The 105,848-nt window shown below is 44.0% G+C and overlaps 2 protein-coding genes and 1 long non-coding RNA gene across 8 annotated transcripts; 2 read left to right on the top strand and 1 right to left on the bottom strand.

Moving 5' to 3' along the window:
- The first annotated feature begins 4,793 nt into the window (after positions 1 to 4,793).
- Positions 4,794 to 22,698, top strand: LOC106610679 (oxidation resistance protein 1). Of its 4 annotated transcripts, none has more exons than XM_014210143.3 (16): positions 4,794 to 5,345; positions 7,162 to 7,378; positions 7,937 to 8,127; positions 8,899 to 8,978; positions 12,074 to 12,190; positions 14,363 to 14,542; positions 14,951 to 15,082; positions 15,185 to 15,369; positions 15,751 to 16,157; positions 16,333 to 16,489; positions 17,104 to 17,275; positions 17,508 to 17,624; positions 18,668 to 18,820; positions 19,168 to 19,263; positions 19,956 to 20,029; positions 20,204 to 22,698. In XM_014210143.3, the coding sequence occupies exons 2-16, from the start codon at positions 7,314 to 7,316 to the stop codon at positions 20,337 to 20,339; spliced, it is 2,262 nt and encodes a 753-aa protein (XP_014065618.2). In that variant the 5' UTR covers positions 4,794 to 5,345; positions 7,162 to 7,313; the 3' UTR covers positions 20,340 to 22,698. The 4 variants fall into 4 exon arrangements, with proteins under 4 accessions (XP_014065618.2, XP_014065617.2, XP_014065620.2 ...); XM_014210142.3 differs by having other exon boundaries at positions 4,794 to 5,396; XM_014210145.3 differs by lacking the exon at positions 4,794 to 5,345 and adding an exon at positions 5,407 to 5,823 and having other exon boundaries at positions 8,899 to 8,966.
- Positions 22,699 to 41,133: 18,435 nt separating this feature from the next.
- On the bottom strand, positions 41,134 to 45,468 carry LOC123744587 (uncharacterized). The gene is made up of 3 exons (XR_006770919.2): positions 44,932 to 45,468; positions 43,009 to 43,545; positions 41,134 to 42,864 (listed from the first exon to the last, which is right to left on the bottom strand). It is a non-coding gene; the product is annotated as an uncharacterized LOC123744587 (long non-coding RNA).
- On the top strand, positions 44,200 to 63,969 carry LOC106610678 (zinc finger protein Rlf). Of its 3 annotated transcripts, XM_082955619.1 has the most exons (8): positions 44,204 to 44,474; positions 57,136 to 57,290; positions 57,524 to 57,605; positions 57,819 to 57,954; positions 58,091 to 58,293; positions 58,553 to 58,689; positions 58,880 to 59,021; positions 59,170 to 63,969. In XM_082955619.1, exons 1-8 carry the CDS (start codon positions 44,295 to 44,297, stop codon positions 63,787 to 63,789), a joined length of 5,655 nt encoding a protein of 1,884 aa, XP_082811745.1. In that variant the 5' UTR covers positions 44,204 to 44,294; the 3' UTR covers positions 63,790 to 63,969. The 3 variants fall into 3 exon arrangements, with proteins under 3 accessions (XP_045579320.1, XP_082811745.1, XP_082811746.1); XM_045723364.2 differs by lacking the exon at positions 59,170 to 63,969 and having other exon boundaries at positions 44,200 to 44,474; positions 58,553 to 58,748; positions 58,880 to 59,012; XM_082955620.1 differs by lacking the exons at positions 44,204 to 44,474; positions 57,136 to 57,290; positions 57,524 to 57,605; positions 57,819 to 57,954; positions 58,091 to 58,293 and having other exon boundaries at positions 58,616 to 58,748.
- The last annotated feature ends 41,879 nt before the right edge of the window (positions 63,970 to 105,848 follow it).

Raw genomic sequence — 105,848 nt, 5'->3', positions numbered from 1 at the left:
GTAGTCACGTGTATCCCCTCTCACAGGCGGAGACGGAGGCTATGGAAACATATGTCTCCGAATCCCTGCGTCAGGGGTACATTCGGTCCTCCACTTCACCCGCCTCCTCGAGTTTCATTTTTGTGAAGAAGGAGGGAGGTCTGCGCCTGTGTATTGACTATCGGGGTCTGAATCAGATCACTGTGAGATATAGTTACCTGCTACCGCTCATAGCCACATCGATAGAGTCAATGCACGGGGTGCGCTTCTTCACCAAATTAGATCTCAGGAGCGCTTACAACCTGGTGCATATCCGAGAGGGAGACGAGTGGAAGATGGCTTTCAGTGCCACCTCTGGGCACTATGAGTACCTCGTCATGCCGTACGGGTTGATGAATGCGCCATCAGTCTTCCAAGCCTTTGTAGACAAGATTTTCAGGGACCTGCATGGGCAGGGTGTAGTGGTGTATATTGATGACATTTTGATATACTCCGCTACACGCGCCTAGCATGTGTCCCTGGTGCGCAGAGTGCTTGGTCGCCTGTTGGAGCATGACCTGTACGTCAAGGCTGAGAAATGCCTGTTCTTCCAACAGTCCGTCTCCTTCCTAGAGTATTGCATTTCCACCTCATGGAGAGTGACCGCATTGCAGCCGTGCGTAATTGGCCGACTCCCACCACGGTAAAGGAGGTGCAGCGGTTCTTAGGGTTTGCCAACTACTACCGGAGGTTTATCCTGGGATTTGGTCAGGTAGCAGCTCCCATTACCTCACTGCTGAAGGGGGCCCACTGTGCTTGCAGTGGACAGCTGAGGCGGACAGAGCTTTTAGTCACCTGAGGGCACTGTTTACCTCGGCTCCCGTGCTGGCCCTTCTGGATCCCTCTTTGGCGTTCATAGTGGAGGTGGATGCGTCCGAGGCTGGGGTAGGAGCTGTGCTCTCTCAGCGCTCGGGTACACCACCGAAGCGCCGTCCCTGTGTCTTCTTCTCGAAGAAGCTCAGCCCGGCAGAGCGAAACTATGATGTGGGGGACCGGGAGTTGTTGGCTGTCGTCAAGGCCTTGAAGGTGTGGAGACATTGGCTTGAGGGGGCTAGACACCCTTTTCTCATCTTGACTGACCACCGCAATCTGGAGTACATCCGGGCAGCGAGGAGACTGAACCCTCGCCAGGCAAGGTAGGCCATGTTTTTCACCTGTTTTGTGTTTACCCTTTCCTACAGACCAGGCTCCCAGAACACGAAGGCAGACGCATTGTCCCGGCTGTATGACACAGAGGAGCGGCCCCTGGATCCCACTCCCATACTCCCCGCCTCCTGCATGGTGGATCCGGTAGTGTGGGAGCTGGACACGGACACCGAGCAGGCGTTACGTGCATAGCCCGCTCCCGTCCAGTGTCCCGCTGGGCGTCTGTATGTCCCGTCTGCTGTCCGTGACCGGTTGATCTATTGGGCCCACACGTCACCCTCCTCTGGTCATCCTGGGATCGGTCGGACAATGCGCTGTTTGAGCGGGAGGTACTGGTGGCCTACCCTGGCTAAGGACGTGAGGGTTTATGTTTCCTCCTGCTTGTTGTGCGCCCAGTGTAAGGTTCCTAGGCACCTGCCCAGAGGTAAGCTACATCCCTTACCTGTTCCACAGCGGCCTTGGTCGCACCTGTCGGTGGATTTTCTTACTGATCTTCCACTCTCACAGGGTAGCACCGCGATCCTGGTCGTTGTGGATCGTTTCTCTAAGTCCTGTCGTCTCCTCCCTCTGCCCGGTCTCCCTACGGCCCTACAGACTGCGGAGGCCTTGTTTACACACATCTTCCGGCACTACGGGGTGCCTGAGGATATAGTGTATGATCGGGGTCCACAGTTCACATCTAGGGTCTAGGGTCTGGAAGGCGTTCATGGAACGTCTGGGGGTCTTGATCAGCCTTACTTCAGGGTTTCACCCCGAGAGTAATGGGCAGGTGGAGAGAGTGAACCAGGATGTGGGCAGGTTTCTGCGGTCCTATTGCCAGGACTGGCCGGGGGAGTGGGCGGAGTTCGTGCCCTGGGCCGAGATGGCACAGAACTCGCTCCGCCATTCCTCCACTAACATCTCTCCCTTCCAGTGCGTACTGGGGTACCAGCCGACTGGTTCAGGCGCGCAGCGGAGACATGGGAGGCCATCCGTGTCCACCTTCAGCAGGCTGTGACGCGCCAGAAGGTTAATGCAGATCGCCACCGCAGTGAGACCCCGGTGTTAGCACCGGGGGCCCGGGTATGGCTCTCGACCCGAAACCTGCCCCTCCGCCTGCCCTGCCGGAAGCTGGGTCCGAGGTTTGTGGGGCCATTTAAAATCCTGAGGAGAGTGAACAAGGTTTGTTATAGGTTACAGCTTCCACCCAATTACCGTATTAACCCCTCGTTCCATGTCTCTCTCCTCAGGCCAGTGGTGGCTGGCCCACTCCAGGAGTCTGAGGTGCGGGAGGTTCCTCCGCCCCCTCTGGACATCGGGGGGGCCCCGGCGTACTCCGTTTGATCCATACTGCATTCGAGGTGCCGGGCGAGGGGCCTTCAGTATCTCGTGGAGTGGGAGGGGTACGGTCCGGAGGAGAGGTGCTGGGTTCTGGTCGAGGACGTGTTGGACCCATCTATGCTGCAGGAGTTCCACCGTCTTCGTCCGGATCGCCCTCCGGTTCGTCCCCGAGGCCGGTGTCGACGCACTGCTGGAGCCGCGCGTCGGGGGGGGTACTGTCACGACTTCCACCGAAGTTGGTCCCTCTCCTTGTTCGGGCGGCATTCGGTGGTCGAAGTCACCAACCTTCTAGCCATCGCTGATCCTCTTTTCATTTTCCTTTGGTTTTGTCTTGTCTTGTATCACACCTGGTTCCAATCCCATTCATTACATGTTGTGTATTTAACCCTCTGTTCCCCCTCATTGTCCTTGTCGGTGATTGTTTGTTTGTAAACATTGTGCAAGTTATGTTCTGGTGTGCGACGGGTTTTGTACGCACTTGTATTATTTTTTATATTTTGGTTTTCAGAGTTTTTTTACGACTTATAAAACTGCTCCATGTTATACCAAGTTCGTTCTCCTGCGCCTGACTTCCCTGCCACCAGCACGCCGCCTTACATTTTGGCATTAATACGTGCAACATATCAATTTGCATTTGGTGCCTTGGGTCATTTCTCGACCGTGTAAATTGGGGCCATGTCTTTGCAGATGTACAGTTGAAGTCGGAAGTTTACATACACCTTAGCCAAATACATTTAAACTCAGTTTTTCACAATTCCTGACATTTAGTCCTAGTAAAAAGTCCCTGTCTTAGGTCAGTTAGGATCACATATTTTAAGAATGTGAAATGTCATCACATTCCCAGTGGGTCAGAAGTTTACGTACACTAAATTAGTATTTGGTAGCATTGCCTTTGAATTTTTGAACTTGGGTCAAACGTTTCGGGTAGCCTTCCACAAGCGTCCCACAATAAGTTGGGTGAATTTTGGCCCATTCCTCCTGACAGAGCTGGTGTAACTGAGTCAGGTTTGTAGGCCTCGTTGCTCACACACGCTTTTTCAGTTCTGCCCACAAATTTTCTATAGGATTCAGGTCAGGGCTTTGTGATGGCCACTCCAATACCTTGACTTTGTTAACCTTAATCCATTTTGCCACAACTTTGGAAGTATGTCATTGTCCATTTGGAAGAACCATTTCCGACCAAGTTTTAACTTCCTGACTGATGTCTTGAGATGTTGCTTCAATATATCCACATAATTTTCCTGCCGCATGATGCCATCTATTATGTGAAGTGCACCAGGCCCTCCTGCAGCAAAGAACCCCCACAACATGATGCTGCCACCCCCGTGCTTCACAGTTGGGATGGTGTTCTTTGGCTTGCAAGCCTCCCCTTTTTCCTCCAAACATAACTATGGTCATTATGGCCAAACAGTTATATTCTTGTTTCATCAGACCAGAGGACATTTCTCCAAAAAGTACGGTCTTTGTCCCCATGTGCAGTTGCAAACCGTAGTCTGGCTTTTTTTATGGCCGTTTTGAAGCAGTGACTTCTTCCTTGCTGAGTGGCCTTTCAGGTTATGTCGACATACAACTCGTTTTACTGTGGATATAGATACTTTTGTACCTGTTTCCTCCAGCATCTTCACAATGTCATTTGCTGTTGTTCTGGGATTGATTTGCACTTTTCACACCAAAGTACGCTCATCTCTAGGAGACAGTCTCCTTCCTGAGCATTATGATGGCTGCGTGGCCATATGTTTCGAAAGCGATTACTGACGTTTCAAACGTTAACCACAGCGTAGGGGATTCGAGTTCACATGAGGCAGTCGTGGGCGAAGCTATGGCTGTGAACTGTATGGAGAATGCAGAATGCCGCCTACAGTTTGGGAAAGCTAAAGCACCGCTAGCTAGTTTGTTGTGTTTAACGTTAGTTGCGATCTACTGTTAGCAGACGACGCTTGCCAGTTGACGTTAACTAGCCCTTCAACCGGTCTTCCTGGCTTTATAGACCCTCAGTGTAGACATCGAAATTATACCATGTATTGTAGCTAATGTCGGTTATCCTAACACAAATGGCGTTGCTTTTCCTAGCAGGTTCGAGTATTTTAGCTAACCCTTTTCCTAACCTGCTGCCTAAATTCACCCTTAAAGGCGCTCCAAGGGCAATCAGATGTCTGCATTGGCCGTGCAGCATTTACGGCCATACAGCCTCAGCAGGAGTCAGGGCATTCATACTTCTCGCGCAGAGTTGTCAAGGAAGTACGTTTGTTTATACAGGACCTCCCGCCTTCACCTACCGTCATCAATCATGTCAATGCGTAGCTATATGGAGCCGTCCACATTGTTACAACATTTGAGAGGCTCATGGCGATGCGGTACTGAGCTCATTTTCGCCTCTACTGTACATGCCTCTGGAGGAACCGCTACTGAGTCACAACATCCATATGGCACCGCCGACCACATTTCGGATCAAGCATAAATTGTCTCTTAAATGCACTGCATGTTCAATCTGAGGTCTGCATTGGCCTTGCACCATTTACATGATATTGCCTTTGCAGAAGTCAGGGAGTGTTCATACTTCGGCTTCACAGAGCTATATGGGAGGTCCTGTAAAAACAAACTCACTTCCTTGACAATTTATTTTACAACAACTCTGCTCGGCGAAGCGGAAGAAGTATGAATGCCCTGACTTCTGCAGAGGCCGAATCAGCTGCACGGCAATGCTGATGGCAGATTTACCATGGAGCGCCTTTAACCCGCTACGAAAAAGTTACGTTTGGTCTTAGCTGTACTCACTCTCGTCTGAACCGTCGTTTTCTCCAGAATTTGAGCATCAACAAGCGAAGCGACGCAATGAAAGCGCTTCGAGTGGCAGAAGGCAGGTGCGAGGCCTTTTGCGGAATTTATTTATAAGCTATATATATTTCCCAAAGGTATAAGCCACTCCAGTTTTCTATTCTAAGAAATGCCATGTTATTTTCTGCGAAAGTTATGTATAGGCTTTTTCTATCTGCAATTAATTAGTGCAACTAACAAAAGTCATTTTGAAAAGTTACCATTGTAATCTATGCTATTTTAAGGCGTTTGAATGGGGAATTTAAAAACATGGGGGTTGGATTGATTATTACAGTGAGTTAACCGTTATTCCAGCCATGCAATGATTCTGCTCAACCACGGGCCCTTTAAAAAGGATGGAGGATGAGGGAAATAGGCGGAGCATACATGCTCAACATGTTGCTGTTGGCGCTGCAGTACTGAGCTATATTCTGCAGTGCTATCACAGTCTACAGTAACACCGCAATATGAAGTCTGTCGAAATCACCCGCTCTCCATCAACATTCCGGGCAGTCTTTGTGACAGGTCAGTCCCCAAATGCTTGTAATATGTTGCTGAATTCTGGGTACCCCACTACTACGTTTTATTGCCGCATCCCCCGGATTTTCGATATGGAAGTGGGATCATTCATGTGTAGGAAGACTACAGTAATTGCAATCTTCTCCATGGCATAATGATTTGTCGGCATGCTTCATACAGTATTGCACGTAGAACCCCTATTCATTATGAACTTGAGCTAAGTGGAGAAACCGATCTCTTCTGACTGAATGTGCTAGAAATAAAAACGAAAATAGATGACATAAATCACAGGAGTTAAATTCATTGCATCAGAAGTCGATCAGGCCCTAAGGAATTTGTATTTGCAAAGTCAATTTAATGTAAGAATGAATGCACCAAAATGCCATTCAATATACACTACATGACCAAAAGTATGTGGACACCTGCTCATCGAACATCTCATTACACAATCACGGGCATTAATATCGAGTTGGTCCCCCCCCTTTCTGCTATAACAGCCTCCATACTTCTGGGAAGGCTTTCCACTAGATTTTGGAACATTGCTACTTCCATTCAGCCACAAGAGCATTAGTGAGGTTGGGCACTGATGTTGGACGATTAGGCCTGGCTCGCAGTCAGCGTTACAATTCATCCCAAAGCTGTTCGATGGGGTTGAGGTTAGGGCTCTGTGCAGGCCAGTCAAGTTCTTCCACACCGATCTCGACAAACCATGGACCTCGCTTTGTGGACGGGCGCATTGTCATGCTGAAACAGGAAAGGGTCTTCCCCAAACTGTTACAACAAAGTTGGAAGCACAGAATCGTCTAGAATGTCATTGTATGCTCTAGCAAAAATATTTCCCTTCACTGGAACTAAGGAACTTTTTGTGCTGACATTGCTTCCAGAGGCAGTTTGGAACTCTGTAGCCATGTTGAAAGTCACCGAGCTCTTCAGTAAGGCCATTCTACTGCCAATGTTTGTCTCTGGAGATTGCATGGCTGTGTGCTTGATTTTTATACACCTGTCAGCAATGGGTGTGGCTGAAATAGCCGAATCCACTCTTTTGAAGGGGTGTCCATACTTTTGTAGATATGGTGTACATGCATTTACTTCCTGGCTTCTCTCCCCTGGCATTTGTCTTGTCTAGATAGTCTTTGAGAGCATTTTCTCAATACAAAATGTTTTATTTTTTATTGCTAATTCGACCTTTTGTGACAGTTTTTCCAGCGCAAGGTTATATGCATGCTAAAATGCTCAGATTGCATCATTGATTCTCCTGAAAGACCTGACTCCATTACTTGGGGTATATGCACTGTCTCACTCTCTCATTCTTCTATGTGTGCACTAATTTACACTCTCCTGTAGGTATGATTACGGGGGCCTAATAAGCATGGGGACCCAACATAGGAGGACGGATGCCAGCTGAGCCCCTCAACTCACCAGACCATCGCTGTTGTCAATATCCCAGAATTCTCAGCTAAGCCCCTGAGAAGGCCTTCTTGCAAACCCTTGGAGCCATGGAACACAAAATACAACAGAGGGACAAAAACAGGCCCAGCTACTTTGGCAACGTCAAGACCAGGTCAGGCCTGCGATTAACTGATTATTGGCAAAAAAACGAGGAAAAGCACTGCTTAGAATTGTGACGCGTTTAGTTAATCCCAGAATGCGTCCTATCCTTTTTTGGCTTGCTCTCCCTACATGTTGTGTTGCTCTCCCTACATGCTGCGATGAATGGAGCACAGTAGCTCAAAGTAGAACTTCAACACCTTCTTTGATATAGTCACTCTTTTGAATGTACTTCTCGTTTGCATAAAGGAACACAAACAGTCATGGGCATTACGTGGGCAAGAGGAGTGCAGGTGCTTGCCAGAAACAGTAACAGCCCATATCCCTAACTCCCACTATCCTATGAATCACAAATGTGATTGCAAAAATAGAGCACTCTTTTTTTATGTCAAGACAATTATAAAGCATCATAGCTGATTGCCTTGGATGGGTTATCAACAATTTTAGCCTTACATGCTCATATACTGTAGATGGGGTCAGAAGGCTTTAATGACCATAATAAATGGTGAACTATAAACATCCAAGTAGTTTTCCCTACCACCAGTATCCCTCTGTTCTTTCTCCCCTCCAGACTGGGGTCCAAGCTCCCTGCTGGGGACACCCAGTCACCCAGGTTCATTTCCGGACCCTTGGAGACAGGGCCTCAGATCGGCCCAACCAAGGAGACCAGGGCCAGCGGTAAGGGCCACTGTGCCGTGGGGCGTCCCCTTGACCACGTCCCCCACATCCGGAACCCCCGACTGCGACAGTATTACCTCCAAGGTGAGGTATCTCTCAACAAGGTTATAGCGATATCTCTGGTTTGTTTGCTTTAGTAGGGGCTTGGTAGCTGCAGTAGATCCATAGCCAATTATTCGTATGGTATTTATAAATGTGTTGTGTATTTTCGTAGCAAACCATTCTAGAGCCTGACAGAACACACACAAACGAAGGTTGTTAAGGAGAACTCCTCTCTAGATGTAGCGTTATTTAACTTTTGAGGAATTGCAACACTGCAGCAAGGAAGGCTTGAACTACCTGCCAGATAAATTACCTGTTGACTCTAACACAACAAAATGTGGAGTAAGTCAAGGGGTATGAATACTTTCTGAAAGCACTGTACCCAGAACCACAGATCTGCCCCTGTTAATGTTGACTTTTTTTTATAGAAGGACTTATTGGATCAACATGATCACTCCTCCCGCAGGCTTTCAATTTGATCTAGTTTGCTGACACATGACATTGAGCCAGAGAGCTGACATTTCTATGTCGGTGTGTCAAGGCCAACAGTGCTGTCTTGTTGCACACCTGAGGCACTCAAAGAGAAACCTCAGTACTTTAATAAACCTCTGAAATGTATATAATTTCTTGCATGTACCTCAGAAGAGATACACAAAGGAGCCCACACACAGGGCCAGAGAGAGTGGGGGATTGTTTTGCATGAATTTAACTATATACAGTACCACAAACAAGTTGTAAGTCAGCAGCAGAAAGAGTACTGGTGGAAAGAGCTATCGCTTCTCAACATTATGTTTTTACATCTTGCCTTCATAGAGCCTAGATGGGGAACGGAGGGAACCATGGCCAAGTCCATGGGCAGAGATCACCTGTCAGATGACAAGGTAGACACTACGGTCAGTCACAGATCTTCCTTATTTCATTGGGTATCCACGGGTATATTCTGAGGCTCTACAACAGTTATAATGGAAGGACAGTGTATTGCAAGGTATGTGTTGGAAATAAATGTTCGTAAATATATCACGTGCAGATGAATAAGCTTCTATTACTACAGCTTTCAAACGTTATCAAATTTCGTAAAGGGGAAATTGATACAGTTGAAGTAGGAAGTTTACATACACTTAGGTTGGAGTCATTCAAATGTGTTTTTCAACCACTCCACAAATTTCTTGTTAACAAACTATAGTTTTGGCAAGTCGGTTAGGACATCTACTTTGTGCATGACAAAAGTAATTTTTCCAACAATTGTTTACAGACGGATTATTTCACTTATAATTCACTGTATCACAATTCCAGTGGGTCAGAAGTTTACATAGACTAAGTTGACTGTGCCTATAAACAGCTTGGAAAATTCCAGAAAATGAAATCATGTCATGGCTTTAGAAGCTTCTGATAGGCTAATTGATATAATTTGAGTCAATTGTGTACCTGTGGATGTATTTCAAGGCCTACCTTCAAACTCAGTGCCTCTTTGCTTGACATGGGAAAATCAAAAGAAATCAGCCAAGCCCTCAGAAAAATAATTGCAGACCTCCACAAGTCTGGTTCATCCTTGGGAGCAATTTCCAAACGCCTGAAGGTACCATGTTCATCTATACAAACAATAGTACGCAAGTATAAACACCATGGGACCACGCAGCCGTCATACCGCTCAGGAAGGAGACGCGTTCTGTCTCCTAGAGATGAACGTACTTTGGTGCGAAACGTGCAAATCAATCCCAGAACAACAGCAAAGGACCTTGTGAAGATGCTGGAGGAAACGGGTTTTAAAGACAATACTACCAAATACTAATTGAGTGTATGTAAACTTCTGACCCACTGGGAATGTGATGAAAGAAATTAAAGCTGAAATAAATAATTGTTTCCTATTATTCTGACATTTCACATTCTTAAAATAAAGTGGTGATCCTAACTGACCTAAAACAGGGAATTTTTACTAGGATTAAATGTCAGGAATTGTGAACTGAGTTCAAATGTGTTTGGCTAAGGTGTACAGTATGTCAACTTCCGACTTCAACTGTATGTGGAACTACTGTAAATCCTACTGTAGCCTAAATATAACTTAATCAAGGCAAAAACATGTATTCAATAACTTTGTTTTTTTTCGGTCTAGAAAATCCCTTTGCAATGCGTTTCTGTCTAGAAAATATACATTGAGAAGATCTACAGCATATCAAGAAGCTTTCAAGGACCAATATTGCTTTGAGTCTGGTATAGGGGGATAGGGGTGACGTGTTTGTATATTGATTTATGCAACATATGGAGTAGTCAGAATGTATGTCTATTCTATACTCTTTGTATTCTTTGCAGTTTAGTACTTGGTCTATAAACCTCTGTGTTATGAAAATAACAATAAGTTCAATGTCTGTCATGTATGAAGTTGATTCACTAAACCAGTATTCAAATAATGTCGAACTGGTACATTTACATGTACATTTACGTCATTTAGCAGACGCTCTTATCCAGAGCGACTTACAAATTGGTGCATTCACCTTATGATATCCAGTGGAACAACCACTTTACAATAGTACATCTATATATTTTTTTTTTTGGGGGGGGGGGGGGGTTAGAAGGATTACTTTATCCTATCCCAGGTATTCCTTAAAGAGGTGGGGTTTCAGGTGTCTCCGGAAGGTGGTGATTGACTCCGCTGTCCTGGCGTCGTGAGGGAGCTTGTTCCACCATTGGGGTGCCAGAGCAGCGAACAGTTTTGACTGGGCTGAGCGGGAACTGTGCTTCCGCAGCGGTAGGGAGGCGAGCAGGCCAGAGGTGGATGAACGCAGTGCCCTTCTTTGGGTGTAGGGACTGATCAGAGCCTGAAGGTACGGAGGTGCTGTTCGTAGGCAAGCACCATGGTCTTGTAGCAGATGCGAGCTTCAACTGGAAGCCAGTGGAGTATGCGGAGGAGCGGGGTGACGTGAGAGAACTTGGGAAGGTTGAACACCAGACGGGCTGCGGCGTTCTGGATGAGTTTTAAGGGTTTAATGGCACAGGCAGTGAGCCCCGCCAGCAGCGAGTTGCAGTAATCCAGACGGGAGATGACAAGTGCCTGGATTAGGACCTGCGCCGCTTCCTGTGTAAGGCAGGGTCGTACTTTGCGAATGTTGTAGAGCATGAACCTTCAGGATCGGGTCACCGCCTTGATGTTAGCGGAGAACGACAGGGTGTTGTCCAGGGTCACGCCAAGGCTCTTAGTACTCTGGGAGGAGGGCACAATGGAGTTGTCAACCATGATGGCAAGATCATGGAACGGGCAGTCCTTCCCTGGGAGGAAGAGCAGCTCCGTCTTGCCGAGGTTCAGCTTGAGGTGGTGCTCCGTCATCGACACTGATATGTCTGCCAGACATGCAGAGATGCGATTCGCCACCTGGTTATCAGAAGGGGGAAAGGAGAAGATTAATTGTGTGTCGTCTGCGTAGGAGAGACCATGATAGGAGAGACCATGTGAGGATATGACAGAGCCAAGTGACTTGGTGTATAGTGAGAATAGGAGAGGGCCTAGAAATGAGCCCTGGGGGACACCAGTGGTGAGAGCACGTGGTGCGGAGACAGATTCTCGCCACGCCACCTGGTAGGAGCGACCTGTCAGGTAGGAGATGGAGATGCCCAACTCGGAGAGGGTGGAGAGGATGATCTGATGGTAGCCTGTATCACTGTCTTGTTTAAAAATGTTTTACACACACAAAAGCATACAAGCAATTAGGCATGTTCCAACACACTCTCTCAACCCACACACATACAGTAGCGGAGTGTAAATAATGCCCGCAGACATGGAGTCTCAAACGTCGGGAACGTAATTTAGGTCAATGGACCCATCTATCAATAGCTAAATCCTGTGTTGTGTGGGTGCGGATGGAGGGTTCACATGATGTTGGGCTTGTCAGAGGACTGTGGAGCCTCAAATGAAGGGAACGGCTTGGCATTCTTTGGTCTGATTTCTGAAAATATTGGAGTACTACCTAAAATGGATTTCTGCACTGCGTACACACAGGCTCACCATGAAGACACGGTGTTCAGTGTCACCTCCAAGTGCAGTAGCCTGGCAGATCAGACTAAGCTGAACAGGCAGCTCTCCACCTCCATCTCTTCCTCCCTCATCTCCCGACAGGTAAGAGTCACCATGGTTCCCACCCTTATCAGATGCTGCATCCTGTACACATACATGCAGTATCTTCCAGAGCCAACATTTACACTTTTATATATATATATATATATATGTGTATATATATATGTGTGTGACATCTTCTGTAACTTCTCCTCACTCAACATGTGACACCTTGAAATGTCACAGCGGGGAAAAAAACATTAATTACAGGCCTATGGGCACGATCAACCTCATATCATTTGAGCAGACACTGACAAGATGTACATCATTATCTTTTATATCTGCATATGTTTTTCCCAGTATGAAGTTTCAGGGTAGTGACATAATACACTACATGACCAAAAGTATGTGAACACTTGCTCGTCGACCATCTCATTCCAAAATCATGGGCATTAATATGGAGTTGGTCCCCCCTTTGCTGCTATAACAGTCTCCACTCTCCTGGGAAGGCTTTCCACTAGATGTTGGAACATTGCTGCTGGGACTTGCTTCCATTCAACCACGAGCATTAGTGAGGTTGGGCACTGATGGGCGATTTAGGCCTGGCTCGCAGTCAGCATTCCAATTTATCACTAAGGTGTTCGTTGGGATTGAGGTTAGGGCTCTGTGTCATGGACCTTGCTTTGTGCATGGGGGCATTGTCATGCTGAAATAGGAAAGGGCCTTCCCAAAACTGTTGCCACAAAGTTAGAAACACAGAATATTCTAGAATGTCATTGTATGCTCTAGCATTAAGATTTCCCTTCACTGGAACTAAGGGGCCTAGGCCGAACCATGAAAAACAGCCCCAGACCATTATTCCTTCTCCACCAAACTTTAGAGTTGTCACTATGTATTTGGGTAGGTAGCATTCTCCTGTGATCCGGCAAACCCAGATTTGTCTGTCGGACTGCCAGATGGCGAAGCATGATTCATCACTCCAGAGAATGCGTTTCCACTGCTCCAGGGTCCAATGGCGGCGAGCTTTACACCACTCCAGCTGACGCTTGGCATTGCGCATATTGATCTTAGGCTTGTGTGCAGCTCCGCCATTTCAGGAAACTCTGGACGAACAGTTCTTGTGCTGACGTTGCTTCCAGAGACAGTTTGGAACATAGTGCAGGTTGCAACTGATTTTACGCGCTTCAGCGGTCCCGTTCTATGATTTTTGTATGGCCTACCACTTCGCGGCTGAGCCTTTGTTGCTCCTAGACATTGCCACTTCACAATAACAGCACTTACAGTTGACTTGTGGGAAAGGTGGCATCCTATGACGGTGCCACGTTGAGTCACTGAGCTCTTCAGTAAGGCCATTCTACTGTCAAGGTTTGTCTATGGCGATTTCATGACTGTGCTCAATTTTCTACACCTGTCAGCAAATGCTGGCTGAAATAGCCGAATCCACTAATTTGAAGGGGTGTCCACATACTTTTGTGTGTGTGTGTATATATAGTATGTTTTACTTGTACCTTCCACTATGATTTGACATGCAAAGTGAGGGAAAGACTACGTAGCCTTCACCACATAGTCTTCAGAGAACCTACAGGTAACTGGCAAAATAAAATAAACACCAACATAAAATGTCTTAATAGGGCGTTGGGCAACCATGAACTGCGAGAACAGCTTCAATGCACCTTGGAATAGATTCTACAATTGTCTGTAACTATTGGAGGGATATAACACAATTTTTCCACAAGAAATTCCATAATTTGGTGTTTAGTTAATGGTGGTGGAAAATGCTGTCTCAGGCGCCGCTCAAATCTTCCATAAGTGTTCAATTGAGTTGTCTGGTGACTGACACTCTCCCCCTATGCTCCTTTGAGACCACTCTTTCAAAGTCACAGATCTCCTCTAGCCATGTTAGCCAAAATAATGGGCAACTCTGCATTTTTATACATGACCCTAAGCATGGTGATGTTAATTACTTAACTCTGGGACCGCACCTGCTTTCTATATACTTTGTATCCCTCATTTACTTGTTTCCTTAATTTTAGCAGTTACCTGTATTTGCATGGTTACCAAATCAAGCATCCACCCCTCCACTCCAGTAGGCTACAGATAAGACCACAGTAAAGCAGATTTAAAGTTCACAGTACAATGGAAAGAGGAAGTGGGAGGTCTTAGGCTGGGCAGAGTTGTATTTACAGCAGTGCACGAATGTGTGTTGTGATGTTACTCTGTGCTTTCATTTTCAAGAACCTCCGCGTTCCCAAGAGTAAAGGCTCTGGCCAAGGCTCATCTCCCACAGTGATGCACCTTGACCCCAACCTCAGGCTGGAGCCAGAGTTGGACACTAACCCAGGGCTTGGGCTTTTTCCGGCCCCATCTGCCAGCTCTCACTCCCCGTCACCAGATGCAGAGTATGACAAACTACTGGTAAGGATAATGTGAATGAATTCCCCAAATCATACAGAAGAGGAAGTACATTTGACAATGTTTTTAAATGATTTAACCATGATTATCTGGCTCCTATCAGGCCTTTTAATGGAGTGTGTTCTTGCTTTTCCGATGGTAGAATTGAATGTTCTTGTCACATGGTTTTTAAATTAAGCTGAAATTGTTCAATAGAATAAGAGCCAATGCAGGACTGGAAAAACTTGGCTAATGGCAATGATTGATTTCTGTGAGAACTGTTCTTTTAAAACCAGCTTAGTCATCTCTGTGTATATAAAGCACTGTCTAACGAGTGGCAAATGCTTGCTTTAGACATTAAGTCAAGTGGAGAAGTGCATATTACTGAGCTACGGTTGTGTTTTTGCTCCGTGCTTGTTTTGATTCTCCCAGGATGTGGAGGCGGTGCCAATGCCTGACGGACGGCTCTGCCTACTGGCCCTCCCTCCCGAGTGCTCCCAAAGGGAAGGGCAAGCCGCCATGCCATATCTCAAATTGTTTTGCCGCTACATCACTGACCGCAAGGTGAGTGGAGACTAGCACCATTCTCACTCAACTTTCACGCACCTCGCTCTCACAATTCTTGCTCACCCCTCGCTTACCTTTCTCACCTCTCTCTCTCACCAGGGTGTGGTTTCTGGTATCTTGCTAGTGACGTCCAATAAGATCTTCTTTGACCCATGTAAGACCCACCCGTTGGTGGTGGAGCACGGCTGTGAGGAGTACCTGCTGTCCTGCTCAGTGGACAGCCTGGACTCTGTCTCGTTCTACTCGGACATTTCCCACGTGCACTTCAACACCTCCACACACAGGTCAGCATTAAATGACTATGTGCACGATTGAGACACACATATTTGGTGCAGCTCTTCACAGATCAACATACTGTGTCTTCACATTGCCTGGAAAGGCGTTTTAACCTAGGAGGTCACTAAAATAATCCTATATTCTGGGCAGACCTGTCAAATCGGTAGATCGCAAATACGCACTATGACTGGATCAGTGTGGGTGAGTCTCTGACAAATCCACAGGTAGCAACAGTGACCTTAAACTCTATGTTCTCTGTGATATCTAGCAGTGCAAATGGAGTATAGCCAATGAAATTGGTCCATGGATTTCTATGGTATCAAGGAGTGCTTGCTGGGTCACATTGTAGAACATGCAACATACATAGGTGGTTGTTTTTCTGTTACTAGGTGGAAAGGAACTAAAAAGACCCAGAAAACTGGCTCCAAAACTGGCAAGACGCCCCAGCAGGGTGGGAGGCGAAGCAGCAGTAGCCCACAGCACAAGGGGGAGACTGTCCCAGTGCTGGTCTCTTCTGCTACGTCGGAGCTGAGGTCTGCCCTGGCTCTCAGCCTGGTCCAAGGGTTTGCTGAGGAGGAGAGTAGCAGTGACATGACTCATGCAGAGAAGCAGCTGGAGGGGAAGGGTAGCCCACTGGAAGAGCTGGTTGTGCAGTCATCCGGGGCTGTGCTGAGCAGTGCTGCCACCTTCTGTTGTGGAGGACAAGAGGCTGCAGGGACGGGAAATCTAGTGAGAATGGAGCAGGTGGACAGAGAGGGGATGGAGAAGGAGCAGTCTGTGAGGAATCGGACGTTAGGTAAGGAAAGGAATCAAGTCAATAGTTTTGTCATTGTTTTATCCCAAGCAGCACTGTGTGGTTGAAGTCTGCTTGAGAAGTTTGTAGGAAGATGGCATAACAAATGGTTCCCACTCAGTCTGTTTTGCTACCCCCTCCCTCTTTCTTCCTCCCCCCTACTTCTCTCCTACTCCAGGCCTCTCTAGACCTTCAGGGACTTTTGGATGTCTCATGTTTGTCAGGCTGCGGCTCCAGGGGTCCGCTGGGAAGAAGGGTGTGGCTGCAGGCTTGCAGCTGGGGACAACCAAAACCTTACCCTGGAGGGATGCCTGGTTCGCCTTTTCCCAGGAGAGGTAACAGTCTGGAGCCACAGAAAGACTGTTTTAGTTTAGCATTAACACTCCACTTACATTCTGTGAACATTAGCACCTCACACTGACAATGTCTGACATTAACATAATGTTTACATGTCTTTTTTTCCCTTTTTTAAAAATCCTTTTTTCTCCCCAATTTCGTGGTATCCAATTGGTAGTAGTTAGTCTTGTCTCATCGCTGCAACTCCCGTACGGACTCGGGAGAGGCGAAGGTCAAGAGCCATGCGTCCTCCGAAACACAACCCAACCGCACTGCTTCTTGACACAATGCACATCCAACCCGGAAGCCAGCCGCACCAATGTGTCGGAGGAAACACCGTACACCTGGCGACCTGGTCAGCGTGCATTGCGCCCGGCCCGCCACAGGAGTCACTAGTGAGCGATGAGACAAGGATATCCCTGCCGGCCAAACCCTCCCTAACCTGGACGATGCTGGGCCAATTGTGCGCTGCCCTATGGGCCTCCCGGCCTTGTTCAGCAATTTCAATGCCCTCCCTTGCTGAGGAATATAGAGACTTTTACAATTCTCACTAGAAGTAAGTCAAAGGTCTTTAACACTAAATCTTTCTGCTCTCATATCTTGTTGTCTGTAGCTCAGATGAGCTCTATGCATATCTGAGCCACTGGAGGCCTGACCTATGCATACTGGAGGGAGGGTCGGAGGAGGGGGAGGGCGACAAAGACGAGTTTGTACTGGTCGACAACGGAGAGGAGGAGGAGGAAGAAGTGTCCAAGAACCACGGACGGACAGGGGAGGACTGGGAGGTAAGTCTGTATATTAAAGTCATTGAGGAAAGTCCTAAAGTCTGTAGTGGCTGACAACAAAAATGGCTATTTCCATTAACTTTGACTAGAGCGTCAGTGGTGACGATGCATCTTTTGCACGTCTTGCCCTGGGGAAGTTTTGAGCAGTGTTTTAGGTGGGGTGGGGTCCGGAGTTGTTGTTTGAGTGCGAGGTTAATGGGTTTATAACTAGGTTGCGTGTCTTGTCTTGCAGATGGTGTCAGTGGAGGATGGTGGCGGGAGACTACCTCTGGTCATGGACAAAGATCCAGAGGGACTGTGTGAGATCGTAGAGCAGAGTCGCATCTTGGACGCAACGCTTGTCAGAGAGGTAAGCAGACAACTGTTGACATGCATGTCGGATCTTCACAAAACACTGTCTGATCTAATCACACCTGCACAAATTCACAATGGAAGATTATTCTCATCCATTATTGGATAAGAAGGAGATTATGACTTCATTAATCCCCAAGGGGAAATTAAATGAAAGCTTCTCATGACATGTCACTGGTCAGCACCACACATATAGAAGAAATTGCACACATTCCTCTTCTTGCCTCTAGTTCCACAAATGCATTACAAGTTCATCATTCCCTGTCTGGTCTGGGGTTAAAGATAAATCCAGAGTCTGAGACAAAACCTGACTTTTCTGATTCTGCCTCAGTCTCCCTCAAGCAGCGTTGGCCTTCAGTCATACACACAGAGCCATTCATGACTGAACCTTCGTGCTGAGTAGAGTACTGAAAATACTCAACCCCTACTGTGGCCATGTCTCAAAAAGGGGGTTATGTATAAGGTAGAATGCTGGTAGTGAACTCCTGTGGAGAGATTGAAGCAGAGCAGTGCTGTGCTGTGAGCACTTTGAACCAATACATTAGCTATGGCGCCTGCAGGTCAGCTCTTCAAATGTCTCATGTCCAGGCTCATTCACTTGTTGGATAGATGAAGATTAGCTCAACAGAGGAAAAGCTTAGCTAAAGAAAAGGGTAATATAATTGGATATCAATTATTTCCGTTTTCTCCCTTTTTCCTTAGCTCAACAGAGGAAAAGCTTAGTTAATCTTGTAATAAGTGTCTATTCTTCCATTTTTATTTAACTAGGCAAGTCAGTCAAGAACAAATTCTTATTGACAATGACAGCCTACACCGGCCAAACCCGGACGACGCTGGGCCAATTGTGCGCCGCCCTATGGGACTCCCAATCACGGCCGGTTGTGATACAGCCTGGATTCAAACCAGGGTGTCTGTAGTGACGCCTCAAGCACTGAGATGCAGTGCCTTAGACCGCTGCGCCACTCGGGAGCCCACCTGTGCCCCTGCTCTCCAACCCTCTCACACAACTCTTTCTCCTTCTCAATCCTTCCCTCTCTCCAGCTCTCAGCCGAGTTGCCTCCCAGGACAGTGGGCCACATGTGGCATCTGGCCTATAGCACATCTCTTCACGGCTCCAGCCTCAAGTCCCTCTACCGGAAGCTGAACGGCAGCGACTCGCCTGTACTCATGGTCATCAAGGACTCGCTCAATCAGGTGACCTTTTTTATGTACTCAGATTTTAAATTTAAGTCACAAACTCCCCAATGTTCCACCCACCACCCTCAACATTTTTAATATCTATCCGCTTTAGAGATTCAACACAAACGCGTACCATAGAGCACTTGCTTTTCATGGCATTTGCACTATTGACTTCAGACACTCACAACTGCTCCAGAAACTATGGTGGGGTTGGTTTGAATAACATATGATTTGCCAGGAGTCACAAGAGTTCATTGTGGACTTGTGGTCACCTATGAAGACAGCCATTGTAGGAGCTCGGTCTTGTTTGGTTACCAGAGGGTTGTGTTTTTGTTAATGGTAGGTATGTTTCTGTGCCCCAGGTGTTTGGGAGCTTTCTCTCACACCCACTGAGGCCGAGCGAGACCTTCTATGGCACAGGAGAGACATTCCTCTTCATGCTGCATCCTCGATTCAAGGTCAGACAAGACACACACACACACACACACACACACCCCCTATGATGCATACACTACACTTACACAACCATTGCCAAACAATTCTCTCCCACATTTTCTAATCTGAAATGTGTCTTAAGGTATTGCTGCAGGATTGTTTTGTCAACCTAAGTGAAGACAATACTGTTTGTTGCAAATCTTGCTGATGTAATATTGCAGGAGTTTCCATGGCAGCCAAATTACTATTCACATCAATGTCTTTACCAACGTCACATGATCAATTTAATGCAAGACTGGATTATGAAAGGTCACGTTTTGGCTTTTTAAGCACAAACAACATTTAAGAAGTTAGGAACTCATTGCTATCAATCACATGAGGTTGGTGGCACCTTAATTGGGGAGGACGTGCTCGTGATAATGGCTGGAGAGGAATAGGGGGAATGGTACCAAACACACGGTTTCCATGTTGATACCATTCCATTCGCTCCGTTCCAGCCATTATTATGAGCCGTCCTCCCCTCAGCAGCCTCCTGTGCTATAAATAGTGTACTGTATATGCAGAGCATTACAAAGGCCAAGTTCATTGATTTGCAATTCACCTGGTCTGCAATGCGGAAAGGGCTGTCAGAGAAGTAAAGCATTAATCAGATAGGACCCTAAGGTACTCCTGTGTTGGTGTCCCTGACTGACTCTGTCCTTGTCACCTCCCATAGTGTTTCAGATGGACCAGAGAGAACTCCTTCTTCATAAAGGGAGACCTGGACTCTTTTGCTATCGGAGGAGGAAGGTAGAGCCACTCCCAGTTATAGAAATGTGTTACATTATGGTTTTCTTGATGCTGTTTCTATTTCCTTGACACTTACTGTCCATTGCTTTGTGGTACAGTATGTGCCAATATGTTTAAGAGAACACATTACTTTACTCTAAAACAATGAAATGCGTTTCTTTCTCTCTTCCGCAGTGGTCACTTTGGCCTGTGGCTGGATGAGACGCTGTACCTGGGCAGGAGTAGCCCATGTTACACCTTCAACAACTGCTGCCTCTCAGAAAGAGACGACTTCCACGTCATAGAGCTGGAGGTGTGGACGTTCTGGTGAAGGCCTGCCCTCTTCAACTTTCCTAGCAACACCCACTCACGATGTCTGGCTGTCCAATGACTGCTTTAAACAAGACTCTAGAACCCATCTCTTCTAGAACAATGAGTTGGATGTACCTCACTATTTTGACTTAATTCTGTGGTTTTAGGCTGCGAACTTAACTGTGATTATTCTGAACCCCATCTCTGAATGTGGACCAAACCATTAGGTGGAGGAGGGGTGTTGGTGGTTGTAGCCTCACTGCATTGGAAGACTTGCCCTGTTGCAGCCCCCCACTCCTTTCGCAGGTTGGTATGGTCCTCACTTCAACTGACTCTGCATTGTGGATACTGTAGTTCAGTGGTGGAATCACATCTTCTAGCAATGGATCTCCATCTGAAGGCCTACCTGCATGTGTAAGGCTGCATTTCCACCCCAGCACAATTGGCACTGTTATTCTGGCACCATCTTTTTTTTTTTTACACATCTTTTTGCTGCCTGTGAATCGCTAACCTGAAGGTGGCTGTCTCTTTTGTAAAACGGAGGAACTGAAATTCGAAGAACTAGGGGCTCACTATGCCCCTTTTTGCATATAGACCAAATTATATCACCTGATGTACAAATTTAGTCAACGTGAACAAAAAAAGGACTTGGGGGACATGGTCTAACCTAAATATCTTTAGAAATGTTTAATGTTAACCACTCAATCAAACAATACCTGAAAGTTGCTGTCACTGATCAGAAGTTAGATCTATGTTCCTACAATATAACAAGTAGACAAAATCAACAAAATGTGAAAAATAGGGCTAATGTTATTATAACATGTCTTTATCTGATACTTTTTGAGAAACATTGATTTCATCCAGTGGTCATTGCAAGCTTACGGACCGAAAATAACAATCAAGACTCCTTTTAGCTAAGACCCAATCTATTTCAAAGGTTATTTCAAGGGGATGACTACCTCTGCAATGCTAACATGTGCCTATATTGCAGTGCTTAAAAGGAAAGATTCAACCATTTTGAATGTTGTATCGTATTTGTGCATCTCTGAGCGATGTTCTATCAATTCCTAGGGTACTTTCATGTTTATCTGAGCTATTCGCTGTTCAAGCAGGCAAAAATACAGCCTGCTTGAACAGCGAACACTCTGGAATTGATAGAACAGAGATGCACATACGATATAACATTCAAAATGGGTGAATCTTTCCTTTTTAGAGGATGGAGAAATAACATTTCGTTAAGATATTACCTGTTTCAAGTGTCAATGTACACGTGGTAGAATCCGCAAAGAATATCACTAAGTCCATTTCATCTTGCTCTGAAACTGTTGATTTTGTTAGATAATCTTTGGTGTAGTCACACTTTCAATTCTGATCTCATGGGCAAGGTGTTAATTAACCTGTAGTTCCATAACATGAGATCTACATCAACAATGTTTGGCTTCATATGTGCCAGCCTCCAACTTTTTGTGTTTCCATGACAGCTGTTGGCGACCTCGGGAACAGAGCAGGGGTGTTGCCTGCAGAAGTTTTAGCAATGACATCAGGCCTTGGCCAGCCAACTTTGGACTTTCAGGCAAGGCTGTCACAAACTGCTAAAACTCCACAGGGAACGACTTGACCTGCTCTGCCACTCCAACAATGACAAAGTATTACAGAAATCTATGGCTCTTTACATATTGCAAAACAGTGCTTATGAAGAAAAACAATAATTAGTACAATGCATTATGGTGCAGTCTGCTTGTTTTGGTGTGAAAACGTTTTAAGTGAGTAAAACAAATTTGAACTCACTATTACAACAATGAAATATGAATTAGTCAATAGTAGCAGAGACCAAAGCGATGTTTAAAAGCTGGCTACTTTTCTGACTGATGAGAAGTATGTCTACTTGAACGTCTAGCTATTGAGTTTAGTTATAAAAAAAAACATGTCTAAAGCGTATGTCTTCAGAAGGGCTCAACTGGTATAGCTGCCACTGTCATTTGAAGAGGTTCTTGTAATACTGATCATGTTGGATGCTAATGAAACCACCTGAAAAGTTGACATCGCCGAAGGAATCGGATCCCTACACAGAAGTTGGACGTTTAGCGTTTCATTTGATCATTATCCTTCAGAGGAATTACCCTAATTTACAGACACAAACACAAAATTGACTGCTGCCGCTGCCAGTCTTTACTGTGCTAGGTATTCCTTGGCTTTCTCCAGCCTCTCTTTGAGAAAATTGATGTACCTTGCAGTGGAGGGGTCCTCGAACCACCCCGCCAGAAAATCTAAATGTGGCGTCTTCCTCAGGCTTCATGGACGTCTCGTCCAGAAAGTAATTAGCATTGATGTGGTGGACGTAGAGTCATTAGGAATAAAATGTGGTAATTTTCACACAACCTTATTGCCGTTTTTAATTTTATTTTACTTGGGTCTGGCACAGGCACCAATTACATTCCCTTAAAGTTTTAGCTTATTTTCAACTTCCCTAGGCTATTGTCGTTTCCTCCAAACCAGTTAAATTTGTTAAGTATCCAAATCAAAGTTTATTGGTCACACATACAGATTTGCAGGAAGGGCTGGGTAGGTTACTTTCTAATTGTAAACCGTTAGTCAAATTTAATCTGATTACTTTGTTACTTTTAGTTTAATTTCCCCTTGAGGCATTAGACACACTATTTACAAATTGAATGACATCTACTGCAGGATAAATCCATGTTAGTTTACATAGCTGGTCATAAATGGATGTTGCATGGCATTTTGGGTTGGTTTTGTAGGCTTCTTCTATCCCATTGCTTTCTACTACAGATAATAATACAATTTAGATGATCTTTACATTGAAAACCAAAGTCTGTCAGGTTTCCAGTCATTCCAATTAATTTAATACCCCTTGATCTTCAAGAATATGACTTGGAAATATGGAAGTATAGATCAGCCAAATTGTTACACCTGAGCATAACCCAAAAATGATGGACTAATTAGCCTGCCCTACTCTGTTGTTCATGATTTTGTTGTCATGGAGGACTGATTGGGCTCATTGCTTCAAGACTAACTACCAATTGGATATCACGAAAATGTTAAGTACAAAAAAATCTAAAATATGGATCTACCAACTACAAATTTCCCCTTTGTGTCCATCAAAACTGCTCGAGTTTGAACATGTGTCCGTTAGGCCTATGGATAATTTTGTCAGCACAAATTAGATTTAATATTAAAAGCCCCTCGTGTTCTTAAATTAAACTCGTTTTTGACAGTATGGAGCACATTACCACAGAGGAGTTTAGAAGGTAGGAACTCAAACTTTAATTCCATAGGCTGGGATCTGCAGCTGTTACAGGGGTAATAACATGGTAACAAAGTGGAAACGAGTTGTAAACTTACTGGACTAGGCTTGATGAGGAATCCCAGAGTTCCCTCACCTGAAGACTATGTCCAGATAGAAGTCTCTGGCGGCTCGAATGCAGGCCACGGAGGGGCGAAGCGGGACTTGATGAAGGGCCGTGGGTGGGACATATTCGGCAGTGAGTGAATGAGAACCTGTGGGGAAACAAACACAGCCACTGCTATGATCATGTATTTCATTCAAACAAGTTATAGGACATTTGATACAATTTGCTGCTGATAACACTAGACAGACTATGCTGAGGTAATAATAATGTAGACATATCGTAGTCAAAGTAACACTTAGTCTTTGCCAAGGGTATAAGTGAGGATTATTTCTTTTTTAAAATCAAACTGAATATGAAAGATCAGATACAGTCACTTCCAGAGACTGTACCTCTTTTCCTCGTGGTGCAGGAGGGTAGTAGCGATTGTTTGGCAGGTTACCCAGTGAAAATGTTGAGCTCACTCTGAATGACCAACCAGGTGTATCCCACCTCCCCTTTGTTTTTGGGGGGCAGGAAGTCCCTGAACTGACTGGCACTCTGCCAGGATCTCAGCCCACTCAGGGAACTATGGGCAACCTGGTGAGACTGAAACTTAATTGTGAAATCTGGATCACGTTATAGGGAAGACCCAGATGCAGACAGTGTCGAAGTAACAACAGTTTTACTAGAACAGGAGGCAGACAAAACAACAGGTCAGTAATCCAGATCAGAATCCATAAGGTACAAAATGGCAGGCAGTCTCAGGGTCAGGGCAGGCAGAGATCAATAATCCAGTGTGGTGGGACAAGGTACAGGAAGGCAGGCAGGGTCAGGGCAGGCAGAATGGTCAAAAACAGGAACTAGAAACAGACAGGCGCAAGGGGAAAAACGCTGGTAGGCTTGACGAACAAAACAAACTGGCAACAGACAGAGAACACGTGGGGAGATGGGAGACACCTGGTGGGGGGTGGAGACAAGCACAGACAGGTGAAACAGATCAGGGTGTGACAATCTGAGGCTTTCTCTGCTAAGTGTTGGAATGCCTATTTGAAACTTATTCTCTCTTTTTTGTCATTTATCACCATAAGTCATTTTATACTTTTAAAACCCACTCATAGACACAGCAGTACAAAGTTGACAAGGTAGGACGTAATCTATTCTTGAGCTGGATTACAAATAACTTTATCTTAAATCACAGTAAGGCAACACCCAGTAATTATAATGTGAGTGTTTTGCTGGGTCTACTCTTCGTCATTGTGTCAAGCTGCAGAGGTTAGGGTCTCTCCATTAGGGTCATCGGTCACTTGCTCCTCGAAATCCACTGGATGTGTGATCCCTGCGGGAAGGTGCGCAAGAGGTCACCAACAAATGATTGTGTGTGTTGGGTTTAATAATAATAAATGCCATTTAGCTGACACTTTTATGCAAAGCAACTTAGTCATGCATGCATTCCCGGGACCACGTATGGGTGGTACCAGGAATTGAACTCACTATCCTGGCATTGCAAGTGCCATGCTCTACTAACTGAGCTACAGAGAACCAGAAAGATGAATCATATTGGATTTGAATGTGTTAGGATGCATAGGAAGGCTGGTGGTGAACCAGTGAGTTTCTCTGCGATGGTTTGAACTGAGGAAAAGGTCATGGTCTTTGTCCAAGGAAGAGAAGAGAAAGAGGCCCTCTGTGCCCAGTGCTTTCTCTGCCACTTCCTGTTGGAGGAACACACAATGAGAGCTTCTTATTGTGTCATTTCTCACGCTCCAGTGACATTGAATTTGATGCCCCACACAATATGTCTGGGGCAGATCGTAGTGCATTTTTGTAACCCCAACTTCTAAGAGCTCTACAATTATGAAAACATTGTTTTGGATAAATAAATATGGCACTCAAGCAGCTACAATGTATCAGTTTATCAAAATGTACCAAAGTAGTGTACTGGGAGTTGAAAGTAAACATGGCAAGGAAGTGAGGGGATAAGTTTCTGGCGATTTGAGCTCCCGAGTGGCGCAGCGGTCTAAGGCACTGTATCTCAGTGCTAGAGACGTCACTACAGACACCCTGGTTTGAATCCAGGCTGTATCACAACTGGCTGTGATTGGGAGTCCAATAGGGTGGCGCGCAATTGGCCCAGCGTCGTGTAGGCCGTCATTGTAAATAATAATTTGTTCTTAACCGACTTGCCTAGTTAAATAAAAATACAGAATGATGCTGAGCCTCTGATTTTTAACCTCAAAATGTATGCCAACAAAAACCATTGATTGCAATGTTAAACAAAATCACAACTCTATGCCCAAGGACTATTTCCACTGACAATTTTACAAAAACGCATGCAATTGAAGAACAGTGCACATGTAAAGTTTTGTGACAGAATGACAGTAAAATCTCTCTCAGTTTGTGACAAAGTTTTCCAAAAACTCTTAAATGTCTATTCTGAATTAAGATTCAAAGACGGCTGCAGAAAGAATGAAGTGGCAGCTATGGTATGACACCTTGGGCTCTATTTTAACAAACCTAATAACACATTGGACAATCTGGGTGTGTGTCAGAAATATGTTTGCGGAAATTATGAGGACAAGAGCTGGAGGTGGCGTGAAATGGCTGGATTTTAATGAATAAATGAATTATAGGTGTGACAACGGCTTGGCCACCTTCATGGCTTAATACTGCATGTAATTGTCTCAAATTCTGTAGGTTATTGACCATCTTTGCTTTGTCATCAACTTCAATTCGTCTGGGGACACGGAATATTCTCTTCCTAGTCTGTTGTAGATTGATACAGTTTATTAAATAGCATAGGCTACAGTAACAAGTAAAAAAAGTCACCAGATCATCATTCCATGATGGTCATATAGCCTACATTGAGGGTTTTTTATGCACATCTAAAATACTGTACAATAGCATACGTAGATAAAAAGGTGATGCTCCCAACTTGATTTTTTTAATAAAGCTTTGGTGATTAAGATTTATTTCAAAGCGGTCTTAGGAGCCAAACCCTTTATGATAGTCTTAACTACTTGGCGAATGCATTGGGCAGGACCAAAAAAACTGCCTGCAAGGAAATGGGACATTTTGTTTCTAAATACCAGGTTTACAGGCACAAAAAGCACATGAATTTAATTGAATTTAAGGGCTTTACTAGCATGGGAAACATATGTTAACATTGCCAAAGCAAGTGAAGTAGATCATTTGTATTGTTTATTTCAATTTTGTTTTAACAGTAAACATTACACTCACAGAAGTTCCAAAAGAATAAAAACAAATTGCATATGTCTATATACAGTGTTGTAACGATGTGTAAATAAATAAACACAAATATGGGTTGTATTTATAAAGGTGATTGTTCTTCACTGGTTGCCCTTTTCTTGTGGCAACAGGTCACAAATCTTGCTGCTGTGATGGCACACTGTGGTATTCCACCCAGTGTATATATATATATTCATAAACAATTAATGAACATGCCCCTGTGGAACGGTCGTTAAGACACTAACAGCTTACAGACGGTAGGCAATTAAGGTCACAGTTATGAAAACTTAGGATCCTAAAGGAGGCCTTTCTACTGACTCTGAAAAACACCAAAAGAAAGATGCCCAGGGTCCCTGCTCATCTGCGTGAACGTGCCTTAGGCATGCTGCCTCTGCAGATGTGGCCCGGGCAATAAATTGCAATGTCCGAACTGTGAGATGCCTAAGACAGTGCTACAGGGAGACGGGACGGACAGCTGACCGTCCTCGCAGAGGCAGACCACGTGTAACAACACCTGCACAGGATCGGTACATCTGAACATCACACCTGTGGGACAGATACAGGATGGCAACAACAACTGCCCGAGTTACACAAGGAACACACAATCCCTCCATCAGTGCTCAGACTGTCCGCAATAGGCTGAGAGAGGCTGGACTGAGGGCTTGTAGGCATGTTGTAAGGCAGGTCCTCACCAGACATCACCGGCAACAACGTCGCCTACGGGCACAAACCCACCGTCGCTGGACCAGACAGGACTGGCAAAAAGTGCTCTTCACTGACGAGTCGTGGTTTTGTCTCACCAGGGGTGATGGTCGGATTCGTATTTATCGTCAAAGGAATGAGCGTTACAGGGAGGCCTGTACTCTGGAGCGGGATCGATTTGGAGGTGGAGGGTCCGTCATGGTCTGGGACGGTGTATCACAGCATCATCGGACTGAGCTTGTTGTCATTGCAGGCAATCTCAACACTGTGTGTTACAAGGAATACATCCTCCTCCTTCATGCGGTACCCTTCCTGCAGGCTCATCCTGACATGACCCTCCAGCATGACAATGCCACCAGCCACACTGCTCGTTCTGTACGTGATTTCCTGCAAGACAGGAATGTCAGTGTTCTGCAATGGCCAGCGAAGAGCCCGGATCTCAATCCCATTGAGCACGTCTGGGACCTGTTGGATTGGAGAGTGAGGGCTAGGGCCATTCCCTCCAGAAATGTCCGGGAACTTGCAGGTGCCTTGGTGGAAGAGTGGGGTAACATCTCACAGCAAGAACTGGCAAATCTGGTGTAGTCAATGGTGGCCACACCAGATACTGACTGTTACTTTTGATTTTGACCCCCCCTTTGTTCAGGGACACATTATTCAATTTCTGTTAGTCACATGTCTGTGGAACATGTTCAGTTTGTCTCAGTTGTTGAATCTTGTTATGTTCATACTAATATTTACACGTTTAGTTTGCTGAAAATAAACGCAGTTGACAGCGAGAGGACGTTTCTTTTTTTGCTGAGTTTGTTGCACACCCTTTAGTTTGCCCATTTTCATCTCACACAATTTTACATTCATTTTTCCACATTTCAATAGCTCCTTGGTCATGTAGCCTACAGACTTCAAACAAGGTTCAGAATGGCCACTGACTGCCCTTCTATATTGCACACCGTTTAGTTTGTCCATTTTCATCTCACACATTCAAATGTCAATAGCTCCTTGGTCATGTGACCTACTGACTTCAAACAAGGTTCAGAATGTACACTCAGTGGGCCTACACACTGCACACCATTTAGTTTGTCCATTTTCATCTCACGCAATTTTACATGAATTTTCAATATTTGTCAATGTTTCTAATTTCAATAGCTCCTTGGTAATGAGACCTACTGACCTCAAAACTACTTTCAGAATCTCCACGGACTGGCGGAGACGGGCGCGGCAAGGCATCCAGTGTGGTAAAGTGACCGATCCCGGAGAAGCTGGCGGGAGTCCCAGGGAGAGTTCTCTTTTCTTTGTGAAGGGCAGGGCACCCTGGAATGGGTTTGCCCCAAGAGAGGGGCCCAAGCCCTGGAAAGCGTTGCGTTTCGGTGGCGTCCGGAGAGCTCTCCCTGGCCCTTGAAAATCCGGGGGAGAGAGTGTAAATCTCACGCCGGGCCGTACCCATATCCGCAGCAGGTCTCCAAGGTGAACAGCCTCTGGCATGTTATAACAATGTAGGTAAGGGAAGTTTGAGGTTAGTAGGTCACATGACCAAGGCGCTATTGAAATTAGAAAGTTGGAAAAATTTATGTAAAATTGTGTGAGATGAAAATGGACAAACTAAAGGGTGTGCGATGTGTAGGCCCACTGAGTGTACATTCTGAACCTGTTTGGAGGTCAGTAGGTCACATGACCAAGGAGACATTACTAGGAATACAAAAAGATGCTCACATTTCCACATGTTTATAAGCTTTGCAAAGCAAAGTAATGTCCAAATCGTGAAAATAAGACCTGTGCAATGTTGTCCGCAATTTTTCCAACATCATGAAACTTATTTGTTTGTGGCTCAAGTGTCTGTGGCTCAAGTGGTTTGAAAGCAATTGAGGTTTGAAAGCGCAAATATCCTACCTGAAACTGTCTTTACCTCGGTCAGGCAGGGGCAGGGACAACTGACTTAGTATGAATAGTGTAGCAATATTGATGTTACTCATATTGATGTTACACAGGAAATGGAAACCAGTTATTACTTACTTTGTTAATGTGCTGGTTGACAACATGCCTAGTAAAGTTTGCTTAACTAATATATATACACTGCTCAAAAAAATAAAGGGAACACTAAAATAACACATCCTAGATCTGAATGAATGAAATAATCTTATTAAATACTTTTTTATTTACAAAGTTGAATGCTGACAACAAAATCACACAAAAATAATCAATGGAAATCCAATTTATCAACCCATGGAGGTCTGGATTTGGAGTCACACTCAAAATTAAAGTGGAAAACCACACTACAGGCTGATCCAACTTTGATGTAATGTCCTTAAAACAAGTCAAAATGAGGCTCAGTAGTGTGTGTGGCCTCCACGTGCCTGTATGACCTCCCTACAACGCCTGGGCATGCTCTTGATGAGGTGGCGGATGGTCTCCTGAGGGATCTCCTCCCAGACCTGGACTAAAGCATCCGCCAACTCCTGGACAGTCTGTGGTGCAAAGTGGTGTTGGTGGATGAAGCGAACCATGATGTCCCAGGTGTGCTCAATTGGATTCAGGTCTGGGGAACGGGCGGGCCAGTCCATAGCATCAATGCCTTCCTCTTGCAGGAACTGCTGACACACTCCAGCCACATGAGGTCTAGCATTGTCTTGCATTAGGAGGAACCCAGGGCCAACCGCACCAGCATATGTTCTCACAAGGGGTCTGAGGATCTCATCTCGGTACCTAATGGCAGTCAGGCTACCTCTGGCAAGCACATGGAGGGCTGTGCGGCCCCCCAAAGAAATGCCACCCCACACCATGACTGACCCACTGCCAAACCGGTCATGCTGGAGGATGTTGCAGGCAGCAGAACGTTCTCCACGGCGTCTCCAGACTGTCACGTCTGTCATATGTGCTCAGTGTGAACCTGCTTTCATCTGTGAAGAGCACAGGGCGCCAGTGGCGAATTTGCCAATCTTGGTGTTCTCTGGCAAATGCCAAACGTCCTGCACGGTGTTGGGCTGTAAGCACAACCCCCACCTGTGGACGTCGGGCCCTCATACCACCCTCATGGAGTCTGTTTCTGACCGTTTGAGCAGACACATGCACATTTGTGGCCTGCTGGAGGTCATTTTGCAGGGCTCTGGCAGTGCTCCTCCTGCTCCTCCTTGCACAAAGGCGGAGGTAGCAGTCCTGCTGCTGGGTTGTTGCCCTCCTACGGCCTCCTCCACGTCTCCTGATGTACTGGCCTGTCTCCTGGTAGCGCCTCCATGCTCTGGACACTATGCTGACAGACACAGCAAACCTTCTTGCCACAGCTCGCATTGATGTGCCATCTTGGATGAGCTGCACTACCTGAGCCACTTGTGTGGGTTGTAGACTCCGTCTCATGCTACCACTAGAGTGAAAGCACCGCCAGCATTCAAAAGTGACCAAAACACCAGCCAGGAAGCATAGGAACTGAGAAGTGGTATGTGGTCCCCACCTGCAGAACCACTCCTTTATTGGGGGTGTCTTGCTAATTGCCTATAATTTCCACCTGTTGTCTATTCCATTTGCACAACAGCATGTGACATTTATTGTCAATCAGTGTTGCTTCCTAAGTGGACAGTTTGATTTCACAGAAGTGTGATTGACTTGGAGTTACATTGTGTTGTTTAAGTGTTCCCTTTATTTTTTAAAGATATATATATATATAGTGGCAGCGGTACTCAAAATAACCTGGATCTCATCGATGTAAATGAAGAATACATCCCTGGCGGCAGTTTGAAAAAAAAGTGCCACGTTTACAGGCTAGTCATCGCGCCGAACGTCTACGTTAGCTGGCTATCGTGAGTGACTCTATACTAAAATCTAGCTGACTATTGGATACAATCAGATTCGTGAGTAGCTAACGTTTCATTCTACAAATAAATAATAATAAATACTGAAACCTCTGAGAAAAATAGACTTGAATTATTGTAATTTAGCACTGACCTGGAAAAGATGGAAAGAGGAATTCAATTTGTACATGGCTCTTACAATGAGAGAAAAACCTGAGGACTACAAAGTGAAGCTACTGTATTATCTCACTGGGGAAAAAGGCAGAGAGATTTGTGAGACCCTGTGTGTGGGCAGTACAAAAAGACAATCTCTCTGTTGAAGTAATTGCAGCACTGGACGCATTTTGTGATCCCAAGAAAAATGAAACAATTGAGAGATATCATTTTTTCATGCGAAGTCAGGGCCAAGATGAGAGTTTAGACAAATAACTCACTGAATTGAGGACTCTAGTGGCCACCTACAACTTTGGAGTAATCACAGACTCTCCTATCGGGGACAGGATTGTGTGTGGCACATGTGACCCACACTTAAGAGATCGCTTACTCAGAGAGACTGATCTCAGTTTAGAGAAATGCATACAGATTGGAAGAGCTGCAGAACTGTCCAGACAGAGAGCTAAAGTCATAAATGTGCAGGGCCCTGTAGCAGTGCATGCAGTAACACAGAAAGAGAAACCGAGAGGGAGAGGAGACTCTACAGAGGAACAGAGCATAATACAGTGCAGATACTGTGGACGGACACATGAGAGAAAAAAGGAAAAATGCCCTGCATATGGACAAAAATGTAAATCCTGTGGACAAAAATGTAAATCCTGTGGAAAAAACAATCACTTCTCTACGGTTTGCAAAAGTGCAGGGACCAGCAAGAGAAACAGAGTCCTGGCAATGGAAAATGCGTCAGCTGACTCAGAGAGCGGTGAGGATGTTCTGTGCATCACACTAGGACCAAAGTAGTCAGAGAGCATCAACGTGGTGCAGGAGAAAACCACAGACCCCAATGCAGCGCTCTTTGCAACCATGCTGGTCAACAAAAAGTCAAGTCAGATTTCAGCTAGATTGTGGTGCTAGTTGTAATGTTATCCCTGCAAACCTCAAAAGCCAGTCACCTAGAGCCCTGCAGTCAGGTATTGGTGATGTATAACAAGAGCACTCTGACGCCACTGGGGAAGTGCACACTTAAAAAGTGATCAATCCACACAATAAGAAAACCTACCGAGTTCAATGTGCACAGGCCCATTCTAGGCAGTAAGGCTATCCAGGCAATGGAGATGATTACTGTGCAGCATCACAACATCCTGGCCATTGAGAAAACAACAGGATACTAGATTAAAGAGCAAATGAAACAGGAGTACTCTGCTGTATTCCAGGGAGATGGATGCTTACCCGGCAAACTGAAGCTGAAAGTGGATGAGTGAGTGGAGCCCGTCCAGCTGCCAAAGAGAACAGTGCCAGTAGCGCTATATAAACCACTCAAAGAGGAGCTCAGTGGTCTAGAGAAAAGGATGATAAAAGCAGTTGAAAAAAAGCACAGATTGGATTAGTGAAGAAACCGTCTGGAAAGCTAAGAGTGTGTATTGATCCGAAACCTCTCAACAAGGCGCTCAAGAGGAGCCATTACCCACTTCCCACTATTGAAGACGTGCTGCCAGATCTGAACAGAGCACGTGTGTTCTCTGTTTGTGATGTAAAAAATGGATTTTGGCCCGTGGAACTGGAGGAGGAATCCAGCTATCTCACCACGTTCTCTACTCCCATGGGACGCTACAGGTGGCAGCGCATGCCAATGGGAATCAGTCCAGCCCCAGAGATCTTTCAGAGGAAGTTGAACCAGGCAATGGAAGGTCTTCCAGGAGTCAAAATCATTGGAGGTGACATCCTGATTGTGGGAGAAGGAGACAATGATGAAGTGGTGACTCTGGACCATGACAAAAACCTGAAAATGCTCCTGGACAGATGCAGGAAGCTCAATATCAAGCTGAATCCGGCAAAGCTGCAGCTCAGGCTGAAGGAAGTGCCCTACATTGGCCACCTGCTAACATCAGAGGGGTTGAAAGTGGACCCAGGAAAAGTGACAGCCATCAAACAGATGCCTAGGCCTACAGATGTGCAGGGGGTGCAGCACTTCCTGAGCATGGTAAACTACCTATCCAAGCTCTGCAGCCACGCCGTGGAGCTCTGCGAGCCACTGCGACAGCTAACTCACCATGACTCACTGTGGGAGTGGTCAGAGAGACATGAGCAGGCTTTCAATAAAATCAGAGATACCATTGCACAGACCCCTGTGCTGAAATATTACAACCCAACAGAGCAGCTTGTACTACAGTGTGATGCTTCAGAGAGTGGGTTAGGAGCAGCCTTGATGCAGGGAGGACAACCAATAGCATACGCTAGCAGAGCCCTGACAGAGACTGAAAAAGGGTATGCACAGATAGAGAAGGAGCTGCTTGCAGTGGTGTTTGGCATGGAGAGGTTCTACCAATTCACATATGGACGAACTGTGGAAGTGCAGTCAGATCACAAGCCTCTAGAGAGCATCATGACAAAGCCTCTCCTCAGCGCACCAAAAAGACTACAACGCATGCTCATGAGACTCCAAAACTACGAGGTCAGTCTCGAATACGTTCCGGGAAAACATGTGGTGCTGGCCGACACCCTAGGCAGGGTGTACCTCACAGAACAAGACAACAGAGGCCCTGTGGAGGTCCAAGTGGAATCAATCAATATGATACACTACCTCCCTGTGTCAAGCGAGAGACTAAAGCACATCCAGAGAGCCACTGAGCTGGACTGGGAGCTCCAGACACTGAAAACTGTGATCCTGTAGGGGTGGCCTGAAGTGACAGGACATGTACCCTTGGAAGTAGCCATGTATTTTCACAACAGAGATGAGCTGAGTGCGCAAAATGGAGTTATCTTCAGAGGTGAGCGAGTCGTTGTGCCTACTGCCCTCAGGTCAGAGATAATGCAGAGAATCCATTCCTGACACATAGGAACAGAGGGATGTCTGAGAAGAGCTTGCGAGTGTGTCTACCGGCCAGGCATGAATGCACAGCTGAGAACATACATGGCACAATGTAGCACCTGCACTGCATGGGGTATGAAGCAGCAGAAAGAAACGTTGAGGCCACACGAAGCACCAAAGTGTCCCTGGGGGAAAAAAATAGGGACTGACCTGTTCAACGACAGAGACTACATGGTCACAGTTGATTATCTCTTCAACTTCTGGGAAGTGGACCATTTGGAGAACACACAGTCGAAAACAGTCATTCGAAAACTGAAGACACACTTTGCACGTCATGGGATACCTGACATCCTTTACTCAGACAATGACCCGAGTACTCTTCAGACGAGTTCTGAAGTTTCAGCAAGGCATGGGACTTTACACACAAAACATAATCTCCAGGATACCTGCAAAGTAAAGGGAAAGTGGAATCGGCAGTGAAAACAGCCAAAAGACTGATGGCAAAAGCAAAGAGAACAGGTGCTGACCCTTACCTGGCCATGCTGGATCACAGAAATACCCCGTCACAAGGAACAATGGTGCTCATGGGAAGATGTACAAAAACACTACTTACAATGAGTGAAAATCTTCTGAGACCGGGTATGGCAAACTGTCAGCTGGAGAAGTTCAAAGAAAGACAACAGAAACAGGCAAAGTACTACGACACCTCCGCTCAGGATCTCACAGAGCTGCAACGAGATGACAGGGTGAGAGTTCAGCCACTCACAGGACAGAAACAGTGGTGGCAGAGGACCACAGTAGTCAGACCTGTGGAGCAAAGGTCCTACGAGGAAGACAGAACAGGGCCAAGTCTTCAGGAGGTACAGGCGACACCTGAGGAAGAGCAGAGAAATAGAGGAGGATTTCCTCACTGTTGAGGAGCCTGGCACAGAGCCAGTAAACAGAGCACCAGCTGACGCCCAGCAGGGTGCTGAACACAACCTAGAGGTGAATGCTGCACCTCAACAAGATCCAAACATCTCAGGTCAAGCACCTCCTGATGTAATCAACACTGCCCACACAAGGTCTGGTAGGGCCATCCGAAAGAATGTGTGAAGGTAAATTTTTTGTATAATTAATGGACAGTCAGACAGTAAACAAACATTCAGTTCACATTCCAATTTATTGCAGACATGGACTACAAGCCAAAGTTAGGTGGAGTCTGCCTTTGTTGTAAAAAATAATAATTTTAAAAAAAGAACATGTAGTAATATTGATGTTACTCATATTGATGTTACACAGGAAACGGAAACCAGTTGTTACTTACTTTATTAATGTGCTGGTTGACAACATGCCCAGTAAAGTTTGCTTAATTATATATCTTTGTCTGTCGTGACTACAACACAAAGCATATTGAAACAAATAGCTTGCTAAACGTTTGCCTGCATTGATTAAATGTCGGCTAAAGGAGGAGCGAAATGTAAACACTCTGAATTTTCTGTCAATATATTAAGAAAATAATGTTGGGGGAGCAATAGGAGCCTATGGACTAAGCTAACAGGTTAATTTCCACCATTCACGGACTACACCCACCTTCCTCTGTGAAAAATTGAGTGACATGCTGTCGCCCTTTCTTTTCTTTCTCCTGTCTTTCTTTTCGTTTTTGGAAGCCAGATTTTTCTTTAGGAAGCTGAGACATGATGCTCCACCGGCACTCCTCACTAGCAATTCACTGCTAGCAAGTACAGCAGTGGTTCGGCAGGACCGAACCATTTCATGTAAATAGAGGGGGGAAGGTTGGGCAATACAGAGGCTCTCTGGATGTTTACTTTTTTTTGTTGCCAAAAACAAGAAAAGAAACCGTTAGTTTTATTAGTACATTGTAAATAAAATATTAATGATGATAGGTTAATAATTGAATATTGAAAAGTTTTACCTAAATGTTCGAATAATTTTTTAGGGCCCATTTTTTAGGGTCACAGACCCTTAGAATCGCCCTAACCCCCACTGTACTGTTCAAACTTGTAAAAAATAGATGTCTAAATTTCAACTACTTTTCGACATTCGCTGTCGGTCAGTGCTGTCGTTCGAGATTCTGCACAGATTATTAGAGCAACTGTGAAAATCTCCACAGACCTGCGATGATCTATGCATGCTATCTTGAACATGCACGCTTAATATCATTAGATAAGAAGAAATTTACATTAACAGTAACCTCAAAATGTGGACATGGAAGTGTCACTCATTTTAAGGTTGAATGTTACATTAGTTGTAAGATAGCCTTTAGGCTATTTACTATATTACAAAATGAATATTGAATTGTGTTTAGTTGACAATCCCCTCAAATCTACACACAATACCCCCAATAACGACAAAGCGAAAACAAATGCATTCAAAATAAAAAACAAATACCTTATGTAAATAAGTATTCAGACCCTTCGCTATGAGACTCGAAATTGAGCTGAGGTGAACCCTGTTTCCACTAATCAACCTTGAGATCTTTCCACAACTTGATTGGAGTCTACCTGTGGTAAATTCAATTGATTGGACATGATTTGGAAAGGCACACCGGTCAACATAAGGTCCCACAGTTGACAGTGCATGTCAGAAATAAAACCAAGCCATGAGGTTGAAGGAATTGTCCGTAGAGCTCTGAGGCAGGATTGTGTCGAGGCACAGATCTGGGGAAGGGTACCAAAACATTTATGCAGCATTGAAGGTCCCCAAGAACACAGTGGCCTCCATCATTCTTAAATGGAAGCCGTTTGGAACCATCAAGACTCTTACTAGAGCTGGCCGCCCGGCCAAACTGAGCAATCAGGGAAGAAGAGCCTTTGTCAGGGAGGTGACCACTCTGACAGAGCTCCAGAGTTCCTCTGTGGAGATGGGAGAACCTTCCAGAAGGAAAACCACCTCTGCAGCACTCCACCAATCAGGCCTTTATTGTAGAGTGGTCAGACGGAAGCCATTCCTCAGTAAAAGGCACATGACAGCTCGCTTGGAGTTAGCCAAAAGGGACCTAAAGGACTCTCAGAGCATAAGAAACAAGATTCTCTAGTCTGATGCAACCAAGATTGAACTCTTTGGCCAGAATGCCAACCGCCACATCTGGAGGAAACCTGGCACCATCCCTACAGTGAAGCATGGTGGTGGCAGCATCATGCTGTAGGGATGTTTTTCAGCTGTAGGGACTGGGAAACTAGTCAGGATCAAGGGAAAGATGAACGGAGCAAAGTACAGAGAGATCCTTGATGAAGACCTCAGACTGAGGCGAAGGTTCACCTTCCAACAGGACAATGACTCCAAGCACACAGCCAAGACAACGCAGGAGTGGCTTCGGGGCAAGTCTCAATGTCCTTGACTGGCCCAACCAGAGCCCGGACTTGAACCCGATTGAACATCTCTGGAGACCTAAAAATAGCTGTGCAGCGACACTCCCCATCCAACTTGATGAGCTTGTGAGGATCTGCAGAGAATAAATGGGAGAAACTCCCCAAATACATTTACATTTTAGTCATTTAGCAGACGCTCTTATCCAGAGCGACTTACAGTAGTGAATGCATAGATTTCATACATTTTTTCCCCGTACTGGTCCCCTGTGGGAATCGAACCCACAACCCTGGTGTTGCAAACAACATGCTCTACCAACTGAGCCATACGGGACCAAATACAGTGGACCAAATACAGGTGTGCCAAGCTTGTAGCGTCATAACCACGAAGACTCGAGGCTGTAATCCCTGCCAAAGGTTCTTCAACAAAGTACTGAGTATTTATGTAAATTTCTGTTTATTTTTTATACATTTGCAAAATTCATGAGGGGAAAACACTATTTAATCCATTTTACAATAAGGCTGTAATATATCATAGGAAATGGGTAATGGACATCCACAAATTAATAAATACCATACGGAAGGTTGGATATTCCTCTCAAAAATGTTTGAAAAAGCTGTTGCGCAGCAACTCACTGCCTTCCTGAAGACAATGTACACGAAACGCTTCAGTCTGGTTTTAGACCCCATCATAGCACTGAGACTGCACTTGTGAAGGTGGTAAATGACCTTTTAATGACGTCAGACCGAGGTTCTGCATCTGTCCTCGTGCTCCTAGATCTTAGTGCTGCTTTTGATACCATCGATCACCACATTCTTTTGGAGAGATTGGAAACCCAAATTGGTCTACATGGACAAGTTCTGGCCTGGTTTAGGTCTTATCTGTCGGAAAGATATCAGTTTGTCTCTGTGAATGGTTTGTCCTCTGACAAATCAACTGTAAATTTCGGTGTTCCTCAAGGTTCCGTTTTAGGACCACTATTGTTTTCACTATATATTTTATTTCTTGGGGATGTCATTCGAAAACATAATGTTAAATTTCACTGCTATGCGGATGACACACAGCTGTACATTTCAATGAAACATGGTGAAGCCCCAAAATTGCCTTCGCTAGAAGCCTGTGTCTCAGACATAAGGAAGTGGATGGCTGCAAACTTTCTACTCTTAAACTCCGACAAAACAGAGATGCTTGTTCTAGGTCCCAAGAAACAAAGATCTTCTGTTGAATCTGACAATTAATCTGGATGGTTGTACAGTCATCTCAAATAAAACTGTGAAGGACCTCGGCGTTACTCTGGACCCTGATCTCTCTTTTGAAGAACATATCAAGACTGTTTCAAGGACAGCTTTTTTCCATCTACGTAACATTGCAAAAATCAGAAACTTTCTGTCCAAAAATGACACAGAAAAATTAATCCATGCCTTTGTTACTTCTAGGTTGGACTACTGCAATGCTCTACTTTCCGGCTACCCGGATAAAGCACTAAATAAACTTCAGTTAGTGCTAAATACGGCTGCTAGAATCCTGACTAGAACCAAAAAATTACCATATTACTCCAGTGCTAGCCTCCCTACACTGGCTTCCTGTTAAGGCAAGGGCTGATTTCAAGGTTTTACTGCGAATCTACAAAGCATTACATGGGCTTGCTCCTACCCATCTGTCCGATTTGGTCCTCCGTACATACCTACACGTACGCTACGGTCACAAGACGCGGGCCTCCTAATTGTTCCTAGAATTTCTAAGCAAACAGTTGGAGGCAGGGCTTTCTCCTATAGAGCTCCATTTTTATGGAATAGTCTGCCTACCCATGTGAGAGACGCAGACTCAGTCTCAACCTTTAAGTCTTTACTGAAGACACATCTCTTCAGTAGGTCCTAAGATTAAGTGTAGTCTGGCCCAGGGGTGTGAAGGTGAACGGAAAGGCTGGAGCAACGAACCGCCCTTGCTGTCTCTGCCTGGCCGGTTTCCCCTCTTTCCACTGGGATTCTCTGCCTCTACCCCTATTACGGGGGCTGAGTCACTGGCTTACTGGTGTTCTTCCATGCCGTCCCTGGGAGGGGTGCGTCACTTGAGTGGGTTGAGTCACTGACGTGGTCTTCCTGTCTGGGTTGGTGCCCCCCTTGGGCTGTGCCGTGGCAGAGATCTTTGTGGGCTATACTCGGCCTTGTCCCGGGATGGTATGTTGGTGGTTGGAGATATCCCTCCAGTGGTGTGGAGGCTGTGCTTTGGCAAAGTGGGTGGGGTTATATCCTACCTGTTTGGCCCTGTCCGGGGGTTTCATCGGATGGGGCCAGTGTCTCCTGACCCCTCCTGTCTCAGCCTCCAGTATTTATGCTGCAGTAGTTTATGTGTCGGGGGGCTAGGGTCAGTCTGTCACATCTGGAGTATTTCTCTTGTCTTTTCCGGTGTCCTGTGTGAATTTAAATATGCTCTCTCTAATTCTCTCTTTCTCTCGGAGGACCTGAGCCCTAGGACCATGTCTCAGGACTACCTGGCTTGATGACTCCTTGCTGTCCCCAGTTCACCTGGCCGTGCTGCTGCTCCAGTTCCAACTGTTCTGCCTGCAGCTATGGAACCCTGACCTGTTCACCGGACGTGCTACCTGTCCCAGACCTGTTGTCCCAGAGCTGCTGTAACCCTGACCTATTCACCGGACGTGCTACCTGTCCCAGACCTGCTGTTTTTAACTCTCTAGAGACAGCAGGAGCGGTAGAGATACTCTCAAAGATCGGCTATGAAAAAGCCAACTGACACTTACTCTTGTGTTACTGACTTGTTGCACCCTCGACAACTACTATGATTATTATTATTTGACAATGCTGGTCATTTATGAACATTTGAACATCTAGGCCATGTGCTGTTATAATCTCCACCCGGCACAGCCAGAAGAGGACTGGCCACCCCTCATAGCCTGGTTCCTCTCTAGGTTTCTTCCTAGGTTTTGGCCTTTCTAGGGAGTTTTTCCTAGCCACCGTGCTTCTACACCTGCATTGCTTGCTGTTTGGGGTTTTAGGCTGGGTTTCTGTACAGCACTTTGAGATATCAGCTGATGTAAGAAGGGCTATATAAATAAATTTGATTTGATATCATACTAAATGGAGTGTTTTGTATTTACATACAGAATAATACTAAATGTTCTGAGACCAGGTTGGGGAGGGAGGAACAAGAATTTGTGAGCCAAACAAATAATGCTGGGTTGAGCGCGTGCTACCAGCTGTGGTCGACATCCAACCCCCTAATAAAACGACGGGGTAAAAATCGCTGTGGGGGTAGAAAACAATGTGGTATTTGTTTCAACTATTCAATTTCTAAAATCTTACCAAAAAAAATGTATAATAAAATATGTCCACTTGTTTTAAATACAGCTAAAAATGTTAAAAGAAAAATAACAGAATTGTGTCTTTCAGATATACGTCATGTAAATTCAACATGTCTTGTTAGACAAACGGAGACATGCACTCTACAAGACAATTGGCACCAAATATTTATGGGAAATATAGACACAAATTACATTTAAAATGTACTCTGTATAAATATGTATTATGTAGCGAGAAGTCCGCACCTTCCCTGTCACTGCAAGCGTATCAACATTGCTTTCTCATTTTCCAGATCCATTCCACTCCCCAAAGGACTGCGAAATTCGCCCAATTTATTGCGGGAAGCTTGTGGAAGGCTACCCGAAACGTTTGACCCAAGTTAAACAATTTAAAGGCAATGCTACCAAATACTAATTGAGTGTATGTAAACTTCTGACCCACTGGGAATGTGATGAAAGAAATAAAAGCTGAAATAAATCATTCTCTCTACTATTATTCTGACATTTCACATTCCTAACTGACCTAAGACAGGGAATTTGTACAAGGATTAAATATCAGGAATTGTGAAAAACTGAGTTTAAATGTATTTGGCTAAGGTGTATGTAAACTTCCGACTTCAACTGTATCATTTGTATGCAAAAACTACTATTCTTGTAAGACGCGTGCATTAATTTATTTCCGAACTCACGCTAAAGAGGGAGGCTTGTTTGGCTGGTGATAGCACATGGGCAGATGAAATACACCACTGGAATGCTGATTAAGGTGTTTACATGTCCTAATAACTAGAAAGATTGCTCAGAAAACTAGGTGTTTTAATCGGTGTATGCTTACTTCGACCTTATAACAATTAGAACTCCGCCTTTTCCTAGTTGCTAAAACGATAATAGGTTTGCTAATTTCAGTTTGTGACAAAACAAGCAATCGCTTGTGTAGAGAATTGTACCATCACCACAATCACCACATAAAACGCTGGGAAATATCTTTCTAACAACCCAAAATATTGTCAGCCGGTGTACAAAACCGAAAGTAAAAGACGCAAAAACTAAACTTAACGGGAAACATAGAAATAGTGCACATACTTCTTAAGACTTCCTTTCAATGAGAATAACAGATCTATAACTCACATTTCTATGCGAATTTGGTCAGATCGCCCAAAAAGTTACATATTGCAGCTTTAACAAAAATATTTCATGAAATATTTCATATTTCAAAGAAAAACCCATGACTCCTGTTGATGGGGGTCGTCTAATTTCCTCGGTTTCACTCAACAGATTCATTAAGTTCAGATGAACATTTTAGGTCTAACAGTTCTCTAGCTACAAGTCTAGCTGACTGGTACTTTAATTGCATTTAAGATTAACAGTGAATTGTAGGAGCACAAACTGTGCTTTACAATTGCATTTCAGCTCAAGTTACAATCTCAAGTAATGAGTAGCTCTATCTATCCTATATATTTAATTGTAAATTCAGCACTGTATTCAATGTTGTTGGGTTGCACAGGCATTGAAATCCGATTCTAACAATATTGCACAGAGTTACCAGCCTGCTGCAAGCATGACAAAATTATAAACCTGGCTAAAATAGAAACTGGCATCCAGCCAATCACCACATTTCCTTTTAATTGTTTGCTCCACATGTGACATATTTACATGTGAATGTATAAAAACATCTATACATATGTAATGCAAAGCAATGTCCATAGCTCAGAGCCACAAAAAGGAAGGTGTTCTGGAACCTGGGTGAAAGTAATGGTCAAAGAAAGGCAGTCCACATTCAGTCCATCTTCTCTTCCACCTCTACAGTTTAGTGGGGTATGTAAGAACCCATACCTGCCGCTCTTTCTGCTTCTGCCTGAGTGCAAGGTTCCTCCTTCAACAGCTTAATCCTGAACAGAGTGTGGGAGAGACGGAAGAAATGCAGATGCTCAGTCATCAAAATAAAAACCTAAGTCGTAATACTCGGGTGCTGGGGAGGAAGGCTTGTCACAGGAACAATGGACTGCTTCAAACAAAAATAGTGGGGATCTTACCATTTTTCTTGTGCACGTTGGTTTTAAAGTGCTCTTTCAGATCAACAAAATATAATCTGCAAACAAAACAAATGCCCATTCAATTACGGCTTTTAGTTTGCAGTCGCTGAAATGTTTTCAGTTAATTTGAATAGCTGCAAGAAAGTGCAATGTACAGTCGTGGCCAAAACTTGAGAATGACACAAATATTAATTTTCAAAGTCTGCTGCCTCAGACTTTGTAATGATGGCAATTTGCATATACTCCAGAATGTTATGAAGAGTGATCAGATGAATTGCAATTAATTGCAAAGTCCCTCTTTGCCATGCAAATGAACTGAATCACCCAAAAACATTTACACACTGCATTTCAGCCCTGCCACAAAAGGACCAGCTGACATCATGTCAGTGATTCTCTCGATAACACAGGTGTGAGTGTTGACGAGGACAAGGCTGGAGATCACTCTGTCATGCTGATTGAGTTCGAATAACAGACTGGAAGCTTCAAAAGGAGGGTGGTGCTTGGAATCATTGATCTTCCTCTGTCAATCATGGTTACCTGCAAGGAAACACGTGCCGTCATCATTGCTTTGCACAAAAAGGCCTTCACACTCAAGGATATTGCTGCCAGTAAGATTGCACCTAAATCAACCATTTATCAGATCATCAAGAACTTCAAGGACAGCGGTTCAATTGTTTCTGAAGAAGGCTTCAGGGCGCCCAAGAAAGTCCAGCAAGTGCCAGGACTGTCTCCTAAAGTTGATTCAGCTGCAGGATCGGGGCACCACCAGTACAGAGCTTGGTCAGGAATGGCAGCAGGCAGGTGTGAGTGCATCTGCACGCACAGTGAGGCGAAGACTTTTGGAGGATGGCCTGGTGTCAAGAATGGCAGCAAAGAAGGCGGCGCACAATTGGCCCAGCGTCGTCCGAGTTTGGCCGTCATTGAAAATAGGAATTTATACTTAACTGACTTGCCTAGTTAAATAAAGGTTGAAATATAGATTTATGTTATCTACCTGTAGTACAGCAGGCTTTGACACTAATATACTCTAATTGTGTAGAATTGCAGCGTCTCTGGGAGTGGACTATTTGGGGATATTTTTTTCAGCAGTATGTGATTGAACATGTCTAGAATATATAGTCGTTTACAATAAATTAAATTCTTATGCAAAAAAAATATGGTGGAACAACAGATGAAAGGTATAGTTACCATAATCTTTGGCACAACCAAATTTCACTACCTGGAGCAGTGGTGAGTGCACGCCGATCACATGACAGGCTGCATACGCGCGGTGGCGGGGAGTGAGGATGGCGGATAGTGATGTTGAACCAGCACCCGACTGGAGTAATCGGCTGTCTAATTCTGCCGAGGACACTTTCGTCGCCATGGAATGCTTGCTGACTACCTTAAGAGCCCTGGAAGCAACGCTCTGGCAACAAGACATGTCGGAAATATCTTCCACCGAATATTGCGACAACTTCTGCCAGGTAGCTAGCGTGCACGCAAAACTGAAAGGAAAAGGAACGATGTTGGCTGTATGCGCCAATATGGCCTTTAGCTGCTAACTAGCTAGACAATTTACCAGGATAAGCGAACAATCTACATTAATGCACGACTATAAGCAATCAACGCAAAGTATAACAGCTGTATTACATGCCCTCCAATGTTGTGCAAAATACAACATGCTATCGTCAGTGGTTCTAACTCCAGCCAGCTAGTTAACGTTAGCAATGTTGACATGGTTGTTCTACACGCTTGAGGTACAGTAGCCCAGTGTTGGACTAAAGGAGCCTAATCTTACACTTTATGTTCTGGAAGCCAAAACAACCAAATAAATGCTCTATCTAAACGTGAAACGGTTATTAATTCCACTACAGTTCTGTAAAATAAATCCTTCTACTTTCATATCACATTAAAATTATTTCAAAGGCAAAAGACACTTACTGTACACTGTTTTGACAAAGTTGCAGCCTACAGTATTTTTCAGTGACAACACGTTTGTTGTTTCTGTCTTCCGTTTACATACAGTGGACTACCTGTGCTAATTAACTATCTTAAATTTGTTTCCGGAAACAAACAAGCGCTGTTACATTGAAATATGGCCATTTGAGAACCCTAACCCGATAAAGGTCTGTATCAATTTAACCTTTTGTTTACAAAAAATACGCGCCAATATGAAAGAAAGATAAGGTCCTTAATGTTTCCAAACCCATACGGTAAGCGATGCGTGTTAATGTTCAGGCAGAGCGTTGCGCTCTGAACAATGACTAACACGGAACCCAAACCGGCTGCTTGCGTGAGCAAATGTATTTTGTCCCCCTACACCAAACGCGATCACGACACGCAGGTTAAAATATCTAAACAAACTCTGAACCAATGACATTAATTTGGCGACAGGTCGAAAAGCATTAAACATGTATGGTAATTTAGCGAGCTAATGTGTCCTATTTAGCTAGCTTGCTGTTGCTAGTTAATTTGTCCTGCTATATAAACATTAGGTTGTTATTTTACCAGAAAGGTCCTCTACTCCGACAATTAATCCACACATAAAAACAGTCAACCGAATCGTTTCTAGTCATCTCTCCTCCATCCAGGCTTTTTCATAGTTTAACTTATATGGTGATTGACATCTACACTTTCATAGTATCACCACGGCAACAGTTCGTCTTTCAATCACCCACATGAGGAGATGGCACGTGGGTACCTGCTTCTATAAACCAATGAGGAGATGGAAGAGGCAGGACTTGCAGCGAGATCTGAGTCAGAAATAGGAATGACTTCTATTTTAGCCCTTGGCAACACAGACGCTCCTTGGTGCACGTGAGCAGTGTGGGTGCAATTATTGAATAACATAGATTTCTAAAATAATTTTGCAATGCGTGCGCGAACGGTGTGGTCAGCCTATGTGTAATGCATTGGAACTGAGTCATGATCAAGGGCTAGTCAGAGAGGGAGACAGTCAGTGCTCCAGGATGACAATAAGGCTTGCAAAAATATTTTAGTTGCTAAATCCAGTACATACAAACTAGTAGCTAGTTTATCTTAAATTTTGTTGCTCTTTGGAACATTTTAAATGTTTACAGTAAAAGCTGAACTGGGCTGGATGGCATCACGTTTTGTTTATCAGGGCCAGCTGGAAATCAGGCACTTGCTGGCATGCATGTGAATAGGTAGGCCTGCAGGGTTGTCACTAGTTACTACAGCAGTCAGTCAAAATTGTCTATTGTAAAAATTCATGAAAAGAACAATTGGATTGTTGGTCTTAGTTTAAGGTTATTGGTGTGGTTAGGTTTAAAATCAGATTTTAGGAAGATAAATGGTAGAAATAGGCAGGGTTTAGCATAATTATGACCGGCCTTCAGGGCAAGAGTTCTTCATTACTTATCAATTAGCTTTGTCTGACGACTCACCCTGAATGTAATTCTGCTGCTCTATCGATCGCTACATACATTGTCTGAAAATGCCACCCTACAATAGTATTGCATGGTATACTGAAACGTAGGTACTTTTTCGATTCATATGTATTACTTTTGGTACTTCTTTCAAATGTCTCACGTCGTCTACTGATTGAGAGAGGATCAAGTCTCTCTCAGCGACGCCGATGTCCCCTTATAGCACAAGAGCACCGTGCCTGCTCCACTTACTCATTGCTAGCTCTAGCCTATCCTGAGAAACCACTGCAATCACTGAGAGTCTGGGCTGCATCACCACTTATGCTGCACAGCAGTTAAAACCTCTTACATCTAGATGTTCCGCTAGCGGAACACCGCTCCAATATCCAATGATAGGGTGTGGCGCGAATTACAAATTCCTCAAAAATCCCCAAACTTCAATTTTTCAAACATATGACTATTTTACACCATTTTAAAGACAAGACTCTCCTTTATCTAACCACATTGTTCGATTTCAAAAAGGCTTTACAACGAAAGCAAAACATTAGATTATGTCAGGAGAGTACCCAGCCAGAAATAATCACACACCCATTTTTCAAGCTAGCATATAATGTCACAAAAACCAAAACCACAGCTAAATGCAGCACTAACCTTTGATGATCTTCATCAGATGACACTCCTAGGACATTATGTTATACAATACATGCATGTTTTGTTCAATCAAGTTAATATTTATATCAAAAAACAGCTTTTTACATTAGCATGTGACGTTCAGATCTAGCATATCCACCGAACACTTCCGGTGAATTTACTAAATTACTCACGATAAACATTCACAAAAAACATAACAATTATTTTAAGAATTATAGATACAGAACTCCTTTATGCAATCGCGGTGTCCGATTTTAAAATAGCTTTTCGGTGAAAGCACATTTTGCAATATTCTGAGTAGATAGCCCGGCCATCACAGGCTAGCTATTTTGACACCCACCAAGTTTGGCACTCGCCAAACTCAGATTTACTATAAGAAAAATTGGATTACCTTTGCTGTTCTTCGTCAGAATGCACTCCCAGGACTTCTACTTCCACACCAATGTTGTTTTTGTTCCAAATAATCCATAGTTATATCCAAATAGCGGCGTTTTGTTCTTGCATTCAAGACACTATCCGAAGGGTGACGCGCCGGCGCGTATCGTGACAAAAAAATTCAAAATATTCCATTACCGTACTTCGAAGCATGTCAAACGCTGTTTAAAATCAATTTTTATGCGATTTTTCTCGTAAAATAGCGATAATATTCCGACCGGGAGACGTCGTTTTCGTTCAAAGACTGAAAATGTAAAATGGACTCTTCACACGCACGCCCGTTTCATTGTTCTCAGATCGACCACTATCCAAATGCGCTACTGTTTTTCAGCCAAGGACTGCAGAGTCATCATATGAGTTCTGCCATATGAGTTCTGTTATACTCACAGACACCATTCAAACAGTTTTAGAAACTTTAGGGTGTTTTCTATCCAAATCAAACAATTACATGCATATTCTTGTTTCTGGGCAGGAGTAATAACCAGATTAAATCGGGTATGTTTTTTATCCGGCAGCGAAAATACTGCCCCCTATCCTAAACAGGTTAACACACTTGAATAATGCAACGCGGCATGTAGAAATGTTGAAACTGTTAATTACTGTTCGCAAAACAATATCCTATACAGACTAGAACACGTTGTACAATGCAAGAAGATACCAGTAGCTTCCTGCTTTGTGTGTTAACTTTCCTTGCTAGTTTACAGCTAACATCAATTCACTACCCTATTACATTGTTTATGTAAAACGTAACGCAAAGTATTGGTGATTTCAAAGCTGATTGTCACCAAAAGCTTTATTAATTGACTTCGTCTCCCCCACTTCACATCTCTCCCAGTCAAGATCATATTTGCTACATCCTGTACTGAATGTGTGTGTGAATGATATCATTAGTCTTAAAGAGACCGCACACTTTTATAAAAGAGGAGTTTGCTTCTTCTATGCAATAGTGTTGATCAGTACAATAAAATAAGTCCCAAAATGGAAGGGAAACAGATCGCTTTAAAAAAAAAAAAAATCTGTTGCCCTATGAAATCAGCCTAAACAAGCTCAAACTCAATCCATGCACACACTGCATTTACCTATAGTGAATAGGCCTAGACAACGTCTTGATTTACCCAGTTTATCAGTAGATGAGAGATTTACCATTCGATTAAAGGATTACCATTATGATATGTAGTTAGTGGTTAAAAAAAATCAGTCAAATTGATTGTATGGTTGTATAATAATAAAAGATCTGTCTGGATCAAGTGCTGTGACTTTGGCTAATATTCTGTGACTTTGGCTAATATGCCTTTTTTTTTGCTGTGGTATCGAGTATTGTGATACTAAACCTCGTATCGGTATGAAAGTCAACAATTTGGTATTGTGACAACACTACCCTAGATGTTGTTTGTGTGACTTCAAAATAAGGGGCGTTGTACAAAACAAATGAATCAGCAATTGACTAGTCTTTAACCAATCAGAGTATCAAAATTGATAATGATATCTTGTAGGCCGGCTCTGGCCCAACCCATCAGTTTCTATGACCAATCAGAACGGTCAGAATGTGTTCGCATTCTAGAAAACGTTGGGGAGGGAGGCAAATCCAGACTCATTGTGGAGAAGAAACGTCAGTTGGCCGGAGCGATATGGACGGGTAGCTAGGAAATAAATAGCTTTCCTAGCTAGTGCATTTATCTTTTTTTTTTAAAGTATATTTTAAAGATCTTTTCAGACTTTATTGAACAGATAGAGAGCGGAGATGACAGTGGAGAAAGATAGAGGTTGTGTCAAAGGGGCAGGCAGGAGGTCGGATTTGATCCTATTCCGACACCGCATGCAAGGGTGCCGTAGACCAGTAGTTCTCAACTGGTTTTTCATTGGGACCCAAACTGAACCAGGTTGTCTCAGTAGCGACCCAATATTCACGTCGCGAAAAATAATTGCGAAAATACAATCTGGAAAACTATTTTGAATGATATATTGATTGTAAATGTAGCAATTAGTGGCAAGAAAAAGTATTTGAACCCTTTGGAATTATCTGGATTTCTGCATAAATTGGTCATACAATTAAATCTGATCTTCATCTAAGTCACAACAGACAAACCCAGTCTGCTTAAACTAATAACATACAAATGAATGTATTTTTCTTGTCTATATTGAATACATAATTTAAACATTCACAGTGTAGGTTGGGGAAAGTATGTGAACCCCTAGGCTAATGACTTCTCCAAAAGCTAATTGGAGTCAGCTAATCTGGAGTACAGTCATTGAGACGAGATTGGAGATGTTGGTTAGAGCTGCCCTGCCCTATAAAAACACTCACAAAATTTGAGTTTGCTATTCACAAGAAACATTGCCTGATGTGAACCATGCCTCTAACAAAAGAGATCTCAGAAGACCCAAGATTAAGAATTGTTGACTTGAATAAAGCTGGAAAGGGTTACAAAAGTATCTCTAAAAGCCTTGATATTCATCAGTCCACGGTAAGACAAATTGTCTGTAAATGGAGAAAGTTCAGCACTGTTGCTACCCTCCTTAGGTTAAGAAGAATCCTAGAGTGTCAGCTAAAGACTTACAGAAATCTCTGGAACATGCTAACATCTCTGTTGACGAGTCTACTATACGTAAAACACGAAACAAGAATGGTGCTCATGGGAAGACACCACGGAAGAAGCCACTGCTGTCCAAAGTTTGCAAAACAGCATCTGCATGTTCCACAGCGCTACTGGCAAAATATTCTGTGGACAGATGAAACTACAGTTGAGATGTTTGGAAGGAACACACAACACTATGTGTGGAGAAAAAAAAGGCACAACACACCAACATCAAAACCTCCTCCCAACTGTAAAGTATGGTGGAGGGAGCATCATGCTTTGGAGCTGTCTCAGGGCCTGGACAGCTTGCTATCATCAATGGAAAAATGAATTCCCAAGTTTATCAAGACACTTTTCAGGAGAATGTAAGGCTATCTGTCCGCCAATTGAAGCTCAACAGAAGTTGGGTGATGCAACAGGACAATGACCCAAAACACAGAAGTAAATCAACAACAGAATGGCTTCAACAGAAGAAAATATGCCTTCTGGAGTGGCCCAGTCAGAGTCCTGTCCTCAACCCGATGATCACAAGAGAGCGATTCACACCAGACATCCCAAGAATATTGCTGAACTGAAACAGTTTTGGAAAGAGGAATGGTCCAGAATTCCTCCTGACTGTTGTGCAGGTCTGATCCGCAACTACAGAAAACGTTTGGTTGAGGTTATTGCTGCCAAAGGAGGGTCAACCAGTTATTAAAACAAGGGTTCACATACTTTTCCCACCCTGCACTGTGAATGTTTACAGTGTGTTCAATAAAGACATGAAAACGTATAATTGTTTGTGTGCTATTAGTTTAAGCAGACTGTGTTTGTCTATTGTTGTGACTTAGATGAAGATCAGATCAAGTTTTATGACCAATTTATGCAGAAGTCCAGGTAATTCCAAAGGGTTCACATACTTTTTCTTGCCACTGTATATTTCATTTTTTTGTTTTATTTCACCTTTATTTAACCAGGTAGGCAAGTTGAGAACAAGTTCTCATTTACAATTGCGACCTGGCCAAGATAAAGCAAAACAGCATGAGTGAAGGATGCTTTATTGCGAAATAGGAAGCCAATTCTAGATTTAACTTTGGATTGGAGATGTTTGATGTGAGTCTGGAAGGAGAGTTTACAGTCTAACCAGACACCTAGGTATTTGTATTTGTCCACATATTCTAAGTCAGAACCATCCAGAGTAGTGATGCTGGACGGGAGGGCAGGTGCAGGCAGCGATCGGTTGAAGAGCATGCATTTAGTTTTACTTGTATTTAAGAGCAGTTGGAGGCCACGGAAGGAGAGTTGTATGGCATTGAAGCTCGTCTGGAGGGTTGGTAACACAGTGTCCAAAGAAGGGCCAGAAGTATACAGAATGGTGTCGTCTGCGTAGAGGTGGATCAGAGACTCACCAGCAGCAAGAGCGACATCATTGATGTATACAGAGAAGAGAGTCGGCCCAAGAATTGAACCCTGTGGCACCCCCATATGACAAGGGAACAACATTCCCACCTCTTTCATTGTCAATAATGAAATGTTGCCAATGTTCTTGATGAAGAATGTTCAACTCACTGGCTTGAAACCACAAAATCCACCAAAATAATGCTGGCAGATTTATTCACTGTAATTTTCATCCTCTCCTTGTCCCAGTCTGTAATCCCCACATGTTTTAAGATAACCACATTCATTCCTGTTCCCAAGAACTCTGACTTCATGCCACAATGACTACCGCTCTTTGAGAGGCTGGTTATGGAGCACAGGAACTCCGTCGTCACAGATAGATATAGATAACGCAATCTCAATTGCACTCCACACTGCCCTCACCAACCTAGACAAGAGGAATACCTATGTGAGAATGCTGTTCTTTGACTACAGCTCAGCGTTCAACACCATTGTCCCTCCAAGCTCATCACCAAGCTTATGACCCTGGGACTGAACACCTCCCTCTGCAACTGGATCCTAGACTTCCTGACGGGCCAACCCCAGGTGGCGATGGTAGGCAACATCACCTCCAACTCTCTGACCTCCAACACGCTGACCTTCAACACGGGGCCCCACAGGGGTGTGTGCTTAGTCTGCTCCTGTGACTCCCTGTTTACCCACGACTCCGTGGCCACGCACGACTCAAACGCCATCATCAAGTTTGCTGACGACACGCCGGTGGTAGGCTTGATCACGATGAGACAGCCTACAGGGAGGTCAGTGACTTGAGAGTGTGGGGCCTGAACAACAACCTCTCCCTCAACGTCAGTAAGACCAAGGAGCTGGTTGTAAACTACAGGAAAGGGGGAGTGATAACACCCCCATCCACATCAATGGGGCTGCAGTGGAGCGGGTCGAGAGCTTCAAATTCCTCGGTGTCCAAATCACTAAGAACTTAAAATGCTCCACAGTCGTAAAGAAGGCACGACAGCACCTTTTCCCCCTCAGGAGGTTGAAAAGGTTTGGCATAGGTCCTCAAATCCTCCGTTTTACAGCTGTACCATTGAGAGCATATTGACTGGCTGCATCACTGCTCAGTATGGTAATAGCACCGCCCTAAATCTCATGGCGCTACGGAGGGTGGTGCGCATAGCCCAATACATCACTGGTGCCGAGCTCCCTGCCATCCAGGACCTATCATGCGGTGTGAAAGGAAGGCCCGGAAAATTGTTAGACTCTAACCACCCAAGCCATAGACTGTTCTTTCTGGTTCCGCATAGCAAGCGCTACCGGTGCATCAAGTCTGACCCCAACAGGCTCCTTAACGGCTTCTATCCCCAAGCCATAAGACTGCTAAATAGCTAACGAAATGCCTACACAGACTGAGTTGGCCTCTGTGTTTTATTCTTATTTTTGCAATGTCTCTATACATGCACAGGACCCTACACACTATGCACCACAGGAGGTTGGTGGTACCTTAACTGGGGAGGACGGGCTCGTGGTAATGGCTGGAGTGGAACTCTAATACTCCAACACGCATACTAACACTCACTCCATCATCTGCTCACACAATAATATGCACATACAATACCGGTCAAAAGTTTTAGAACACCTACTCAAGAGTTTTTCTTTATTTTTACTATTTTCTACATTGTAGAATAATAGTGAAGACATCAAAACTATGAAATAACACATGGAATCATGTAGTAACCAAAAAGTGAAACAAATCAAAATATATTTGAGATTCTTCAAATAGCCACCCTTTGCCTTGATGACAGCATTGCACACTCTCAACCAGCTTCACCTGGAATGCTTTTCCAACAGTCTTGAAGGAGTTCCCACATATGCTGAGCACTTGTTGGCTGCTTTTCCTTCACTCTGCGGTCTGACTCATCCCAAACCATCTCAATTTGGTTGAGGTTGGGAGAATGTGGAGGCCAGGATTTCACTCCTCCAACGGTGTTTGCACTCACAGGATTCTGTGGGAACGTGCCTCCCCGGAGAAAGACACAGATAAGGTGTGTTTGACCCCTGTGCTAGCCCACAGATGGTCAGCCATCCAAACAATGTCATAAATCGTGATTGAGTCATCACGCTGGGCCTCGGCGCCTGCAAGTCACCAGTCGCGAGTATTACCTTCTCTCATTCTTCCACTACAGCCGTGAAAACGACCCAACGTTTATGATAAGATTTCAGTTCAGCTTGGATGCATATTTTATGTGGTTGAAATACTATCAGCTTTTATGATGCTAATAAAGATAGCACCTCTACAGATGGTATCTGACTGCGCATGCATCATATAACTCCACTCCTGTTCCCAAGTCAAAATTGAACTTACATTTGGTGTATCATTTTACTGCAAGAAATGCTCAATTCTGCAGTAGTTAATATTAAGGCTATGTGAGAGGTTATTGACCTACAGTCACTGTTCAGTTTCCATTAAACCCATCTGAATAGTTCCTTTGACGTGCCATAGGCTTATTTGAAGTCCCCGTCTTGTGACTGTCAAATTTGTATAGCACCTCTCAATCATCACACACAACATAGCCGACACCGGTACTATCCTCTTTTACCACTTCACCAAATCTTTCCCAAACATTACTTTTATATCCTTCTCTTTATTTTCATCTCTCCATTTCGCAGCTTTTTGACTATGGATCGACAAACTTTTTCTGCCCGATCCCAAAAGCATTTGCCGATTGCCGTGTAGGCAATTTGGCACGCGTACAGTTAAACCCTAAAGCTTAGGCTTGCACACTAATGCCACATAGCTTCTTTTTTGAAGGTATTGTTTTCTCTTTATTCTACCCGCCACCCACCCGCCCTTCATCCACACAATATTTGCGTTATGAGTCAACCCGCACATCACTACACCCTAGGCATAGCTGCTTTTAGCAACGCTAGTATTTACACACTAGCGTTGCTGGGAATTAACTTCCAAAAAAAAACGTACATTTTTAACTTACTCTGTCGATTGTCTGTAGACTTGGTCCTTATGCAGGGGGGAATTTGAGAAGGAAAAAAAACAATATAATTAAACATCATTTCCAAATGTAGATCAGTTCCTCTCTGCTTACCTCATGTTAAAATAGAGGTCTCCCACAATTTCTAGCTTTTTTTGTGCAGGAATGTCACAAAAAAAGGTAAGCTGAGAGGAACTAGGTCTACAACACACCCACGTTTGGAAAGTTTATTTAATTATAAATTCTATTGTCTTTTTCTCAATTTCCTCCCTGCATAACGACCAACCCTACGGTCAATCGGCAGAGTAAATATCTAAGTATGGCTTCCGGTGGACAATTGTTTTTTTGCAAGCTAGGCCTAATTCCTAGCAACGCAAGTGTGTAAATGCTAGCATTGCTAAAAGCAGCTACCTTGGCCACAGCTAGTGAAGTTTTTAGCTAAACGTTATTTATTACAACTCGCTAGCTACAGCAGGTCTTGTTTCAAAATCGAGTTGCTGTAACAAGCTAATTTGACCCTATCACACTCTACAAAAGCATGCCTTCTAGCTAGTTGATGTGGTTCAACCACATTCTTTTTAACAAACATAATAAAGCAAAGTTGATGTGTACATTTGTGTCAAATGCCATACGCAAGTATACATAATCAAAGATGATCTATTATATAGATTTACATTTGCACACACTGTATATAGATGATCTATTATATAGATCTACATTTATACACACCGTATATAGATTTTTCTATTGTGTTATTGACTGTACGTTTGTTTATCCCATGTGTAACTCTGTGTTGTTTGTGTCGCACTGCTTTGCTTTATCTTGGCCAGGTCGCGGTTGTAAATGAGAACTTGTTCTCAACTGGCCTACCTGATAAATAACGGTGGAAAAAAATGTAAAAAATATTGACAAGATAGTCGACAGACTGCTCTAACAATGGAAATAAATGTCTGCAAAGGCGGAAGGCAGGCGGGAGGAGGCGAGATCAGCTGGGAACATTCTAGCCAATGAGAGGGCAGATACGCGTGTGAACAAGACAACTCTGATATAAAAATGTTTTTTTCTCAAAGTTTCCAGAATGCCACGTACAGTGCATTCGGGAAAGTATTCAGACCCCTTGACTTTGTCCACATTTTGTTACATTCCAGCCTTATTCTAAAACGGATTAAATTGTTTTTTTCTCTCCTTATAAATCTACAAACAATAACCCATAATGACAAAGCAAAAAGAGGTTTTTAGAATTTTTAGCATATTTATAAAAATAAAAAACTGATATCACATTAGTTTTCAGACCCTTTACTTAGTACTTTCTTGATGCACCATTGGCAGCGATTACAGTCTCGGGTCTTCTTGGGTATGACGCTACAAGCTTGGCACACCTGTATTTGGGGAGTTTCTCCCATTCTTTTCTGCAGATCCTCTCAAGCTCTGTCAGCGTCGCTGCAGAGCTTTTCTCAGTCTCTCCAGAGATGTTAAATCGGGTTCAAGTCCGGGCTCTGACTGGGCCACTCAAGGACTTGTCCCGGAGCCACTCCTGCATTGTCTTGGCTGTGTGCTTAGGGTCGTTGTCCTGTTGGAAGGTGCTCTTGAGTAGGTTTTCATCAAGGATCTCTTTGCTCCGTTCATCTTTCCCTCGATCCTGACTAGTCTCCCAGTCCCTGCCGCTGAAAAACATACCCACAGCATGATGCTGCCACCACCATGCTTCATCGTAGTGATTGATTGGCCAGGTGATGAGCGGTGTCTGGTTTCCTCCAAACGTGATGCTTGGCATTGAGGCCAAAGAGTTCAATTTTGGTTTCATAAGACCAGAGAATCTTGTTTCTCAAGGTCTGAGAGTCCTTTAGGAGCCTTTTGGCAAACTCCAAGCAACTGTGGGACCTTATATAGACAGGTGTGTGCCTTTCCAAATCATGTCCAATCAATTGAATTTACCACATGTGGACTCCAATCAAGTTGTAGAAACATCTCAAGGATCAATGGAAACAGGATGCACCTGAGCTCAATTTCGAGTCTCATAGCAAAGGGTCTGAATACTTATGTAAATAAGGTATTTCTGTTTTTATTTTTAATAAAGTTGCAAAAAAATTCAAAACCTGTTTTCGCTTTGTCATTATGGGGTATTGTGTAGATTGATGAGGGGGAAAAAAACAATTGAATCAATTTTAGAATAAGGCTGTAACGTAACAAAATTTGGAAAAAGTGAAGGGGTCTGAATGCTTTTTCGAATGCACTGTATATCAGTACATTTCTAACAACCTAAACATTACAAAATAAGCCTCACATAGCAAAATAGCAATTACATCTTTTGTTGACCAAATTTGACACTCGTAGACGTCCCATACAAAAAATGTTGTCTGCTTATCGCTGTATTGTCGCGATTTTGGGTAATCCTCTTGCTTCGCCTCTTCCTCTCTGACATAATTCGGAAATTAGGACTGTTTTTTGTTTTCTACAGAAATTGTAGTATCAGAGTTTGCTATGCTGTTTCCTCTATTTTTGCAAGACTGTGAGACCATTGTAACAAAAAAGATAACTCTAAACTGGGTTCAGTATGGCTGCTGAACATTTAATTGGAAGGTAATTGGGTGTTAAGCTAGCTGTAGCTGTTGGCTAAGTCGTTATGTTTATTTAAAAAAAATTGTATGACTAACCCAGCTGCCTGTTTGTCATTGGAGGTGTTTTTTTTTTAGTTTTTTTTTTTACCTCTTTCCTCCATGACTGTCTTTGCAGGCACTGATGCACTATGCTGGGAGCAGGAATTCTGTGGAGCATGGTCTTCCCCTTCTGGAGGTCTACTGCCTGTCCATCAACTGCTTTGCTGCTGCAAGGCCACACCTCACCGCAGACTCTGATAATGTGGCCCTCGTGTTAAAGAGACTAGCATTGTGAGTCAACTCAGAGTAATAATGTGTTTGAAACTGTTATGGTTGTACCAACATACATTTTTGGGGAAACCTGAGCAGTACCACACTTTCTGCTGCGTGCTGCAATACATAGCCTTTTTTTTTTAGACATGTCTTCTTTTTGTGCGGCATGTTAGAAATAGATAACGTTGTGTCATGAAGTTTCACAAGTTGTCACTTGTCCCTCATTGTGTCTTTTGTTGTTTTGCTTCCAGGAGCTGTTTTGAACTGTTGCTATCTGTGCCTGAAAATGAAATCCCTTATGAGGCCTGGGTTCAATTTTACCGTTCTGTTCAGGTAAAGGATGGGATCTGTTTGATAAAAAGGAAATGTGTTGAGAAAGCATGAGAGCACATTAGCAGGGGAATTGAGAGAAGTTGAAGTGATTTTATATCCAATTCTTGATATGAGGGCTGTCCTACTTTACCTACTTTACCATGCCGTCTCTTACCTTAAGGGTCATTTGTGGCCCAACCCCTTTCTTTGTGTGTGTTCTCACGGGTTTTGCAGGTGGCACATGATGCCTTGTTGGAGTATGGGAGCGCAGACCTGCAAGCCTTGCTCCAGATCACAGGAGAGGGGGGAGCGTGGAGTAACCCTGTCCTAAGCGCCCTTCTCACCGGTCGCCCCACAAACATAGAGGAAGGTCAGTGTCACCACCTTACTGCATTGACATGGTAGCGATGTACAAAGAAGCAGCAGTGACTAATAAGGCTAATCTTGTGATTTTGAAGTATTGGTGTTAGTCATCCAGCTACTGCTGCTCTGTCATTCTCCTTCAGTTGAGGCGTACATCGCCTTGGAGGGGGAGGGCTTCATGGAGATGCGGGTCAAACACTTGGAGAAAATGGGGGAGGTGGCGAAGGCTGTTGTGCTGGCTAAGTCATGTGCCGAATGCCACCTCGTCTCCAACCAAACCACCTTCCGGCAGACCTACGTCTCTCTCCTCTGCCACCTGCTGCCCGGTGAGGAGGCCATCATGGAGGTCTGTCGGTGTGTTGTTGTGAGAACAGCATCATTTTGTCTTTTAGCTCAGCTCAGTTATGTTATTTATACCGCTATTTAAATAGCGTTCAGAGAAAGCTGTTATGAAATAAAATGTGATGGCATAGTGAATCTGACAGCTGTGTGTTGGACAATCTTCACAAGTAGAGTATGAACTCATTCGCCCTTGAGATGTAAGCGATATGGTCCACAAAACTGTAGTTCTATGCATGATTCGGCCTTCATTATTTATCCCACAGATATCCAGGCTGGACTGTAAGGATGTGCTGGATATTACATGCAGTTTGGAGACAGAGGGGGAGGAAAACACAGCCTTCATCCTGTGCACCACCTTCCTAACTCAACAGCTGCAGCAGCAAAGCCTGTACTGCTCCTGGTGTGTTTTTAGTGGTCAATGTCAAATCCTGGGAAGCATATGGATAAATTGAAGTGAATGTATGTTATGCACATGAATTATCTTATTTGCAGAGTGAGCCTGAATAATCTTAGCCCAATCTTAGTTCTGGGCTGGTGTGTAGTTTTGGGGTCTTTCTAATGTATATTTCTCTATGCGGCTTCATTTTTAGGGAGCTCACACTGTTGTGGAGTAAGCTTCAGAGAAGGATTGACCCATCTTTGGAATCACTGCTGGAGCGTTGCCTGCAGCTAGGTGCCATTGCTAAGACCGTTTACCATCTGCTCTTCCTTGTGCACGTCATTCGGACAGAGGTAGAAAAATACAGCTTTTTCTCCCTCTGATTTTGAATGTCATTGTAATAAATGGTTAAGCAGTTTTGAATTGTTATTTTAGTGAAATATTCATTTTGAAAATAAATATACATTTGTAGGCCACTGATTTCCCTCATTTCTTCTACAGGCAGAGGTGCTAGGTCTGGCTTCGTCTGTGGAGTTATGTGTTAAAGCACTACAGCTCCCAAACCAAGAGGACACAGAGACAAGGATTTCGGTGTGCAAGACTGTAGCCTGCCTCCTACCAGATGATCTTGAGGTGTTGCGGGCTTGCCAGCTGACAGAGTTTCTTTTAGGCCTCTCTCATGTGGCCTTCAGCTCCCTTGAAGAGCTCTCTCTGCAGACCGATCAGAAGTATGACCAGGAAAATGCCATCATCCCCAACTCCCTGCGGTGTGAACTGCTCCTGGCACTTAAAGCCCACTGGCCTTTCGACCCTGAATTCTGGGACTGGAAAACACTCAAGCATCAGTGCATCAGGCTGCTAGGGCTTGAGCCTGAGGAAGAGGAGGAAGAGGGGGGGCAGCAGGTTAGTCTTGGGCAGGATGTAAAGGAGGAGGTGGAGAGGGGATTTGTTGATATGCCAAGAGAATACTTAAATGGGACAATTGTTGGCATTGATGGTCATAATAAAGATGAGGAAAATGAGAGGGACAGTAAACCACCTTTGAAGCCAGATGCTGAGCCGGGCTCACTTCAGAAGAAATGCAAGTTCTTCTGCAAGATTTGTAAGAAAAGTGTTACTGAAACGCGAATCCTTCTTCACTCTAAGAGGCATGAAAAAAACGGTGTTTTCACCTGCCCTGTCTGCCTGAAGAAGTTTAAGAGCAGAAAAGATTTTATCCCACATACTAAACTACACCTTCGAATGCCATCCAGAAGCACTCGGCAAAAGAAAAAGGACAAAAAGAGGATTGATTGGGATAAAGAAATGGAGGATGACTTGGAGACTGTTGAGATTGCTCTTGATCCATCCTTAATGCTGTACTACCAGTCCACACATGATCCTGATGTTTTGGAGCACATTTTAGAACAAGCTTCATCTGCACCCAGGAAGCCTGGACATGAAGATAATGTCACATTTGATTACATTAACTTTCATTTTGAATTGCAGAATCATGACATATACACATGCCCTGCCACTCACTGTACAAAGACTTTTAAGAATTCCAAGTACTTGGGTGTGCACTTAAAATCAGAACACCACGTTGGGGACCAGAACGTGAAACATTATTTTGAAATGAAAGACCGTAGGGAAAAGTGCGCTTACTGCCGGCGCCACTTCATGTCTGCCTATCACCACCGAAGACATCAATGTTTGCACTACGGTGACCTGCCTTACATTTGTATGGTCACAGGTTGTGGTGCTCGTTTCAGCACCTCCAATAAGCTTGTCACACATAAGCATAGCCATGGCTATCAACTTAGCTACCAGTGTGAGCTCCAAGGATGTAGTCTTTCTTTCTCTGACTTGGGGCAGGTATACCACCATGAAGCACAGCACTTTCGTGATGCTGCATACAGCTGCACTAGCCTTGAATGCAAAAAGTTCTACTTTTCCAAAAAGGAATTCAGCAGGCATTTAGCCACACACGGCATTACCTTCTCTGAGGAAGACTTTGAGGCACAGAGGAAGGCCAAAATAAAACATCTTGATTCCATAACTGAGGACATAGCCAGCTCCAAAAAGTATTGTGAAACAAAGACTGTACTGGAGGAGGTAGTCAGTGGGGGAAACAATGCTACTTCCTATACATGCAGTGCGTCCTCGTCACATGTGTCGAGCTGCAAGGAGCCCAAAGGCACAATGACATCAGTTGCTGTGTGCTTTGATGGAAAAAAGTTCACTTGTGGTTTTGAGAGGTGTGGATTGACCTTCTCCAAAGTCAGAGATGTTCACAAGCACCTGAGGTGTATTCATCCAGAGCATTTCAAGGCAGATAATAAGGAACTCAATCTTGACAAAGAAAAGGGCTTAAAATCAAAAGGTCTAAAGGTCAAAACAGAGCAGGACCATGATGACCAGAACAAACATGAACATGCAGTTTGTCTGCTAATGAAGGGATCAAGCCAGGGAAATGCTTGCCCTTCCCTTATTAAGAACACCACAACATCTCCATCATGCCTTGCCAATGATAATGACCATTTGAGAGAGATTTTGATTGGGCTTAGCCAGCTTAGTCTGACTCCCTCCAACTCTACAAATGGATATAGTGAGCCCTCCCACCCAATGTCAGGGTCCACCACATCAAATATATCCTGCCATCAGAGTGTTGGCACCAGGTCCCCAGTTGTGTTATTGCAAAAGAGAGCTCCACCCGCTGTTGGTGAGAGGAGGAAATTGACATCAAACGCTGAACCGTCAGTAGCCCACAGTCTACCCTCAGAGCAACAATTAGAGTCAGACCAGATCAGCCCCTATGTTTTGCAAGCCTCTACTAAGCCATACTTATGTGAGCTTAATGGCTGCAATTTTAGATGTGTGATTAGCACTACCCTGAGGCGCCACTACATGAACAAGCATCATTTCTCAGAGGAGAAGGTGAAAGGCATGAAAATCCTCAAGTCACTGACATTTAAGTGCCACCTCTGCTTCAAATGCCATAGAGAGAAGACAGACTTGAGGGTTCATTATCTTCAGACTCATAGACTTAGCGAGGCAGTTGTGGAGAAAATGAGCTGGTCTAAAAAGTGGGTTGAGGGTAAACCCCCAGAACCCACCAAGCCCACAGTCTCCCTTATACAAAAAGCTCAGACCCTCACCTGGCAGCAGAAGTACCAAAAAAAGAAAATAATGTGGAGGCGACAAAACATTGTACAATTTGCTAAGTCTGGAGACAAGAGTAAGAAATGGGCTCCATCTTCTGTGCAGGGTCACTTTGAAGAGGAGGAGGAAAGTGAGGATGGAGATACGCAAAGAGGCAGGGGCAGCATTTATATGTGCAAGCACAAGGACTGTGGGATGCTTTTTTGTCACACCTACAGTCTTTATCGCCACAAGAAGAAGCATCATTCACAGGTGATTGGTCATCCTTCCATGCTTTCAGAAGACCCAGCTTTACAGAAGTTTAGGTGCAGCTACGCCAACTGTAATGCCTCTTACCTCCTGAACAGTAGCTTGGTGCGTCACTTGGAGAGTGAGCATCCTTACCAGGTGAACCGTAGCCTAAAGCATCACAGAAAGAGTTATCCTTACCAGGCGACCCTGTACTGCAAGTATGAGGGCTGTACACAAGTGTTCACCCAAAGCAGTAGTCTGAAAAAACATGTACTCTCTAGCCACCTCAATTACTATGATTCACTTGTATTGCGTCTCCAGAATACTCACAATGACACTTCAGTCACTGGTTGCCAAAAAAAGTTTATCTTCACATCCTCAACGCCACAAAAAGATGCAACCAAACTGTCTCTCAGGCAATCTCTGAGACACTGCCCAAAGTCTCCCGAAGATGTTAAGGCTGAAGAAACTAGTGAAGAGCATGATGAAGATGGTGAAATTTTGAATGTTGACCAAAGTATTGTAGAGTCCAAATCAAAACACAAGTTTGAAAATATGGCCTTCCGTTCCCATGAGGAGGCCTTGCAGATGTGCCAAGATCGCTGTCAACGTGAAGCGTACCCATGCATGGTGCAGGGTTGTGATTCTGTAGTCAAATTTATACGTAGTATGCGGCGTCACTATTTGAATTGCCACAAATTAACCAATCGGGCTTTTAAATTGAATGAGGATAAGCTTGTGTTTAGTGCAGAGCAACTGGAGGAGCTGATACAGAGGAATACTGTATTATCTGTGTGGCCTGATATGACGAGGGCACCTAACGGAGTTCTGAAGATGGAGTATCAAGCAGAGCCAGAGAACCCTGGTGGTCCATCTGTGCCTATGAGTCTGCACTCCATCAAAGCAGAAACACTTGATGACCATGACCCACTGGGGTTCAAAGAGGAGCCACCTGCTGAGAGGAATGTTTTGGTCGGTGCAGATGACTTGCTTTATGGAGAACCTAGTAGGCACACAGAGGACCCTGCTACTCAGAACAGCCACAGCCAAGAGGCGAGGCCAAGGCGAAGATCCTCAAACCCACCCGCTCTTGATCTCTCTCCGCCATCCTCCCTCAGATTCAGTGTTGATGAGAGCTTCTTGGACAGTTCAGGCAAAGATGGTGGCAAACCAACAAACATTTCTGTGCCCTTGCCCTCCCCTCAAGCCCGCCAGCCACTTAAACGTAAGCACGAGCTACCTGAGCACCCTCCCATTTCAAAGGACCCCCAGCCTCAAAGCCCCCCCCCTCGCACATTTGACCTGGCTACTTACAAACCTATGGGATTCGAGTCATCTTTCCTGAAGTTCATACAGGAGAACTCCAAGGATAAGGATGCTGAGAGGCCCCGGGCTTCACACTGCAACAACCCCAGGCCTGATCCACCTGTGGTGTCAGCTCGGCGGCGGGATTCCTACAGACGTAGCTGTTCTGTAAAGGAGAACAGCCAGGTGGGACTCACTACTACCTGTAGCAGTTGGGCTCATTCTTCCCCACTTAAGCCTCTTCCCAGGACAGGGGAATGCACATCAGTCCAAAACTTACAAGTCATCTTAGAAAAGGCTCTTACAAGTTGTGGTGACCTAGCCATTAAGCAGCTGCAGCACCTAAGGCCTGTAGTGGTTCTTGAGAGACCAACGTTTTTCACTTCCTTGCTTGACCTCTTCCCCACAAAAACTAATGATAAGCTACTTCTCGAAGGTTTGTAGAACTGAGCACTTTTGTGTCCAATATAAAGACTCTCAGTGTTTTTTTTTCTAATGTTGTTACTACTCTGATATTATCAGTATCTTTTAAGTTGCCAAATTGATCAGCTCAAGTTCCTTAATTTACCTACATGTTTCAACCTGTGCAAAATGCCCCCCTGATTAAACAAAAAAAACTCTTCAGTCTTTGTATTACATTTCTGTCAGATGATGAACATTTCAATGTGGATACAGTGGCAAGAAAAAGTATGTGAACCCTTTGGAATTACCTGGATTTAAACTTGCTTAAACTAATAACACACATTATTGTATTTTTCTTGTCTATATTGAATACTTAATTTAAACATTCACAGCGTAGGTTGGAAAAAGTATGTGAACGCCTAGGCTAATGACTTCTCCAAAAGCTAATTGGAGTCAGGAGTCAGCTAACCTGGAGTCCAATCAATGAGATGAGATTGGAGATTTTGGTTAGAGCTGCCTTGCCCTATGAAAAACACTCACAAAATTTGAGTTTGCTATTCACAAGAAGCATTGCCTGATGTGAACCATGCCTTGAACAAAAGAGATCTCAGATGACCTAAGATTAGGAATTGTTGACTTGCATAAAGCTTGAAAGGGTTACCAAAGTATCTCTAAAAGCCTTGATGTTCATCAGTCCATGGTAAGACAAATTGTCTATAAATGGAAAAAGTTCAGCACTCCCTAGGAGTGGCCGTCCTGCAAAGATTACTGCAAGAGCACAGCGCAGAATGGTCAATGAGGTTAAGACGAATCCTAGAGTGTCAGCTAAAGACTTACAGAAATCTCTGGAACATGCTAACATCTCTGTTGATGAGTCTAAGATATGTAAAACACGAAACAAGAATGGTGCTGTCCAAAAAAAACATTGCTGCACATCTGAAGTTTGCAAAAGTGCACCTGGATGTTCCACAGCTCTACTGGCAAAATATTCTGTGGACAGATGAAACTACAGTCGAGTTGTTTGGAAGGAACACACAACACTGTGTGGAGAAAAAAAAGCACAGAACACCAACATCAAAACCTCAACCCAACTGTAAAGTATGGTTTGGGGCTTCTTTGCTGCCTCAGGGCCTGGACAGCTTGTTATCATCGATGGAAAAATTAATTCCCAAATTCATCAAGACATTTTGCAGGAGAATGTAAGACTATCTGTCTGCCAATTGAAGCTCAACAGAAGTTGAGTGATGCAACAGGACAACGACCCAAAACACAGAAGTAAATCAACAACAGAATGGCTTAAACAGAAGAAAATACGCCTTCTGGAGTGACCCAGTCAGAGTCCTGACCTCAACCCGATTTGAGATTCTGTGGCATGACCTCAAGAGAGCAGTTCACACCAGACATCTCAAGAATGGGATGGTCCAAAATTCCTACTGACTGTTTTGTAGGTCTGATCCGCAACTACAGAAAACGTTTGGTTGAGGTTATTGCTGCCAAAGGAGGGTCAACCAGTTATTAAATCCAAGGGTTCCCATACTTTTCCCACCCTGCACTGTGAATGTTTACACGGTGTGTTCAATAAAGACATGAACACGTATAATTGTGTGTTATAAGTTTAAGCAGACTGTTTGTCTACTGCTTGTCTACTGATCAGAAGATCAGATCAAATTTTATGACCAATTTATGCAGAAATCCAAGTATTTCCAAAGGGTTCACATACTTTTTCTTGCCACTGTATGTATCTTCTCACTACATAATTAACTTCTTTAAAATATTCAGAAGAACAATGTAGCTCATTTGCACATTCTAATGCTATGAATTTGTCTGAATATAGCTTTCATGGGACAGAATCATCTTATTTGCCATTTTTGTCCCCTCTGAGTATCAAGACACCATTTCTTCAATACAGTAGGCAGACGTAATGCTTTCTAAGAATAATACATGTTTGAATAGGCCCTTTCAAAAATATGAAATTGCATTGTGTATATTTTCCTTATTATTCCTTACATTGATTAGCCTGTAAACTCTTCAGGAAACTATTCTGTATTTCTTATGAAAGTGACATAGATGGTAAAAATATAGCCATTTTACTTTAGCTCTTGTTTGCCCCACCCCCCCAGGATGTCAGAATGTCATGTTCCCATTTTCTATATGTCCATAAAACTTCACATTCAGAATTAGTTGTAGTGTGCACTACAGTAACACAGTATTGCCATTCTGTTCAGGAAGATACCAGTCAAATATCAATGGATGATTCTTATTTAAAAAGTATTACCTATTTATTTAGCCTGCTAACACTTTACATTGAAAGTATATAAAAAAATGTTTTATAGAGGCATAAATACTATATAAACTGTTAATTATTCAAATAGTTTGTACATCAGCAATGATCAGTTTGTTGTGCTTTATGCAAAGGCAATAATGTTAGTGCAGTCATACTTTCTTGCCAAATGATATCACAATTTCCAACAATGTCTAACTGTTTATTTCAGATTTATACATTTGAATCTTCTAAATTGCTTAATATAAGGAGTAAGACCGGTGTATAAAAATATTGATAAGTTACATTCTTCAAAAGCAAGGGATACATTTATTAGCTGATTATACGGAAAGTCATAGACTGGTTTCACTAAGGGTTGGGAAAATGTCTGATTTGCAAAATGGGGAAGATGGAAACATGGTGGTTGTACTAGTCAGACAGTCAACCCAAAGACACTGACAATACAGTACATGGTTTTGTTCTCCAATCTCACCGTACAGCTTCCTGGTAGAAGAACAGAAACACAGATGGTAATAGTTCACATTCTACAACTTCTGAAAAACCGTTGCCAGCCTCTGCTGTTAGCATTGTAGATAGTGACACGGTCTCTGTAAAACATTATTATATTGCTTACCGTCCATAGTGTCCAGGGAAGAAAGCGCTTTCATTGCCATGTTTTTTTAAATATACTGTACACAACATAACGAGGGGTTACCTATATATTTCAAGGGGTTTTCCAGTTTGGGTAGTTGGTTCTGACTTGTCTACTCCACACTGGATGTCCATTAGTTAATTTGATTTTGTTAAAAGGCACTGCTTCCAATAGTTGTCGCCACAGTCTAAGTGTTATTTGAGTTAACACCGACATGTCAATCACCACCAATTACAAATATATTTTGTCATTGATTGTAGTGATATCACCAGTTGCCCAAATACTAACATATTTTATGACCCGCTCAAATAACAGACATTAGTAACGTCACAGCAATGTAGCGTGTAACAGTTGAATGATGCATTCACCATGCAGCAGATGGAGAAAAAGCATGAATGTTTCCACAAGATAATTTGATGTAGGATTTATTATTAGAGATTGAAATTTGTCCATACTGGTAGAGAAAAATCAGCTTACCTTGTTACCAGCTAGATAGATTAGTTTCTCTCACAACAGCCAGCAATATAACTAAACTAAATGTAGCTAACATAGTCCAATGTTTGAAAGGCTACATACAGTGCCTTCGGAAAGTATTCAGACCCCTTGACTTTTTCCACATTTTGTTACGTTACAGCCCTATTCTAAAACTTTTTTTTCAAAATAAATAATAATCACATTTATATAAATATTCAGACCCTTTACTCAGTACTATGTTGAAGAACCTTTGGCAGTGATTACAGCATCGAGTCTTCTTGGGTATGACGCTACAAGCTTGGTACACCTGTATTTGGGGAGTTTCTCCCATTCTTCTCTGCAGACCCTCTCAAGATCTATCAGGTTGGATGGAGAGCATTGCTGCACAGCTATTTTCAGGTGTCTCCAGAGATGTTCGATCTGGTTCAAGTCCGGGTTCTGGCTGGGCCACTCAAGGACATTCAGAGACTTGTCCCAAAGCCACTCCTGCATTGTCTTGGCTGTGTGCTTAGGGTTGGTGTCCTGTTGGAAGGTGAACCTTTGCCCCAGTCTGAGGTCCTGAGCGCTCTGGAGCAGGTTTTCATCAAGGATCTCTCTGTACTTTGCTCCGTTCATCTTTGCCTCAATCCTGACTAGTCTCCCTGCCGCTGAAAAACATCCCCACAGCATGATGCTACCCCCACCATGCTTCACCGTAGGGATGGTGCCAGGTTTCCTCCAGACGTGATGCTTGGCATTCAGGGCAAAGAGTCTTGGTTTCATCAGACTAGAGAATCTTGTTCCTCATGGTCTGAGCCTTTTGGCAAACTCCAAGCGGGCTGTCATGTGCCTTTTACTAAGGAGTGGCTTCCGTCTGTCCACTCTACCTTAAAGGCCTGATTGGTGGAGTGCTGCAGAGATGGTTGTCCTTCTAGAAGGTTCTCCCATATCCACAGAGGAACTCTAGAGCTCTGTCAGAGTGACCATCAGGTTCTTAGTCATCTCCCTGACCAAGGCCCTTCTCTCCCGATTGCTCAGTTTGGCTGGGCAGCCACCTCAAGGAAGAGTCTTGGTGGTTCCAAACATCTTCCATTTAAGAATGATGGAGGCAACTGTCTTCTTAGGGACCTTCAATGCTGCATACTTTTTTTGGTACACTTCCCCAGATCTGTGCCTCGACACAATCCTGTCTCGGAGCGCTACTAACAATTCCTTCAACCTCATGGCTTGGTTTTTGCTCTGATATCCAATTGGTAGTTAGTCTTGTCCCATTGTTGCAACTCCCCTACGGACCCGGGAGAGGCGAAGGTCGAGAGCCATGCGTCCTCCGAAACACGACCCTGACAAGCCGCATTGCTTCTTGACACAGCTGGCGACAGGAAGTCAGCTGCAGGTACCCGGCACGCCACAAGGAGTCACTAGAGCCCGATGGGACAAGGACTTCACAGCCGGCCAAACCCTACCCTAACCCGGATGACTCTGGGCCAACTGTGCACCGCCTCATGGGTTTCCCGGTCACGGCCGGCTGTGAAACAGCCTGGGATCGAACCCAGGATTTGTTTTATTCATTTCAGAATAAGGCTGTAACGTAACAAAATGTGGAAAAAGTCAAGGGGTCTGAATACTTTCCGAAGGCACCGTACATTAAAAGTTACACCGTCATAGGATGCCAACTTTCCAACAAGTCACTTCATAAAATGTCTGCTTTGCTACAGCTTCCCTGGTCAACTGTAAGTGCTGTTATTGTGAAGTGGAAACATATAGGAGCAACAACAGCTCAGCTGCGAAGTGGTAGGTCACACAAGCTCACAAAACTGGACCGCTGAGTGCTGAAGCGTGTAGCGCGTAAAAATCGCCTGTCCTCGGGTGCAACACTCACTACCGAGTTCCAAACTGCCTCTGAAAGCAACGTCAGCACAAGAACTGTTCGTCGGGAGCTTCATGAAATGGGTTTCATTGGCCGAGCAGCCGCACACAAGCCTAAGTTCACCATGCGCAACGCCAAGCGTTGCCTGGAGTGGTGTAAAGCTCGCCGCCATCGGACTCTGGCGCAGTGGAAACGCGTTCTCAGGCGTGATGAAACACGCTTCACCATCTGGCAGTCCGATGGACGAATCTGGATTTGGCGAATGCCAGTAGAACGATACCTGCCAAATACAGGCTGTAGTGCCAACTGTTAAGTTTGGTGGAGGAGGAATAATGATTCGGGCTAGATTTCACGACTGTTTGTCACAGATACCTTAAAAAAAGGTAGGAGCGTGGATCAGAAAAACAGTCAGTATCTGGTGTGACCACCATTTGCTTCATGCAGCGCGACACATCTCCTTCGCATAGAGTTGATCAGGCTGTTGATTGTGGCCTGTGGAATGTTGTCCCACTCTTCAATGGCTGTGCAAAGTTGCTGGTTATTGGCGAAAACTGGAACATGCTGTCGTGCACATCGATCCAGAGCATCCCGAACATGCTCAATGGGTAAGATGTCTGGTGGGTATTCAGGCCATGGAAGAACTGGGACATTTTCAGCTTCCAGGAATTGTGTACAGATCCTTGCGACATGGGGCCTGAGGCGGCGGATGAATGGCACGACAATCGGCCTCAGAATCTCTTCACGGTATGTCTGTGCATTTAAATTATCAACAATAAAACGCATTTGTGTTCGATGTCCGTAGCTTATGCCTGCCAATACCATAACACAACACCACCGCCACCATGGGGTGCTCTGTTCACAACGTTGACATCAGCCCGGTACAGTTCAAACCGGGATTCATCTATGAAGAGCACACTTCTCCAGCGTCAGTGGCCATCGAAGGTGAGCATTTACCCACTGAAGTCGGTTACGATGCCGAACTGCAGTCTGATCAAGACCTTGGTGAGGACGACGAGCACGCAGATGAGCATCCCTGAGACGGTTTCTGACAATTTGTGTAGAAATTCTTCGGTTGTGCAAACCCACAGTTTCATCAGCTGTCCGTGTGACTGGTCTCAGATGATCCCAATTTCAACTGTACCGGGCAGATGGCGTCGTGTGGTCGAGCGTTTTGCTGAGGTGAACAGAGTGCCCCATGGTGGGGTTATGGTATTGGCAGGCATAAGCTACGGATAACGAACACAAATGCTCATACGTACTGGTGGTGTTGTCCTTGACCTTGTCCCCGGTGTTCCCCACCCTCTTTTGCAATAAAACGCTCACTTTTGGTAGAGGAGCCAGAGGTATCGCTGTCTGTGGATAGTTGGTCTGACAGAGGGTCTCTGCGTCTCTCAACGGCTTGTCTCTTCCTGTGTTGTGGTTTCTTGTGCTCAGGATCTCGCCAGAGATATATTCGTTTGTTGTTCTTTTCTTCCAAATCGTGTTTATACTTAATTTTCCTCTCCCTCAGCAGTCGTAATCTTGGTCTGAAGGTCAGTGTTACTATTAGTGAGATCATCCAGTTTGATAGGATCATTAAGCTCGTATCGTAGAGCTTGCTGTGAATTGCCAATGAAGGTTTAAATCTCTGTATTTGTATTTATTATGAATCCCCAAGGCAGCAGCTACTCTTCCTGGGATCCAGCAAAATTAAGGCAGCTATACAATTTTAAAAACATTACAATACATTCACAGATATCACATCACATTGTCTACCCTCAGGCCCCTACTCCATCACTTCCACATATCTACAATACTAAATCCATGTGCACGTGTATGTTATCGTGTGTGTGTACGTCTGTAATATCCTTTTTGAGTTGTTCAATGATCAAAGTCATCAGGTCCAGTGAACATTTGTTAAGTATAGCACACCATCGTTTACAAAACTGTTCAGTGCGTTGTCCAAGTGAAGGCTCTTTTTGCCAACGTAGTCCGCATGAAATAACTCAATTTTGAACATACTCACTTAGTGACGATGTGCAGGTGTGTTCTAGTTCTTGGATGAACAGTCTTAGAATTCTTTAAAAAGATTTTCTCAGGTGCCTTCTGGCCGATGAAGTAAAGACAATTTCAGTGAGAGACAAGACTAAAAGGGAAATGCATTAACTAATAGTACTGGTACATAGCAAAAAAAACAGTACTAAAGAGATACAAATTAAGTTGGAGGAAAAACAAAAAGAACTGGAGAAACTTATTCAAGAACAATCCAATGTAATCTATTACAAAAAGAAAGCAAACTGGGTGGAATATGGAGAAAAATGCACCAAATTCTTCCTGGATCTTCAACACAGGAACGCTACCAAAAATAATTTGCAGAAACTGTTAACTAAAGACAGAGTCATCTATGATTCTCCAAATTATATTTTAAAAGAGAAAGCTAAATATTTTAAGCAGATGTTTTCTTTTCCGTCTCATCCTCTGAATGACAATTACTGTGAGGAATTCTCTCCAAATATATATATATATATTTATTTTTTTAAGTTAACAAAATGTACAACAAGATCAGGGTGATGGCCAAATTAGAGGCTATTAAATCTGCAAAAACGTATACTTCAATGTGGTGATGCAAAAATACTACCGAAATGCATAGCACTCAGAATTTAAAAGGTTTTACCAGGTATTGTTCATCCTGATCAGACAGGTTTTTTACATGGATGATACATTAGAGATAATATACGACATCTAGAAATAATAGAACAACATGAAACATCTAAGAAGCCATGCTTGGTATTTATAGCGGATTTTGAAAAGGCCTTTGATAAAGTAAAACTGGATTTTATTTATAAATGCCTGGAGTTTTTCTATTTCGGGGAGTCTCTTATAAAATGGGTAAAAATAATGTATAGCAACCCCAGGTGTAAAATAGTAAATAGCGGCTACTTCTCAGAGATTTTTGAATTACCAAGAGGAGTTAATCAAGGGTGTTCGCTGTCACCATATCTATTTGTTATGGCCATCGAAATGCTAGATATTAAAATCAGATCAAATGACAAGATTAGAAGATTAGAAATCCAAGGCTTAAAAACAGTGTCCATGTATGCCGATGACTCAAGTTTTATATTAAGACCGCAAGCTAGATCCCTGCAATGTCTCAGTGCAGATCTAGATAACTTTTCTGGACTCTGCACTAAAACCTAATTATGTTAAGTGTACACTATTACGTATTGGCTCTGAAGAAATTACAACTTTTACATTACCCAGAGCTCGTGCTGCTAGGTGACCTAAACTGGGACATGCTTAAAACCCCAGCCATCCTACAATCTAAGCTTTATGCCCTCAATCTCACACAAATTATCAATGAACCTAGCAGGTACAACCCCAAATCCGTAAACACGGGTACCCTCATAGATATCATCCTAACCAACTTGCCCTCCAAATACACCTCTGTTGTTTTCAACCAAGATCTCAGAGATCATTGCCTGCATCCATAACGACCACCCCTCACCACAGTCAAACGCTCCCTAAAACACTTCAGCGAGCAGGCCTTTCTAATCGACCTGGCCCGGGTAACCTGGAAGGATATTGACCTCATCCCGTCAGTAGAGGATGCCTGGTTATTCTTTAAAAAGTGCCTTCCTCACCATTTTAAATAAGCATGCCCCATTCAAAAAATGTAGAACCAGGAACAGATTCTTGGTTCACTCCAGACCTGACTGCCCTTGACCAGCACAAAAACATCCTGTGATATGCTACTTTTCTGGGATGTTAGGAACCAATATACACAGGCAGTTAGGAAAGCTAAGGCTAGCTTTTTCAAGCAGAAATTGGCATCCTGTAGCACAAACTCAAGTGTTCTGGGACACTGTAAAGTCCATGGAGAATAAGTGCACCTCCTCCCAGCTACCCACTGCACTGAGGCTAGGAAACACTGTCACCACCAATAAATCCACTATAATTGACCATTTCAATAAGCATTTTTCTACGGCTGACCATGCTTTCAACCTGGCTCACCCTACATCGCTCAACTGCCCTGCACCCCCCACAGCAACTCGCCCAAGCCTACCCCATTTCTCCTTCACCCAAATCCAGATAGCTGATGTTCTGAAAGAGCTGCAAAACCTGGACCCGGGCTAGACAATCTGGACCCTCTCTTTCTAAAATTATCTGCCGAAATTGTTGCAACCCCTATTACTAGCCTGTTCAACCTCTCTTTTGTATCGTCTGAGATTCCAAAAGATTGGAAAGCTGCCGCGATCATCCCCCTCTTAAAAGGGGAGACACTCTAGACCCAAACTGCTACAGACATATATCTATCCTACACTGCCTTTCTAAGGTCTTTGAAAGCCAAGTTAACAAACAGATTACCGACCATTTCGAATCCCACCGTACCTTCTCCGCTATGCAATCTGGTTTCAGAGCTGGTCATGGGTGCACCTCAGCCACACTCAAGGTCCTAAACGATATCATAACGGCCATAAGAGACATTAAGAGACATTACTGTGCAGCCGTATTCATCGACCTGGCCAAGGCTTTCGACTGTCAATCACAACATTCTTATCGGCAGACTCGACAGCCTTGGTTTCTCAAATGACTGCCTCGCCTGGTTCACCAACTACTTCTCAGATAGAGTTCAGTGTGTCAAATCAGACGGCCTGTTGTCCGGACCTTTGGCAGTCTCTATGGGGGTGCCACAGTGTTCAATTCTCGGGCCGACTCTCTTCTCTGTATACATCAATGATGTCGCTCTTGCTGCTGGTGATTCTCTGATCCACCTCTACGCAGACGACACCATTTTGTATACTACTGGCCCTTCTTTGGACACTGTGTTAACTAACCTCCAGACAAGCTTCAATGCCATACAACTCTCCTTTCGTGGCCTCCAACTGCTCTTAAATGCAAGTTAAACTAAATGCATGCTCTTCAACCAATTGCTGCCCCGCACCTGCCCTCCCGTCCAGCATCACTACTCTGGACGGTTCTGACTTAGAATATATGTGGACAACTCCAAATACCTAGGTGTCTGGCTAGACTGTAAATTCTCCTTCCAGACTCACATTAAGCATCTCCAATCCAAAATGAAATCTAGAATCGGCTTCCTATTTCGCAACAAAGCATCCTTCACTCATGCTGTCAAACATACCCTCGTAAAACTGACCATCCTACCGATCCTCGACTTCGGCGATGTCATCTACAAAATAGCCTCCAACACTCTACTCAACAAATTGGATGCAGTCTATCACAGTGCCATCCGTTTTGTTACCAAAGCCCCATATACTACCCACCACTGCGACCTGTACTCTCTCGTTGGCTGGCCCTCACTTCATATTTGTTGCCTAACTCACTGGCTCCAGGTCATTTACAAGTCTTTGCTAGGTAAAGCCCCGCCTTATCTCAGCTCACTGGTCACCATAGCAGCACCCACCCATAGCACGCGCTCCAGCAGGTATATCTCACTGGTCACCCCCAAAGCCAATTCCTCTGTTGCACGCCTTTCCTTCCAGTTCTCTGCTGCCAATGACTGGAACGAACTGCAAAAATCACTGAAGCTGGAGACTCGTATCTCCCTCACTAGCTTTCATCACCAGCTGTCAGAGCAGCTCACAGATCACTGCACCTGTACATAGCCCATCTGTAAATCGCCCATCCAACTACCTCATCCCCATACTGTATTTATTTATTTATCTTGCTCCTTTGCACCCCAGTATCTCTACTTGCACATTCATCTTCTGCACATCTATCACTCCAGTGTTTAATTGGTATATTGTAGTTACTTTGCCACCATGGCCTATTTATTGCCTTACCTCCCTTATCTTACCTCATTTTCACACACTGTATATAGACCTTTTCTACTGTATTATTGACTGTATATTTTGTTTATTCCATGTGTAACTCTGTGTTGTTGTATGTGTCGAACTGCTTTGCTTTATCTTGGCCAGGTCGCAGTTGTAAATGAGAACTTGTTCTCAACTGGCCTACCTGGTTAAATGAAGGTGAAATAAATAAAATACCCTGCAGTTTACCTATAACATGGGCTGACTGTGAAGTAGACATACTTGGTATTTATATCACAAAATATATAAATGAGCTCTCCACAATGAAATTCAATAGACAACTAGTAAAAATAGACAAGATAATGCAAACATGGAGAGGTAAATGCCTGTCTATTTATGCAAAAATTACACTGATTAACTCCTTAGTCATATCTCAGTGTACTCACTTACTTATGGCGCTGCCTACTCCTGACTCCTACTCGCTTTATCTGGGATGCTAAATCAGACAAGATAAATCGTTCCTATCTACAGTACCAGTCAAAAGATTGGACATACCTACTCATTCAAGGGAGTTTTTCTTTATTTTTACTATTTTCTACATTGTAGAATTATAGTGAAGACAACTATGAAATAACACATATGGAATCATGTAGTAACCAAAAAAAGTGTTTAACAAATCAAAATATATTTTCAATTTGGGATTCTTCAAATTAGTGTAAGGGAATTTTTATGTATGCTCTTTTCTTTTAACTAATCTTCTATCTTCTATTAATGTGCTGTTCTAATAACCAATGTCTGTGTTCATGCAAGTGGCTGACTGTACAAATCCTCACTTATCAGTAGCTGCAATTTGGCAGTACACCCAGACCTTGTTTTGAGAACGAACAAAATATATCTCAGATTCAAGGTCTCAGCTTAGTGAGAAAGAAGCATTGTGAGGTATTGGTCTGTCACATGTTATGAACCAGTATTGGTCTGTCACATGGATGGAAAAAAAACGGTAATGATTAATGAATAATGCAAAATCATGCAAATATAACTTGTCTGTGTATAGCCATATATAAGACAACTGCTGGGACTGCCCAGGGAGAGCTCCTGATTGACATGTGTGCTATGGTGCATTGAGTTGGTTGGAACCTCTCCAGCGCGCTGACAATAAACAATGATTCATTTCAGATTGACTTCGAGTGTCCCTGTGTAAGAATTTCCACAACAGTAGCCACCCTTTGCTACTTTGCACACTCTTGGCATTCTCTCAACCAGCTTCACCTGTAATTCTTTTCTAACAGTCTTGAAGGAGTTCCCATATATGCTGAGCACTTGTTGGCTGCTTTTCCTTCACTCTGCGGTCCAACTCATCCCAAACCATCTCAATTGGGTTGATGTCGGGTCATCTGATGCAGCACTCCATCACTCTCCTTGGTCAAATAGCCCTTTCACAACCTGAAGGTGTGTTTTGGGTTAATGTCCTGTAGAAAAACAAATGATACTAATTGCAAACCAGATGGGATGGCGTATCGCTGCAGAATGCTGTGGTAGCCATGCTGGTTAAGTGTGCCTTGAATTCTAAATAAATCACTGACAGTGTCACCAGCAAGGCACCCCCACACCATCACACCTCCTCCTCCATGCTTCATGGTGGGAACCACACATACGGAGATCATCCGTTCACCTACTCTGCATCTCACAAAAAAATGGCAGTTGGAACCAAAAATTTCAAATTTTGACTCCTCAGACCAAAGGACAGATTTCCACTGGTCTAATGTCCATTGTTCGTGTTTCTTGGCCCAAGCAAATCTCTTCTTATTGGTGTCCTTTAGTAGTGGTTTCTTTGCAGCAATTCGACCAGGAAGGCCTGATTCACGCGGTCTCCTCTGAACAATTGATGTTGAGATGTGTCTGTTACTTGAACTCTGTAAAGCATTTATTTGGGCTGCAATTTCTGAGGCTGATATCTCTAATAAACGTATCCTCTGCAGCAGAGGTAACTCTGTGTCTTCCTTTCCTGTGGCAGTCCTCATGAGAGTCAGTTTCATCATAGCGCTTGATGGTTTTTGCGACAGCACTTGAAGAAACTTTCAAAGTTCTTGAAATTTCGGTATTGACTGACCTTCATGTCTTAAAGTAATGATGGACTGTCGTTTCTCTTTGCTTATTTGAGCTGTTCTTGCCATAATATAGACTTGGTTTTTTACTAGATAGGGCTATCTTCCACCCCTACATTGTCACAACACAACTGATTGGCTCAAATGCAATAAGAAGGAAAGAAATTGCATAAATTAACTTTAAAAAAAGCACATCTGTTAATGAAATGCATTCCAGGTGACTACCTCATGAAGCTGGTTGAGAGAATGCCAAGAGTGTGCAAAGCTGTCATCAAGGCAAAGGGTGGCTACTTTGAAGAATCTCAAATATAAAATATATTTTGATTTGTTTAACATTTTTTTGGTTACTACATGATTCCATATGTGTTATTTCATAGTATTGATGTCTTCACTATTATTCTACAATGTAGAAAATAGTAAAAATAAAGAAAAACCCTTGAATGAGTAGGTGTCTAAACTTTTGACTGGTACTGTATATAATGAATATGAACTGGGTGGGTTGAGATTATTAAATATAAAAGCACTAAACCTCTCTCTAAAAGCTTCACTTATACAAAAGTTTTACTTGAACCCTAAATGGTTCTCAAGTAGATTACTAAGAAAAGCTCATCCATTGTTTAAAAATAGCCTTTTTGCACATTACCATGTCTCATTTTCGATTAATTGAAGTATCTCTCTTTTTCAAACGAGCATTGCAGAGCTGGTTACAATATAAATTTCATCCCTCTGAAAAGATACAACAAATATTATGGCTGAACTCAAACGGTGGTTGATAAAATAGCTGTATTTATGTAAAATATGTTTGAAAAGGGTATTTTGTTTTTAAATTATATTGTAAATTGGAATGTTAGAATTATGTCTTTCATGGAGTTATCAGAATTGTATGGGAAGGTCTGCTCAATCCAAGATTACAACCAATTGATTACAGCATTACCCCCAAAATGGAGGAGGCAGGTGGCAGCGGGAGGAGGTAGGGATCTGGTCTGTTTGCCCAATCTAATATATTGATATATAAAACGACGCAAGATTCAAGAGTTCGTGCTTTTCAGCTAAAATTATTGTACAGTATTCTTGCCACCAACAAAATGGTGAATATTTGGGGCATACTATCATCGCAGCTCTGCAGATTTTGTTGTGAGGATACAGAATCAATCACTGGAGGTTGGTGGCACCTTTATTGGGGAGAACGGGCTCATGTTAATGACTGGAGCAGACGGAGTGAAATGGTATCAAATACATCAAACACATGATTTCAAAGTGTTTGATGCCATTCCATTTACTCCATTTTGTCTATTATTATGAGACAATCTCCCCTCAGCAGCCTACGGTGGAATCAATTTACCAATTGTTTTGGTATTGCCCTCAGGTAGTCTGTTTCTGGTCTCAGGTTCAGGAATGGCTGAAAAAACACAACATTAATCTAAAATTGACTCTAGAAATAGCAGTGTTGGGAGATCTGGAGAGACCTGGTCAGTTAATTACTAACATATTTATACTCTTAGTAAAAGTATTTATCTTCAACTCGCAATCTGTGGATTCTATTCGATTACATAGATAAAAATGGTATGTTAAACATCACAGCATAGTTGAAAGATAAATGGTGTGTAAAAATCCAAAGAGGATGGCCAGCAGAGATAGGTGGGATGGGCTGAGGGAAGTTGAGGGTTGGGATGTGGAATTGGAGACAAGTGGGAGGGGAGTTTCTGGGCGGGGGATAGAATGATGGTCAAAGATAGAAGTCCAAAATAAAGTTGTTATTTTAAAAATATTTAAGTATGTTTGAATGATACTGAGGGGCAACGTTGTTACATCTAATGTCTGTTTGCTGAAGCTGATGCCGCGCAGGTTTTGTACGCGTGTACACATGCATATACACACACTCGCATTCAAACGCACAAATGTGCACATAGCCGGACACACACACACACATAAATAGTGCCATACATGCACTGAAACGTATTCAGTTGGCCTTGCTGTTATGATTTTTGGTTGTTGGTCCATTGGGGGACGGTGGATTGGGGGGGGGTTGGGGGTAGGGAACGGAATTATTTTATTATATTATGATTATTTGTTTTCTCGGGAAGGGGGGGGGGGTCTCGGATGGTTGAGGGGCAGCTCTCGGGAACTGTGGGGGTGATCTTGGAGGGCTGGTGGCCCTACGGTTGGGAATTTGGGCCGGTGGTTGATAGGTCGCTGGTTCGGGTCCCCGTTTTTGACCTTGTGGGAGATCTGTCGACGTGCCCTTGAGCAGGGCATTGACCCTGGTTGTTTCTGTGGGTCGCTCTGGATGGGAGTCTGTTAGATGACTGAATGTAATGTAAATGTCAAGTGGCTTCACTGCAAGTAGACTGTATGTTTTAATATTCAATAATATAAAAGAAAATATCCAACCAATTAAAAAAGTTTTTTCCCCCACCAAACAGCTGTGTTGGACATGTGCTTCATGCATTTTGGTTTGAAGGTAGCCTTATTCTGTGGTTCAGGTTGTATCTTCATGTCTGTAACTTCGCTCTCACTCCCTCTGACCCCTAAACCCTCACCCCTGACCTCCCATTGCCCCAAGGCCTCCGGCAAAACCCTCTAATCAGTCTCTCTGACACGGTGTTAATCCAGGAGTAGACAGGTTTATGATGCATAGGGTTTCTCTACTCTGCATATCAGTGGAGCGTTAACTACATATACATATAACATATGCATGATTTACTAACATGGAGTGCTCCATGTTCCTGCTGGTAGCAGGCCTCAACCTGGATGCAGGGAAATGTCCTGGCTTGGACTATGGTTGTATCCATAATCCATAGGTTCTTTACACAGGAGTGTACAGGTTTTTGTTCCAGCACTTCACTAACACCTCATTCAACTATTTGTGGTCTAAATTGAACTAAAACCTGCACAGTTAAGTCTTCTGGGACAGAAATCACCCATGTCTGTATTATTGAATGAGCTCCCCGAGTTACAAGTTTAGCAACAATTCTGCGTGATAGAAATATAGATCCACACATGTTATACTCTATCTAATCTTGTGAATAAACTCCAAGATCAAGATGGTTTTCCTGGTGACTGGGAGGTTCCCAAGTTCTTTAGATCTGTCTGGGTGTTGGGGATGTGCTTCAACCTGAGGAAAAGGGCAGAGGAGGAAGAAATTAACGTCACTGCTCAAATTTCATTGCTGGTTCAAGTTGCTGAGAACCCCAACTACTTTTAATGTGCCATCATTTTGTAAACAGTTTTACATACAGTTGAAGTCGGAAGTTTACATACACTTAGGTTGGAGTCATTAAAACTCGTTTTTCAACCACTCCACAAATTTCTTGCCATCCCATCTGGCAAGTCGGTTAGGACATATACTTTGTGCATGACACAAGTAATTTTTCCAACAACTGTTTACAAACAGATTATTTCCCTTATAACTCACTGTATCACAATTCCAGTGGGTCAGAGGTTTACATACACTAAGTTGACTGTGCCTTTAAACAGCTTGGAAAATTCCAAAAAATGATGTTATGGCTTGAAAAGCTTCTGATAGGCTAATTAACAACATTTGAGTCAATTGGAGGTGTACCTGTGGATGTATTTCAAGGCCTACCTTCAAACTCAGTGCCTCTTTGCTTGACATTATGGGAAAATCAAAAAAAATCAGCCAAGACCTCAGAAAAAGAATTGTAGACCTCCACAAGTCTGGTTCATCCTTGGGAGCAATTTCCAAATGCCTGAAGGAACCACGTTCGTCTGTACAAACAATAGTACGCAAGTATAAACACCATGGGACCACGCAGCCGTCATACCGCTCAGGAGGAGCGGTATGGATGCATTCTGTCTCCGAGAGATGAATGTACTTTGGTCCAAAAAGTGCAAAACAATACCAGAACAACAGCAAAGGACCTTGTGAAGATGCTGGAGGAAACAGGTACAAAAGTATCTATATCCACAGTAAAACGAGTCCTATATCGATATAACCTGAAAGGCCGCTCAGCAAGGAAGAAGCCACTGCTCCAAAACTGCTATAAAAAAGCCAGACCACGGTTTGTAACTGCACATGGGGACAAAGATTGTACTTTTTGGAGAAATGTCCTCTGGTCTGATGAAACAAAAATAGAACTGTTTGGCCATAATGACCATCGTTATGTTTGGAGGAAAAAGGGGGATGCTTGCAAGCCGAAGAACACCATCCTAACCGTGAAGCATGGGGGGTGCAGCATCATGTTGTGGGGGTGCTTTGCTGCAGGAGGGACTATGTCTATATTTTTTTTCTTTTTTTTTTTCTTCACATTTTCAAACAGTTCATTTATATTTTCCAACGGGGCTGTCACGTCTGCTCCTGCTCCTCCCCTATGGCATACGACGTCACCAGAGTTCTAACCACCGGTCCTGGGATTCATCATTACGCGCACCTGACGTTTTGGACACTACAGTGAAAATGGTTAACTTTGTTAAAGCAAGGCTCCTGAACTCTCGTGTATTTTCTGCATTATGCAATGATATGGGCAGCGAACATGTAACGTTTTTACATTTTACAACATACAGAAGTGTGCTGGTTATCAAGGGGAAAAGTATTGACATGTTTTTTTGAATTGAGAGACAAGCTTAAAGTTTTCTTTACTGACCATAATTTTCACTTGTCTGACCGCCTGCATGATGACGAGTTTCTCACATGACTGGCCTATCTGGGTGATGTTTTTTCTCGCCTGAATGATCGGAATCTAGGATTACAGGGAGTCTCCACAATTATATTCAATGTGCGGGACAAAATTGAGGCTATGATTAAGAAGTTGGAGCTCTTTTCTGTCTGCATTAACAAGGACAACACACAGGTCTTTCCATCATTGTATGATTTTTTGTGTGCAAATTAACTCAAGCTTACGGACAATGTCAAATGTGATATAGTGAAGCACTTGAGTGAGCTGTGTGCGCAATTACACAGGTACTTTCCCGAAACGGACGACAAACAACTGGATTCGTTATCTCTTTAATGCCCTGCCTCCAGTCCACTTACCGATATCTGAACAAGAGAGCCTCATCGAAATTACAACAAGCGGTTCTGTGATAAAAGCTGCACTCAGACTTTCTTGCCGTGGAAAATCGCGCTGTTAAGACACTGATGCCCTTTGCAACCACATACCTATGTGAGATTGGATTCTCAGCCCTCAATAGCATAAAAACTAAATACAGGCACAGACTGTGTGTGGAAAATGATTTAAGACTGAGACTCTCTCCAATACAACCCAACATTGCAGAGTTATGTGCATCCTTTCAAGAACACCCTTCTCATTAACCTGTAGTGAGTTATTCACAATTTCTGATGAACAAATAAGGTTTTATATGTAAGATGGCTAAATAAAGAGCTAAATTATTGATTATTATTACATTATTATTTGTGCCCTGGTCCTATAAGAGCTCTTTGTCACTTCCCACGAGCCGGGTTGTGACAAAAACTCACACTCATTCTTATGTTTATTAAATGTATTGTACAGTATAATGTGTGTGTGTGTGTGTGTGTGTGTGTGTGTGTGTGTGTGTGTGTGTGTGTGTGTGTGTGTGTGTGTGTGTGTGTGTGTGTGTGTGTGTGTGTGTGTGTGTGTGTGTGGGTGTGTGTGTGGCAGGCTTACAGTGATGGCAAAAAACAACATTTGAGAGTACGCTGACCCTGGTGCTAGAGGGGGTACACAGCTGGAGGTTGAATGTTTGAAGGGCTACGGGACTATAAAAACTTTGGGAACCACTGCTGTAGGTCATTTAACTGTTTGTTACATGCAATATGCTTTGTGGACTTCACCGGACAGAGGTTGCTCTCCAGTTTTGTGATGAAACAAAGGTTTGGTTGAATCTATTCTGCCACTATGTCGTCTTATTGTCTTTGCCTTTAGGCCTATATATCACCGTCGCAAGACGTATGAACTAACAGGTTATAGAGCAAACAACGCAATTATCACAACAAAGGTTGTAATATGGCTTATCTTTCTGGCTTCCCCAGTGATTTTACCCACGCACCGCTGCTGGGTCTAGGCCAGTTTTTTGACAAGAAAATTATTATACCTGGGCTACAGCAACACAGTGCAATTAGGAATGTATTATTGTTATTAAGTGAGTACAGAATTATTGTCTATAGGCTGTAAACTGCAGTGATGTAGGCATCCTGTTTTGTTTCCTGACGAAATAACTGGCCGAAAGCCTAGGTATGATTATGCAACCATTTGGATCAGTTTGGGTCTATTCTCCAAAGTTTAGGTCCAGAAAGGTACTAAATTAGCAGGCCACTCTAGTCTAGGCTGTTAACTGCAGTGTACATGTCATTTGAATAATTAATATTAATGATTAATTATGATAATGCGCGGACAAAGTTGTATCCATAGTTTCCGCGTTTGGCTTCTGTGTTTTAAAAGCGTTCGAAAATGCGGTGGATAGTTGGAATGTTGTTGTAAAAGCCACCTATTTTAGGCGTTGTCATAACTATCTGCGTTGTTTGTGACATCCATGTAGAACGATTAGAATCTAAAATCAGAATTTAGATTCTAGAATGTTGATCAATTTGTGGGAAATTGTGGCAGACACATTTTAGCAGCACATTACATCCAAATAACCTATTAAAATATACGAAAACATTGATTGAAATGGATTGGATTCCAGGAGCTGAACCCCAATCCGAATGGGCAAGAATGCGTTCTGCATTATTGACTGGTTTTAAAGGCAGCAACAGCGGCTTTACTGGCCGCAACAGAGTCAGACATGCAACTTTCAATACAGTTGTCCCTTCGCCCCAGACTGTCTTTGAAGGATGGAAATGCTTCACAGCTTTATTTATGGCTGCTCTCGCTTACCTGTGCTACATCTACTGGGACAGAATAGAACTTGCTTCACAAGTAAGTTTGGTCCTGATTCCTGTCTTATCTATCATCACCACAATCACAATCAGAGTGGCAGTAGACTAGGCAGCTTGTTGCCTGCCATGTTTAATTAAAAACAATACCATTAGTGAATGATAGCTATCAAATGATCATAAAGAGGCCATAAACCCATTTTCTATAACCAAATATCTTTGCTTCAGCCTCCATAATTGCATGTCCGTGTCTTGACAATTTGATTGTTTTAATTAAAAATGCAGTAATTAGCATTTTATATACAATCTCTTTTTCATTAAGGCTGCCTGGAGTTGGGTGACCAAATGTCCAGCCAGTTGGAAACACTTCATGGAGAAGGTGGAGCGGCGAAGGTCCAGAAAAAGACGGCTAAACCCTGTGCTGATCAAAGTCAAGCGGCTGGAATTGAAACTGACTGCTATGAAGACAGCCTTGGAGAATCATGGTTCACATCGAACCTCCCCATCTTGTTCCTCCCCACACTGCTCTCAGCATGTTCTCCAGACCAAGGGCTCTATACACAACAGCAGCTACTCAGACTGGGAGAGTGCTGCATAGGCCATAGTCTTAGAAAATTAAATGGACTGCACTCCAATGGAGACATTTAAATGATTGATTTATTGAACCTGTTGTTTAGACTGTAGATCACCTATGTTGATACCGAATTTCATTGGCATGAGAAAACACCTGTTGTCTCAATATATTTTCTTTCAATAATATCTCTGGTGTCTGTCTTTAATTATTGGAATAACACAATGATAGGAACCACTTAAAAAGGCTAAATAAACAGTCATACAGCCATACGTAATACATCTGCTAAATCTCACAATGCAATTTTTTTTTAAATGAGTTACCTCTGGTTCATTCATCTACTCCTATGGGCGAAATGATGCATGGGGAAAGAATAGGGGTTTTGGGATAAATGCCGAAAATAAGGTCTGGGATTAACACAGGTTTAGGAGATCTTATACTTTCTGTTCTAAGAGATAATATCAGTCAGTTAACATGGCCTTTATTAATTATGAAGCCTTTATGTGCTTGTTTTGATGACATAAATGCTTCAAAATTCACAAAAAGTGACGTTAGCTGATGAAGATTATTTTATAGAACAAAACGTTGTGAAAAACACTCAACACGCTACTCCTCTGGCACCGAATGACCGGTAGCTGCCGGAGTATGGGCCGGTGAAAAGGAGTGGGCATTTCGAAAGCAAGCAGGTAATTGGTCAGATATTACTACTTCTGCCTAACCCTCTCTGCAAGCTCAGACTCAGAGATGATACTCTGTCAGAAGTAGTGTAGGCTACTGAAGTACAGGCTACTGAATCCCTTTTCTAAGAGTTATATGTTCATTCATCACTGCACAATTAAACAGACACAGAAAGATCCCACCATGTCGAACAAACTACTGACTTTACAAGGCACCTGCCGCGGGACCTTTGGGACCAGCTCTTCCCACCATGGAACCCCCAGAACCAGCCCTTCCCACCGGGACCCCCCAGAACCAGCCCTTCCCGCCACCAGAACCCCGGAACCAGCTCTTCCCGTCATGGGACCTCGGAACCAGCCCTTCCCGCCACGGCACCAGCCCTTCCTGCCACAGAACTACTTGGACCAGCCCGTCCCGCCACGGAACCCCTGGGACTAGCTCATTCAACAGTGGCACCTCTAGGCAAGCCAAAGACCAAATGTCCAAAATGCAGTTCATGGCTAAACAAAAATGATCTAAATAGACATAACTTTAGAAACCATTCACCTGTTGTGAAGGACATCACAGCACAATCCAATCTGAAGAGCCAATGCATAGACCAGCAAAAAGGGATTTCTGCAGTTTCAAAATCTTTACAGGGGACATGTGTCCCAATACATTTGATTAAAAAAAACATTGGGGTCAAACACAAAAGATTGCCTGTGAATTGGATGTTTAAGAAGTGGGTTTATGTTGAATCAATGTCCCCATACATGCTCAATTGATTACTGCACATCTCTGAAGGAAACGTGTCTTATAACAGCTGATTAGGCAAAGTAATGGTGGTTTAATTCAAAGGAAAACATGTGGCACTGCCCTTGCTCCAAGGCCAGAGTTTCCTGTGTCTATAAATGCATTGGAAAATGGTATCTATTCCAAATTAATAGAGGCCTCTTTCACACAGTGACCAGCACTGAGAATGTTAAACAGCACTTCCCATGTGATGTATGTCCAGAAAACATTTGCGAAGACAATCTTGAACAAACAAGCACTGAATACACACCAAGGAATGAAGGTCTGACAAGGATGGTACACTATATTTATGAACATAAGAAATTACCATCCATCTGTGCTGTCAGAAGACACTTTGGACCATCTTAGGGAAATAGAAGTCCCCAAAGAACTAGTGCCAGAGGAGATCTTTTGCATAGAATGCTTGGGTATGTGCCACTTGGTAAACCATTGTTGATCACTGCTAAAGCAAAGGTTCCTAGATTGACTGAAAATAACTACAATGCAAATCCCTAATGTAATCATAGTTAGATCCTTGTTGAAACCATTTATGAAATATATTTATATTGAACATTTATAAACTGTATCTCCCAATGTACAGTACCAGTTAAAAGTTTGGAAACACCTACTCAGTCAAGGGTTTTTCTTTATTTCTTCTAATTTCTACATTGTAAAATAATAGTGAAGACTTCAAAACTATGAAATAACACATATGGAATCATGTAGTAACCAAAAAAGGGCTATACCCCATCCTGTAAGGAAAATACACCTTCATTGAAGATCTCTATGTCCCTCCGACATGACTCGCACCCACCAACCAGTCTCCTCTTAGCAGCTTCACGGTAAGCTAAACTTTCTGGTAAAACACATAAATGGCCACCTTTTAAAACATGACAGTCAATTTATTGTGCATTACGTCCCTTGTATTACAAGAACGCTCACATGAAAGACACCTTGATCATTCCACTGTGGACCCATGGGCACTTTCTGCTCTGTGTAAATTGAGAACTTTTGTGCCAATGTTTATTACTTGCCATCATTATTTGGATAGATTTGGATTGATTAAAGACCAGTTGTAGATCCAATAACAGCATGGGATGGGCAATTGATGTGTGTGTTCACTGAAGTTATGAATAATGTAATTTTTTGTTGTTGTTCTGTTACGGTCCTGTCTATTAGAGCTGTTACTCTGCTGTCTCGTTCTGTGGCATTGCTGTTTGCTTATCATCCAGACTGCATGTTCCCTAAAGGTTACGAGGCCACAACAGAAATAAATATTTTTCTGGACTCCAAGTATACAGAGGGAGCACAAGGGTTTGGACATGAAGGCTCTCTGAGTGTTTTAAGATCACCTGAGGATTACATGTTCTTTGGCGGTCACGTTACCATGACCTGCTTATAAAGTTTAAAACCTCTTAAGGATTGGACCCTTTTTTTCAATTTTTGCCTAAAATGACATTCCCAAATCTAACTGCCTGTAGCTCAGGACCTGAAGCAAGGATATGCATATTCTTGAAAGTATTTGAAAGGAAACACTTCGAAGTTTGTGGAAAGGTGAAATTAATGTAGGAGAATATAACCCATTAGATCTGGTGAAAGATAATACAAAGAAAAAAAACATAGGTTTTTTTTCATCATCTTTGAAATGCAAGAGAAAGGCCACAATGTATTATTGCAGTTCAGGTGTGATTTCGGTTCTGTCCACTAGATGGCAGCAGTGTATGTGCAGAGTTTTAGACTGATCCAATGAACCATTGCATTACTGTTCAGAATGTTGTATCAAGTCTGCCCAAATGTGCCTAATTGGTTTATTGATATTATGTTCAAATACATAACTGTGCACTCTCCTCAAACAATAGCATGGTATTATTTCACTGTAATAGCTACTGTAAATTGGACAGTGCAATTAGATTAACATGAATTTAAGCTTTCTGCCCATATCAGATATGTCTATGTCCTGGGAAATGATCTTGTTACTTAAAATGTCATGCTAATCACATTAGAACACGTTAGCTCAACCGTCCCATGAGGGGGGACACCGATCCCGTAGAGGTTCAGAAACAATGCTACCCAATGGTCCTGTTCTGCCGACTATGCATGTCCTGTTTGTGCTTGTTTCTGGTCATGTTACGTTGACCTTGTTTATTGCGTTTCTCCGTGTTTGTTACAGATAATCTCTGGTCTCTGCAGAATCACATGTTCTATGCACGTTTGTGTTTGGCATTGTGTTCTTTATAGAAGTTATATATATACAGTATATATTTTTTTTACATATATAACACTACTTTTGTCTCTTGCTTTCTCAGTGAACTGGCAAAGCAGCTTGTCCCTGGGATGTGGACATAATAATAGTTGGCCTGGACTTAAAGGTAATAGTTTGCATTGAGTGTTTTTTTGCATTTAATGTTATTATTTGGTTTCAAATATTTTGTTGCAATTTTTGGAACTGAAACTATTATTTTATCTCTTGAAACAGGGACTTCCTGGGCAACCATACGGCAATGATTGTGGCGTCTTTATGCTCCTGGTCAGATTTCACTGATCTAAAATCATAATTGTTTATTTAACAGACATTTTAAATGGTAATTCACATAATTATGTTTTATTGATTATGTTATCTTTCCAGTACCCATGGTATTTTGCCATGGACACTCCGTTTTTATTTTTCGATCATAAGTGGTATTATTTCAAATGCAGAATAGGTATTTGTTTTGTATTTACAGATACTCAAAATTAGCAATTGAAAATACGTTCTGACTGTACACTTCCTTCAGCTCGACATGCCTGGTCTGAGGAGATGGTGGTGTGTGGTCCTTCTGGAGAACCTGGAGCTGGAAGGGTACAATCTGTTATTTGAATAAAAGACAATGTAAGTGTAAGATTATAACAAGTGATATTACATTTTGAAGTGTTGGAACATTTTTTCTGAAAATGTGGAGGCATGGCAGAAAGTTTGCCCACTGGACAGACCAAGGCAAGGCTATGGTGAGGGGGAGGGATCTCCAGCCTGAATTATGAATTTCACGGAAAAGGAAACATGAGGAAGCATCATGTCATGAAGTTGGTCATTTATTATAATGAAAATATGACATTATCCCCTGTGCGGCCTCATCCAGCGAAAAATCATATCGCCATTAGCATAACAAAATTTAATAAAAAAATGTTTTCCATTTTTTTTTCAAATTATATCGTTTTATAGATACACCTCTCCTGAATCGAACCACGTTGTCAGATTTCAAAAAGGCTTTACAGCAAAAGCAAAACATTAGATTATGTTAGAGGAGTATATCGTAAAAGTAGCCACATAGCCATTTTCCGACCAACCACATGCATCACAAATAACCAAAAAAACAGCTAAATGCAGCACTAACCTTTGACAATCTTCATCAGATGACACACCTAGGACATCATGTTACACAATACATGCATTCTTTTGTTCGATAAAGTTCATATTTATATATAAAAACAGCATTTTACATCGGTGCGTAACGTTGACTAACTATTTTCCCTCAAATGCATCCGATGAAACAGAGCTACAATTTACTAAATTACTATTCGAAAACATTTTTAAAATGTAATATTGTCATTCTAAGATTTATAGATGAATATCTCTTGAAAGTACCTGTAATGCCAGATTTAAAAATAACTTTACTGGGTAATCACACTTTGCGATAAAAGGGGATGCGATACTCAGAACAATAGGCTAGCAATAGCAATAGGCTAGCCATCTTGGAACAATCGCATATCACATCTAGTCTTGTATACTATTGTCAATAATCCCTTACCTTTGGTTGTCTTCATCAGAAAGCACTTCCAGGAATCCCAGGTCCACAACAAATGTATTTTCGTTCGAAAAAATGACTCCTTTATGTTCCAAGAGCTTGTTCTTGTTAGCGCGTCTGAAGGCTGCTCCAAAACTTCCGTCGGCCACGGGACAGCCATTTCGAGAAAATGCATTTTTTTCCCATTTAGGTTCGTTCAAACATGTCAAACGTTGTATAACATAAATCTTCAGGGCGTTTTTCAACAAGAGAGCCAATAAGATTCGAGGGGGACGATTGCATTGTGTTTCAAAACGTTTCGAAAGGGGAGGCTAACCAGGGGCGCCGGCGTCATAATGGTGATGGCCCTCTCCGTGTGACTACGTTCCACAGCGTCTCATTCATTCAGTTTTAACATTAGGAGGCTCAAACCAATTTGTGAAGACTGGGGACATCTAGTGGAAGCAATAGGAAGTGCTCAATGAACCATAGCTCACGTGTGATTAATAGGCAACGTGATGAAGTTGAGTTCGCAATTCAGAATTCCACTTCCTGTTTCCATCTGTCTCGGGGTTTTGACTGCCATATGAGTTCTGTTATACTCACAGACACCATTCAAACAGTTTTAGAAACTTTAGGGTGTTTTCTATCCACAAGTATTAATTATATGCATATCCTAGCTTCTGAGTTTGAGTAGGAGGCCGTTTAAAATGGGTACGAATTTTTTTCAAAAATCGCTTTAACGCCCCCTATCCTAGGGGAACGCCAAGAGGTTAAGTCATGGTCCCAAATGTACTTGTTAAAGGTTTTAGACTAGAGTATGTTATAACTATGAGTTAAATGGTGGTCTGATTTTTACAGACAGCATCAAATATATCTGAGGACCATGCATATGCCAAGAAGAGCCCAGAGGGTGTTGGTTTAGTGTCCATGGTAAATCTTCACAAAGTCACCACATGTAGGAGCATACACGACACTCTCTCTCTCTCTCATATTCTCACTGGCCACTACAGAGTAGCTGTGTATGCATGCACAGGGTTGGGGAGTTGTCATGACTTCTGCCGAAGTCGGTGCCTCTCCTTGTTCGGGCGGTGTTCGGAGGTCGACATCGCCGGTCTTCTAGCCATCGCCGATCCATTTTTCATTTTCCATTTGTTTTGTCTTGTTTTCCCACACACCTGGTTTTAATTTCCCCTCATTACGTGTTGTGTATTTAACCCTCTGTTCCCCCCATGTCTTTGTGTGGTATTGTTTGTTGTAAGTGCTTGTACGCATTTGTTTGACTGGTGCGCGTCGGGTTATTGTGCCCATATTTTGTATTTCTTATGCCGTTGGTTTTACTATTAAACTGCTCCGGCTGTTACCTAGTTCTGCTCTCCTGCGTCTGACTTCCCTGCCGCCAGTTACGCACCCCTTACAGAATACCACACCAACCATATGGAGTCAGCAGGAGCAGGTGCCCCTGGTATGGGGGTAGAGGAGCGCGTCCAGGAGCAAGCGGCGATGATCCACCATCTTGGCGTCGTGATGGACCGCGTCGTTCAGACCATGGACCGCTGGGAGAAACAGAGAGTTCCTCCAGCGCCTTCACCAGCACAACCGGGGTTACCACTACTCGTCCCTCCTGTATCCGGTCCCAGTGGGATGCATCTCGCCCTTCCCAGGGAGTATGATGGGAGGGCGGCACGGTGCCAGGGTTTCCTGTTACAGATGGACTTATACCTGGGCACCGTTTACCCGGCTCCCTCGGGAAGGGAGAGGGTGTCCTCCCTCATTTCGTGCCTCTCGGGGAGAGCTCTGGAGTGGGCTAACGCCGTGTGGGGAGAAGGAGATATGGCGTTGGACGACTTCGAGGAGTTCACCCGCCACTTCCGGGCAGTCTTCAACCACCCGCCCAAGGGTAGAGCGGCAGGTGAACGTCTCTTCCACCTGCGGCAGGGGACGAGGAGCGCACTGGAGTTCGCTTTGGACTTTCGTACCCTGGCCGCCGGAGCTGGATGGAACGACAGGGCCCCGATCGACCACTATCGCTGCAGTTTGCGTGAAGACGTCCGTCAAGAGTTGGCCTGCAGGGACACCACCCTTACCTTCGACCAGCTGGTGGACCAGCTGGTGGACCTGTCCACCCCCCCAGCACCACCGGTCCGATTCCCATGGAGCTGGGAGGTGCTGCGCTCAGGGAGACCGGAGGAGGTTCCGTCTCATGCACCATCTGTGGCTGCAGAGGTCACACTGCCAGTCGGTGCCGGGTTGGTTCCTCTGGGAATCGAGGCAGCAGGCAGGGCACTCTGGCGTCACCCCAGGTGAGAAGGCACCATTCTCACCCAGAGCCCTCTTTTGCACACGTTTTTGTTCGTTACTTTTCCTGAGTTTTCCCCGCATTCCCAGCATAAGGCGCTCGTCGAATCAGGTGCTGCTGGGAATTTTATAGACAGATCATTTGCCCATAGTTTAGGGATCCCCATCGTTCCTGTGGCTATGCCCTTCCCAGTTCACGCCTTAGATAGTCGACCATTAGGGTCAGGGTTGATTAGGGAGGCCACCGCTCCTCTGGGCATGGTGACGCAGGGGGGTCACACGGAGAGAATCAGTCTCTTTCTCATTGACTCTCCTGCGTTTCCCGTGGTGCTAGGTCTACCCTGGTTAGCTTGTCATAACCCCACTGTTTCATGGCAACGGAGGGCTGTCACGGGGTAGTCGCGAGAGTGCTCGGGGAGGTGCTTAGGGGTTTCCGTAGGAGCTACTACGGTGGAGAGTCCAGACCAGGTCTCCACCGTGCGCATTACCCCCGAATATGCCAATTTGTCTCTCGCCTTCTCCAAAAAGAAGGCGACTCAATTATCACCCCATCGACGGGGGGATTGTGCGATAAATCTCCTGGTAGACACCACACTTCCCAGGAGTCACATGTATACCCTGTCACAGGCGGAGACGGTGGCTATGGAAACATATGTCTCCAAATCCCTGCGTCAGGGGTACATCCTCCACTTCACCCGCCTCCTCGAGTTTCTTTTTTGTGAAGAAGAAGGAGGGAGGTTTGCGCCCGTGTATTGACTATCGAGGCCTTAATCAGATAACTGTGAGGTACAGTTACCCGCTACCTCTAATCGCCACGGCGATTGAGTCAATGCACGGGGCGCGCTTCTTCACCAAACTTGATCTCAGGAGTGCTTACAACCTGGTGCGTATCCGGGAGGGAGACGAGTGGAAGACGGCATGGAGACATTGGCTTGAGGGGGCTAAACACCCTTTTCTCATCTGGACTGACCATCGGTGTGCGCCCAGTGTAAGGCTCCTAGGCACCTGCCCAGAGGTAAGCTACACCCCTTACCCGTTCCACAACGGCCATGATCACACCTGTCGATCGATTTCCTGACCGATCTTCCCCTATCACAGGGAAACACTATGATCCTGGTTGTTGTGGATCGTTTCTCTAAGTCCTGCCGTCTCCTTTCTCTGCCCGGTCTCCCTACGGCCCTACAGACTGTGGAGGCCTTGTTTACGCACGTATTCCGGCACTATGGGGTGCCTGAGGATATAGTGTCTGATCGGGGTCCCCAGTTCACTTCGAGGGTCTGGAGGGCGTTCATGGAACGTCTGGGGGTCTCGATCAGCCTTACCTCGGGTTTTCACCCCGAGAGTAATGGGCAGGTGGAGAGAGTTAACCAGGATGCATGTGGCTCAGTTGGTAGAGCATGGTGTTTGCCATGCCAGCTTGGTGTGTGCAACGCCAGGGTTGTGGGTTCGATCCCCACGGGGGTCCAGTACAATTTTAGCCCCCTCAAGCCAATGTCTCCACGCCGTCTTCCACTCGTCTCCCTCCCGGATACGCACCAGGTTGTAAGCACTCCTGAGATCAAGTTTGGTGAAGAAGCGCGCCCCGTGCATTGACTCAATCGCCGTGGTGATTAGAGGTAGCGAGTAACTGTACCTCACAGTTATCTGATTAAGGCCTCGATAGTACAATTTTCTGCTACAAGACCATGATGCTTGCCTACGGAGCTGTGAGGGGAACGGCACCTCCGTACCTTCAGGCTCTGATCAGGCCCTACACCCAAACAAGGGCACTGAGTTCATCCACCTCTGGCCTGCTGGCCCCCCTACCTCTGCGGAAGCACAGTTCCCGCTCAGCCCAGTCAAAACTGTTCGCTGCTCTGGCACCCCAATGGTGGAACAAGCTCCCTCCCGACGCCAGGATAGCGGAGTCAATCACCACCTTCCGGAGACACCTGAAACCCCACCTCTTTAAGGAATACCTGGGATAGGATAAGGTAATCCTTCTAACCCCCCACCCCCCCAAAAAAGTATATAGATGTACTATTGTAAAGTGGTTGTTCAACTGGATATCATAAGGTGAATGCACCAATTTGTAAGTCGCTCTGGATAAGAGCGTCTGCTAAATGACATAAATGTAAAATGTAAATGGTAGGTTTCTGAGGTCCTATTGCCAGGACCGGCCAGGGGAGTGGGCAGCGTTCGTGCCCTGGGCAGAGATGGTCCAGAACTCGCTCCGCCACTCCTCCACTAACCTCTCCCCCTTCCAGTGTGTACTGGGGTATCAGCCGGTTCTGGCTCCTTGGCATCAGAGTCAGACCGAGGCTCCTGCGGTGCCAGAAAGTTGGCGCAGACCGTCACCGCAGTGAGGCCCTGGTGTTCGCACCGGGGGACCGGGTCTGGCTCTCAACCCGAAACCTGCCCCTCCGCCGGCCCTGCCGGAAGCTGGGTCCGCGGTTTGTGGGGCCATTTAAAGTCCTGAGGAGACTGAATGGGGTGAGTTACAGGTTACAGGTTCCCCCCGATTACCGTATTAACCCCTCGTTCCATGTGTCTCTCCTCAGGCCGGTGGTGGCTGGCCCGCTCCAGGAGTCTGGGGTGCGGGAGGTTCCTCCGCCCCCTCTGGACATCGAGGGGGACCCGGCGTACTCCGTTCGTTCCATACTGGATTCGAGGCGTAGGGAGAGGGGCCTTCAGTACCTCGTGGACTGGGAGGGGTATGGTCCGGAGGAGGATGTGTTGAGTTCCATCGTCTCTTTCCGGATCGCCCTGCGCCTCGCCCTCCGGGTTGTCCCCGAGGCCGGTGTCGGCGCGCGGCTCCAAGGGGGGGTACTGTCACGACAGCAGGCATGGACATGGTACTGGATGGTACTGGAGCTCATGCAATCTTTATTTGCTATTTCTGGGACAGACAATAACAAACAATGCAGTGTTAGTTGACTTATGGCTTCTGTCATACTCCATTAATTCCATCAGCATGAAACAGTCATATTATTCTTGTTTTGATCTATAGTATTTTTACTTTTTTTCTTAATGCATATAAGCTCCATATAAAAATGTAGAATAACAATTGCATAGATCAAATACCCATAGACAGCAAATTCATTCACATACCTGAGACAGACAAATTAATCTCTCCAGAAATAAGTCTCTCACTGTTGCCGCCTGTTATCGACCCCCCTCCGCTCCCAGCTGTGCCCTGGACACCATATGTGAATTGATCGCCCCCCATCTAGCTTCAGAGTTCGTTCTGTTAGGTGACCTAAACTGGGATATGCTTAGCACCCCGGCAGTCCTACAATCTAAACTAGATGCCCTCAATCTCACACAAATCATCAATGAACCCACCAGGTACAACCCTAAATCCGTAAACATGGTCACCCTCATAGACATTATCCTGACCAACTTACCCTCCAAATACACCTCTGCTGTTTTCAATCAGGATCTCAGCGATCACTGCTTCATTGCCTGTATCCGCTATGGGTCCGCGGTCAAACGACCACCCCTCATCACTGTCAAACGCTCCCTAAGACACTTATGCAAGCAGGCCTTTCTAATCGACCTGGCCCGGGTATCCTGGAAGGATATTGACCTCATCCCGTCAGTCGAGGATGCCTGGTCGTTCTTTAAAAGTAATGTCCTCACCATCTTAGATAAGCATGCCCCTTTCAAAAAATGCAGAACTAAGAACAGATATAGCCCTTAGTTCACTCCAGACCTGACTGCCCTTGACCAGCACAAAAACATCCGGTAGCGGACTGCAATAGCATCGAATAGTCCCCACAATATGCAACTGTTCAGGGAAGTCAGAAAAGCAAAGGCTAGCTTCTTCAAGCAGAAATTTGCATCCTGTAGCTCTAACTCCAAAAGTTTTGGGACACTAAAGTCCATGGAGAACAAGAGCACCTCCTCCCAGCTGCCAACTACACTGAGGCTAGGTAACACGGTCACCACCGATAAATCCATGATAATCGAAAATTTCAATAAGCATTTCTCTACAGCTGGCCATGCCTTCCTCCTGGCTACTCCAAACCTGGCCAACAGCTCCGCCCCCCCCCCCCCACTGCAGCTATTCGCCCGAGCCTCCCCAGCTTCTCCTTCACCCAAATCCAGATAGCTGATGTTCTGAAAGAGCTGCAAAACTTGGACCTGTACAAATCAGCCGGGCTAGACAATCTGGACCCTCTCTTTCTAAAACTATCCGCCGCCATTGTTGCAACCCCTATTACCAGCCTGTTCAACCTCTCTTTCGTATCGTCCGAGATCCCTAAAGATTGGAAAGCTGCCGCGGTCATCCCCCACTTCAAAGGGGGTGACACTCTAGACCCAAACTGCTATAGACCTATATCTATCCTGCCCTGCTTCTCTAAAGTCTTCGAAAGCCAAGTTAATAAACAGATCAATGTCCATTTCGAATCCCACCGTACCTTCTCCGCTGTGCAATCCGGTTTCCGAGCCGGTCACGGATGCACCTCAGCCACGCTCAAGGTCCTAAACGACATCATAACCGCCATCGATAAAAGACAGTACTGTGCAGCCGTCTTCATCAACCTGGCCAAGGCTTTCGACTCTGTCAATCACCGTATTCTTATCGGCAGACTCAATAGCCTTTGTTTCTCTAATGACTGCCTCGCCTGGTTCACCAACTACTTTGCAGACAGAGTTCAGTGTGTCAAATCGGAGGGCCTGTTGTCCGGACCTCTGGCAGTCTCTATGGGGGTACCACAGGGTTCAATTCTCGTGCAGACTCTTTTCTCTGTATATATCAACGATGTCGCTCTTGCTGCGGGTGATTCCCTGATCCACCTCTACGCAGACGTCACCATTCTGTATACTTCTGGCCCTTCCTTGGACACTGTGCTAACTAACCTCCAAACGAGCTTCAATGCCATACAACACTCCTTCTGTGGCCTCCAACTGCTCTTACATGCTCGTAAAACTAAAAGCATGCTTTTCAACCATTTGCTGCCCCGCACCCGCTGCCCGATCAGCATCACCACCCTGGACGGTTCTGACGAAGAATATGTGGACAACTATAAATACCTAGGTGTCTGGCTAGACTGTAAACTCTCCTTCCAGACTCATATTAAACATCTCCAATCCAAAATCAAATCTAGAATTGGCTTTCTATTTCGCAACAAAGTCTCCTTTACTCACGCCAGCAAACTTACCCTAGTAAAACTGACTATCCTGCCGATCCTCGACTTCGGCGATGTCATCTACAAAATAGCTTCCAATACTCTACTCAGCAAACTGGATGCAGTCTATCACAGTGCCATCCGTTTTGTTACCAAATCACCTTATACTACCCACCACAGTGACCTGTATGCTCTCGTTGGCTGGCCCTCGCTACATATTCGTCGCCAGACCCCCTGGCTCCAGGTCATCTATAAGTCTATGCTAGGTAAAGCTCCGCCTTATCTCAGTTCACTGGTCACGATAACAACACCCACTCATAGCACACATTCCAGCAGGTATATCTAACTGATCACCCCCAAAGCCAACAACTCATTTGGCCGCCTTTCCTTCCAGTTCTCTGCTGCCAGTGACTGGAACGAATTGCAAAAATCGCTGAAGCTGGAGACTTATATTTCCCTCACCAACTTTAACATCAGCTATCTGAGCAGCTAACCGATTGCTGCAGCTGTACATAGTCCATCTGTAAATAGCCCACCCAATCTACCTACCTCATCCCCATACTGTTTTTATTTACTTTTCTGCTCTTTTGCACACCAGTATCTCTACTTGCACATCATCATCTGCTCATTTACCACTCCAGCGTTAATCTGCTAAATTGTAATTCTTCACTGCTATGGCCTATTTATTGCCTACCTCCTCATGCCTTTTGCACACACATTATATAGACTTCCTTTTTTTTCTCCTGTGTCATTGACTTGTTTATTGTGTTATTGGCTTGTTTATTCCATGTTATCCCATGTGTAACTCTGTGTTGTTGTCTGTGTCACACTGCTTTGCTTTATCTTGGCCAGGTCGCAGTTGTAAAGGAGAACTTGTTCTCAACTAGCCTACCTGGTGTTGGGTTCTCGTCAATTCGAATCTGGTATCAGAACAAAAATAGTCAGCACAGAGTAACTTCTGATTTCTACTCATAACAATTCATAATTTAGTTCACTTACATCGAACAGGTGCTTCACAAAATTAATTTGGATATAGCCAATATGTAGATCTTTAGTTATTATAACAATAGGTGTCTGCTTACCTGTTTTTAGTTGTCCGGACTCTTTGTGAAACACACCGTCCCACGACAGCGATATCCAATCAGCTGATCAATACTCAGCGAAGTTCCAGTACCAGATCACGTCGGGGTCACCAATTGTTGGGTTGCGTCAAGTCGAATCTGGTGTCAGAACAAAGAGAAACTCTGGTCGCTAGTACTGTTTCACAGCTGTTTATTAAGCTAAGTAAATAGTGATAAATGCAATGTTCGTATATACGGGCTCACTGTAACACCTCGCAGGGCAGACAGAGAACTGAGTGACACATCCTTTGCTTTTCATTAAATACTCTGACAGAGATAGTTCCCGCTCACTGCTGGCCTGTCAGAGGGAGGATGAGCGTGGTTTAAACTTACTCATCCTATCGTTGGCATGCAGGCTGGTCCCAGCCTCTAGACGCATCATTGTTGCCAAACGTAGTTGTCTTCGTGTGTGTACCCGAGAGTCAGTCACCCAAGGACAGTGCCTGTTTTTATGCTACAGTTATTCTCCCCTCTATCAGTTCCTCATGTACACCTGTCCTTGAGCGGCTTCACAACCAGGCATTGTGTGTGTGTGTGTGTCACGAGTCTACTCAGCCTACACCCTAGCTGCCCAGCAACCCTCCAGTTAGTCACGTCTATTCTATGTTAATACAATACAAACCTGTTATGTTTAACATTAATGAATTCATATGCTATGCAACACATCTAGTTTAATAAAATATAACCCAACACTGGTTAAATAAAAGGTGAAATAAAAAAACAATAAAATAAACTGACAATAACATACACCACAGTGTTCGTTGACTTATGGCTTCTCTCACACTCCTACAACATAAAATAATTAAAAAAAACTCAACAAAAATGTGAACCTTCTACCTACCAAGCTAGTACATGGCTAACAGGAAAAGAGCTAGCATAGCTAACAAGTTAGCATGGAAACTTGGTTAAAACAACCAAAATACACTTCACGTTATGACATACTACATGTCATTACATTGTACATTAGTTCATACATATTCTGTGACAATTTGGATGTAATTATATCAAATGAAAGTGCCTTTAACTGGGAAAGGAGCGGAGAAGCATTTCCTTCCTGCCATTAATTCCATCGGCATGAAACAGTCTGAGCAGTGTTGCCAACTAATTTTCAGGGAAAGTTGCTAGAGGCAGGTTGATTTGTTGCTAAAAGTTGCTAAATGACGTTGTGACGTCGAACCCGTACTACTGCTGCTGCAGTCAGCCAACAATGATTTGCAATTTACTGAAATTGCTGCTGGCCTGCTGCTGCCTGTGCACGAGCTGAGCGCCTGCTGCTGACGTCACTCACAATGCACTTTTGCAGCCAGGCCCGTGTGTTGTGACTGAGTGTGTGACAGAGAAAATCGTTTTTGTGTCATTTAGAGGAAAAATGCATGCTTTTTAGCGTTTGAGTCACTTTTCAAAAGTTGCTAAAAATTCCAAATACATTTTTAAAAGTAGCAAAATTTGTTGCTAGGTGCTGTTTGACAAAAATGTTGCCAGGGTAGTCTGAGAAGTTGCTAAATCTAGCAACAAAATTGCTAAATTGGCATCACTGAGTGAGGGAAAATGGTGCGCAAAAATAATACAGCAGCTAGGGTGCAATACTGTCAACCAACCACACAATGTCAGTCAAGTACCCATGAATGAAACCTGGCAATAGAGCACAGAACTCAAGAGCATTAATTCAACGCTTGAAAAACACATTTTGGCGAAATTCACGAATAAAACAAGATATATTTCTGAATCTGTTACATAGGCAGCCTACAATATTTGTGTGCTATCAGCAAGATGGTGCCAACAGAGATGGTCGCCTTGCTTCGAGACCTTAGGAAATCAAATCAAATTTTATTAGTCACATGCGCCTAATACAACAGGTGTAGACCTTACAGTGAAGTGCTTACTTACGAGCCCCTAACCAACAGTGCAGTTTCAAAAAATACGGATAAGAATAAGAGATAAAAGTAACAAGTAATTAAAGAGCAGCAGTAAAAAATAACAATATATACAGGGGTGTGCCAGTACAGAGTCAATGTGCGGGCACCGGTTAGTTGAGGTAGTATGTACATGTAGGTAGAGTTAATTAAAGTGACTATGCATAGATGACAACAGTATTTTGTTTTTTTATGTATTATTTCTTACATTGTTAGCCCAGAAAATCTTATGTGTTATTAGATACAGCCAGGAAGAACTATTGGATATAAGAGCGATGTCAACTTACCAACATTACGACCAGGAATACAACTTTCCCGAAGCGGATCCTTTGTTCGGACCACCACCCAGGACATTGGATCTAATCCCAGAGGCCGACCCAAAACAATATTGCAGCAGAAGAGGTAGACAGAGCGGCCTCCTGGTCCGGCTTTGAAGGTGTGCACACCGCCCACCGCTTCCGAGTATACTACTCCAGTCTCTAGACAACAAGATGGACGAAATTAGGGCAAGAGAGAGACATCAGAGATTGTAACATTCTCTATTTCACGGAAACATGGCTCTCTCGGCATATGTTGTCAGAGTCGGTACAGTCACCGGGTTTCTTCATGCGTCGTGCCGACCGAAATAAACATCTCTCTGGGAATAAGAAGGGCGGGGATGTATGCTTCATGATTAACAACTCATTGTGTAACCATAACAACATACAGGAACTCAAGTCCTTCTGTTGACCTGACCTAGAATTCCTTACAATCAAATACCGACCATTTTGTCTCCCAAGAGAATTCTCGTCAGTTATCGTCACAGCTGTGTATATACCCCCTCAAGCAGATACCACGACGGCCCTCAAGGAACTTCACTGGACTCTATGTAAACTAGAAACCATATATCCTGGGGCTGCATTTATTGTAGCTGGGGATTTTAACAAAGCAAATTTGAGAACAAGGCTACCTAAATTCTATCAGCATATTGATTGCAGCACTCGCCTGGGTAATACACTTAACCACTGGTACTTTAACTTCCGCGATGCATACAATGTTCTCCCTCACCCTCCCTTCGGCAAATCCAACCACGACTCCATCTTGCTCCTACCGTCCTTTAGGCAGAAACTCAAACAGGGTATACCCATGACTAGAATCATTCAACGCTGGTCTGACCAATCGTAATCCACGCTTCAAGATTATTTTGATGACGCGGACTGGGAAATGTTCCGGGCAGCCTCAGAAAATAACATCAATCTATACGCTGACTCGGTGAGTGAGTTTATAAGGAAGTGCATTGGAGATGTTGTACCCACTGTGACTATTAAAACCTACCCTAACCAAAAACCATGGATGGATTGCGGCATTAACCATGGAAAGAAGACTGGGAATATGGCCAAATATAAACAGTGTAGTTATTCCCTCCGCAAGGCAATCAAACAAGTGAAATGTCTGTATGGGGACAAAGGGGAGTCGCAACTCAACGGCTCAGACACGAGACGTATGTGGCAGGGTCTACAGGCAATTACGAACTACAAAAATAAAACTAGCCAGGTCACAGACACCAACTAAACATCTTCTATGCCCGCTTTGAGGATAATACAGTGCAATTGGCACGGCCCGCTAACAAGGAGCGGGCCCCCCTTCTCCTTCTCCGTGGCTGACGAGAGTGACATTTAAATGCGTTAAGCCTTGCAAGGCTGCTGGACCAGACGGCATCCGTAGCTGTGTCCTCAGAGCATGCGCAGACCAATGGCTGGTGTGTTTACGGACATATTCAATAGCTCCCTTTCCCAGTCTGCCGTCCCCACATGCTTCAAGATGGCCACCATTGTTCCTGTACCCAAGAAGGCAAAGATAACTGAACTAAATGACTATCGCCCAGTAGCACTCACTTCTGTCATCATGAAGTGCTTTGAGAGACTAGTCAAGGATCATATCACCTCCACCTTACCTGCCACCCTAGACCCACTTCAGTTTGCATACCGCCTCGACACTCGGACTGTGGTGTCAGGAAAACAACCTTTCACTCAACGTCAAGAAAACAAAGGAGATGATTATGGACTTCAGGAAACAGCAGAGGGAGCACCCCCCTATCCACATTGAAGGGACAGTACGAGATGGAAAACTTCAAGTTCCTCGGCGTACACATCACAGACAAACTGAAATGGTACAAGAAGAAGTATACCTCAGGAGGCTAAAGAAATGTGGCTTGTCACCTAAAACCGTGACAAACTTTTACAGATGCACAATTGAAAGCATCCTGTCGGGCTGTATCACCGCCTGGTACGGCAACTGCACTACCCTCAACTGGAAGGCTCTCCAGAGGGTGGTGCGGTCTGCACAACCTATCACCAGGGGAAAACTACCTGCCCTCCAGGACACCAACAGCACCCGATGTCAAAGGAAGGCCAAATCATCAAGGACAACCACCCGAGCCACTGCCTGTTCACCCCGCTACCATCCAGAAGGCGAGGTCAGTACAGGTGTATCAAAGCTGGGAACGAGAGACTGAAAAACAGCTTCTATCTCAAGGCCATCAGACTGCTAAACAGCAATCACTAACTCAGAGAGGCTGCTGTCTACATAGAGACTCACTAGTCACTTTAAACAATGCCACTTTAATAATGTTTACATATCTTACATTACTCATCTCATATATATATGTACACCACATCAGTCAATGGCTTTATCGATAAGTGCATTGGGGACGTTGTCCCCACAGTGACTGTACATACATACCCCAACCAGAAGCCATGGATTACAGGCAACATTTGCACTGAGCTAAAGGGTAGACCAGTCATATCAAGGAGTGGGACTCTAACACAGAAGCTTATAAGAAAACCCTCTATGCCTTCCAACGAACCAACAAACAGGCAAAGCGTCAATACAGGACTAAGATCGAATCGTACTACACCGGTACCGACACTCGTCGGATGTGGCAGGGTTTGCAAATTATTACAAACTGCAAAGGGAAGCACAGCTGAGAGCTGCCCAGTGACACAAACCTATCAGACAAGGTAAATAACTTCTATGCTCGCTTCAAGGCAAGTAACACTGAAACATGCATGAAAGCATCAGCTGTTCCGGACGACTGTGTGATCACGTTCTCCGCAGCCGATGTGAGTAAGACCTTTAAACAGGTCAACATTCACAATGCCGCTGGGCCAGATGGATTACCAGGACATGTACTCCGAGCTATGTGAGAATGCTGTTCATTGACTAGAGCTCAGCGTTCAACACCATAGTGCCCTATAAGCTCATCACTAAACTAAGGACCCTGGGACTAAACACCTCCCTCTGCAACTGGATCCTGGACTTCGTGACGGGCCGCCCCCAGATGGTAAGGGTTGGTAACAATACATCAGCCAACCTGATCCTCAACACGGGCACCCCTCAGGGGTGCGTGCTCAGTCCCCTCCTGTCCTCCCTGTTCGCTCATGACTGCACGACCAGGCACGACTCCAACACCATCATTAAGTTTGCTGATGACACAACAGTGGTAGGCCTGATCACCGACAATGATGAGACAGCCTATAGGGAAGAGGTCAGAGACCTGACCGTGTGGTTTAAGGACAACAACCTCTCTCTCAATGTGGTCAAGACAAAGGAGATGATCGTGGACTACAGGAAAAGGAGGACCGAGCACGCCCCCATTCTCATCGACGGGGCTGCAGTGGAGCAGGTTGAGATCTACAAGTTCCTTGGTGTCCACATCACCAACAAACTAACATGGTCCAATCACACCATGACAGTCGTAAAGCGGGCATGACAAAACCTATTTCCCCTCAGGAGACTGAAAAGATTTGGCATGGGTCCTCAGATCCTCAAAAGGTTTTACAGCTGCACCATCGAGAGCATCCTGACGGGTTTCAACACTGCCTGGTATGGCAACTGCTCGGCCTCCGACCGCAAGGCACTACAGAGGGTAGTGCGTACTGCCCAGTACATCACTGGGGCCAAGCTTCCTGCCATCCAGGACCTCTATACCAGGCGGTGTCAGAGGAAGGCCCTAAAAATTGTCAAAAACTCCAGCCACCCTAGTCATAGACTGTTCTCTCTGCTACCGGACGGCAAGCGGTACCGGAGCGCCAAGTCTGGGTCCAAGAGGCTTCTTAACAGCTTCTACCTCCAAGCCATAAGACTCCTGAACATCTAATCAAATGGCTACCCAGACTATTTGCATTGCCCCCCCACCGGTGTCAATTACCTCGACACCGGTGCCCCCGCACATTGACTCTGTACCGGTACCCCTGTATACAGCGCCGCCATTGTTATTTACTGCTGCTCTTTAATTATTTGTTATTCTTATCTTTTTGTTGTTGTTGTATTTTCTTAAAACTGAGTTGTTGGTTAAGGGCTTGTAAGTAAGCATTTCACTGTAAGGTCTATCTATACCTGTTGTATTCGGCGCATGTGACAGTTACAATTTGATTTGAAACAGTTTACTCAAAGGATATGGTATGAATGCAAACAACACCGGGACACAGTGCCCTTCGCTCCGACTTGACAAGTACTAATGTCCAGAAACAGTGTGGGAAATAGCTACCTGGTATCAGGGTGACAGTCACAATAAGCACACGGATGCAACACCCACCCATCATGATTACTTTTTAGTCAAAAAATAAACAATTGCTAGTTTTATAACTGAAAATGTACAATTATTTGTGTAAAACTAACAATGAAATATGACTCAGGCTCATCCTCTGTCTTCAAAACAGAAATCCTAATGCTTGCGGTAGGGTAGTTACGTGGTAAGAAACAGATGGAAAAAAACAGCTCAATCAAAACCACCTAACCTATAGCAGAGTACTTTTGACACACCCACTCCTTTCCACACACCCACTACTCCAAGACATACTTGGTCCGGTATGCGTCTATCTATACTTGTAGCACAAATAGAACAATGTGCCAGATATTTCATGTATATAAGTGTGAAGCATCCATTTAGCTATTTCCACTCACTACCAAATATGGCGACAAGAGGAAGCCCAGTGTCCGGCAGTGGGAAGAGGTGGAGCGAGATGGATTTTGGCCAACGTTATGCAAATGTTCTCATCAATGAAATTTGATCTCAATACAGTTTTCCGTTCCCAAAACTAGAATGAGTGGAACAGAGTGGACTAAGTTTTGTAGATTTTACACTTTGCCCAAAAAAAAAATTCAATTGCGTTGTTTAGAAGGAGTGCAAGGCCAAATTTAGTTATTGCACACGCACTCTTTACAGAGTAGGCTTTCCCTAACTGAAATTTACGAATATATTCTAGAACGAGCAAATAGGATCTGCTAGCTTGTGCTTGGCTCTGCCTACTATGACTATTTTTTTTATTTTTTTATTTTTTTAATTTCACCTTTATTTAACCAGGTAGGCCAGTTGAGAACAAGTTCTCATTTACAACTGCGACCTGGCCAAGATAAAGCAAAGCAGTGCGACACAAACAACAACACAGAGTTACACATGGAATAAACAAACGCACAGTCAATAACACAGTAGAAAAAATCTATATACAGTGTGTGCAAATGTGGTAAGATTAGGGAGGTAAGGCAATAAATTGGCTGTAGTGGCGAAGTAATTACAATTTATCAATTAAACACTGGAGTGATAGATGTGCAGAAGATGAATGTGCAAGTAGAGATACTGGGGTGCAAAGGAGCAAAAAATTTAAAATAAACAATATGGGGATGAGGTAGTTGGATGCAGGGGCGGAAATCCCGGGGGGGACGGGGGGGACACGACCCCCCCATCCTGGGAAAAATATGATTTGTCCCCCCCAATATATCACTGAAACATAACTATGTAATTTAAATAATATTAATAATACGCAATGAAAGCAATTGTGCTGATTATAGACACTTAATAGCGCGTTTTTAAGTTTCAAAAGATTGCGACCCCCCCACCCTTTGCCTCACAATGGTTTGATCCACTGCCAGTTCCTTAGTTGGCAAGGTAACAGAGGGGTGTTATCCACTGTCTGAAAGGCACTCAATGAACGT

Source organism: Salmo salar, chromosome 09, assembly GCF_965601325.2.
Source record: "Salmo salar chromosome 09, fSalSal1, whole genome shotgun sequence".
In the NCBI taxonomy this organism is placed as follows: domain Eukaryota; kingdom Metazoa; phylum Chordata; class Actinopteri; order Salmoniformes; family Salmonidae; genus Salmo; species Salmo salar.
The sequence above is the reverse complement of the archived record's forward strand: the minus strand, read 5'-3'. Positions and strand labels throughout refer to the sequence as shown.

Bases quoted from the DNA above. Each gene is read 5' to 3' on its own strand.
- LOC106610679 (XM_014210143.3), top strand. From the start codon at position 7,314: ATGGAACACAAAATACAACAGAGGGACAAAAACAGGCCCAGCTACTTT. The intron at 14,543-14,950 runs GTAAGGATAATG...TGATTCTCCCAG, and splicing joins CAGAGTATGACAAACTACTG to GATGTGGAGGCGGTGCCAAT. The intron at 16,158-16,332 runs GTAAGGAAAGGA...CTCCTACTCCAG, and splicing joins TGTGAGGAATCGGACGTTAG to GCCTCTCTAGACCTTCAGGG.
- LOC106610678 (XM_082955619.1), top strand. From the start codon at position 44,295: ATGGCGGATAGTGATGTTGAACCAGCACCCGACTGGAGTAATCGGCTG. The intron at 44,475-57,135 runs GTAGCTAGCGTG...CTGTCTTTGCAG, and splicing joins ATTGCGACAACTTCTGCCAG to GCACTGATGCACTATGCTGG. The intron at 57,606-57,818 runs GTAAAGGATGGG...CGGGTTTTGCAG, and splicing joins AATTTTACCGTTCTGTTCAG to GTGGCACATGATGCCTTGTT.